At 44.8% G+C, this 127901-nt stretch overlaps 3 protein-coding genes across 22 annotated transcripts; 2 read left to right on the top strand and 1 right to left on the bottom strand.

The window, feature by feature from the left end:
- Nucleotides 1-4275: 4275 nt before the first annotated feature.
- On the top strand, nucleotides 4276-13113 carry LOC125720881 (eukaryotic translation initiation factor 5-like). 3 transcript variants are annotated; one of them, XM_048996781.1, is made up of 12 exons: nucleotides 4276-4428; nucleotides 4608-4838; nucleotides 5535-5811; nucleotides 6831-6912; nucleotides 7200-7372; nucleotides 8817-8928; nucleotides 9149-9264; nucleotides 9350-9514; nucleotides 11484-11645; nucleotides 12146-12310; nucleotides 12408-12542; nucleotides 12689-13113. In XM_048996781.1, exons 3-12 carry the CDS (start codon nucleotides 5740-5742, stop codon nucleotides 12785-12787), a joined length of 1281 nt encoding a protein of 426 aa, XP_048852738.1. In that variant the 5' UTR covers nucleotides 4276-4428; nucleotides 4608-4838; nucleotides 5535-5739; the 3' UTR covers nucleotides 12788-13113. The 3 variants fall into 3 exon arrangements, with proteins under 3 accessions (XP_048852738.1, XP_048852737.1, XP_048852739.1); XM_048996780.1 differs by having other exon boundaries at nucleotides 4296-4432; XM_048996782.1 differs by having other exon boundaries at nucleotides 4296-4432; nucleotides 9353-9514.
- A 4969-nt stretch (nucleotides 13114-18082) lies between these two features.
- LOC125720870 (MAP/microtubule affinity-regulating kinase 3-like) lies at nucleotides 18083-75542 on the top strand. Of its 18 annotated transcripts, none has more exons than XR_007385584.1 (20): nucleotides 18083-18760; nucleotides 19868-19924; nucleotides 22017-22205; nucleotides 22547-22600; nucleotides 35808-35856; nucleotides 42585-42650; nucleotides 43818-43888; nucleotides 45280-45336; nucleotides 45714-45950; nucleotides 48284-48403; nucleotides 49373-49472; nucleotides 50207-50319; nucleotides 50525-50681; nucleotides 50824-51038; nucleotides 51766-51869; nucleotides 64487-64753; nucleotides 70730-70812; nucleotides 70952-71021; nucleotides 72656-72700; nucleotides 73914-74008. XR_007385584.1 is itself a non-coding variant. In XM_048996758.1 (20 exons), the coding sequence occupies exons 1-18, from the start codon at nucleotides 18710-18712 to the stop codon at nucleotides 71018-71020; spliced, it is 2043 nt and encodes a 680-aa protein (XP_048852715.1). In that variant the 5' UTR covers nucleotides 18083-18709; the 3' UTR covers nucleotide 71021; nucleotides 72656-72700; nucleotides 73914-74008. The 18 variants fall into 18 exon arrangements, 17 of the variants coding, with proteins under 17 accessions (XP_048852715.1, XP_048852713.1, XP_048852719.1 ...); XM_048996758.1 differs by having other exon boundaries at nucleotides 70968-71021; XM_048996756.1 differs by lacking the exon at nucleotides 70952-71021 and having other exon boundaries at nucleotides 73914-74135.
- A 3996-nt stretch (nucleotides 75543-79538) lies between these two features.
- LOC125720884 (creatine kinase B-type-like) lies at nucleotides 79539-83431 on the bottom strand. Its single transcript, XM_048996789.1, has 8 exons — nucleotides 83344-83431; nucleotides 82421-82625; nucleotides 81522-81676; nucleotides 81314-81446; nucleotides 81035-81206; nucleotides 80368-80491; nucleotides 80105-80294; nucleotides 79539-79930 (listed from the first exon to the last, which is right to left on the bottom strand). The coding sequence occupies exons 2-8, from the start codon at nucleotides 82611-82613 to the stop codon at nucleotides 79752-79754; spliced, it is 1146 nt and encodes a 381-aa protein (XP_048852746.1). The 5' UTR covers nucleotides 82614-82625; nucleotides 83344-83431; the 3' UTR covers nucleotides 79539-79751.
- Between the last annotated feature and the right edge of the window lie 44470 nt (nucleotides 83432-127901).

A 127901-nucleotide genomic window follows, 5' to 3' on the forward strand; every position in this document is an offset into this window, starting at 1 on the left:
CCTTGGGGAGTACCCGACGAATTTAAATTGGCAGACCTGGTGGCTGTGGGATTTGAAAACATCACCATTATGGCAGCTCTATTTTCTATAACTCCCAACAAAAATGTAGACAGGATCAATTACGTACATTACAACATACTCTGCCTGTCCAATCTTACCAGGGGCGCCGTAGAGGGATTAGCAGAGCAATTGGGGCCAATGTCCCTCATGGCGGTTCAGAACCGTATGGCCCTGGACATGCTGCTGGCTGAGAGAGGAGGCGTGTGTGTCAGGTTCGGGGAGGTGTGTTGCACCTTCATTCCTAACAATACGGCCCCAGACGGATCGGTCACAAAGGCCCTGGATGGACTAAAAATGCAGTCCAAAACCATGCATGAGCACTCGGGCATAGACAGCATCTGGGATAACTGGATGGTCTCGATGTTCGGTCAGTGCAAAGGGTTAATGAGTTCTCTCTTGCTATCGTTGGCTACATTTACTGCCATATTGGTCACGTGTGGGTGCTGCTGCATCCCCTGCTTGTGAGCCCTGTCCGTACGACGGATCACGTCCAACATAGAGAAATGTGATCCAAGTCTACCACACATGATGCCCCTCCTCGCCCTTCTGGACGGGGAGGAGGAGCTCAGGGAAGAAGACTTCCACCATAAGTAGTGATCTCCTAGTGGAGATCAAAAGGGGGACTCTCAATTTCCCCAATCGAACAGGTGATCTCTTTTCAGAGATCAAAAGGGGGAATTGTGGAGAGTGATATCTGCAGGGGACCAAGACATATATAGAGAAAAGTTCTCCTGTTCAAGACTCTCTATTCTGTCCCTCAATTCACTGATTGTACTCCTATGCTGAGTACACAAAGACTGCCAACTTGCCAGTCTGCACTTAATTTCTCGTTGTCCTTCCAGCAAGGCCTGTAACACGTTAGCATGCTTCCGCTTGTTCTTGGAACATTTCGTGTTCCTTTCCCTGCATGCCTCCTCTAGCCACTCTAGAAGGTCTAACTTATCTGTGAGAGATCCGTATGATCCCTCCTTGCAATGCTTTGCAACATATTCGATGGCCCACTCCATCATTGTTGGTTCAGAGTATAAATTTAAACTCTCGCAGTATAAACCAACACAATATACCTACAGTGGTGGTTTACCTCAAGGACTCAAGGTTAAAATGTGGGGAACCCTGCTGGTGCTTTCTTACCAAAGCCCAGTTGCTCTACAAACACACCTCCTGTTTACCCTCTAGTACTAATAAACAGGTCAAACCAGGGGAATTCTCATGCCTAAGTCTTGAATTACTCCCTATTTCCTATATTATTTTACTGTTTGTCTCAGCAGACATCTGAAATCACAAACCAGTTATACTCACAAGTGTGATTCTTTCTGGGCCCTTCGGTTCACAGAAGAAGGTGGTAGGCCAGGAATTAAGTTCTTAGGTGAAGAAATATTCTCTCTTCTTGAGGAAAATATCAGCCAAAAAGGTTCCCAGGTCACTCTTGTAGTTGTTAGCCCCTTCTCCTGGCTGGCTCGCCAATAAGATGTAAGGAATCCACTTGCAGAGTCTCTGTAGTTTCAGTAAAAGGGTGGTTTATTGAACAATAAAAAAATAATATAATGTGATACAGTATAAACATATATTGGGTATTGAAAGGCAGCTCAAATACAAATTAAGGATTGTTTTTCAGCCTCCTTTATACCCTAAAAGACCCTCCCCAACAAGGTGCTGTCTGTAGGTGTTGTGAGGACTGTGAGGAACCTGAGGCAGAGATGGGGCAGGACAGGGTGGAGACTTTAAGATCATTGTAATTCAATTGTCTTCTTTATCACCCTAGTGGTGCCGACTGGAACCCCCATTCTCTCCCTGACTTCTCCCATGATCATAAATTGCTAACATTGTCTGTATCCAAATGATCAACCAAGAACATTGGGGCATCTTTACTACTTTTCCTTACAAAGCTGTAAGCACAACGTAGGGTGGGGATGCTGTAAAACATTTTGAGACAATGTAATGTTGTGATAACGCGCTATACAAAAATATATTTGTTGTTGTTGTTGTAGGCAGCAGGGGTTATAAATGGTGGTTATATCTGGTAGTTGGGCCCCAATGATTTTTCAAGCCATCCTTATCACCCTCTGCAGAGTTTGCCGGTCTGCTTTTGTGCAGCTTGTGATCAATACCGACAAGCAGGGAGGTTTGCTTTCTTCAGTTTCCTCAGATAGAGGATGCATTTTTGAGCTTTTACATTTACTGTGGTGGTATTGGTGCTCCAGCACGGCTCATTAGTGACTATCAGGCAAAAGAACTTGAAACTGCAGATCCCCTCCTCTGCCTCACCATTTATGTAGAGTGGGGTGTGGTTGTGTCATGCTGACTTACGAAAGTCCACTATTGAGTGACTATTACACTGTGCAACCAGCTCCTGTACTTCATTCCTACAGTACCAATCAAAAGTTTGTACACGCCAAGCCACCTACAAAACAGAGTGATAGAGTGTCTCATCACATGACCTGGCCACCTGACCAAAACCTAGTAGAGATGGTTTTGGAGGGGTTTGACTAGAGAGTGAAGGAAAATTAGTCAATGAGTGCTCAGAATATCCTTCAGGACACCTGGAAAAACATTTCAGGAAGCCACCTTATGAAACTGGAATAGAGGAGTCAGTAGGGTCAGCCAGTCCCTGGAGGAATTGGGGTTAAGGGCCTTGTTCAAGGGCCCAAGGGTGAGATCACTCTACCGACCGAGAGATTTTAACCATGTATTTGCTGATTCATCATTGTTCGTTATACAAAGAACTGTATTATCGTCTGCAAACTTGACAAAAAGATTACAGTCGCAGACAGGAGACCAGTCATGTATGCAAAAGGGTATAGAGAAATGAGCTAATCACACATCCTTGAGGAACGCTGGTGTAGCAGGATCAGTCCCTGTTTTGCCTGTTGCTTCCCTGTTTGGCCAGCAGGTGTTGTTAGCCATCCCATTCTTTTCCCTGCATTTCTCAAGGTGTAGCACCTCTTACAGGTGCTAAGCAGTAAGATGTTGTAAGCAGGTAAAACTGTATATTTTGATCTCAGAAACTCCAATTCTATATAAAAGCTAGACAAATTCAATACAAAATTGCTCATTTAAGGTTCATGTCCCGTTGTTGTCGCCATTTTGAAATATGTGTCTGCGTGAGTGTGCATGCGCAAGATTGGTGCTGTCTCAGGCAATCATTTCAGTCGCATTGTTCAAACAGGCCGGTCGTACGTACCAGAGCTGCGCTGTTTGTCGAACCGTTACAGATGGTGATACATGGTTATTTAGGTTCTTGCTCAATTCTCATTGTCTAAATGATTTATAACCCACTTATACTAATTTAAAATAGCGCTATAACAAAAAGAGCTAAATGTGTCCTAAATTCTTGGACGTTTCTACACGATAAGAAAAAACCCCTCTGCCTATCTAGCATGACAGTACATAGTCCGGGCACTTGCGGGTTTAATCTACCAAAGTTTTAAAAATGTTTTTTGATGTATGTTGCTAAATATCGTTCACTATTCCTACGGCTATTAAATTAATAATAAACTAACAAAATACAACTGAATTGTTTTTATTCCTTAAATGTTATTGTTTAAAATTTATACTAATGTGTCTTACATCTTTTCAAGTTATAGTGCCTTATTCCTTTTGATTAACCAGACATAGATAAATTTTGCTAAATGTAGCTAAACAATCCGGGGGTGTCGTGTTAGAGATCGACTTTTATTTAAGGGATATACTGTATGATGAAATAAGTTTCTATGCATTAAATGTTTTATTCAAATAAAACAAGAATTAAATAAATAAAACAAATTCAACAAAAACTTTGAATCGCAAATGTAAACTGAGCCCAAAAACTAATCAGATGTGCAAATATCTGCCGTTATTAAAAAAGACAATAGCCAAATATATACAACAAATGTTTAAATATCAAATTATTATAAAGAAACAATAACCGCTTAAAAACAGGAGAGAACCCTGAACGAAATACATTTAAACTAGCTGAACATCACAATTTAATACAATGGCTCAGAACAAACACACATATATAACACAAAATAAATGACATCAGTTACATTCTCCATCCTGCCAAAAATCTTGGTATTCGCTGTCTATTTTTAGCCGCCCGCTCCCGCTAGCGGCAACTTTAAAACCACCCGATCTCGCGAGATTTCCGTGGTGTCCCGTGGGACCCGCGGGATCCCAGTCCCAATGCAGGGCTCTAAATGCACACCCTCTACTCGTGAGACGGGAAATCCGAGCAATTGTAGCTGATGATTGACATCAGAATGGACGAATTAGAAGACCGTTTTCGCGGAAGGGGACGGGTCCAGTCGTTCAGGGCCGTGATAGATCGGCAATCAACGTGAGCTTCGGAGTAAGACGTCGGTTTTTGCGTTTAGCTTGAACATCTCAGAAGTAAGTAAGTAAGAATTATATCTCATACACTGTGTAGAATTATTAGATATGCGACTTTCTGATGGTGTGTTACTATCTGTAATAATGAACAAACGCTGGAGTTCCATAACCCGACATGTCGGCTCGACTGGGTCAGTGTCAGACTTGTCCCAGTACTTTTCACTTTGCCTTTGTTTCAGATTGTTCTCCAAGGAGGGCGGTTTTGGACTCCGAAATAGACCCCCAATCTGTCCCGGAAGGTGTGCGTGAGCTCCGGGCACTGTGACCCTGCTCCCGGGTGCTTCTTTCCAGTCTCCGTAGCTCGCAGCGCAATCGCTTCGTTTACGTTTCAGTGCGACCAGTGCTGTGTTTATGTCTTTGTTTGACGAAGTCAGTGAATACCTGGACGACAGGAGCGCCGGATGGGAAAGGTAAGCCTCGATTAATAGTGAGTGGGATGCATATGTGTATCAAGATGGCGTCTTCCAGCCCTTCACATCGCCGCCTTGATAAACCATGACGCACTATGCACCATTTCGATAAATTTGTATTTCGGCTTGCCTGGCATTATTTAAGGCCCCAAACGCTTCATGTCCAATAACGCGTTGCTCGGATCGAGTTTTATTAGTCTCCGGTAGTTGATTGTCTTATCTTAAGCAGTCCCGTTGTCTGCCATAGGAATCTGTATAGTTAGCCTGCTCTTCGCTTTTACCGGGTACATACGTAGAGCTCGCCACCTGCCAGATGACGAATTCAGACTGGCCGCTGCTCCTCTTATAATATGGACCCCTCGTTCCCTAATCGGGTTAACACTTACTTTGTTTACCTTAATCCAGTCCGGCGAAGCCACACTTGCCGTAATGTACTTTAGATCAGGCTTTGAATGGTGAATTAGCAATTTCTTATTCCTCCCTTTTCCGAAGTTCCCGTATCCACCACATGTGTAGTCAGTCAACTGGGTGTCCGTAAGGTCGACTTTGGCGATGTGTCAGTAGGTTGCGGCCCTTTGGGACTGTAATTAAAAAAAAAGTCATTGCTGGCTGCCCCTTAAGTGTCAACCTGTCCTAATTTTGGTTGCATCTGGCTTTTACATTGATGGTTCTTTCCTGTCCTATTCCTTTTCCCAGAGCTGTTGCAGAGCTGTGGGAAGCTGTTTTGGGGAAACTTAGCCTACGAGTGCGGGACCTACAGCCTCGGTGGCGAGACTCTTTTCATGTCAGAGACCGAGTGCTGGTGCAGTTGTTTATGTCCTCCGCCCTGCTGCTCACAGGAGACACCAAAAAGCTCCAGCTCGAGTTCTTGTCTTGCTGATAGATCTCGCAAAAGGTCAAAATGTCTGTCAACGTGAACCGCAGTGTGTCAGACCAATTCTACCGGTATAAAATGCCCCGTCTGATTGCTAAGGTGAGTAGATGTGGTGTGTGTGTATGTGTGGCTGGCTGTTAATGATAGGTGTTTGGTGACCTTGCTGTTGGCAAGTTAAATCACACATAAGAAAAAAGTCATAATGACTGAGAGGTAAAATGTAAATATGCAGCTATATTTTTGTTGTGATCATGCCCTATGGTTATAGGGGACTATGTGATTGGCTAGCTGTGGGTGTACAATACCTCTAATGACTGCTAAGCACACCATTTTTGGAAGGGGGAGGTGATGGGCATGTGACATCAGAGATTCATGCTGGATTCCATTTACCTTGGAGATCAGATGTCCGGGCTGGGAATGACGTCACATCTATGTTAACCATTTTCCAGTTCAAGTCGTCAGGAAGCCATTTTGCAATACCAGTTATAACCAGGTCCGTTGTTGGATATTGTTATCAGTACCACTTCATAACACATCACGTGGTATTTTGCACATACAAACACCACAGCAACCTGTCAACAGAGTTTGACAGTAGTGTGTCTGTCTGGTTAAATCAGACACAAATAAGACAAATGCTAATGAAAGATATATAACTCCAGCTTTCACTTCTGTCCATGAAGGCTGTTGCCATCTTTAATTATGAAGTTGGTTTCACAAAGGTTCCTCTGACTTTCTGAGTGAGATCTCTGACTTCACTGGTAATACCCAGCCCTATTGGACGCTTTCACACTGAAGTTCCAGAACCTGGTTCGAGTCCACTTTTGTATGTTGCTTTCACACAGTACAACAGGAACTGGGATCTTTATTACTAAATAAGAATGGGAGACACAAAAAGGTCATAGGTTAAACTTTCCTAGTTTCAACTAGGGACTCAGAAATTCTGACTTCTCAGTTCAATTTGGATTGACCGTCAGGTCTGTTCCTTTATAGAGTGCTGTGTGCTGGAGGGTTCGTACTGAGTGTCCTGAAGTCACATGACCATGCACTGGGTGCTTGTGGGGAGAAAGACTTGGATTTCACAGGCAGGGTTAACATCTCGCCCCCCCATTTGCTCCCAGGTGGAGGGTAAAGGGAATGGCATTAAGACGGTCATAGTCAACATGGTCGACATCGCAAAGGCATTGAACAGGCCTCCAACATGTGAGGACTTCCTTTGTTTGTTCATCTTTCATAAGAAGATGTTATAACCGTCTGTGTAACTCCTGCCTGCTCCCCATGAATACTACAGTCACAGCTGAATATAAGCTAATGTGCATCTCATACCATGTCTTGGGACTTTAAATAAAGTATCGACTGTTATCTAATTTTGATCCAAAATGATCTAATGTTACTCCCTCTGAGCAGTGCTGCCCCATTTAGGACTGGCATTGTCCATCCTGGTGCCAAACTTTTTCAGGCAAAGTCTCCAACTATGCCGTTGCCTCTAGATCCCACCAAGTTCTTTGGCTGCGAGCTGGGTGCCCAGACTCAGTTTGACACAAAGAATGACCGTTACATCGTTAATGGGTCTCACGAGGCGAACAAGCTGCAGGACATGCTGGATGGATTTATCCGCAGATTTGTGCTGTGCTCAGAGTGCGACAATCCTGAAACTGATCTGGTAAGCGAGTATTTAAGCTCTTTTGGTATCCCCACCGCCCCCCCCCCCCCAATCCGGAACTTTCAGTTAACCTCAGGGTAATGCTGCATATAGATGGTCAGAAGACTGAGGGATATTTAAAAGGCCCTATTATGTGTTTTTCTGGTGTTGCCCTTTCCATTGGTGGGTAAATGTTTATGTGTGAGACTCTCACCACAGAAACCAGTCTTCTCTAATCTTCCTGAAACAGTGTAAAATAGCACACAGTAGCTCAGGTAACTTGTATTTATCAATAAGTACAACGAGCAACTGTCTCTATGCTGTCATGGTTGAAAAAGTGTTCATAAAGCTACTGAAACAAAGTAAAATAGCAAAGCACAAGCTTAATATAAAGTTATAATATAATGTTTTCCATCCTTTTAGTACTTTTATTTCAGTACTGAACAGCCTGTCCTCTCTGAAAATGCTGTGCTGCTGGTGTCCATGTGGTGATTTAGAGCGTTGTGGTGCAGTCTGTTGTTTACAGCACATACCTTGGGCTATGGTTGTGTAACAGTATGCAAAATTCAGTACACCTTGGTTTTGGCTTCATGGTTTGGTGTAATTTCATTACTGTAGGGAAAGTGATTTGTTCTGAGATTATTTATTAAAACCGCAAACACAATTGGGGAAAGTTGCAAACCAGAGGCAATGCATCCGTCAGCGTGTCTGAATTGGGGAAAAACTGAGATGCTTATTTGCACATTATTTTACATGTTTATTGTAATTTGTAAAATAAATCCTGTACTCTCTACTACTGAGTGTGCTTGCACACCCCAAACTTTGTATTTATTTATCCATCCATCCATGTATTGGTAAAAGTGCCTCTACATGCCACCGGGAGACAAACTTGGAAGACAGTTTCTGCTTCAGTCCAGTCGTATACACACTTGGATGATGTCTCAAATGTGTTAGCCCGTTGGGTATATTTCCAACAGCATATCAGAGCTTGGTACTTCAGAATAGACACATTGTCTTGGTTTCACCAGCTACATTCTCCAGTGCTGGTGTAAATTGGGAGACCAAAATGTTTCCAAACCATCAATTTATAACTCACTGTAACCAGCATTAGCTGTAACCAACTCACAGCCACAGTTGGCATAATTTTCTTTCTATGTAATATCTACTTGTGAAGTTAGGTTCTGCCTGTGTCAAATGTATTCTAGTTTTATTGTGTGAACTGAACTTTGACAGCCCTGCTGGGTTATGGGGGGGCAGGCACATGTATCAGGGTTGCCTACGGCGTCCTCATATATTGTGGTATCTTCCAAGAGGTCATCATTAATCCTAGGGATTGGTTTTGGCAGGTACCTCAACATTGGGAAGTGGGATGATCGTAAAGGAGTCCGATAGCACAAATTCGTCCTTATGACGTGTGAAGTCTTTTGGCTTTGGGTTCTAAAATGGGGGAGGCGTTCTGTTCCAGCATATCAACCCAAAGAAGCAGACCATAGCCATCTCCTGCAAGGCCTGTGGCTACCGTGGTATGCTGGACACAAGGCATAAGCTCTGCACATTCGTCCTGAAGAATCCACCTGGTGAGGAGATAAATGTTTCCAAGGGCTGGTTTTCTGCTGTAGGGGTTCCTGGGAAAAGTATGGGCTAAAATGTGGCCATAAATCCCCAACATGTCTACTGTAGCATAGGATATGGAAACTGAATGCATGAAGTGGTCAGATCAGCCTGTCCCTTTGGGAGCTCTATGCTGGCACTTAATTTGGGTCAGTGATTCATGCTCTGAACCTGTGTCACTTCCAGAGAGCGACACCGGATCTGTCAAAAAAGAGAAGGAGAAAAAGAACCGCAAGAAGGACCGGGAGAGCTCCAATGGTGGCGAAACAGGAAATAATGAGATTAATGCCCCAGATGTGGTGGTGAGTGTCTCTGTTACCTCATCATCTGAGTGGGGTGGGATGTTGATGTGGATTCATCAGGTCGTTCTGTGGGTGGGGTCACCAGCAGGATGGAGATGATGATGATGATGACTGGGCTGAAGAGACCACAGAGGAGGCACAGCGACGTAGGATGGAAGAGATCAGCAATCATGCCAAGAATCTGACCTTAAGTGATGATCTGGACAAGACTTTGGAGGAACGAGTCAATTTGTTCTACAGTTTTGTCAAGGTGGGAATGACGTGCAGCTTCTGCAAGATTAGATCCTCAGTGGTTGCCTATCATCAATGAGCGCTTCTACACAAAAAGAACTTTTCAGGAAGTAGAATCTTTTTCAGATCTCATTGCGCGAGGCTGGCCAGACAGGACTAGCGATCATAGACCGTCAAAGGCATATGATTTTAATTTTTTTGCAATCTTGGCATAATATGAATTAGGGCTGAAACAATTCCTCGAATAACTCGATTACAAACAATCCTCCATGCAAATTCTTTGCTTCGATGCTTCGTGTAATCCGCACGACTATGTACTGCTTAGTGATCACCGTGTTTCACTCGGAGGATTATTACTGTCGCACAGTGTGCTTCCGCTGCATTACGTGTAGCAGGTTTGATTTGATGGCACAATGGAGGAAGACAGGGAAAATAGCGAGGAAAGTCAGAGAAAGACGTAAAATGTCTAAAGTTTGGGACCATTTCAAACAAAAGAAAAGCGGAAATACTATACAGCGTGTCCATTGTAAATCCGAATTAGCTTACCACAATAGCACAACGTTAATGATTCAACATCTCAACAGAAAGCACCCAGTCTATGCATCCAGTCCACAGAGCGGAACCAGTACCTGGTAAGCGCGAGTGTTTCACTCATATCTGTGGCTAAAATAAACCTGCGATAGAAACGTATTTATGGGCATATGTGTGAATATAGAAAGTATGAGATGCAGCCCATATTTTTCCTCAATAAAGACGCTGATAACACAACAGCGGTGAAAATGATGCTGTCGTAGTTAACATGGAGCTGGAGCCTGTCTATACACAAAGACACAAAGAGAGAATGGAACATTCAGGTGGAGGGAAGGAAAACAACAGTGCTTGTAATCACTACTAAACCCTCACTGGTAAAAAGCTGGCGAGAGTCCTTAATCAAACCAGCTGCTCAACAAGCTGAAAGGTGAAGAAAAGCGATGTTTTCAGCTGCTCCCATCCACCGCCCTTGTCGTCCGCAGCAGCAAGGCTACAATAAAGCTGAACAAGTTAAAATATAAGCTGGTTGGATGCAGATAAACTGTTAGCTTAGTTTGACACAATATTTAAATTTGGCAAGTTGCAGCAGGCTGACGGCAGCCGTCACACTTTGTCGCAGTGATACCTGCAGCATGTAGGGGTGAGTCTAAAGGGGAGCATGGGGTGTACTCAACTAGATCTATTTCAAGGCTTTAGTAATATTATTGTGCAGATTTTGATTAATATGAATAATATTACATAATTATAAATAATATAAATATAACACAAAAATTACCTACCCCCCTCCCCCAACAGTCTTGGGCTAGTGAAACTCTGAGACGCTGAATTATCCAACCGCCACATGCTCCTTTAAAGGCTTACACACACACCCATTCTCTAACACACTTGAACACACACACTCTCACTTACACACACATGAACATGCACACAGCATTCCTACCTCATCCAGCAGATACAATCCTGTCTGAACGTTTTTTTTATGCCTCCTATAAATGTACAAGAACACAGAGTAAAGGCCATTTTAATTTATGCCTTAGTTTGATTACATGTATACCTTTTTTCAGTACATTTATTTGACATTTTATTTTTGCATTTAAGAAAGTTTCCTTTTAAAAAGCAAAACAAATATGTACATAAATGCACTAAAAGGGTTTAGTTCTTTTGTCAGTTGTTGTATAGAGTTCAATCAAAAATGTTCCTAAAACAGAAACCCATGAGATTGCTCTTTAATAAAACAAAAGTATTTCTTATCCGATTTACTAAAATAATCAATAGCTGCAGCCCTAATAATTTGCAATATGCAATTAAGATCAATTTGAATCAGAAAATATTTTTTTTTCTTTAAATTTCAAGTTTTTGTTCATTCAGTATTGATTATCTTAAGCTCCCTTGGCACTATAGCTTTATTTCTCCCTCTTTTGGGAGCTGTTGCTCACTTCATCTCTCTGCCCTGACAGCAAAAGAAGGACAGTGGTACTATTGGTTCCGCTGATAAGGAAATCCTGGCAGAGGCTGAGCGCCTGGACGTGAAGGCAATGGGCCCACTGATCCTGAGCGAGCTGCTCTTTGATGAGAACATCCGTGACCAGATCAAGATGTACAAGCGCCACTTCTTGCGGGTGAATGTCACTTCCTGCTTAATTGATGGTCAATGTGCAGGTGGCCTTTTGGCCAGTTTGAAGTTTTAAATTAAATGTAGCACTCGTATCTAAATTGATGTACATGTGATGCAAATAGCACGTTTCAAACATACTGTCAAGGAGTTGTCTAGGACAAAGTGCAGCTAGGCTGAGCTTCCAGTGAACGCCCAAGTAAGCAGTATTGGGGCAAGAGCTACACAGCACCTTCCAGACAAAGTAAAAACCTAATCAGAAAATGCGACATTTAACAGCATTCAATGAACTTGGAATGACATGTTAATTTAGGTTCTCATTTTATCTGTGCCATATATGGGAATTTCTGCCTGAAGTTATGAACTTCTATGATATTTCTGGTGTAGCTTAGCATTCAGAAAGGGGTTAGTTGTTTGAAAGATGGGAATTTTTCAACTTCAGCTGGATTCTACTACTAGCCCCTTGCTGTAGTGAGATGAATTTACCTGCTACCCTCTTGTTGTCAGTTCTGTCATGACAACAAGAAGGCTCAGAAGTACCTGCTGGGTGGCTTCGAGTGTGTGGTAAAGCTGCACCAGGCCCAGCTGCTGCCACGCATTCCCATCCTGCTGAAAGACATGTATGATGCCGACCTGCTGGCTGAAGATGTCATCTTGGCCTGGGCCGAAAAGGTATTTGGCTCGGTGATATTCCTGCTCTTTGGTTCCAAATGACTGCCCTCCCCCAAAAAAAATGTTTTATACTGAACATGAAAATGTTTTGCTGCAGGTGTCCAAAAAGTACATCTCTAAGGAGCTTGCTAAAGAGATCCATGCCAAAGCAGCTCCCTTTATCAAGTGGCTGAAGGAGGCTGAGGAGGAGTCCGAGGGCAGTGAGCAGGAGGAAGATGTGGAGAATGTGGAGGTGTGTTTGAGCTTGCATCAGCATTGTGTGTGTGTGTGTGTGTGTGTGTGTGTGTGTGTGTGTTTTTATTGTTGGTAAGCTGATGTCTGCAGATAGCCAGCAGATAGGACGGTAACCTCTCATAACCTGTCACCCTTCCTTCTAAGGTTGTTTACTCCTCCTCGGCCCGTGAGCTGAAGATGGAGACGGTGAAACCAGAGGAGCTGGACAAGGAGGATTATGACATTGACATTGATGCCATTTAGGCAACTTGATCAGAGCTGTGCAGAGCCCCCGCTTGTTTCAGTAGCACCCCTATTTTTAATTGTCCTTTAGTGCCTAGGAATGCTGGAATGTAGTTGAGGGAGGAGGGTAGAGCGATTGTGCTTGCTGTTCTGTCTGCAGTGACTAAATGGGCTTGCTTCTCTGGATTCTGGCCTGTGATTTTTCTCCTCCGCAAAATAGTTTGTGGCACTTGAGACATACTCTAAGTTGTGTAAACAGAGTATATTTATATCATTGATCAGACATATGCTTGCTTGCACATTGTAATTTGCCAATAAGTTTATTCAATAAAACAAAACAAAGTGTTTGTATGCCTTGGTGTCATTAAAATGAAGATCTTAATTTAAGGTACTGAAGCTTCCTGAATTTATCATACTGAAGCTATAATGTTTTTCTGGATTTCCTTTGTTACTCATGCAGTACATCCACCTAGACATACAGCTCAGTGTTGCTTTGGGGGGGGGGATCACAACAAAAATGTTCAACTAAATGAGGCAAATTATAGCTGGATGTTCTTGATATGAAGCAAGAGTACTGGCAGCATCTGATCTTGGAAGGCCATGAGGACTGTAGGGTAATTGCATGCATCTGGATAACCATCTGCAGTGAGTTCATGCTTGTACAGTCCAGCCGCAGGGGTTGTTTACTGGGTTGCTCTCCGCTGAGATTCCTACGCCAATAAACTTAAACAAATTTTAGCATTGTAATGCTTATCTTTAGGCACCAGGTGGTGCTAATCATGAGGTTAAGCAAAAAAAATCGAAGGAGCAGTTTAAAACCCAAATCCGTAAATAGTCTTCCTCTGGTAGTGTGGGTTTCCTTCAGGTTTCTACTGCAGTCCATAAATGTATTAACGTGATGTCTCTAAATTGCACCAAGTGCGATTGGCTGTATAAGTGTGTAATCAATGACGGCTTGGTATGCAGGTGGTTTTACTTATTCATGAATGTTTAATTGTGCATGTGTACATGCATTATTCCTTTATGTTGTTTTCTGTTGTGTTTCTACTATGGAATTGAGAACCAGTGAGAAGAGGAGTTGTATGCCATATATCTGTAATTGAACATTACTTACAAAAGTCAAGATGGGATATATGGAGCTCCTGAACGGGCCTTGACAGAAAGATGAGCTTCCTGGCTGCAGCATGAATCACCTGGGCCTTTGGCTGTGCAGTGTGCTTTCTTGACTGTAGAACTTACTGGAAGCTTCACAAAGATTCCTCTGTTGACAGGTGGTGAGTGTTAGGTGTGGGCTACAGCTTCCCTGTCATAAGCCCTGCCTCTGAGGACAATTTATGTTGTATGTTTAAAGGAACTTAAAAGATCTCTCTCCCAGGAGTCCCGCACTCAGGCCTGGGAAAAGACCAATGATGATCTGCACTGATTTGAGTGGAACCATTTCTCTAAGCAAGAAAAGAATCAATTTAATTCATTAGTTTTTAAAAACAAAACTTCCCAATCTTCCTTGGTTCAGTGTTTTGGTGGTGCATCCATTGATATCCTTGAGTTTTTGCTTTTTCTAAATGAATTTTAGTCTTAATTTTGCTGAAAACCATAGTCACGAAACTTCCCTTATGCAGAATCCACTGCATGATCATTAGCTATAGAATCACCCTTCTGTTATTTATAGAGCTGTCAAAATGTGTCAGTTGGACTCGACTACTCGATTAAAAATCCATCTTCAGATCAGATTCACTTTTATTGTTATGCAGAGTACATGTACACTGCCAATGAAATGAAGTCAGTAGTGTCTGATCAGAAATGCAAGAATAGCATGATTTACAGAGAGTACCGTAATAATACTATATATTACCATACAGTGCAGGTGTGTAGAGCATGTACCAGGAGGATTACATAGGGTCTGCCATATATGGGAATATATAGCATAGGTATGTACAGATATACAAATATACAAGTATATACAGAACTAACAGGAGCTATATATACAGGTCCTTTTCAAAAAATTAGCATATTGTGAAAAAGTTCATTATTTTCTGTAATGTACTGATAAACATTAGACTTTCATATATTTTAGATTCATTACACACAACTGAAGTAGTTCAAGCCTTTTATTGTTTTAATATTGATGATTTTGGCATACAGCTCATGAAAAACCCAAAATTCCTGTCTCAAAAAATTAGCATATTTCATCCGACCAATAAAAAAGTGTTTTTAATACCAAAAAAGTCAACCTTCAAATAATTATGTTCAGTTATGCACTCAATACTTGGTCGGGAATCCTTTTGCAGAAATTACTGCTTCAATGCGGCGTGGCATGGAGGCAATCAGCCTGTGGCACTGCTGAGGTGTTATGGAGGTCCAGGATGCTTCGATAGCGGCCTTAAGCTCATCCAGAGTGTTGGGTCTTGCGTCTCTCAACTTTCTCTTCAGAATATCCCACAGATTCTCTATGGGGTTCAGGTCAGGAGAGTTGGCAGGCCAATTGAGCACAGTAATACCATGGTCAGTAAACCATTTACCAGTGGTTTTGGCACTGTGAGCAGGTGCCAGGTCGTGCTGAAAAATGAAATCTTCATCTCCATAAAGCTTTTCAGCAGGTGCTGCACCTTGTCCCTATAGGTGGCCTCATTGCTGCTTCTTATTAGCCCTGTTCCGTTATTTGAAATACATATTGTGTAATGTTTTAGTCAGTTTAATATTTTCTTGTAACTTGCTGAGTCCCTTTAAGTGTTCGCCTACGTGCTTGCGTATTCATCACATACAGTAACCACACTTAGGCATTAGAGCTAGTAGTGGAATGAGCTGCACACAAACACTAAATGTGCTCTTACTACAGCGTTTGCAAACATCTTGTGCCTTCAGTAGCATCTCGGGTATGTATTGTGTTATTTTATCTGCGAGCACCGATCCTTGTTTTGATATTTGTATATTGCACTGTTTATGTATGTACATGAAACACAACTCGCCTGTAAGTAATGGTAGCATTTTTGTACTTTCAGTTTTACACTTTCCCTGCTCAGTAAACCTGTGGACAAAGGAACACGCTGTCTTCAGAGTCTTGATGTGGGAAAGAGTTAGCTGGCTGTCTAGTTATATACAGGACGTGTAACGAGGGCAGCACAAGCCCTTGCCATTCATTTGTTATTTGCGAACTTTATGATGGTGTTGGAAACCTACTGTATGTGGGGATGAGTGAAAAGGGAGCAGAAGAGAGGACTCAGAACATAGGCTTGTGGCATACCTATATTTAAAGTGAGAGTGGAGGAAGTGAGGGTGTCTACACTAACACCAAAACTGCAATGCAACTAAACTCACTCACAGCGCACATATGTTTGGCCAGTGTCTACCCGCTGTACACAAATTACTTCTAAACAATGTAATACTGAAGTCGTTTGGCAAGATGTCTATGTGAGGTCAGTGTTGGATCTGCAGAATTTAGTTGCTTAATGCATGTGACTTCGCATATTACATTGTTTAGACATAACTTGTGATCAGATGTTTGTGTGCCCACAGGGAAAATATAACATGGAAGTGTGACGGACTCGCCAAATAATGCGAGGCTAACCATAAATCACTATAAGCTAGTTTTTTGGACCTCCTGCGTGCCACAGGCTGCCGTCATGGGTGTACTTGTTCCTGTAGTGCTGGGATATCAGCTGACCTCTCCCTGGCCCTTTCACAGAGCACTGCCCAGCCTTCTCTGGTGGCCTCCCTATAAACAGGTGTGTCAGAAAGAGGGGACACGTGAACCCTCCAAATTTCGGCAGACAAAATTTGGCACCAGGATGGACGGATGGACAGATGGATAAACAAACAAACAAACCGATATTGTGTTCCTTATTTTTCATTACAAATCCACTATTACTGAGACCAATTTGTTGCACATGCAGAGCAGAAGGACGAAACATACACCTAACTAAGATTGCAGTCCTGTGTCAGACAAGCTTTGCCCTAAACAGTGCTAGTCTTATTTTAAATGATGGAATCTATATAATTTTAAAATTATTTTTAAATCTTTCATCATTGCATTCTTTCTCAACGCTTCTATGAATAATGCACGTGTACCCATTGCAATGTCACAATATACAAATTTGGTTCCTCCATTTCAAACTCCTTCCAACGCCACTGTCCATAAGTATGGGTCTTCTGGATAGGACGGAGAGAAGCAGACTAGGATTTAATGAAGCTTCATAAACGCCACTTAGATTCATGCACATGGACCAATGAACAAGTTTTTTCTCACTGTCTAAACTGGTACAGTGATACACTTAGAAAGGGCTAAGATATCACACTAAAACTCCAAATGTAAACAAACGGTTGTCTGCATCTCCAAGAAGGAAAATGTATAATAATTTAATGCTTAGGGCAGTGATTCTCAAACTCGGTCCTCGGGACCCCCTGCCCTGCTTGTTTTCCAGCTATCCCTGCCCTACATACTGCTGATTACCTGGATCAGGTGTGTTCAGTCAGTCAGAAGCTGAAAGACAGCTGGGACTTGTGTGTGGGGCAGGGATAGCAGGAAAACAAGCAGGGCAGTGGGTCCTGAGGACCGAGTTTGAGAACCACTGGCTTAGGGTGACCAGATAATCCATGTTCTAGGGCTTCTAGCTAGAACAGTATTTGTAAACTACCATTTCAATCAAAAGGACCCGGATTTCACTTAAGCACAGAGTTCTTGCTCTGTGGTGATTGGTCCGTCTTCTGTAATCATGCATAGGTCACAATGTTACTGTGTAACAGCTTGATGAGTCTTTCAATCAAGGAAACAAACCAGTCAAAGCACAAGAACTGAACTATTTAGTCAAGCACATGAGCACTACAGTTTTAAAGTTGTTTGTAAAACCTGAAGAAGCTGAAAGTGTCTTCGCTGATAAAGATTATCTGGTCACCCTATTGACACCGCAATGTATGTACGTACAATCCACCTTCTACCATACTATATTTATCCCTCACTATGTATACGTATGTAATATGTACACACAGAATGTGTAAAAAATTAAGGAGGGATACGAATTACACAATTCACATTGGACTACATGCAGGCATCGTTACGACATACGAATTAAATTTACGTTAAACGCATGTTTGAAAGTTTAAATCTTCACTAGTAACATAAATGGCCAGGATGCGGAGGAGAGCTAGTCGCAGGAGAATGTCAATTGTTATGAAGCTGACAGAACCTGGCTGAACATAAGGGCATGAGGGACGATGATAAGCATGCACTAAGCGAGCACTGTCTTGCAGGCTCTGCAATCGCCCTAGCAACAGCAAACAGCACCGCTCCTGCAGCAGCGCCAATGAGCTCTGGCAGCCGCCGTTTCGCTCACTTCCTCTAGGTGCTCTATAGCCAAGCGATCGGCCATCTTGGATCCAGCCATCAGATTTTTGTTTTACTCTGGAGCAACTGAGCCTGCAGCAGAGTGGACATGATAGGGAGACGGTGCGCGTCTAATTCTGCGGACCCCACAGCGGCAAAGAGGCGGATATATTCGGCTTTACACGAAGCATCCTCCCCATGCACGTTCCATATCCTTGTCTGAATGCCGTGCTGTTATTGCGGGCCTTTTAGTGTTTTAGTCCTGTCATTAGGCCATGGGAGGAGGGGGGAATCCTGACAACTAACGGAGAGAAAAGGTTTGAGGTTTAAAGGTATAAACTGATTTAAGCGATTTTGCGGAATGAGTGGCCTTTGCGGAAACGCTGTGCACGCTAGCTAGGGCAGCTACGCTCAAGGATAATGTGAGGCTAGTGCGGCTCTTGGCTTGTGCACAGTCGATGTGCGACCGGGACTCCGCACATTAGGTTACCCTACTGAATTCTGGCTTTGGATCTCGGTTCAGACTCATAATCGAGCCCATGTTCTGCATCTGCAAGCCCAGAACTGCCTATCACCTTTCCAGCTAAGGTGCTGCACGATCAAATCTCTCCGGGGAACTGATAAAAATGTCAACGAGAACACCTTTGCCTACAGTCAATGAGCGAGAGACGGAAAATGTAAGTATATTCAAATGCTCTTTCCAGTAAAGTCTCACATTTTCTTTATGCGCAATATTGACAGCATGCTGTGTCACAGAATAACTGGCTCCATATGATCCACGCATACTGAGAGCTCATTTCTCCCCCAACGATGTCTGTTATCACTGTCAGCGGACGGACGGACAAAAACGTGTGTGAGGCTCCTTATCACCTTGCACCGATGTCAATTCCTTCTGTGTACGTAGATTTATGAGGCTGCTGTGCATCGGTTGCACGCCGCTCCCATCGGCCCAGGACTTATACTCCTGCCTTCAAAACTGTAGCACAGAAATGATGCCAAGTTGATCTGAGCGACAGAGAGCATCAGGGCTCTTTTTCGCGTGTAATACTGACGTACGAGACCTGCGGGATCTCTGGGCACGATTTAGTCGATGCTGATTCCTCTCTCTGCGTCAAACTGACTGTCACCGGAGGCCGTCCCGCGGATCCCATATTTAAAACAGCCCAAGTTGCATAGCGTTTCTTCCACATCAGTCAGAGACTGGATATGCATTACGATGACATAGCTTAAAGTGTATTTATAAATGTGCGTTTTAAATAGCGAAATTATGGATGAGGTGGGTCAGATGCACTGGCCAAATTTCGTCAAGCGGACACCAGTTCATCGTTGCATACTCTAATTAGGATATTATCGACCGCGTATTACCGTAATAAGTCTACAATACATTAGTTTTAATGCATTTAACATGCAGGTGTAATAGACAACTTTAAATCTCTTACTTTTTAAGTTTGGTAAACGTCTGCACGCTAAATATACGGTAATATTATAGCGTGTGATTGGTTCCTAATTTCAGCATTAGTGCCGGGATTTTGCGGCGATCACGTATCAGGGAAGCTTGCTGGAGAATATGCCATATATCCTAAGCATGTCGCTTGGCTTTGGGAAGCATCGGCACTGAGAAGTGCCAGTCGCTCGCTGTAATAAGGGAGACCGGCGATCCCACCCCTCCGAAACTGACAGGTAGCGGCGTGCTTTGACGCCTTTCTGAGCTTTCGGCGAAGACGTACGGATCAATGAACCAGTCGCACAAAAGCCAGAAGCCAATCTGCTTCGATGCCATTCAGATCGCCAATGCGAAGATGAAGGGCACGCACTCAGTCAAGAGGCACCGCATCACTATAGTAAGTTCCTTATAATAATCATAATAATAATAATACTAACAACATTTTAAATATGTCTGCCTGAGGGTTATACCTCTGTGCTTTTCCAAGGGCAATTTTTTTAACTTGATTTGGAAATATTTTGCTTTGTACAAATATTTTGAGCGTGGAAATAGTTTTACCATGTGTGTTCTATCACGTTTTTATGTATATAGGAAAAATATATTGTATAAACCGATTCTATGCTTTTTACGGGCGCTAATTGGAACTAATTTCGAAATGTGCCAAATAAAGTCACGATCCGTAAACTTGCCTATAAACTATAGAAAACTAGTTGGTAATTTCGGGGCATAGAGTAAGGCACTTCCATTTTTATATAAACCACATTTAATGATCCAGGAAGGAAGTGTGGGTAGATCTCAGTAAGTGTATCCATAATTCAGTTATCGTATTTATCTGCTTAATGGTTGAACGACACAGTGATATGAGGGGAAACGATGTGCATCAGAAGAGATTATATCTAGAAATCATACTTCTGATTGGATTTAGTAAAACAGAATAGGAGCTTTTTGCATTGATTAAAACACACACACACACACACACAGCACAAACATTTTAACCAGTTCAGTCGTTCCATGGTGAAAAAAACCCCCACCTTATTTATTTATTAATTGTCAGTGGGCTATACCGCATGGCTGTCCACGTAATACCCTGCGAGACTGGAGTGGGAGGCCGTTATTTGTGAAGATGTCCTCCGTTTGCACTTACACTTGGAAAAAGAAGCACATGGGCATATTTTTGCAACAAATTGCAAAAAAAAGATTTAATAATCACTGCTGCTTAATGGGAAAAGTGATTTAAAACCCAAATTTCAAGTGACATAATGATCTTTCAGCCTGTCTTTGTCTTTAATATGATGAAACCTTTAAGGTAAATTTAAATACATTTTATTTTGGAAGTCAAATTACAGTCTTTAAGCAAGGGGGACTGTCAACCATAATTTGACAGTACGTTTGAAAATGCTGAGACACGCAGTGAATTAATTTGTGATTTAATAAGCGGACTGTGTAATATATAGGAAAATGGTGCTTCCTACTTGGTTGTGGATATTACAGGAACATTATTGGTAAAGAGATTGAGTTTATCATTAAACAGATATGTGCGTTGATTGTTAATTTGGGTGGAGGCTGAAGTGGGGGGGGGGGGGCTATGTAGGAGTGTTAAAGGCAGCAGTCTGTAGCTGTGGGGTCCGGCAGTCTGGGACGTCTCTGCCCCACATGCAGAATGTGCATGCTGAAATGAGGCACAAATAATCCATATAGACGTAATCCTTATAGGGCTGTGCTTGTCTTTATAGCAGTGATCTCCAACCTTTTAGACAGTAAGAGCTACTTTTAAAAGGAAATGATCAGGGGAGCTACTTAACCATGATGGTGACTTTTGCAGATGGGGGGGGGGGGGGGTAAAGGTGATGGTTTTGTCATGATCGACTAGGAATGTCTTGAAAATCAGCATGTCGATCACAATTGACCGGTTGGTGTCAACTTCTTTACAGCAATGCTGTTTGTAAAACATCAAATCATTGTGATTCAAGGAAAATTTTATATCCATCTGCAGTTAATGACATTGCACATCTAAACAAATGTGGTCAGTTCTAATGAATGTTATACACAGGATATGACATGAATTTAACTAGCAATAATGGATGTTTGTGACCTTGGTGTCCTGGAAATAAAAGTAATTGATTTACTTTGTGTATTTTTGATTCTGTTTGAATCAAAATCTGGTTTGAATATGGCAGTGTCTTCCTGCTTGTGCTGTTATCTGGCAAGAACATACATGGATTCATTTTACTTGCATGTGGAATTCTTTTATCTAATGTTTATAACCTAACTTTGTTTTGAATGGTAACCATTTATTCACCGATATCTATTTCCAAAGTCCTTAAAATGCCAGTTTGTGTGCTCCTCATGGAGAATTTGGGCATTTCCCCAGCATTACGGTAGAGTGTCTTCTCAGACAATGAAGGCAGCTTCTCCCAGACTGCGAGTGTGCTCAGAGCTCCCCGGCTAGGCTTTTGTTGCCCTCACGCTTCTCGCATTCCCTTCCTTAGCACACCTCACATGGCGATGGACGAACTGAGGTCGTAGCGTTCTCGGGCCGCTCCGGTGCTCGCAGCCGCAACTCCACCTCCTCGGCCGATGAGCAGCCACACGTCGGCAACTATCGACTGCTCAAGACCATCGGCAAAGGCAATTTTGCCAAGGTCAAGTTGGCGCGGCACATACTCACTGGCAGAGAGGTGAGGGGGCACAGCCTGGGTCTGGGGAGGTGAGGCTTTGGGCCCGCAGGTGTCCTAAGCATTTCATTTGCTAAGAGTCTTTGCTGCCCAAGTGGCACCCCCTACTGTGTCTAGATTTTGCTGGTTTCAATTTGCAGGAGTATAATTAATTTAATGGCTTTAAATTGCTTTGTGGCATCCAGGATTTGATAGATGCTTATACTTGAATGAAGCTCAAAACACTTTCCTCTAATTGATGTATTGGTCTTTGCCCATTCTTGAGATTAAAAAAGTCTGTGTAGCCATCTCTGTGCTGCAAGATGCTTGTCACACAGTAATACAGCTTTTCTCACTGCATGCAGGTTGCAATCAAAATCATCGATAAGACGCAGCTGAATCCCACCAGCCTTCAGAAGGTGAGCCACCCTGCTCTGCATGGCTGGGGATGTTCATGCGAGATTTTCTGAGTTGCACATTCTTGGAGTATCCTTGAAATGGATACTGGAACCTTCCACCCAGCAGCAGTTATGCGTGATATTAATGGTTTCGCTTTCTTAGTCCTTAGTCTTTTTGGGGTGGGGGATGGAAGGTGTCATAATCTGGGCAGTCCTTTTGAGTATGTCACGCAAGTTCCTTCTCTTAAGGTCACATGATCAGGAGAAAGTCAAAATGGGGTATAAACTTCTTTGCTGCAGTCATGTTTAATGAGTATGTTCTTTATATCTCTATGGCTATTCTATCATCTAGCACCGTTAGCTTTTTGCTGTCGTTCAAGGACAGCAGTGCCACTGAGTCTGAGTTCACATTCTGCTCTCATATATCCCATAAACTCCAAATGACAGCATTTGTCTAATTTAGAGTTTGGTTTTAGTGGTAGAGTTTATGGAATTTCTTCAAGGAGAGGTACACATGAAGGCTGTGGCTTATAGTGTTTTGGAGTTTTTCCACTGGCATACAGGAACCAGGCCGAGCAGTACTGCGAAGATACACTAGTTATAGAGCAGTTAAAGCAAGCTTCAATTTTATACCACAGAAGGGTCTGCTCTGTAAAGGTGTTGCTGGGTTTGCAGAGCGAATGTGATGTGAAACCACAGACACATATTTACTGTTTACTCAGCGTACATCATGTTTTTCTATGTGCTAATTTCTGGTAGCATATCTGTCAGATTTACTGTGTTCTGTTGATTGAAAAAATGGAAATAGATGACTAGAGTTTTGAAATCAAACAAAGAATCAATTTTTAAAAAGACAAGCAAAGAAAAGAGTTTTTTTAAGTCAGCACAATCACTAGTTCTCGCTAAATAATAAAGCGACCAGTCTAGGTTGCTGTTGCTGTAGACAATCTGATTTACCATAAAATGGCAGGATGAACAGATTGGACAGGGCCAGAAAATATAATGAGGTGCACACATCCTCGAAAATGCATGCACAGATGTGCGAGGTACAAATTGAGCAGGTGGCATGGATCAGTCTTTGACACACCAGAAGAGATTTTGCTGAAAGCACCGGTTGCCAAGTCTGCATTAGTCTCATTTTTTTTCTTTTTTCTCATTCTGCCTCTATCTATATTTCTATATTTATTAATATGAATGCAGTGCATAAACAGTCAATGCAAGCTCATATGAATGAACCATGTGTTTGACCTTAATTTTGGTTTTATTTGACATTCTTAACTTGTACAGGGTGCAGGGTAGTATGGAGTGAAATTTGTGCCACCTTGAAATGCAAAAACAACTTTGTTAATGCGTGGAAGAACACAAAATGCAGTCACTGTCCAGTGACGGCTCTCTAGCCAGTGGGGGGCGTGGTCACAGAAACTGGGCTGGGACAATCGCTAGATTTAATCGATGAGGTGACAGCCACTATACGACAGGCTACGGCCACAACCACTACAACCCAGCTGTGCCCAGCTGCCTCACTTCAGAACGTCTATTACAGGAATATTTAGGCACAAAATATCCTTCCTGCTCCAGCAGGTAGAAAGTGATCTTGATGCTGTCGCGTCTATTGGTTTATTATTCCGTGCATGCCAAAGTCGTGTTTGCATTTCAGTGTAGGCCATAGGGTTGGTTGGCCTGTCCTTCTCTGTCCTCCTTGGCCAAAGGGTTGGCTAGTTGTCTGTGGACTTTAACACTGTATGACAGGAGTGAGGCTTTGCCCATTGTCCTAGTTGATCGTACCACTAAGGTTGATGAGGCATGAACTCCAAAACCTCCTCGTCACCTCTTAACCCCCAGGAGACAGCTGCCAACGCTAGAGGAAAGGGGTAACCTTGTCCTCTAGACAGCCTCCGATTCACTCCACTCTTCATTCTTCAGCCGTTCACCTTCATATGTTCTTCTTCATCTGACTGTACCCTCACCTGGACCAATGGGTAATAAGTTAGCTGAGGTCACCGTGTGGCAGGGGGGCCTCCGTCTGTGAAGACTCCCTCCTCACTGGAGTCTTGCTTACAGGCACACTAGCTGTTGATGTCTGCGTCACTCACAGCGCTAGAAATCGAAGGTGACAGAACTGCTGTTGCTGAGGTTGTCAGTGAAGCTTTGTTGGCTCGTGCACTCAGGTCAGAGTCCCATGGCCGATTCATCTGTCACTGCACCACACAGTGTAAGGTGACGCGACAGAAAAGGCCTAAACTGCCAAAAACACCCTCCAGCTACAGAAGGTGCTTCTGTGGCTCCTTGGTCTAGTTTCAGTCAAGTTCACATAGTACCATTTCTGTTTCTCTTTGGTATTATTTGGTCCTTTACTTACATTTTGTTTAATTTGTGGTTATTTTTTCGGGCCCAGCTGAGCTGTGCTTTAGCTTTCTGTATGTGTCTGTGTTCCTGTCTCTCTTTAAGCTCAGCCCAGATGAATGATGCATCTTGAGGGGGAGGGGGGGAATCGCTGGTTATATAAGCAACTGCTGCCAGCACAGGCCATTATGTAAGCAGCAGGCCGTAGGCGTTAGGTGGCTAACGGCTCTGTCGGCCATCACTAGATGCCGGACGGCCAGGTAGCGAGCTCATGTGCCAGATGGGTTCCCGGATGGATAGAACACCAGCGGGCAGACGGCTTGCTTTGTAGTCCCTCCCAGGTGGCCATTGGTTCCCCCTCCTCACTATGTGCTACTGCCAGGAACACTGACGCCGGATGTAAGTGTAGATCAGGATGTGACCCGACACTCACCATTTGAGGATTCTGAGCAACGTGCTTGCTCTCTCTCTCTCTGTCTGGCGGTACACGCGCATCTCACAGCCACCCACACGCACCCGGCCTTCAGGGAGCTTGGTGGGCTGCAGCAGTTGTGCAGGAGGGGCTGTTGTGCCCCCCCTCCCTTCCTTCCTGAGCTGTTTGCTGCCTTTCACGGCATGACTATTTTTACCCATGTTGCCGTGACCTGAGTCTTATGTAAGTGGTCAGTGTGGCCCGGAGCCCCACCATGTCCATTTCCACTCTCAGAGATGCTCCTTAATAGATGTGGCTTCCAACTGGCTTCACAGGGAGCGGGTGGAGCTCCAGAGGCAGTGGGGAGCAAATTTCTGTGTGGAGAGACTCTAGCTGCATGTATGTGCTCAGGCATACCAGGCATGTGTGTGTGCATGGGGGTGTCTCATTAGGCTTTGTATGTGTGTGTGCTTCAGAGTGAAGCTGGTGGTTTCCGAAGCAGAGTCATGGCTTTCCCCAGAGAGACTGTTGTTGTCAGGATGCTCACCCTTTGCTCACCCCCCCCATCCCTCGTCATGCCCGTGCTCTCCACTCTCTTGATTCACCCCGGGAGTCACCGGCTCAGATGTTGTGCTTTCAGGTGTCACTAATGCCACCATTGTCACATCTTTTTTAGTTCATGTGCCCCACCACCCCTTGCATGCATGATTTGTTGCCATGGTGACCCGCTCCCCCCCAATCTCACACCCTGACCCCAGCCTCCTCAGCTGAAGCTGACATGCAAGTCTGTCAATGAGTCACGAGTCACACTCTCTCTTTCCGGGCTGTGTGGGCTGCAGCCATTTCCGTTGCTCCTCCATCCTCCCATCCATCTATATATCTGTCCTGCGTCCATCTGATGAAAATCGACTGTCTCGCTGGGGGCTGGGCAGCTTGTGCTGCCTGTCCTCACATGGTCAGGCCTATCGTGTGCTGCTTCTGGTGCCCCCCTCTGGTGTTCGCTTGTGATTGGCTGGCACTGTTGCTCCCAACCTCTGCCACCATCCCATTGGCAGGCAGGTTTCCCAGATTCCCTGGACTTTTTCTTTTTTCAGTCTTTGAAAGAGTCTGTGATTGTGTCTCTGACATCGATGGCTCGTTGTCCCCCTTCCAGAGTTTTTGCCGCCACACCCTCTGACCCCACAAGCATAATAGTTCAAATTCAGCTACAATTAGCTAGAAGAGGGCTGTCTGAATGACAGCACAGCATTCCTTGGATAGCCTCATCACCTGTTCCGTCCGCCTAATCCTCCCTCGTCTCATACTCACCACCTTGTTCAATTTTATAGAAGTATTGGTGGGATCACTGGGAAATGTATTTATTAATAATTGTGTTTTTGCCGGAATATTCAGAGTCCTTGATGTGATATGTAGGTCTGAAACTACACTTATTAATTTATTGCATATTCCACTTGTATAACAATTTGCTGAATCTTTCCCCACTAAATAGATGGTTGCCTGTATTTCTATGTGTATGTTTAATGTCCGTGTTGGAAGGTGTCATTGATTTTAATAATATTTTTTATGTCTTAATATTTATTTTCTTTTTCTGATTTGCACACCAACCAGCATTTTCCGTGTCAGTAAGATGTGTATCAGATGACTATACTGGCATGTTCCTTTTGCACAATAAAAAAGAAAACAAAGAACGAATGTTCATATTTACAGTGTGTATACACAGGAATAGCAGCAATTAAGAAGCATATTTACAAATCAATTTTAAACTCTTTGTTCCTTCACATAGAATATACCAATTCTGGGCTTGGCATTGGGCTCGGTGACATGATTAAATTCCCCCACAATAAATTTAGCTGGGCCAGTTGGGATCAGGGTGAGGTCGCCCAAGATACATTTTGCTAAAGATAGTTTTATTTAATTTTTTTGTGTTCTGCATTTGGATTTTTGAGTCGATGCCTTAAAATTGTTTTGTGTAGGTGGTAAGATAAACTGGACTAGCTGAAATTAGCAGAGCTGAATTTCCTGCAGCAGTTTGTGTAGGTCTTGTAGGCAAAGGTAACTTTTGAGCAGTTAAATTTGTTAGTGATTACATGGTGGGCTGAGGGGTCTAAACTGGATTTTCCCACTAAGGTTCCAATTGCATGCTGGTTGCCTCAGGTTTGGTGTGACGGCAGCTTCCGTTTCCCCTTCTGAGGTACCTGCTACTCTTCTGGCTGACGGGGTGTGGGACATCAAAGGCACTTCAGGTGATTCAGTTCCTGCAGACAGTAGTAGTGGCTAGCAGACCTCTGTAGTGAAAAACTGCACAGAACACAGGAGTGTTTCTTGGAGCTGTTAGCTCCCAGATACTGTGCATGTGTAGTGGGTTTACATGCACTTGTGCAGTTACAGCAGAGGTTCCTGCTGGTGCCTGTGCTCTGTAATCGAGGTCAGATTGATCAAAGTGCCACTCTAGGAGCAGCCATCGATCTTTGTCTGGTCATTTTGCCGTGATTGGGACTTTTTTTTCTTTGTCATGCCCGTGTCAATCACAAGGTCTGCTTATGCCCTTCTGGTTTTATCTTCGTTACAGCAGTAAGGTCGCATTTTTCCACCTAGCCTTTGTAATAGCTAGTCTGTCTGCCAGCTACCATCACAGGACCTATGGGCATCTGTTTTACGGACCGTAAGGCCACCCCTTAACTCAGCTGCTAATATGAGATTCCTGCCTCATGACTTTCTACTAGACCAGAAATGTAACTGGGACTCTGTGACCCAGTGCTTCTTGGCTCTTTCTTAGATGTATCTGTGGCAAGCTCGCAGCTTTGGATTCTGTGTGTCCCATCGACAGCAGGCTTGGCAAGCGCACCAGGGAGCAAGCTGTCCGCCTTGCAGGAGGAGCAACAAGGACTCTGTTAAGGAGCATTCCTTAAAGGACAGGCAGCCCGCTTTGTTCCCAGTGTCTTTGAGCTGTCTTTTGAGTGACAGTGTGTCATAAATCCTCACTTGATTTGTATTGCTTCTTTATCATAGTGCAGCCAGTCTTATGTTCCTGTTTTGTCATAGTCAGAGATATATGATGTGGTGTGGTGCAAGGGCTATGAGGAGAGTCACAGGATGATATTTTCACTGTGGTCTGGGCTTATCAATGAATCCAACCTTAAATGTTATAAAGGGTTTTGTACTGCAGTGACTCTTGTTTAGTATCTGTATTGTTCTATATGACATTCAGCCCTGGAGTGACAGTAAGGATCATGCCTTAGAAATTTTATAGAGTTTATTCTTAAAAACCTCTTTGATGTTAGTGTCAATGTAATGTCCATACAGAAGATAGATGTTAGTTAAGTTTCCACATTTTTAGTTTTCCCTAATGGCCCTTTTTGCTTAACATAGAATATGGTATTTGCCACTAGGGGCAGACTTCTATACATTCATTGAGCTTGCCAAAATGGCTGAAACTAGCCATGGAAAGGAGATGGGTTTAGCTGGAGACGCCTGTAGAGTGGAGTTCCACCGGAAATGCGTCACCTCCACAGGAAACATGAGATCTCTATGTCACTGTGAATAAATCCTAACCCTAAACAGAGCTCCACTTTACGTCCTTAAAGATCATGTGTTTCCGGTGGAACTCTACTCTACCACTCTACAGGCGTCTGCAGCTAGACTCTCTTGATGGAAAATGGTTAAATAATTAGTGAACCAGTCGAATAAGCCACGAAATAAGACTCTGCGACTAAGCTACTTCTTTGCAGTGTCAGATTCTAACAAGCCACGTATGACTTTGCCATTAGTTTGTGCGACATGTGCATGTGCAAGGAACACAAAGATGATGAAATCAGCAAACACACCAAGGAAGCGCACTAGTGATCCATAGCTCTGCTCACTGTATTTTTCAATTAACACATATTTGCATGTTGTCAACCTGGAAAAAGTAGGGAATGAAAAGTCACATTGGAAAATTAAAAATTTAATTTTTTAATTTTTCACATCTGACTCATACATGGGTATAAAATTAAAATGCAGATGGTGCTCTTTCATTTTAACTTTCAGTTTGGCAAGATTTTTGCACGTAGACTTTGACTAAATGGCAAAGTGGAGATTGTATTTTTATTTTTTTATTTTATTTTTTTGCAGAAAATACCTCCCATACATACTGTAGACAGAGTGTCAACCAGCAAAAGTCAGTCTTTTGATAGTCTAATTTCACGCCACAATTTAGACCACTTTCTGTTTTTGCTGCTGGTATTTCCATCCCCTGCATAACTAATAAAATGTGTTGTTATATGTAATTGTCTCCCTTGTCATTTTCCTTATTAAGGCTGTAGTAGGTTAACGTTGCAAGTTTCACCATCACAGTTGGTTGCGCTTAGCTCTCTTAGGCTACTGCGCAATGATGAGCTATAACTGTAATTAATATTCGAGTTTCTTAAAAAGATAAATTTGTCATATTATAAAAGATGAAATGCCTTTTTAAAAGGAGTTTCCCACCCCTAGATTCAAGGGTGCTTGCTCAGGCTAGGTCTACTGCAATGCAGCTCCATGTGCTTGAACATTGTCTGTCTCTGTGATTTTCGCATATTATTAATAACGGTGTCTCTGTTGATAACATTGTGGAAGCAGGGATCCTCTTATTGGATCCCTTGATTGCTGTGCTGTTCAGTGTGGAGTGATGCGTATTTTTTTTGTTAGACCTTTATATCTACTGCTGGTGCACTAGGTGAAGCCCTTTTGAAGCATGAGGGGTACTGTTACCAGCTCCCGTTCTTGTTGCCATGATAGATTCCTTGTATAACTGCCTTGTGTTGTGCCATTTCTCCTGCTTTGGATGAGAGTTTCCACCAAAGCCAGCAGGCACAGCTCAAGGGGGCTTTAATCAGCTTCCGGAAAGCAGTGATCGCTCAGATGCTGGTGCTGGTAGAAGGCCTCCGGTTTCCTGTGGCTGCAGGGTTACTTTGCAGCTCCTCCTGGCTAGGGATTGGAGCCCTCCTGGATGAGGATATGAATGTGGGAGGACACCCGGAAAAGAGCTGTGAATTGGAGTGCCATTCAATCCTAACGGATGCACCCATATGCAAAGTGTTGGTCGTTTGCTTTGCTGTGACCTCTCCACACATTTCTTTGTCTGCTGTGTAGCTGAGACAAAGTCTCAAAATGAAAACAAATGAACATTTCAGTATCTTTTGGGAAATGTGAGGATTAGAGTTTGCACTTGTCCCGTATATTGTGTGGTTGCCCTATATTGAAAATTAAAGTACTATGTTTGGTTTTGAACTGATATAGAACACAATTTGCTCCCAACAATGCAAATTTTATCCTTGTGGCCCTAGGAAGGTGGGGAGTGGCCACCCTTATTTTTTAATATTGAAAGTGGAAACCTTGCTGGGGATTGATAGTTTGATTAACAAAGGGAGGTGTCTCTGGTTAGCCAGACACAACGACACAGTGAGGGAAAAACCACGGTATTCTGAAAAGTCTGATTAATGCAATTTAATCCTTGAGTTGCCAGGAGCTGGCATTTAGGGAACACATTAACAATGACAACTCTGACAGCAAAGGGAGGTATAAATGTGCTTTCCCACCATGATGATATCTTCTTGTGTGTTTGTGTTGCATTGTAATGTACAGCAGAACAGTAATGTAAAGCATAACCTGTTCATGTAATGTATTCATTAAAATAACAGATAAACTCATAAAAAGCTACCTGATGTGTAAATATTTAAGTGGTAACTAAATGACAGCAAAGCATAGTTTTTATTTAAAAAGTACAGGAGAATAAATCTGGAATGGGAGACGTATTATAATAAAGAGAGAGGTGCAGAGTAGGAGTGTAACGGTATATGTATTTGTACTGAAAGATTTCGATACGGGTCTTTTGTTTGGTACACACATGTACCGAATGAATGCAGCAAATGCACATGTGTGTGTGTTTTCCCCGAGCGACTTTCAGAAATGGGTAAATGAAGCAGCTCCATGACGTATGCGCATGTATGTCTTCATACTGTATTAAGCTAGAAGTTGTTGATGTAAAATCAAATACGGGTATTTTTTTAAATGCTGCACTATATTCGATATTTATTTAGTTATGATTTGTAATTTTTGAGACAATATTTGTGCTGCACAGTTGTAATATGAAGCTGGAAGCTGCTAATGTGAATACAGTACAGATCAGGTGTAGTTAATTTTCTAAATGTGCACCTTTTTTTATTTGCAAGAAAGAATATTTGTTTTGATTCACTTTTACATTGATATGTTTTTACCCGGGTTCACTGCGTCACCAACAGCAAAAAACGTCATATCTGTGGGACGACTCATGGCATTAAAAATGGAGGCGTTAGTAGCTCACGCACTTTGCTCTGGAGGACAACAAACAGTGAATCAGCTGTACATGAGCAGGTCGAAAAGGAGAAAAAAAGTCAGGAGGCTGGCTTTGCAGTTATTGCTGGAACTGCTGCACCAAGAGATGTGTGGGTACGAGCCTGCCGGTGCAGGCTGATGATGTCGGCGCCTGCGTATAAGCAAAAAGCCACATGAATTCTGATCTGAGCGTTCACATTCAGGTCGTATGGCCGCGAATCGGATATGTATCCGATTTAGTACCACATATGAAAGTGACACAAATCCGATTTGAAAAGATCAGATTTGCGTGTCCACACAGCCCTGAAAAGATCAGGTCTGCGTCACATTAAGGCAAAAAATCCAATTTGAGTCACTTCAGCATGGCAGTGTGAACGTAGCCTTAGACACATACAGAAATACAGGTAGCCCCCTAATTGTTTGGGAAAGATTTAGCAAATTATCATACAAGTGGAATGTGCAATAAATGACTAAGTATACCTTCAGACCTACATATCACAAGCATTCAGGTAATAACATATTTATTAACTTTCAAATTGCCAGGTAATCCATCCAGTACTTCTATACATTGTACAGACGTGGCCAAAAGTTTTGAGAATAACACAAGTGTTCAATTAAATTAAATTTATATAGCGCTTTTAACAGCAGTCATTGTCACAAAGCACTTTACATATAACCGGCCCAAACCCCACCAAGTAAGCCTGAGGTGACAGTGGCAAGGACGAAACCTTGAGAGGAACCTAGACTCAGAAGGGGACCCCATCCTCCTCTGGGCAACTGGGGAGGATGAAACTGTATTTACATTGACATTAATTTCAGTCCATATAATTTCAGTCCCAGTTGGTTTCATGTAATTATCTCCAAGGAGTCCAGGTGAGGGTTCAAGCATTGTAGTGTCGGCTCGGGATCAGCTTGGAAAAGAGAAGATGGAGTTATTGCCCTACACATAACCTCCGGCAGTACTAAAGTAACTATGGCAGCCTGGCTAAAAGAGAGACCTGGAAGGAAGCACAGACATGAAGGTTTGCAGGGGTTTTGGCGTCAAGCCAAAATACCGCCAACAGCTTAAGTGATCGGCGAGAGTGGCAGGACTACAGCACCAATCCCCCCTTTCACTGCAATGGGGCAACACACTAAAGGGTTAATATGCACTATAGCATGTAATATGCATACAACATATTAATTAACAACTCTTACAGAGAAAGTTATTCTGAAAATCTAAGGGGGGTGCATCGCCCCTCAGAGTCCCATGATCAAGGCCTCCATAGTGGAGGATGAAGGATTTCAGTTAGTTTGCCGCATAGACTCTCGTTGCGGACTCCCAAGTTGGCACTGCTTTGTTGACGTCTTATTGGCTGTGTTATATGATGTTACTAATAAAAATATTCGCAGGATCTTTAGAAGTTACCTAATCAACATCTGTTTCACTACAAATCTCTGGTTATTGGTGATATTAGACAGAAAACATATCAGTTATTGTTATTGGTCAAAATGCGCACTTTGATGCACCCCTAGTATTAAAAAAAGGTTGGGATACATGAGGGAGCCTTGGGTGAGATGTAATCTTGTCAACTCTTATCAAATATAGAAATGAAAATCTTGTCATTCTAATACTCGGGCTCAGGCTGCTGGGAAGGCTTCTGAAGACTACGTTCTCCGCGACACCAGCTCTGGCTAAGCCAACTGATAAAGATGAACTGGTGATTCCAAGGGAAGTTGCCATTGAAAATAAATCCATTATATGAACGTGCCCGACTAGCCATTTTAGAGTTTGTCATCTTGTATTCTGCATCCGTACCCCCCTTCCTGTTCATATTCCTGTCCTCTGCACGGCACATATCTGCGCTCACGGAGGGGGACCTCCTTATGACACCTTTGTATTTGTAAGCTGGGAGTAGGGCTGTTTATACCACTCCTCAAAAATGCGGTCTCTCATCTACATGATGTACATATCTGTGGCTTTATCTGGCATTTCGGTTGGGTATGCAGGGTTATGCATTTGGAACAGGGACATCATCAGGAAAATCACCAGGACACTGCAGCCCTCAGGCCTTTTGTTCTGTGAATGCAGAATTTGAGATGCAGTTGCCATCTTATGTTCTCAGGAAACTGCCTCAGTGCTTTTTCACACATTTTAACTGGAGCAGCTTTCTGGTGGACTGCTGAAGCTGGTGGAGGAGGGGCATCACACACACACACACACACACACACACACCAAAGCTGTTACATAGCTTTATCATGCTCTCTGTCGTAACAATAGGCTGATTACTTCTGTTGTCTGAAAGGCAAAATACCTCTCACTGTATGGCTGCTCCGTTGAAGTTACCCTGTGTTTTCTAAGATCGCCCCAGTTTCATCCTGTGGGTTGCATTCAGGCAAAATTCAGGGATCATGGCTTATCTTCACTGAGTCTTTAACTAGGCTTGGGTGGTATTGCAGTAATATGGGGTCTCACCTTATTTAGGGTATACTATGATATTTTTGGAATATAGTATTATTTTGTAATCTTGACAATAAAATTAGCCCCTAACACTTGGTGAATTTTAATATGGGGGTCCTTGCTTGGTAAATTTTATAGCGGAGACACCATAACAGTGTTGAAAATGCAGAAAAAAGTCCAATAACCGAGGTATAATGTCTTGAAAGTAAGAAAAACGGGATACTGCCTAAGTTAGCTGAACCTGTTTTTGAGGCATGTATGTATGTATATATGTCCACTCTTTTCTGCTTTTAGTAATGTTAATATGCCTGGGTTGAGCAGCTGGTTAACCTTGGACCCCCAGAGTTTTTTCTCCTCTTTACTTGGGAGATTTCGGTTCCTCTCCTCCATTGTCTTCTGACTTTCTTCATTTAATTTCTTTCCTTCCTTTTTCCCATTATGTCTCTCTCTCTCTAATGATGTGTTATGTATCGCAACACATCCATGTAAAGAGCTTTGGGACAACTCTGTTGTGAAATTGAATTTAATTTAAATGAATTGAATTTAATTGTATGTTTTTTTTTAATTTTTTTTTTTACCCTTTTTGACCGATATCTTAATCCTACATTAAGCCATCATTTTATTTTCATTTACTCTGCGTACATACATAACTGTAGCTATGTACTACTATGTAACACTGTTACGATACCTGGCAGATGCCAATATTTTTTTTTTTTATATAGGCATTCATTCTTAAACAAGCCGATCTTTGCTAGGGGAGTGACTATGGATCATCAGCTTACCCATGTCTTCGCTACCCACCCATCAAAAACTTTCACTGTTGCCAAGGGCAGGGCAGTGTATCGAATTTTCACCGTATATTGATATATTTTCAAAATGAGATATAGGATAATACAATTCTGCTTATATTGATATACCATTTATTGTGTGTTAAAACCAATAGTACTTCTTCCTGGCTGTAAACAACACATGAACTTCGGTCCAGGAATTTATAGTGGAGTTGATGGAGACAGAATAATTGATGTTTGTTTCTTTTGATTTTAAAACATTATTGAACGGCTCACAGGATAAAAATATTGTAACTTGCAATATTTGTTTTATTTTGTTGAAAGGACCGGCTTTGTATTTACAGTTGTAAAACACTGCATTTCATTTTCCCAAATGTTTTTAATAGACCTTCAACAGCAAAAGGATGCTTAAAATAAGACCATAAACTACTTCATTTGAAAGAACTGTCTCCTGCTTTCTCCTGTACAGTTGTATGCATATACAGATGATTGCACACTTCCCTTTGAACCAGTGATAGTATCGTTTTTGTTCAGTCATGCTGGTGATTACTGTATGTATTGTAATCTGGGCTCATTTTACATTAAAAACAAACTTTATGCTTTAATTGCTGCTTTTAAAATGTGCCCCAAAATTTTGTAGTTGCTCCCATTTTTAGACAGTGCGGGCAAAGGTTGCCCCCCAAATATTTTTTAAATTTCCTGTACTGCCCCACTGTTTCTTATGCTCACAAGGCTCTTGCAGGTTTAACTGCTTTACATGCAACTAGATCTTTCAGTTGTGACTGTGATGTAGAAGTGATTGAAATAACAACCATGTGTCTAAAACTGTTTCTGAGGTTGCTAGGGCTTTTTTTTTTAATCCACACAAGGATGCTTGTGATCAGGCTCTAATCTGCATTACCTTCTCTTCCACAGCTTTTCAGGGAAGTGCGCATAATGAAGATTTTAAATCATCCAAATATCGGTAAGCATCTTTTTTTGACTTCCATTTCAGTAATGGTTCTCTGCTTGCGCCTGTTCTGTGATTAATGCTGCTGTGACACTCTGTTCCGAGAAGCAGACTGCGTGCTTATAAGTGTACCTTTTTTAGTCTATGCATAGGGGTTATGGAGTTCAGTTTTTCCAATTGTGAATCCTTCTCCTTTCTTAAACTTATTCTCTGGAGAATTTCCCACCTTCTATTTTTAGTCGCTGAGCTGAGCTTACTTGCCGATGCCACATAGACACCTCGCCCGCGAGGGGGTTTCTGTGTGACATGCAGTCCTCTGTGCCAAGCTCGTCACTTCCGGCCAGCCACACGACGGCAGGGGATGCCCTGGCTCTTCAGCCCCTGATGATGTACAGGTCTGCTGAAAGCTGCGTGTTCGTCTCTGCTCTCCTGTTACCCTGGAAGGTCTGCGTTTAATTCCATTACCAAGTGGCCTATATTTTTCTTTTTTTATCCTTCCTTTGTTCATCCTGGCTGAATATATGGAAGTAAGGTCACAGTTAGAGAACCAAAAGACATTTGTTCTCAATTATGCAAATAACTTGAGAGCTGTCGGTGCAGATAGAAATGCTAAACGGCAGATCACAGAGTAATGGGCTCCCAGTTTCTAATGGTGTTTCATGTCCTGAACACTGAATATACTTCACATATCTCTTGTTCTTCTACAGTTGTGGTCAGAAGTACACCTGCACGATATCAGGAAAATGTGCGATAACGTTATTCAGTATTGCGATGACGATATGACTTGCGATAAATACTTAAGTGCGTATACAGTTCCTATGTTTCTGCTTTAATAGGTTCTACTAACACAAACCACAAACATTAAAGAACCTAAGTCCATTGAACAAAGTCATAAAATAAATTCTGAGCATGTTTTTATTGAACATAGATTACCTAACCAATTAAACAGAACATTAATACAAGACATAAAATTTGTAATATAGTTTTCTCTGGTTCCTTTTAAAATCTTCTCTCCTAAGCAAAAATATCTATGGGAAAACAAACAAATAAATTATAATTAAATATAAATAAAACATGACAATTTATATCCTATTACAGTAATCAAACCACTTCACTGTGCTCAACAAGGTGCACTGATTTATGAAGAGGAAAACAAACAGATTAAGGCCACTAAATCAAGAAAAATTAAGACGAAATCATTATAAAAAAATATTCCCCAATGGATAATTTACTACTATAGTTATTCCCTTAGGGCAAGTTCTCGGCCAAGAAAACCAGCATATTAACTTTGCTAGGTTTCAAACAGGCTCTCTGACATGTTACAACATTCTCTGATGTGCTAAAGAGCCTCTCAAAGGGTGAGCTAATGGCAGGTATACAAAGATATTTCTGCGCTAGTTTGCTTAGCTTTGGGTAGGTGACCTGGTGGAGTTTCCACCAAGACAATGGTCGGGGACAGCAAGTAGCTGTTCAGTTCAGCTTCAACAGCTTGTTCCAGCTGCATGGAAGATGGAGTGGGAGTGCAGCCTGGATTTGTTTTTAGCAAACTGCCCAATGATCGCTTTGCCTTCTTGTCACTGGGTGGATCCATGCTTTGGGCCTCGGTGTTGTCAGGAAGTGTTCCCTCCTAAAACAGAAAGGCAGTTTACAATACAATGAAAAATAGGTATGTTCCATCCACATTCAGATAATGCAACATCTGATTACAGTATGCAGGCATGTCATAAAATGTGTAACCTAATTACTTTCTGTGCTGTTTCTTTCATTTATGACATCACCCTGGTCTTCATGTCTTTGACTTTTTCTTTGCTAATGTAGTTGCCCTTGAACCTGGGGTCAATGAAAGATGCAATGTCCAGTAGTTCTTGTGTTGCTGGGTCATCATACTTTGTAATCATATAATCCAAGATTTTTGCTTTTATAGTCTTGGTTAAATCAGAGTCATCTTCCCTTGCTGCAAGAACTGATGTCTTCAAAATATGAAGTACAGGTTTAACATATGAAACACTTACATAGCTTTCCCCGGAAAGAGCATCAGTGAATTCTTGCAGAGAGCGTAACGCCAAGGTTATAGACTCAAGTACATCTAGGTCCTGCCATGAGGGAACCAGATGCCGTGTTTTACGCTCTGCCAAGAGGACATCAGATAGGGCCTGCCGTTGCTCCAAGACCCTCTCCGTATTGTTATTAGTTGTTATTATTATGTTAATTACAAAAATGAGATCACTCAGTCATGTCCAGTTTATCGACAGTAGGTTAGTTTCATAGCTGACTGTGCAATGGGGAAAACAAATAATTGCCATGTTTACAAGTGCATATTGCATGTGCTATTTTTTATTCAGATTAATAATATTCAGACAGTTGCCTAAATGTCATCAGATGCTCGTAAAAAGACCTGTTCAAGAAAGAGCCTTTTTCAGATGTTCAAACTGAATGACGCACTTGCATGGCCCAGACAAAATAAACCAGTTACTCTAACACAGAGATGACTCGTTATTTCTGAGTAATGCAAAAGTCTAATTAAAAACGAACTAATTGCTCGCGAATGCTACATCACTACTAAAACAAAGAGCTTGAGACAGCGATTGGGTCAAAATTATACATACAGGCTCAAACATATACATACATTCACCTAAATCTTTTAATAAGTGTTGCTGAAGGTTATAGAATGTCTTAACTTGACAAGGCCAAGGCCAATTGACTTCTTGTTAGTGATCATGACTGACTGCAGCTGGTAGTTTCTCTTTCTCAGCATAAATTGGATTTGTTTGACAGCAGTCATTGGATTCACCAGAACTCAGATGAGAAAGTCCTAGGAACTCAGTGAAGGTCTAAGAAGGAGAATTGTATATTTACAGAAGTTCGGAAAGTCTTTTGGACCTATTTCTAAATAACTGCAGATTCCAAGGTCATCAGTCCAAACAATTGTACATAAGTAGAAGTTATTTTGATGTGTCACCACTTTGCCATGGTCTGGAAGAAAACCCAAACTGTCTCCCTCAGATGAAAGGAAATTGGTTAGGATGTTCAGGAACAATCTAGGAACCGCCAGGGCTCAAGGTTGCCATGAACTGGAAACTGCTGGAACACCAGTGTCAGTGTCCACAGTGAATTTTACATCGCCATGGACTGAGAGAGGGCCGCCCAAGAGAGAAGCCCTTGCTCCAGAGTTGACACCTTCAAGCTCAACTGAACTTTGCAGCTGCCAACATGGACAAGCCAGATGCCTTCTGGAGAAAGGTTTTATGATCAGATGAGACAAAGATTGAGCTATTTAGCTCTGGCTGGGCCATTCCAAAACTTTTTTGAAAAACTAATTTTCTTCTGGTGAAGCCATTCTCTTATTGATTTGGATGTATGCTTGGAGTCATAGTAGTGCTGAAAGGTGAAATTCTTCTTTCAATTCACAATTTGCTCCACCTTGACTAAAACCCCAGTTCTATATGCAGACAAACAACCCCAAAGCTTGATGCTACCACCACCATGCTTCACTGTGGGTATGGTGTTCTTTTGGAGATGCACATGGTTTTGGCACCAAACATCCATCCATCCATTTTCCAAACTGCTTATCCTACTGGGTCGCGGGGGGTCTGGAGCCTATCCCGGAAACAATGGGCACGAGGCAAGGAACAACCCAGGATGGGGGGCCAGCCCATCGCAGGGCACACAGACACACCATTCACTCACACATGCATTCCTACAGGCAATTTAGTAACTCCAATTAGCTTCAGCATGTTTTTGGACTGTGGGAGGAAACCAGAGTACCCGGAGGAAACCCCACGACGAGATGAGGAGAACATGCAAACTCCACACACATGTGACCCAGGCGGAGACTCGAACCCGGGTCCCAGAGGTGTAAGGCAACAGTGCTAACCACTGCACCATAATCTCACCCCGGCACCAAACATACCTTTTGGAATTGTGGGCTAAATGTTTATTCGTTTTCATCAGTCCATAACACATTTTTCCACATGCTTTTGGGAAACGATGTACTTTTTTCAAAATGTAGTCAGACCTGGATGCTTTTCTTTTTAAGAAAAGGCTTCAATCTTGTGATCTGACCCCATAGTCCAGACATAGGGAGAATACAGGAGATTGTAGTTAGATGTAGTACACACCCAGTACTTGCCAGAAATCCATGCATTCATATTGCTTCAGTATTGCAGTAGGCCTCTTGGCAGCCTCCCTAACCACTTTTTGTCTTGTCGTTTCGTCAATTTTGGAGGGACGTCCAGTTCTTGGTAACGTCACTGTTGTCCTATATTTTCTCCACTTCTTCACGTCTTCATTGAGTTCCATGATAGATCTTATGCCGTGTAAATTTTTTGTGCCCTTCCCCTGACTGATATCTTTCAATAATGAGATCCCTTTAATGCTTTGTAAGCTCTCTGCGAACCATGGCTCTTACTTTAGGATGCAACTGAATCGGGAAAATCCTACTAGGACAGCTGAACTTTATTTGGGGTTAATCAGAGTCACTTTGATGGCAGATGTGTACCCCAAAAGACTTCTGTAATAAAATCAAAAGGTGCTTCAACAAAGTATTTAAGGGAGTGCAACCACTGCAACTTATGCAACCAGTTTATTGCATGTTTTTTTTTTTATTAATTTTTTTTAATTTTTCATATTTTTTCCCTCGACAGATTTTTTTTTTGTTTTTCAGTTGAATTTCACAGGTTATAAGTTACGTTAAAGGAGGGAAAAGTTTTGAAATTATCTATCATGGTCTCATTCTTTTACATCACAAAAGCCTGGCATTTTACCAGGGGTGTGTACACTTTTTATATCCACTTTATTTGAGACATGTTTCTCATGCGTTTTTGATAATATTGGAGAATCGCAATGTACTTGGAAACTTGAGGTCCATACTCTCTGGGCATTGGGGATCGCTGGAGGGCCTCTGTAAATCAAACGTGAACCCAACACAATCAGTGAATCTGGAACACTGAACGGCTCCCACACTGATGACAGCTGGCTCCTTGGCTGTGCTTCTCTTTCAAATGCGTTAGCCCTATTGATGTGTGTCAAGAGCGAACCCAGTAACAATTGGGATCAGTCATTGCTTGAATCCTCTCTGGGGTTCCAGGGCCTCTCGCCCGTAGATAATCTGCTGAATATTGTCTTGTGGCTGTCTCTCTGAGTTCCTTGGGGCACTTTCTGAGTGGTAAACAAGCCTGTGAATGACGTTACTTTAATGCACCAGCATTACCCATGAATCCTTGTATGGGCTTGTTGACACATCAGCCTCAAGGCTGTCCCGGTTGTGATGCTACGGACAGATGTGCATGGCAGGTGTCAGGACAGTAGATCCTGCTGTTCTGCAGGTTTAAAGCCCTGCTGTTGATGGCCCTTTCTGACATTCTGTTTGGGTGTGGTGATAGGCTTTACCCCCCATAACCTTATTAGTGTGTAATAGGGATGTATAGATGCATCGATTATTAACGTGGCATGACCTGTAAAGTCAGTTTTTAGGAGTAAAATAAACACACTTCTGCTTCCAAGTTGCATACTCTTGCATTCAATTGTTGCAGATAGACACACAAAGTAGCCGTACCGGCATGCAAATTTCTGAAACACAGGATGGCACGGAAAGGCTCATTAATATTCATAAACAACGCGCTACCAGATGATCTTTGCAATATGATGCTTTTTGGAAATGTACCCCTGTTTTGTAGCACAGAATACTCTCTCTGTTGGTTAAGATAATCTGAGGGCTAGGATGCTTTTAGGAAATGCCATTGTGTGGTAGCACAAGAAAGTAATTGTTTTTTCAAAATACAGTAGCAATGGTGAAAAACCTTAGATAGCATACTAGCTAGATAATTAAAAAATAATGTTAGGCTTTGACATGTACGACATAATGGTTTACATAATGGCGTCTACTAATATTTTTCAAAGAATAAGATATCGGTACCAGTCCAGTGTGTTAATCTTGGCCTGTAATCAAACTTCAAAGTTCAAAGTATTCGAAGTCAGCAGTACCAAACTATCCCCCCACCCCCAAATCAGGTACTTCTTTAATGTGCCTGATTTTTATTTTTATTTTTTTCTGTGCAGTTGTAGTTTGGCATTCTCTCCCTGTTGTAATAATAGCAGTAAAAAAGAATGTTCTGAGATTGTACTTTTTTTGTAACAGTGTAATTATTAATGTGTAATTAAGTTCCCATGGTAGTGTTTGTGATTTAAATAATAGATTTCCAATGCATTGGATTGTTCCCCCAATGCTTGTTGAATCAAATAGACTTGGGGGCAACTATTTACACCCCTAGTGTGTAAGAATTGTGCTTCGTCTCAAAATCACAGTCCTGTTTCATGTGACTCGATGATCTTAAGGCTGATTAAATGTATGATGGAATAGTGATGCTTTATTTTTGTCAGAGAGGAGGAAATTAGCAGTGTGTGGTGCGCCTGGAGTCGGGGGTTTTAGGCCCTTACGCAATCATATAGTCGTAATGAGTGTTACTGTGAAACGCATCCAGTTTGTAAATTGAAAAGTGGAGGGCTGTCGCAGCCTAAAATGCTCATTGTGTCATCACGTGCACCTTCAAGGTTTGCTGAGCAGTGGCTGAGTAGCTTCCTTTTTCATAAGCATATTGCTTTGGGGAGTGTCTGGGATTGTCTCAGACTGTGTGTGTGTGAAAAGCCTATTTTCTCAATCTCTTGCGGAGTTTGAGACCGACTGCTGCTGCCTGTAGAGTTAACTGTCCGTGCCCCCCTCCCTCTGCGCCTCTTCTCTCCCACAGTTAAGCTGTTCGAGGTCATAGAGACAGAAAAGACGCTGTACCTGGTGATGGAATACGCCAGTGGAGGTGAGGTGACACTGCCATCTCCACGTGGTGCGAGATCGGAGATGTGATAGGGTAGCGGGCGTGGGGGAGGGACACTTCTCAGTCTGGTTATGATTTGAGCCGGAGGACAGATGAGTCATGCTGCACATTGCTAACATGCAGTCAATGACCCCGATATGGGATACATGAGTGGGGGGGAGGGGGGTTACGTGGGGGGGGGGGGGTTACATGGGACAGAGGTGTTTATATAGAAATGTGACATATTTGTGAAACCCCATTGAACTTTTATGACCCAATATATCCAGTATTATAGCGCTGGAATTCATGTTTATGTACCACCAGTTGATGTAATTGATTGGACTGCAAACTGTATACGACTATACATATAGTCTATCCTATAGAAGTCATTTTGACACTCCTAGTGCAGAAGGCATTCTCTTTGCTTTTACTTTTGCTTATTTGTAGGTATGAGAAAGGTGTAACTATTGAAGAGACCATGAACTGCAGCTCCAATGAGGAGCTTCTGGCAACCCAAACACAATAAGCAACCTCAAACAGGAGCTTCTGTACGCCCACAAGCACATACCGCAGCCCCAATCAGGAGCTTCTGGCAGCTCACAAACATAGCTGCAGGTCCAATCAGGAGCTTCTGGTAGCACAAGAAGACCCTGACTGCAGGTCTAGCAGTGGGTCTATAGTGACATAAAAATTTTTCCCAGAATCTGACCCACTTACTTCCATAACTAGTCTTCCTCTTGCTCTTCTCCATTTACTCCATACTGCACTCTGTACCAGCAGCAGTTTTGCTTGTTCTGCTGCAGATAGTCCACCTCTAGTTAATATCTTCCCCTTCGGCAGTCATGTGTTAAAGATAAGGCATCATCGGACAGCAGGATAATGGCTGCTGGTCATTTGGGGAGCTTTTTAAGCAGAAACAAGTCATGACCACATGGAGACGTTATCTTGAAATTCAAGGGAATCTGGCATAAAGGCTTCGCTTGCAGAGATGTAGAGGAGCCGGGTCACCCGTGGTATTCCCTTCCAGGCTCATTATTCTCAAGCAGAGAGGGCATCACGTGTCTCCCGACAGTGGCTTGAAGGTGACACTGGTACACTCAGGGGAAGCAGCACATGGTGTGACTCTCTCCTTGCTGTGGCTTTCAGCTCCGCTACTCTCTGTCTTTGCAGGCGAGGTCTTCGACTACCTTGTCGCACACGGGAGGCTGAAGGAAAAGGAGGCCAGAGCTAAATTTAGACAGGTACTGCAGTGTGCTCATTTCAGGCCATCCCTAGCCTTGTGTCAGAGTTCTGTTTCCATGTATCCCTGGTCCATACCTCACTTCCTTCACCCTAAGGGCACAGAGACCTTCATGTGTCAAGGCTGGGGTGAAGCCTCTCCTGCCTGGTGAGGGGGGTATGTATATAGTCAGTCTGCTCACCAGTGGAAGAATGGAATCCGTGATGTTATTCTCCAGCATGGAACCTCCGCCCTCTGCTCTCCCACTGTTGAGAATCATGCCCCTCCCATGTTCATTAACTTTATATAGTAATTCCTGGGCAGTGCTTGGGTTCTCGCGGGCTGCTTTTACCCAACTGGTGTTAGAATAGTTGCAGCTCAAGTCATGGCCCAGACGCTGCACTGTACTGTCAGGCAAGTCCCTATAGTACTATACCTTCATGGCTGAAGATGGGACACCCACAGACTGCAGCTGTCAGCTTGTGTTTGCTGAATCATTCCGCTCTATACTTCTTGGGTGTTAACTGAGATTAACTAGAATTAACTGAGTGTTAACTAGAATATCTGCCTGTTCTGCCAGGATATGCTACATTTGGCTGCTTTGGTGTGATGCAGCTCTATACAGTATCTAGAAAGCTTGTGTACTCCATCTGAAAAGGTCATATAAGCCAAATCTAAAAGGATTGGCTCATCAGGAGGTGTCTGTGGTCCTGGTCCTGCAGTGGTGTGGTAGAACAGTCGTTTTCTGAGGTCTGCAGGCCCTGTATATTAATCGTTAAAAATGTCTTTGGAAAAAAAAATCCACGGCCCAGGGACATGCTGAGCATGGGCAGAAAGGCTTGCACTTGCAGCTGTAAGGAGATGAAATTGCCCCCCCCTCACTCTATTCCTCCAGGATTCAGGGTACAGCACGTAAGCACATAAGGAGTGACCATGTGTCCTTTGTGCTTGTGGCAGGAACAGGCCAGGGACGGGGCCCCACAGCTCCCTCTGCGGTTTTCGGGAAGTGCGGTGGGTCGGTCAATGTGGCCGTAATGTCCCCCCGACACCCCCCTGCCCCAGCCCATGCAGGCTTTATCAGAAAATCAACTCAGAGATCTTGGTCAGCTTCACCCCAGAAGTCATTCTCGGCACCTCTGTTGACCCAGTTGTGGATTCGCTGAGTTTGCTGTGTCTTTGTACCCTTGAACCCAAAATTACAACAGAAATAGACAGCTGGTTTAAAATGTATGTGTAAATGTTATAAGTTGGATTGTGAACAAATTTGCATGCAATAATTACAACTTCTAATATTTGTTTCCTCTCACAACAGTTAATAGTAGTTAATGGTTAATAGTTTGTTGTACTGATTAATGAGGATTGTGGTATAGCTTGAGCCCCCTGTTGCTAACCTTCACCATGGCATCTCCTCAGATAGTGTCTGCAGTGCAGTATTGCCACCAGAAGCACATCGTGCATAGGGACTTGAAGGTAAGAAGAGCTGCGCGCATGTGTGTGTGCGCATACGTGTGTGGAGGTCTTCCTGGGGGTGATTTGTGAATAGATAAAAACACACGCTGCATGTGGCAGAAATGGTGGATTTTAGTATATTATCTCTTTTTCATTCATGATTTAGTTAAGCTTTTAAAGGATATTTGGATAGCTGACATTCAACAATGTACACATTTATTTTAGGATATGCATTATGGTATTGTTTCTCAACTTGGTCCTCAGGTACTCTCAGACAGGCTATATTTTTGCTTCCCCCCCCCAAAAACATGGAATGTGTGGGGGCCCTGTGGATCAGCTTGAGATACTCTGCGTTATGGTGTATTCATCAAAAATTGCTGACGATCCCCTCCTTGCAGGCTGAGAACCTGCTGCTGGATGGGGACATGAACATCAAAATCGCCGACTTCGGCTTCAGCAATGAGTTCACGCTGGGCAGCAAGCTGGACACCTTCTGCGGCAGCCCCCCCTATGCCGCCCCTGAGCTTTTCCAGGGCAAGAAGTATGACGGGCCCGAGGTGGATGTCTGGAGCCTGGGGGTCATCCTCTACACGCTGGTCAGCGGCTCACTGCCCTTTGATGGCCAGAACCTCAAGGTCTGTAGAACTATCAGGAACTACCAACATCCTACCTGGTTAGTGCAGGGAAATGAGGCTTGGCCCATCTTGTCCCATCTGTTTAGCACAGGGAAATGGGGCCCGGCCCATCGCGTCCTGTTTGGTTAGTTTGGGGAAATGGGGCCCGGCCCATCGCGTCCTGTTTGGTTAGTATGGGGAAATGGGGCCCGGCCCATCGCGTCCTGTTTGGTTAGTATGGGGAAATGGGGCCCGGCCCTTTCGCGTCCCGTTTGGTTAGTATGGGGAAATGGGGCCCGGCCCATCGCGTCCTGTTTGGTTAGTATGGGGAAATGGGGCCCGGCCCATCGCGTCCTGTTTGGTTAGTATGGGGAAATGGGGCCCGGCCCATCGCGTCCTGTTTGGTTAGTATGGGGAAATGGGGCCCGGCCCATCGCGTCCTGTTTGGTTAGTATGGGGAAATGGGGCCCGGCCCTTTCGCGTCCCGTTTGGTTAGTTTGGGGAAATGGGGCCCGGCCCATCGCGTCCTGTTTGGTTAGTATGGGGAAATGGGGCCCGGCCCTTTCGCGTCCCATTTGGTTAGTATGGGGAAATGGGGCCCGGCCCATCGCGTCCTGTTTGGTTAGTATGGGGAAATGGGGCCCGGCCCATCGCGTCCTGTTTGGTTAGTATGGGGAAATGGGGCCCGGCCCATCGCGTCCTGTTTGGTTAGTATGGGGAAATGGGGCCCGGCCCTTTCGCGTCCCGTTTGGTTAGTATGGGGAAATGGGGCCCGGCCCATCGCGTCCTGTTTGGTTAGTATGGGGAAATGGGACCCGGCCCATCGCATCCCGTTTGGTTAGTATGGGGAAATGGGGCCCGGCCCTTTCGCGTCCCATTTGGTTAGTATTGGGAAATGGGGCCCGGCCCATCGCGTCCCGTTTGGTTAGTTTGGGGAAATGGGGCCCGGCCCATCGCGTCCTGTTTGGTTAGTATGGGGAAATGGGACCCGGCCCATCGCGTCCTGTTTGGTTAGTATGGGGAAATGAGACCCGGCCCATCGTGTCCCGCTTGGTTAGTATGGGGAAATGAGACCTGGCCCATCGCTTCCCGCTTGGTTAGTATGGGGAAATGAGACCCGGCCCTTTCGCGTCCCGTTTGGTTAGTATGGGGAAATGGGACCCGGCCCATCGCGTCCCGTTTGGTTAGTATGGGGAAATGAGACCTGGCCCATCGCTTCCCGCTTGGTTAGTATGGGGAAATGAGACCCGGCCCATCGTGTCCCGTTTGGTTAGTATGGGGAAATGGGGCCCGGCCCATCGCGTCCCGTTTGGTTAGTATGGGGAACTGGGGCCCGGCCCATCGCGTCCCGCTTGGTTAGTATGGGGAAATGGGGCCCGGCCCATCGTGTCCCGTTTGGTTAGTATGGGGAAATGGGGCCCGGCCCATCGTGTCCCGTTTGGTTAGTATGGGGAAATGGGGCCCGGCCCATCGCGTCCCGCTTGGTTAGTATGGGGAAATGGGGCCCGGCCCATCGTGTCCCGTTTGGTTAGTATGGGGAAATGGGGCCCGGCCCATCGCGTCCCGCTTGGTTAGTATGGGGAAATGGGGCCCGGCCCATCGCGTCCCGTTTGGTTAGTATGGGGAAATGGGGCCTGGCCCATCGCGTCCCGTTTGGTTAGTTTGGGGAAATGGGGCCCGGCCCATAGCGTCCCGTTTGGTTAGTATGGGGAAATGGGACCCGGCCCATCGCGTCCCGCTTGGTTAGTATGGGGAAATGGGGCCCGGCCCATCGCGTCCTGTTTGGTTAGTATGGGGAAATGGGACCCGGCCCATCGCGTCCCGCTTGGTTAGTATGGGGAAATGAGACCTGGCCCATCGCATCCCGTTTGGTTAGTATGGGGAAATGAGACCCGGCCCATCGTGTCCCGTTTGGTTAGTATGGGGAAATGAGACCCGGCCCATCGCTTCCCGCTTGGTTAGTATGGGGAAATGGGGCCCGGCCCATCGCGTCCCGTTTGGTTAGTATGGGGAAATGGGGCCCGGCCTATCGCGTCCCGTTTGGTTAGTATGGGGAAATGGGGCCCGGCCCATTGCGTCCCGTTTGGTTATTATGGGGAAATGAGATCTGACCCATCGCGTCCCGTTTGGTTAGTATTGGGAAATGAGGTCTGACCCATCGCGTCCCGTTTGGTTAGTATTGGGAAATGAGGTCTGACCCATCGCGTCCCGTTTGGTTAGTACGAGGAAATGTGTTTCTTCCCATTTCGTCCCAGTGGGTTTTCTCCGTTTGCTCCTTAATACCCGTTCTGGAATTCGAAATACTCATTTATCTCTGTCTGTTTGTTTGCCCTGCTCCCTTCTGCCCCCTACAGGAGCTGCGTGAGCGTGTGCTGAGGGGAAAGTACAGGATTCCTTTCTACATGTCCACGGACTGTGAGAACCTGCTAAAACGCTTTCTGGTGCTAAACCCTGTCAAGAGAGGCACGCTCGAGGTGAGAGCAAATGCCGACGAGAATGTTCTGTTCAGTTTTCACTGTCCCTTTCTGGCATTGCTCACTAAGACACTAGAGCCCTCGTAACGCCAGTTCTGTTTGCACAAGTTTCCATATCCTGTTGCTGCTGTAATATGTTTAAAACAAAAAACATCACTGCTATGCCTCTGATCAGAAGGTCACTGGTTCAAATATCATGGTCATGATTCCACCTTTCGGGCTTTGAGCAAGGCCTTAGCTCCTAATTGCTCCAAGCACTAGTTGACCCTACTTTCTCAATTGTACCTCACTTTAAATGAAAGCACCTGCTAAATAGATAAATGCAAATGTAAGAAACCAAGATGGAGTGGTTATTATGAGAACTGGGACAACAAAAAATACAATTCAGCAAATGCCTCTGGACCCAACCTAAGCCCCAGCTATGTAGAAACAGAGGTGTAGCCACACTAACAACAGAGAAATATGCATGAAAATGTACCAGAGGTGTTCAAGGTGCTCTCTGGTCAGGGGCTTAAAAGGGGTCTCCGGTCAGGGGGTTAAAAGGGGTGGTTTCCAAGTGGAGGCCGATGGCTAACTATGTATTCATAAGCTTTGTGAATTTCAGTTTAGGTTCAAGTATCAATACTTCACATAATTACCATCTGAACCAGTCAGCGAGAGTGAAGGAGTGGCCACACGGTACAGTGTAGGGTAGCATCACACATTCCCTATGAGTCAGGTTCCTTTTTTCTGGGAATGTTGATGATACTGCAAATTTATGAACTGTACAGGTGATATTTTAGTTTAGTATCTGCATTTGTTGATGGATGTGACTAGGGTAAGCAGGTATGCGATGGATGGATGGATGGATGGATGAATGTTTACAACTGATTTAATCATGGGTGCTGACCAGATGATCTTCTTGCCAGAAGAGCCCCTCTGACTGCTTCAGGTGAAGTGAAGTGATGTTGTGTTGCTGTTTTCTTTCAGCAAATCATGAAGGACCGGTGGATCAATGCCGGCTTTGAGGAGGATGAACTGAAGCCATTCATGGAGCCAGAGCTGGACATCTCTGACCAGAAGAGGATAGGTACTGAACTAGCTTTTATTGTCCATATGTTACCCAGGCCTGTGTTTTGCAGTGGTTGGCTGGGGAATTTTTCCTCACTGAAGACTGCCAGTATAAAGAGTGTGCCAGCTGTGCGTTTTGACCCTGTCTCTGTGACATACCTGCATGAACCGAGGATGTTTAGCCAGCAGCACCACGTCCTGGTGTGACGTTACACCAGCCAGCACTTTAAGAATCTTTCTGGGCATGAAAGGGGGCTATTTACTGGGACTTTTTTTAAAGAAGCGACCCTCTTGTGAATATTGACAGGAGCCTACACATCCAGCTGACTGGGGCTGGGGAATTCTGTAGCAGGACATCCAACAAACCGCAGCTGGTCTATTGACTGATGGAAAGATTTAAAGCCAATGAAAATCTGTATAATCACATAACTCACTGCTAAATGGATGTGAGATGCCCCTGTATTAAAACATAGTGGAGACTTTGTAGAAGTGAAACCCCATGGTGGAAATCTGCAATTTTCTGAGTGCCTCCGCTCATCCAGGGAGATTTGCAGGATGGCTTGGATGCAGTCTCTCCCGAACACATTTGGTCCATGACATTACTGTGTGAGAGAATGGCAGGGCCACTCACACAAATCACTGTTAGCTTCCTGTGGATCCTGAGTAATGAAAGCCGAATGAGAATACTGTGCTGCAATGCCCCCTTTCCTTGTCTTTGACTTGGTGCCTCCCTCCTGCTCTTTGGGTACACAGACATCATGGTGGGGCTGGGCTACACCCGCGAGGAGATCCATGACTCGCTGGCACGTATGGTCTATGATGAGATCACTGCCACCTACCTGCTGCTGGGGAGAAAGTCTTCAGAGGTGAGGGAAATGCTCTGCAGATGAGACAGCTATCCGGGGGATGCCGGTGTTCATAATGTCGATGTTAGTCATGCCAATTAGAGGCACAGTAATTACTGCTATTATTTTTACTGGTATTATTCATTTTTTTGGTTATGTTCAAACCTCATCCCTTTAAGCCACTGATGTTACAGATGTGCACTCACATGCTGTCACCCCCATTTAGCCGGATGCCGCAGACTCTGGCACCAACAGCCACCTCTCAGTCCCCAAACCCAGACCCAACAGTGAGATCAACGGCGGCCAGTCCCCCTCTCACCTGAAGGTGCAGAGAAGTACCTCCAGCCAGAAGCAGAGACGCTACAGTGACCAGGGTGAGATGGGTGAGGCAAAAGAGAAACTATGGGGGGCCGGTCAGGGATGAAATATACCAACTGGGGTGAGACACTGGGGACTGCTGGTGAATCAGTGAATGATGTTCAAATGCTGACTGTGACCCACCCTCGCCCACTCTCCCCCCTCCAGCTGGCCCCCCTGTCACCTCGGCAGTAGGCTACACCAAGCGGAGCCCCACGAGCCCAGCTGAGAGTGACCTCAAAGAGGATGGTGTGCCGCAGCCACGGAAGTCCAGCACGGCCGGAGGGCGTGGCCTGGCCCCCCCGAGCCCCATGCTGGGCAATGCTACCAACCCCAACAAGGCCGACATTCCAGACCGCAAGAAGGGCTCCACTGCTCCCAGTGTGAGTGCCCCCCCAACTGCATCACCGTGGCATCATCACGGCTGTTCAAGCAGCATCACTTATGGCTCAAAGGGAAATTCATCATGGCAGCACGGAGTTAAAGTAAATAATCAGTGCTTAGACTCATCTGATAAGTCAGTTGCTACTGATAAGAGTGGAAAATATCAAGAGGGAAAATATAAAGATGGATTATAACAGTGAGGTTTCATTAGTGAGTAATTCTCAGAGGTCTCTGAGATTTCGCACATTCCAGACATTATCCAGTGAAATTATAAAGTAAAGAATTACTGTGAAGCAGGGGCACCGAAGGTGAGAGTTTTTGAACATGAATAACTGGTTAAATAACTGAAACATGTTATGTACTGTTTTATGACATAGTGGCCACCTTGAAGGGTGTTTGTCGCAAAGCATGTGTGTCATATTCATATCTGTAAGATATGTGTTTTGCTCCGTCGATGTGTTTTTGAGTTGTGTGGGCTGCTGTCTGGCTCAGTCAGGTCTTTTTCTGTCAGTTTCACCAGGAACCTGGCCAGTACTTGTTCCCATGACGGTGTTCAGCATTTGGAAGGAGATGCTAAGAGATACACTTGGTCACATGGCGCTGCCACATGTTTAATTCCCCTGCCTGTCAGAAATGGCCGCCATGAGGTTGTGACATCACCAGTAGTTGCCTTTATGTGCTCTTGGGGTTGCCGCTCTGATCGGCAGATGCCGTTTCTCACTTCAGGGTAATGCCGTATCTGCCGGGATGACGAGGCGGAACACGTATGTGTGCAGTGAGAGGACACCTGCTGACAGGCACACCGTCATTCAGAACGGCAAAGAGAACAGGTGAGCATCACCAGCGCCTTCGCTGCTGTCTTGGTTGTCAGAAGTCCCAGTGAGGAGAGAGTATTTTACGTCCCGTCGGTTTTAGTCGCATTTCACCATTATACATTCTAGGCCCTTCTGGCACTAACAGGACTCCAGGACTCTGCCAAAGCCTGGCTGTATTATCGTTGCTGTTGCTCGGCACCTGTTCTTGCCCCCTGACAGAAACCCTTGCTGAGGGTTACTGTCGTCAGACCTTTAGCTTGGCGTTACCATTTCATGCCCCACTATCCCCTGCTTGCCATGATTTTAGCTCTGACTTCAGGTCTCCTTCTCTTTGGCATTTTCTTCACACTTCTGATGCTTTTGACCATCTCTAGTGGGCTCCTCCTGGACTCCGACTCTTCTCAGTGTTACATTGTGATTTTGTGGCGTGAGTCTTTTATGTCTGTAGAAGGTCGCCTCGTTCTTGAGGTCCACCCATTCTGGCCGCACTGCATTGCTGCCCGCCCATAGCGGAGTGGACCATTTCCAGCCAAAGTAAGACGCTGGGGGGCATACATCAGTAAATAACCCCCCCCCCCCCCCACCCGCTTTAAATTTTGTGCTGCTGTCCAACTGACTGTCCACAAGAAACACCTCCACATTTCCAAGAATTCTTCCTCCTAGTGTTGACGATTATGACAAAATCTCTACAACCATAAAACCAAATGTTAATATGCCTCCAGCTAGGATGTTGATCCTCTGGGTCTATGGTTCTCAATGCTGATCCTCTGATCAGCTGTGAACCACCCAAGCTCACTGAGATGCATAGGGATAGCCGCAGGGATCTGTAGTACCCGGGGTGAACTTCTCCAGGCTGGTGAGAAGGCTGTCCTCCTGGCATTGCAGGCATTGCTTCCATTTAGGAGTAAGGTATCATCCCAACTGACTGGAAAATGGGACTTGTAGTCCCTATCTGGAAAGGGAAGGGTGGCCGCCTGGATTGGATAGGGGGATAACACTGCTTTCGGTGCCAGGTAAGCTCCTTCCTAGAGTTACCCTTAACGGGATCCGTGATCACTTTGCTTGCCTGTCAGTGATTGGAGCAGTCTGAATTTATGCCTAAGAAGTCTACCATCGACCGTATCCTTGCATTGATGGTTCTCATCAAGCACAAGCACGAATATCAACAGAGGTTCTTTGCAACCTTCGATTTTTGTAAAGGGTTTGATCGAGTTGCCCTGTGGGGCATCCTGAGATTTCGCGGGTTCCCTCCGAAGTTGCTGGATGTCATGGCCGGCCTGTACTTTACACTGGTACTGTGAGTGCTGTGCAGAGTGGATGGAGAACCTCTGCGTTCTTCCCAGTTGATTGTGTGGTTCGCCCGTAGTGTGTTCTTGCTCCTACTCTGATCAATGCTTGTATGGACTGGGTGTTGGGCAGGGTTGCGGGGTCCAGCAGTTGTGGGGCATCTATTGGTGAAGAAAGATTTACTGATCTTGACTTTGCAGACGATACCGTGATCTTAGTGGAGTCAATGGAGGCTCTGATCGGAGCTCTTGAGAAACTGAGCGAAGAGTCTGAGTGTCTCGGATTGCAGCTGTCCTGGATAAAGACCAAGATCCAGGCATTTAATGACTTCTTGGGCACAGTAGTTTGTCTGTCTATGGGGAGAATGTTGACTTTGTCGAGAGATTTACCTTCCTCGGCAACATCATTCATGTTTCTGAACCATTTATAAATAAATATATTGCTGGGCCCTGATGGCATCTTACCTATAGTTTTGAAATGGATGAAGGCTTATTAGCCAACCTTTAGCTTCATTATTCCAGAAATCCTTATCTGCTGATATGGTACCTTCTGATTGGAAGCATGCTAATATAACGCCCATATTCAAAAAAGGGGATAAAAGTAATACAGCAAACTATAGGCCAATCAATTTAACATGCATAATTGGAAAAGTAATGGAAGCTGTAATCCAAGTGAAAATGGTAGATTATCTGGATTCAAATAACATTCTGAGGGATAGCTAACATGGATTTAGGAGCGGTAGATCCTGTTTAACTAATCTACTTGGTTGTACAGGTTACCTTAGCAGAATCTGTTTAGCCTCCAGCAAAGGAGACTAAAGGGGGGACATGATCCAGGTATATAAGATTCTAACAGGTCTGGATCCTGTTCAGCGAAATAGCTATTTCAATATTAGTTTTAAATACTATAGCTTGTGGCCATAAGTAGAAATTTGCGGGAGAACATAAATGAATAAAATGAATTTGAGAAATCACTTAGAAATTTACAAAAGAGAGGATGCCATTCAGCCCATCAAGCTCGTTTGGGTAGAACTTAACTAATAGCTCAGAGTTGTTATATTTTATCTAGCTCTGATTTAAAGGAACCCAGGGTTTTAGCTTGCACTACACTAACAGGAAGACTATTCCATACTCTAACTACACACTGTGTAAAGAAGTGTTTTCTCAAATTCAGTTTAAAATGTTTTCCCGCTAATTTCCACCTATGGCCACGAGTTCTAGTATTTAAACTAATATTGAAATAGCCATTTGGCTGAACAGCATCCATACGGTATGGTGACCAAACTTGCACACGATATTCTAGGTGGGGTGTCACCAAGGATTTGTATAATCGTAGCATTACCTCCCTTGACTTAAACTCCACACACCTGGAGATATACCCCAACATCCTATTGGCCTTTTTTATTGCTTCCCCACACTGGCGAGACTGGGACATGGAAGCATCAACATACACACCAAGGTCTTTCTCATAATCAGCTACCTTTATTTCAGGGGAACCCATAAAATATCTGAAATCTATATTTCTGCTTCCTGCATGGATTGCCTTACATTTATCTACTTTTAGTTTAATCTGCCAGGTATCAGCCCAGTCGCTAATTAAATCAAGATCCCATTGTAGCCTATGTGCTGCTAGATTAGTATCTGCTACACCACCCACCTTGGTGTCGTCTGCAAATTTAACCAGTTTACTGTATGTATTGGTGTCAGTGTCATTAATGTAAATGAGGAATAGTAGTGGTCCGAAAATCGAACCCTGTGGTACCCCACTATGAACGCAGGCCAACTGTGACAATGTGCCTGTAATAACTACCCATTACTTCCTGTCTGTTAACCAGTTTTCGATCCAAGCTGCTACAGTTCTTAAAACCCCACAGCTTTGAGCTTCTTTATGCAGCGTGAAGTTAGTATGGAATAATCTTCCTGTTAGTGTAGCACAAGCTACAACCCTGGATTCCTTTTAAGTCAGAGCTAGATAAGATTTAAACAACTTTGACCTATTAGTTAAATTCTCCCCAGACAAGCTTGATGGGCCGAATGGCCTCTTCTTGTTTGTAAATTTCTTATGTTCTTATGGTGACTCTTCCTATGAAGTTAGCAGACGGATTGGAAGAGCATGGGGGGTCATGAGGTCACTGGAAAGGGGTGCATGGCACTCCTAATATCTTTGCAAAAGGTCCAACTTTTTAGAATCCTAGTGCTCCTTGTCTTGCTGTATGGCTGTCAGACATGGATGCTATCCAGTGAGCTGAGCCGAAGACTGGACTCCTTTGGTACTGTGTTTCTTCAGAAAATCCTTTGGTACCTCTGGTTTGACTTTGTGTCGAATGAGCAGTTGCTAGAGGAGTCCTGAATGAGACACGTTATCTGCATTGTGAGGGACCATCAAGTATGGTACTACAGCCATGTGGTACGTTTCCTTGAGGGTGATCCGGCTTGCAGGATCCTCATTTCTGAGGATAGAGCACCTAAAAATCACATTCCTCCCCTACTGTAGTATTCAGATTTGAAACAGAGTATTATTTACATTTTAGTAAAGTTCATGGATTCAATACAAAAGAACATCATACTAGTAAAAATAGCAAATGGAAACATTAAATGACATGACGGCCGCATAGGCACGAGCCTGTAAGGTTGCAGGTTCGCATTCAGTCCCCAGGTCTATGTGTGTAGTCTGTGTCTGTGTGTCTGTGTGCATGCGCATGTTGGCATGTTCCCTGCAGGTTTCCTCCAGTTACTCGTTGAAAACATGCAGTTAAGTGAACTGTCACCTATAAATTGTCCAGGGTGTGATTGTGTCACATGCCTCCTGTGATTCACTTCCAATCCACTATGTGATTTTGTGTGTCAGACTGAGTCCTGGAATGAAATTACAGTGCAAGGTGTCCCTTTGCCTTTCTGGGAAAAGCTCCAGGCTCTTTGCGACCTGGAACTTGTTAGGGAAGGTGATATTTAGAAAGAACAATGCTGGAGTCCTGCACAGATTGGGCATTGGGAAGTTGGGGAATTTTCCAGGTGGGCTGGTCTTGTGAGGGCCAGTGTTTCTTCCCCAATCCTGACATTTTATGGCTGTTATACCAAGGGTGCCTAATCTGTCAGTCGATCACAGAAGATGATTAGTCGATAATGCTTTATGTCACTGGTGGCCAACTGGTTGATTGCGAGCTGCAAAATATACCAAAGGGCCCTCCAGCCCCTTTTACCAGCCCAAGCTCTCCATTTACAGACATATTGTTTAACATAGACCTACCTCAGAGGCCCTCTGAGCGAGCACTTGGGTAACCTCGTGAAACAGCAAGCAGCAAAAGCCGACACACAGCACTCATGGTATAACTGATGTAACATGGTCTGTGTGTTAGGCCAGTGAGTTTCTCCACTGATCTATTTACCGTACCATTCACTAGTTTTAGAACACACTACATTTCAGTATTCTTGGTTGATCTTCAAGCAATTCACTCATTACCCTGTAAGTACTATTTGAAGGGGAAGGGAGATGGAGAGGTGAATGTGATGACAGAACCTGACCTTAACCATACTTAGGTCATTTGGGATGAAATGGATAGAAAGGTCAAAACCAGGCAACTAGCTAGTGCAGCTTATTTGTGGGCAATGCTAGTGTGAACTTTCAGAAAATTATTCTATGTCTTTAATAGAATACATAGTTTGTTCAGCTGTCATCACTATAAAAGGTGACTATTTTAGTTTAAGATTTAGTTTTTTGTTGTCTGATGTTCTGCGACACTGGCTTACACTGCAGTAAAATGTACGACACTCCAGATGATGTCAAACTTTGACTGGGGATGTGTGTGACACTTCACTGAACAGTCAGGTGGGGGTCTCCATTTGTTATATGAAGAATGACCTGTGCTTTGTCAATCTGCAGTTATGTCTCTAATGTTCATTCACTGTTATGCCTCATCATGGTTGGTCAAAGGAAGAGCCAGACATTAGCGAAGTATGAAAGTTAAATAATCTGTGAAATGTCAGTATAACAGACTGGAAGTATGTTCTGTGTTACAATGTCTTTGTCAGGACACTGCACTAAAGAAGGCATAATATGCTAATTAACGATAAATTACCCTGAAAATTTGTGATGTTGCCCAACTAGATATGAATAATAATTAAGCAACAACATATGAGAAGGAGTGCAGTTGTACTCCCAGTATATCTGTGATGTGAAGAAGGAGGTGCTGCCTATTAATGTTGCTTGCTTATGGCGTTATGAGCCCTGAGTGTGCATCGATCAGAATGCATCAGTCCGTTGTTCCACCAGCCTTTATTAACAACAGCAACTTGCTTTCGTGGGAATATACGTGTGATTCTGCAACAACCAAATTGAACTCCCGGTAAACATCACACACCGCCAAATAACAGCATTATCTCGTTCCGGAATGATAAATTAACAGCCTTTTATATTTAAACAATATTTAAACGAGTTAGCACAATAGCTCTGCAGCCGACTTAACATGGGCTAACTGCACTAAGAACGCAATGTTATGCCATCCTTCATAAATAAGGTATTTAAACATACTTTAAATGCAGAACTTGAATCATAAACATAATAAAGGATTACAGTAAAGGGAACAAACGTTAACCAAATACAAACGTACGGCTCCTGAACTGAACAAGCTGCACTAAGTATGACAACGAGCTACAGATACCGCAGGGGGATAAAACTCAAAACTACAGTTCCTACACGGTCCGCAAGGTGGCACTCACCACCCACCACTCCCTCCAACAGTCGTCTTTATTCTTCATGACATGTGATTCGGTCATAACCACAAGGCCGCGAGTAATATTTATAAGGTAACAGTAATAAGAGACAGCATATTTTGTTTGTTTATTTGAACATTTACAGGTCTTAAAAAAAATATATGTATATATAGTTCCTGTAACATCAGTGTAAGTAGGACGGGATATCACGTCCAAACCTTTTGCATACTCAGAAAATTCAGCCCATAACCAATATAGTTTTAATATCATCAGTGCTGGCAGTGAAACAACTTTATATTCTGCGGAAAACTAAAGATTTGCTAGCCAGATTTGCTAGTAAATTACAACCATGCTGCAAGTCTAATAAATAAAATATTGTGGTGCAAGAGTGGCAAAGAAATCAAGAGGCGGGCAGCAAAGTTCAATTATTAGCAGACTCTTTTATTCCACGATCCTTTAAAGGACACCGGTAAAGCAACGCACAAGAATAAAGAATAAACTCAGTTACACAGAGATGGGGAGCCTTCAAAGAGACAAAATTGGATACAGACAGTAGAGACTAACTCGTTGCGCTCTTATTCTGGAAATTTTTGTTTTCGATTCAGCAGCTTATAAAAACTTAAAATCTGAAACAGATCAAAAGAAAGCCAACAACAGCCAAAACAGATTACTTATGAACCTTTTAATTTACTCTCACTTCTGCTTACGTATCATTTTTGAAACCAGTAGGAACACGAGCCAGTTCTCAAAAGGCACTGAGCAAGAACCAGCCCAGCACTGGCTCCTTGTTGGTGGAAATGAGGCATATGAAATAGTTTCTAGATACACCTGTAAAGTGGAGTGATACGTCTGAGCGCAGTTATGCTCTGTTTACTGTATTGATAGAACGCCTATTGTCCAATCAAATTTTTTGGTTGGAACTTTTGTATAATAATCTAATAATAACCTAATAATAATGACCAGCTCATGTACCATTAAAGCTCTAAAAGACATGGGCTTTTGTCTTATAAAATCACATAAATCATATTCTACATTCATCTCCTGTTGCCTTAGCAGTATGTTTGGGATCATTCTGTTGCAGGATAAAGCACCATCTAGTGAGTTTTGAGGCATTTACTGGCACTTGTGCAAGTAAAATGTCTCTATACACCTCAGAATTCATTCTGTTACTGCCGTCAGCAGTTACATCGTCAATGAAGATAAGTGTGCCGGTACCTGTGGCAGCCATACATGCCGTAATATTGTTTTATTATTTATAACAATAATATTGTTTTATTATTCAGTTCTTATTCTATTGGAATAAAACATTGAATGTGTATAGACTTATTTCATCATACAGTATATCTGTTAATGGATCTGCGGGTGCGGGCGGGATTAAAAGAACAGTCCCACGAAGGGCTCTAGACCCAGGACACCCTGGAGCGACTATTTTTTTCGACTGGCCTGGGAACGCCTCGGGATCCCCCCAGAGGAGCTGGGTGAAGTGGCTGGGGAGAGGGAAGTCTGGGTTTTCCTGCTGAGACTGCTGCCCCTGCGACCCGACCTCGGATAAGCGGATGATGGATGGATGGATGGATGGATGGATGGATGTAGTCAGTGGAACTCAGGTCTAATTTTAGTCAGTTTTTTAGTCATAATTTTCTCAGACAGGTTCATGATACATGATTTTGTTGAAGGATATTCTCCTGGCTGTATAAATTCCCTTCAGAAGTAAGCCTACCTTATACATAACCATACCCTATGATGCTTAATCATCTAGGCTGGGTTTGTGTTACTGACTTACCGTACTTCTGATGGGTGTCTGTGACACATTGGCGACTCCATGAGGTTGTGTTGTGAACATGTGATGCATAGCGATCGGACGCTAATTTGCCAGTGTCGATTGCACACTTATTTATCTCCGATCTGGGGGTTTTGTCTGCATTTTCAGCAAGTGGAAAATTGGGTATAAAGTTGTGTGGTTTGAACATAGCATTAATTATATTGGAAGCTGGCATTTGTGCAGACATCCACCAACTTGGAACTTTTGTATAATAATCTAATAATAACCTAATAATAATGACCAGCTCATGTACCATTAAAGCTCTAAAAGACATGGGCTTTTGTCTTATAAAATCACATAAATCATATTCTACATTCATCTCCTGTTGCCTTAGCAGTATGTTTGGGATCATTCTGTTGCAGGATAAAGCACCATCTAGTGAGTTTTGAGGCATTTACTGGCACTTGTGCAAGTAAAATGTCTCTATACACCTCAGAATTCATTCTGTTACTGCCGTCAGCAGTTACATCGTCAATGAAGATAAGTGTGCCGGTACCTGTGGCAGCCATACATGCGCAAGCCATAACACTCCCACCGCCATGTTTAACAGATGAGGTCTTTTGCTTTGGATCCGGGGCAGTTCCTTTTCATCTCCACACTTTCCTCTAGCCATCCCTCTGATAATGATTTATCTTGGTTTTGTCTGTCTAAGACTTCTTTCCAGAATTCTGAAGGCTCTTTTAAAAACTTTTTTTTTGCTAATTATTATCTGGCTGTCCTGTTTTAATGGCTAACTATCGGTTTGAAGTGTACCCTCTGTATTTCTGTTGAAGTCTTCTGCAGAAATTATTCTCTGAGACACACCTGCCTCCTGAAGACTGTTTCTGGTCTGTTGGACAAGTGATTTTTCTGTACCTCATCCATCCGTGTCCCTTCTTCTTAATGATATTCCAGACTTTTGATTTTAGTAATACTACATTTTGACTGATGTCTATAATGGTATTCTTGCTTTTCAGCTTCATAGTAACGTTTTTGACTTTCATTGGCATTGCTCTTCTTCTTATGGTGAACAATGGCAAGTACAGACTTCAAATGGTAGAATCAAGCCTAGGGATCTTATCCCTGCACTAATGAAGCAATGAAACACACCCGAGTAATTACAAACACCTCTGAAGCCAACTGTACAAATAAGAGGAGGACTGTGTATATAAAGTGTTGCAATTTCTTCATGGTGAAACTAGAATGTATGCAAATAACTTTATGTTAAAATCTCGAATGTGCACTTTAATCATGTATGAATTGTTAAATTTGAAACTGGAGTTGTTTACGGGGAGAGGCGCTGGGCAGGGGTGGGCATACTTATTGCCCCCTGGATGGGCGCCTGTACATTGGGGTTTAACGCAGTGGACGAGACGGCACCCTCCCTTTGCCTTCAGGAGGGGGGACGGGTTCTGACTGCCGAGCGGCAGTTCAGAATACCCACCCTTTATGGAGTACTTGGAAGGGGTGTTGGAGATTACTCCACATGGGGACTCTCTTGTTCTACTGGGGGACTTCAATGCTCACGTGGGCAATGACAGTGAGACCTGGAGTGGCGTGATTGGGAGGAACGGTCTGAACCCAAGTGGTGCTTTGTTATTGGACTTCTGTGGTCGTCATGGATTGTCCATAGTGGACACCATGTTCAAGCATAAGGGTGTCCAAGGGTGTGCACTTGGCACCAGGACACCCTAGGCCGCAGGTCAATGATCAACTTTGTAGTCATGTCATCGGACATGCGGCCCTATGTCTTGGATACTCGGGTGAAGAGAGGGGCGGAGCTGACAATTGATCACTACCTGGTGGTGGGTTGGCTCTGTTGGTGGGGGAGGAAGATGGCCGGGCCTGGCAGGCCCAAGCGTATAGTGAGGGTCTGCTGGGAACGTCTGGTGGAATCTCCTGTCAGGAGGAGCTTCAACTCCCACCTCCAGCAGAGCTTCTCCCATATCCCAGGGGAGGCGGGGGACATTGAGTGCGAATGGGACTTCTGGACAGCTTCGAAGAGATTCTGGTAGCTCAGGGTGGGAAAGCGGTGTAACATCAACACTGCTTATGGTGAGGATAAGACACTGCTGACCTCAACTCGGGATGTTTTGGGTCTGTGGAGGCAGTACTTCGAAGACCTCCTCAATCCCACTCACATGCCTTCCAATGAGGAAGCAGAGTCTGGGGACTTGGGTGGTGACTCCCCTATCTCTGGGGTGGAGGTCGTTGAGGTAGTTAAAAAGCTCCTCAGTGGCCGGGCCCCGGGGTTGGATGAGATCCGTTAGGCTCTGGATGCTTTAGGGCTGTCTTGGTTGACACGCATCTGCAGCATCGCGTGGACATCGGGGGCTGTGCCTCTGTGCTCCAACTATAGGTGGATCACAATTCTGTTCATAGCTTTTATGGACAGAATTTCTAGACCGGGGCATTGAGGGTGTCCAGTTTGGTGGCCTCAGTATTAGTTCTCTGCTTTTTGCAGATGATGTGGTTCTGTTAGCCTCATCAGACCATGACCTTTGGCTCTCACTGAAGCAGTTTGCAGCCGAGTGTGAAGCGACTTGGTTGAGAATCAGCACCTCAAATCCGAGACCATGGTCCTCAGCTAGAAAAGGGTTGAATGCTCTCTTTGAGCCAAAAGGCAAAGCTCTCGATTTCCCAGTCGATCTACGTTCCTACCCTCACCTATGGTCATGAGCTATGAGTAGTGACGGAAAGAACGAGATCGCGAGTACAAGCGGCCGAAATGAGTTTCCTCCGCAGGGTGGCTGGGCTCTCCCTTAGAGATAGGGTGAGGAACTCAGTCATTCGGGAGGGACTCAGAGTAGAGCCGCTGCTCCTCCGCATTGAGAGGAGCCAGATGAGGTGGCTCGGGCATCTGATTAGGATACCTCCCGGACACCTCCCTGGTGAGGTGTTCCAGGTGTGTCCCACTGGGAGGCGGCCCCGGGGAAGACCCAGGTAGAGTCCTGCATTGGGACTGGGATCCCATAGGACCCAATGGAAATCTCGCGGGAGTGGGCGGTTTTAAGGTTGCCATGGGCAGGAGCAGGAGGCTAAAAATAGACAGCGGGTCCCAAGATTTTTGGCAGGATGGAGAATGTAACTGATGTCATTTATTTTGTGTTATATTATTATTTATTTTATGTTCGTGTTTGCTCTGTTGTATTAAGTTATTATAAGATGTTCAGCTAGTTTAAATGTATTTCTTTGAAATAAGGTTCAGGGTTCTCTCTTGTTTTTAAGCTGCTCTTGTTTGTTTATAATAATTTGATATTTAAACATTTGTTGTATAGATTTGGCTATTGTTTTTTAATAGCTGCAGATATTTGCACATCTGATTTGTTTTTGGGTTCAGTTTACATTTATTTGTGATTCAAAGTTGAGAGATTTTTGTTGAATTTTGTTTTATTATTCAGTTCTTATTCTATTGGAATAAAACATTGAATGTGTATAGACTTATTTCATCATACAGTATATCTGTTAATGGATCTGCGGGTGCGGGCGGGATTAAAAGAACAGTCCCACGAAGGGCTCTAAACCCAGGACACCCTGGAGCGACTATTTTTTTCGACTGGCCTGGGAACGCCTCGGGATCCCCCCAGAGGAGCTGGGTGAAGTGGCTGGGGAGAGGGAAGTCTGGGTTTTCCTGCTGAGACTGCTGCCCCTGCGACCCGACCTCGGATAAGCGGATGATGGATGGATGGATGGATGGATGGATGGATGTAGTCAGTGGAACTCAGGTCTAATTTTAGTCAGTTTTTTAGCCATAATTTTCTCAGACAGGTTCATGATACATGATTTTGTTGAAGGATATTCTCCTGGCTGTATAAATTCCCTTCAGAAGTAGGCCTACCTTATACATAACCATACCCTATGATGCTTAATCATCTAGGCTGGGTTTGTGTTAGTGACTTACCGTACTTCTGACGGGTGTCTGTGACACATTGGCGACTCCATGAGGTTGTGTTGTGAACATGTGATGCATAGCGATCAGACGCTAATTTGCCAGTGTCGATTGCACACTTATTTATCTCCGATCTGGGGGTTTTGTCTGCATTTTCAGCAAGTGGAAAATTGGGTATAAAGTTGTGTGGTTTGAACATAGCATTAATTATATTGGAAGCTGGCATTTGTGCAGACATCCACCAAGTGGGAAAAACAAATCATTCAATGAGAAAGATGCATGGAGACTCTGAGAGCTGGTACTCTCTCTCAGATTTCTGTATGTAAATGATTGGTTAAAAAGAATAAGAATCAATGCTATCTAAATGCAATCTAGATTGTCTGCCCAAACAATTTTGTCTTGTTTTTACTCCTTAGAGCATAACGAACAGAGATTTCCCTGTGATTTTCATTATGAAATGTTTTTCATTTAAGTTGTAGTTAAAAATTAGTCATGAAATAAAAGATCATCAACGAAAACCTATGGTCAAAATTCAAAAAATTGCATGTTTCGGATTCAGTCCCAGCTAAATGTTCCCCCATGACATGTGCTACCTGCTCCCTTAACTCATGTCATATTCTGTTTACTGATCACAAGGACAAAACACTATCTAGTAACATACAGTATAGTGCTGGTGAGCGGTCAGTTTTGGAGTTTGGCAGCAAATATAATATTTTTTAGATAGGAAAGTGAACTAGCATTGGAATGAAACCCAGCATGTGTGCGTTCAAATAGTGATGTAGATGACATGGAAACCCTGTTCTCCTATGACAACCAAGCTCTTTGCTTATAATGCAGCCAAGCTGTGACCTTTCAGATTGTGATTATAGTTTGGTGTGGCATTCCTGGCCTGTAGTGTGCTCCCCATCTCAGCCTCTCTTACCAGCCCTGTTTGATTCCCCCCCAGTGCCGTGGTACCAGCCAGCCAGCGGACAACAGTGGCCTCCACAAACAGCATCAGTGGCACCACGCCCCCGGACCGGCTACGCTTCCCACGGGGCACAGCCAGCAGGAGCACCTTCCACGGCGGGCAGCTGCGGGAACGCCGCACTGCCACCTACAACGGCCCCCCGGTATCGCCCACACTGTCGCACGATGCCGCACCGCTCTCGCAGTCACGCAGCCGTGGCTCCTCCAACCTCTTCACCAAGCTCACTTCCAAGCTTACCCGCAGGTAGGCCGGTCAGCTGTCCCCACCCACTCGCACCCACCATTTCTGCCTGTTTCCGTGGGTTTCGGGAGCTTGGTTTAGGCTTTGCTGGTTTTGATTCCGGATAACCTGTGCTAACCTGACTTTCCTGCTTCTGATAGTGTCCAACAAGATATCATCAAACAGAACCATTTATCGGGGAACTGCTCTCTGTGTTAAATGTACTCAACTCTGGCACACCCTGCTGCGCCCCCTGCTGGCACTGCTTTCCATCATGTCCCCAACTGACAGTGATTTCCTGATCGGCTGCGCTGGGTTGCCCCTTTTCCACACTCGGCTCTGAGTTCCAGTGCTGCTGTTCTACACACACAGTCCAATCTGTCTGCACATGCGAGGGTGTCTTCCAGGTGCTCACATTATAAACTGAGTGGGAATTACATTTGTAATCCAGCTACAATGGATATAAGAAAGTGTTTTTGTGATGTAAAAAAATAGGCCACGATAAATAAATAATTTCAGGGCTTTTCCCACCTTTAATGTGACCTATAATATGTCCAATTCTTTGAAAAAACAAATCTGTTAGGGGGAAAAATGTAAAAAATTAAAAACGTACAATAAGTTGGTTGCATAAGGGTGCACACCATTAAACTAATACTTTGTTGAAGTACCTTTTAATCTAATTGCAGCACTCAATCTTTTTGGGCAGGAGTCTTACAGCATGCCACATCTTGACTTGCTAATATTTTCCCACTGTTCCTTGCAAAAGTGCTTCCAAATCAGTCAGATTGCAAGGGCATCTCTTGTGCACAGTCCTCTTCAGGTCACCCCACAGATTTTCAATTGGATTTAGGTCTAGGCTCTGGCTGGGCCATTCCAAAGCTTTTATTTTCTTTTACCAAAGCCATTCTATTGTTGATGTGGATGTATGCTTGGGGTCATTGTTCTGCTGAAAGGTAAAATTCCTCTTTCAAGAAGATTTTGGGCCAAAATTGACTGTTTTTTTTAACTGTTCACAATTTGCTTCACCTTGACTAAAGTGTCAGTTCCATCTGAAGACAAACAACCTCAAAGCAGGATGCTGCCACCACCATGCTTCACTGTGGGTATGGTGTTCTTTTGGAGAGATGCACAGTTGCTTTGGCGCCAAACATACCTTTTGGAATTGTGGTCAAAAAGTTCAACCTTGGTTTCATCACACTATAATACAGTTTCCCACATGCTTTTGGGAAACCTTTCTTCAGAATTTGGCCGGACCTCGATGTTTTTCTTTGTACGATAAGGCTTCCGTCTTGCAACATTACTCCATAGTCCAGACATATGGAGAATTTATGAGATTGTAGTCAGATGTAGTACATGCCCTGCACTTACCAGAAATTCATGCAGCTCCTTCAGTATTGCAGTCGGCCTCTTGTCAGCCTCCATGACCAGTTTTCGTTTTGTCTTTTCATCAATTTTGGAGTAGCATTCAGTTCTCGGTAACTTCACTGTTGTCCCATATTTTTTCCACTTCTTGATGACTTCACTGTGTTCCATGTTATATCTAATGGAATTTTTTGTACCCTTCTCCTGACTGATATGTTTCAACCATGAGATCCCTTTGATGATTTGTAAGCTCTCTGTGAACCATGGCATAGATAGATGGATAGATAGATAGATGGATAGATGTATACATGCATGCATAGATGCATAGATACATGCATTCATAGATATATGCATACTTTATTAATCCTGGAGGAAATGTAGGCTTCCAGTAGCTCGAAAAAATAAATGGTACAGTGATTGTATGCACAGACAATGAGTACCACCATGCATTATATATATGATAAAATAAATAATACAAATATATAATTGAAAGTATGTGTATATATATATGTATGTATATATGTGTATATATATGTGTGTGTGTGTGTGTGTGTGTGTGTGTATATATATATATATATATATATATATATATATAATTCTTACACTTTAACATGAAACTATATACGTCTGTGTGCATATATATATATTGCACACAATAAATATCTGGAATATGTATGAAATATACATAAAGTATTGAATAATAAGATATAATTTTATGTGTATAAATATATACTCTAATACACATAAAGTATGTTAACTATACATTAGAAATGCAGAGGAAAGCAGCCTCATGCCTAAAAGTCCAATTTGCTCTTCTGTCTCTGACTGTACAGCTGTATGGCCTGGGGGACAAAAGACTTCCACAGTCTGTCTTTCTGAAGACTGTGCCGTGCAGGGGTGACTGACATTGTCCATGATGTTCAGAAGTTTGTTTAGGGTCCTTGTCTCTGCCACTGATGTGACAGAGTCCAGCTCTGTACCAACCACAGAGCCAGCTATCCTCACCAGCCTGTCCAGTTGCTTGGCATCTCTCTTTCTGATACTGTGTCCCCAACAGACCACAGCATAGAAGAGGATGCTGGTGATGACTGGTAGAACATTACAGTTTCCTGCAGATGTTGAAACACCCCAGCCTCCTTAGGAAATACAGCTGGCCTTGGCCTTTCTTGTAGAGTGTTTGCTGACCAGCCCAGTTTGTCCTCCAGCTGCAGCCCCAGGTACTTGTAGGTCCTGACTACTTCCACGTTGACCCCCCGACCATTAACAGAGGGGGCCTGGACCTTCTGAAGTCCACCACCATCTCTCTTGTTTTGGAGGTGTTCAGCTGCAGATGGTTTGACCTACACCATTTCACGAAGTCCTCCACCAGGTTCCTGAAACCCCCCTCCTGACCATCCCTAATACACCCCACAGCTGCCATGTCATCTGAGAACTTCTGCATGTGGCATGGCTCCAAGTTGTAAGTGAAGTCAGTTATGTATATGGTGAACAGGACAGGGGACACTCCTGGGGTGCACCTGTGCTGGTGACTACAGTCTCAGAGGAGCAATCCCTAAGCCTGACAAACTATGGTCTCCCTATAAAGGGGTGTTAGACTCCAGTCTTAGAGGGCCGGAGCCCTGCACACTTTTGGGTGTCCCCTCATTTAACACCTTGTATGCATCCATAAGATCAGCATACAATATGTCTATTGTCCTGTTTTTTTCTTGTGGGACAGTCCACAAACCAATAAAAAGCAGACAGAGTTTGGTGACATAGTTGAAGTCCCCGGGAATTGCAATGAATGCGTCTGGTTGTTGTGTTTGAAGCCTCACGATAGTGGAGTGGATGACATCACATGCTGTGTCAGCGAGCCCCAGTGGGGGGGATGTAAACACAGACAACAATGTCGTGTGTGCAATATGGATGGACACTCGCCACCAGCAGTTCTATATCACAGTAGCAGATAGTTTCTTTAACAGTCACATGTCCTAGGTTACAACACTTTGTGTTGTTAAAGAGTGCAAGACCCCTACCTTTGCGTTTTCCACCGAGTTGGGGCCGAGGCTCGGTAGATCCACATTAGCGTCTGGTATGTTGCTTGTTAGCCATGTTACCAAAAAACACAGTAAGCTACACTCTCTGTAAACCTTGGTGTTCCTGACCAGGATGAAACTGAATAAATGTCAGGAAAATCCTACTAGGATTGGGGTTAATCAGAGTCACTTTACTTGATGGCAGGTGCGTACCCAAAAAGATTGAATTCTGCAATATAATCAAAAGGTGCATCAACAACATATTAGTTTAAGGGTGTGCACAGTTATGCAACCAGCTTATTGTGCGTTATTTATTTTTGATATTTTCCCCCAACAGATCTGTTTGGTTTTCAGTTGGGTTACAAGGTCACTTTAGATCGATCTGTCTGTCTGTATATCTGTATATTTCTGTCTGTCTGTCTTTCTATATGTCTATGTAATATATTTTTAGAATATTTCTAACTTTTTTTCTTATGGACATCCATACTCAGTCCAGACTGTTTTGTCTCATACCCATCTCATCACCTAAGAGTCAGATTTTTTCCTATTGGCTGAAACAGCTGGGTTTCCCACAGCATGCCACAGTCTCCCCTGGACCCCCTGACTGTGATTGTAGGCCTTCATCTCAGGAAGGCTTCCTATATAAACTGACTCACTCATTTTTTTAAACTGTTTCAAACTCCATCCGCCTGTCATTTTTGATGCTGCGTGTTTCCATCTGCTCATTCATCACCGCAATCTGACTATTCATTCCTTTCATACATTTTCACATTTTCTTTTTATAGAAACACGACATTCAGGTTTACCAAAAGGTAGGATCCTGGGTTGAATTCTCAAAGCTATAGTAACATGATTCCCTAAGCTTCCTTTAAATGACAGCATTAAAAAGAGTGGTAGTTTAACCAGTATAACAGGAACTGGTATTTGTTCTTCGCACGTTGTCTGAGGTTACAATGAAGTGTAACTAGAAATGCCTACGCACTGTGAATGAGAGAGCCTGCTGTGATTACTTCCTGTCAGTTGACAGGTGAACAGCCAATAAACAGCCGCCATACTAATCACCCATGCATGCCTTTCCACAATGCTGGGTCTGAGCACTGTCAGTTACTGTTTGATTTTCTGTACAAAGTTCTGATCGGATAATTTCAGGTAAGTGTTGTGTTAGTTTTTTTTTCTGGCGTAGGCAAACCTCAGTAGTTTTAGTATAGCTGGTAACTCTGCCTCTTTATCAGCTTGATGTATGTGCTGACCCACAGGTTGTAAAATTTGTGGAGAGTGCAGTCACCCAGTGAGTCATGTGTGACTGATTCTCACGGCGTGGCTCTGCTGCTTCCAGACGGTAGTGTGACCAGGTCTGTTTGTAGCCGTTTGACATTGTGAAGGGGTGCCAGCTGCTGGCACAGCTGTTCGCACAGTCTGCTTGGCCCTGGGCTTTGATTACCTCGGCAATGTAGTAGAAGGTCACATTTTAATAGCCCTTGGCTTCCCTGAGAAAAAGGCTGCTGTAGCAGTTTCCTGTAGCCCCTGACATAATGGCTGGTCAGCAGTCAGTGGATGTTCTACAGCAGGAATGATGGGCGTACCCACACTGCCCCGCTGTCCTCAGACTCTACTTCTTCTTAGCTGAAAAGTATGTGTGTGTGTGTGCATGTGTGTGTCTGTGAAGGAAATCTCTGTCGGCTTGGGCCATGACGTCATAGCCTGTTGGTTGTGTGATCCAGGCCTCCATACTGAGCTCTGAATATGGTCAGGAAGAGATGTGTGGAATGAAAAGGGCTTTGTTACAGGACCACGCTCAGGTATCGACCCAGCATCCTAGACCACTTGCCCTCTCCTCCTCATTGCCCATTACAATCTATGAACCCAAATTTTGCCAACCCTGTTTTCCCTCTATTAGACTCCCTCTTATTATATGTGCCGGCTTGTGATCCTGGTGGAGCCCAAGGAACAGCCCTTGTTTAAAACGGCAGTACCCTCTGCAAACATTTAGGTGATCTCACTTCCTGTACTTTGTCTGTCCCTCACTGTCACCATCCATGTGTTTCCTGGTGCATTTGCAACTGTGCTGTCATTGGATGTCAGCTGATTTCTTCTTTGAATGGAGGAGTCACTAGCTATTTATTATTAAACTTAAATCACAGTGTTAGCTGGGAGTTGTGTGTCTTTAGGGATCTGATATGCCTCCACCGTTACTTCCAAAAAGATCATGTCTATATTCCAGCTGTGATTCTCTGAACCAGGGTTCCATGGTTGCAGTGGCTGTCTGAGCACCTTCCACACGGGGCCACGTGCATTTCTGGTTGGCCCCCCAGAGCCACACCCGCACACCTGGGTTCATGCCACCGTCACTTCCTCCGTAGTTCTTGTTCTTGCTTAGGCCTTCTAATGTCTGAGGATTCTCTCCACCCCCAGTAGTGGAACACGTTCTTCTTCTTTCTGAAACAGTCCCAGACACTTTATTCATAGTGCGTGGTGTTCGGCCTGGTTGTGCCGGTCATCGTGGACCATCCCCTGATCTTAGCCTTGGCTGACACCAGTTTGTGGATTCATGTGTTCTGGACCTCCCCTTCTGCCCGCTGTGTCTCGCCTGTGCACTTTAACTCTCCACTCTTCCTCTCCCCAGGGTCACTATTGACCCATCCAAACGGCAGACCTCCAACAAATCAGGGCCTACCTGCCCCCCCGGCCCGGGAACCAAGACCCTTAGTAAGTCCACTCCACCCACCTGTCCCTCCATTTTTAACATTGGTTTTTTTGTCCTCATGTCTTGCATCGAGATTTGCTTTCTGTTGTTGTTTTTTCTTCTTTCTTTTGGTCATACCAATAAACTCGTCACTTCTTTCAGAATTCATCTCTTGCAGATTCACGAGCAGAAGATATAGAAAGTTGTAGAAAATCGGAGATGGAAAACTAGAGTAAGGGAACCCATTCTTGCACCAGCGCCGACGACATCCGTTGAATTTTGGCTGGGGTTGTGTTTCCAGCCCCCCCAGATAGATGTCAGGCACACATCTATGGCCTCTATGACATCTGCATGAACCCCTACCGTCACAGACCAAGGCCCACTGTCAGAGCCCTGGCACCTCTCGGTCACATGGCCTTGTTAGCGGGCCTGAAGTCCGGTTCTGTCAAACATAGAACCACATACTAGGCAAGTGCACCAAGAACACAGTGCAGTGCACTATAGCTGAATGGGCCCCCCTCCCCCTGTGACTGGCAGACTCCGCCAAGTGGCTGAACGGAAGTCACACATCTGGTAATTTTTAGGTGGGATGGCTATGGATGATGTTGGGATTTGTTCTCCATGAAGAGGCCCTTTTTTTTCTGCATGCTTCCTCTATACAGACGACATGTCCCAAGTCAACACGTCACCTTCTTTGCCCTCTGTGACTGGCCGTGTGCTCCACCGGGTACTTTTTATTGTCACAAACGGTCACATGATCCGCTAAGGGATGGATTCATCTTCCGGGGTCATCATGCCACGGAGGTGCTGCTTTGAGTCTCTCCAGTGAATCCTTTCAGTGTCCCTGGCATGCCTGCTCACGCTCTGGCCAGGTGGCCCTGCTGATGGTGCTGGAGATCCCTCTGGCTCATACGGAGCCAGTGGATAACATGGGTTTTGTTAATGTGGCCAAGCTGCATACCCAGATCCCTTCCTGGCACCTGGCATGCATCGCAAAACCTTCTGGGAAATGTAGTCAATGCATGTATGTGATATAGTTTTGGTTCCCACCAATTCTGGTGTCCACTTTCTCCCAAACATGGTCAGGCTCTTCCTTACTGGTGCCTCGGCCATAGCTTTAATGTGGACATGTCTCCACCCCGACCCCCACCTCGACACTCCACAGACTGCATGAGATGCATACAGAGTTGCTACTGAAGGTTTTGCATGAATATCAAGTTATGTCACGTGTGTGGTGTGGGTGAGTTTGCGTACATATTTCTCTTTCTGTGCGTGCAAGTGCGTTCATTTACATGTATCACGTGTATGTATATGTGTGCTGGTGAGATGGCTGTTTTCTGTACACACATTGTTCTTATGCTGTTTCTCTTCAGTTAAAGAAGCAAGAAAGAGTGGTGGCCAGCTATGCTGACCAGTGCAATCATGGTGCCCAGTACAGCCTTTTTGAATCTGCCATGTGCCAGACAATGCCATGTGGAGGCATTACAGGTCAGATGAGGGAGGGGCCTTATTCCCCATCACTCAGAAACCTGTTACTTCCTGCATAATTTGAGGCACCAAATTTAGGCCCCCATGATGTGGACATGAGCAGCCTTGGGGGACAGACTGGCTGGTAGCTTTCTTGGTTTTCTAACTCTGTAAACTGCCTGTCTGCTTCTTCTCTCTACTGTTGAAATGTCTTCTGCCTTTACTGTAATTTAAGCTTTTGTGTTCTCTCTCTCTCTCTCTCTCTCTCTCTCTCTCTCTCTCTCTCTCTCTCCCTTCCTCCCTCTCTCCCTCCCTCCCTCCCTCCTCCTGGGCTCTGTCATCCCCCATCCCCCATCCCTGTGCCTGTCCCCTGCGTGCTTTCATCTTCTCTCAATGAAGAGTCCCAGCCGAGTTTGAGAGAAGCAGCAGATTTGAGGGCTCAAGGTGAGGATAGGTGCTCAAATCCTAGGTTTCTGCACCCTGTACAACCTTCCTGTCCCATCATCCTCTGCTGCTGGAGCAGATGTGTCAAGGCTCTTCTGGGGGGTTCAGGCCTCTCCGGAAGCCTTCCCCAGAGCTGGTGTAGTTATTGCCGTTCAACACTGTTTGATTCTTCTATAAATCATTGTGTGTGAACAGACAGATTTAAAGAACACCAGAAAATATTAAAAAGGCTTGCAGCTATGGTACCTGTATATTATGTACTGGTTGTTTAATAGATGTGGTCAGTCTCATACCTAATCAGTTTCTCAGTCTGTATCTAAATGCAGCTGCGTGTCTTTGAGGTAATATGGAACTTTCTGTGGTAACAATGAGACCCCATTTTAAACCATTAAGCTGCAAGGGTGTCACGAAACCATGTTTCTGTCTGCTGCAAGTACAAAATATAAGTATTGAAACTGTGCGTATATGTGTGTTTTAATGAAGCCAGCCGCATTTGTGGGCTCCTTTTTAGCTTAGCTAGCAGTGCTGGTCCACTACCACCTTTTCTGTATCACTGAGTATTGTATTTATGGTTTCACCACTGGGGGCAGCATTCTATAGCAGCGACTATGATAAGACTGAGATGACGTCTGTATTTTACTGACCCCTAGTGGTAAACACCGTTAATAAAATTTAATTGGTAGCAATTTCAAATTCTGCCAGCTCTCTTTCAAGAGAAGGGGCCACTTTCCTGCTATTAGCCTTATTCTTTACATGGATCAGTTCCCTGTAGCCTTATTCTGCCAGCTCTGGGTGTGTGACTCCAGTCTCCCCTCCCCTTTTAGGTTGGGTCTGACTGTACGAGTTACCTGCGATTTGTGTTTGCATGCAAAACCCAACTGTGGGGTTGCCTGCCTTCTGCATGTCTGAGTAGAATGAGATGCATGTTTTGATCACAACACACAGTAAAATTACTAACTTCAGCATGGATTTCTGAATCACTGTGCCTTTTCCAAGTTGCAACATGAATGAATGGGACCCAGTTTTTTCATGGTTTCATGTAACCATATGGTAAAATTACAGTGCATTTCACGTTTTTGATCCTAACACATTGCCTAGTTAATCACACACAGTATGCATCTGTACTGGTAGCTGCATACACACACACATAAAGACACACAGACACCTCTATTTTCTCTGATTTTTCTCTGTGGTTCTTCCCAATCCATTTCAGTCGCAATGTATCTGGGGATCAAAAAGACGAAAACAAAGACGGCAAGCCTCGCTCCCTGCGATTCACCTGGAGTATGAAGACCACCAGTGCCATGGAGCCCGGCGACATCATGCGCGAGATCCGCAAGGTGCTGGACGCCAACAACTGCGATTACGAGCAGCGCGAGCGATTCCTGTTGCTCTGCGTCCATGGCGATGGCCACGCCCACGGCGACACTCTGGTCCAGTGGGAGATGGAGGTGTGCAAACTGCCCCGCCTCTCGCTTAACGGTGTGCGCTTCAAGCGGATATCAGGGAACTCCATCGCTTTCAAGAACATCGCTTCCAAAATTGCCAATGAATTGAAACTATGAAAATGAAACAAAAAAGAGACAAATGATTATGGAAAAAAATTAGCTATACATCCTCCAAGTAGCAGTTTTCTCCAGGACATTCACAAATTATGTATTGAAAATATTGTATACAATAATGTGTTAGGCAATAATTTCTTTCAGCGTCAAAATGGTATTATTACTATTGCTATTGTGGTTGTTATGATTGTAGTTGTTGCCTTTGAGTTGTTGAACTGCTGAGTAAGATGAAGTGTGAAGGAATGAGCCGCTTTTTGTAAGTGCACTATGGTGAGAGACCGCCATGGCCTCATGGGCTCGCCCCCGTCCTAGTGTGTGGTGACTGTGCAGGGTTGGTTAAAGAAGCCCGTCAACTGATGTCAAATGAGGTCATAGAGGCAAAGCAAGGCCACTCAGACTGACCTGTAAGGAAGGACCTCCCGGACATTACTGGATGCAGGGAGGAGCAGGCAGATGCTGCACATAATTAAAATTATTTCATACATCATTGGACAGGGATTTGTGTCCCCCTCCTGTATTATAGAATGTGGATTACCAATAACTTTGGGGCTGCACTGTCATACTCACAGTTGTGCACCATAGGCCTGAGCTGTGTGGCCTCCTTGTCCTCTGGAGGTGAGTGGGATTTAGTGTCTTGGTTGATATGAGTATTATGAGTATCACTGGTGGGGATGTTTTGTTTATTTTTGGGACCCTCTCAGTAAAATAATGGTAACGCCACTGCACCCTGCTAGGCCTGCCAGGATGGTCGGGCTGAACCAGGCACACTCTGCCCTCCTGCGTCACACTGTGTTTGTATGTCCCCCCTCTCAGGCCTCCCCAAAAGCTGCCAGCGTCATTTCCACTGTAAATAATGTTTCTGCCCTATGCCACGGCTGCTCCTGTTATTTTCTCTCTCCTTTTATAAGAACTGCAGAATAAATGTAACCTGTCACCAGAGAAGGGTAAGCCCTGTTGCAGCCTTAAAAGCAGCAGCTTTCAGTGTCTGTGAGATCAGCAGGAGGAGAAGGTCAACAGCGGCACGGTATTCTGCTCTCCCATAACAACAGCTCCGCGGGCAGCATGGTGCGCTGGTTTAATCCGCCTTGATGGAGCTGCTAGCCAAATTAATGGTAACATTTAAATCCAGTAATAGTGAAGGCGCTAATTAAAATTATTTTTGTTCATGTTAAGATTTATGGTTGAATATATTATATAATGGTATGAAGATTAATAAAAATGTATATGTATGTAGGTCTTATTTTTTTCATTAATAAAATTTTTCTTATTTTAAGAAAAAATGATTGAATAATGAATCATATTCAGCTCGAACACAGTTAATTACACTGGAAATATTTTATGTAGGGTTATTGCTGCATTTTATTAGTTAAAATGCAACTGGCATTTGTTTCTCCTGTTTCCACTCTTACAGGGATTCTTTATCTAAAACACAAATTTAGCTGAACAGCATGAAAGAAAAAAGGAAGCCCTGAGTTAATATGAGCTGATCAAGGCCAGTTTAGCCAAAGGCGGACTGGAAGCATGATACCCCAGCCTGGCCTGCCATTATCCCCCAGTGCATACTGGGCCACTCTCACCCCTCACAGTGGCACCTTTAAACTGCTCTGTTACAATGGTAGGCATCATTTACCAGAAGGCAGGGTTCAGTCAGCATGAAAGCAATGTGTCGCATGAGCCGTTAGTGCCTTAAGGTGCCTGCAGAAAGTCAACATTCAGGAACTCACATTGCATGAGGTCATAAGGTTAACAAAGAGCTCAGGCTTTAAGCACACACTTGTAACATATTTTCTGCCAGTCTGTCTGCCTAAATGCTTCATGAAAATTCTGTGTGTATACACCAGTGGTTCTCAAACTCGGTCCTCGGGACCCACTGCCCTGCTTCTTTTCCAGCTATTCCTGCCCCACACACAAGTCCCAGCTGTCTTTCAGCTTCTGATTACCTGGATCAGGTGTGTTCAGTCAGTCAGCAGGGTGTAGGGTTGGGTAATTGTACTCTAATCCATCTAGAAGTATATGTGGTTAAAATGCAGACGTGTATTGTTACTGCAAGAATACGACTTATAAAAGCACCTTTTTGGCTTTGAGGCTTGATTGGCTGATCCTCTTCTTCTGTCATTGAGTCTGGTGCTTATCCTGGGATGACTGTTGTGGTTTTATACTTCATAGCCTTGTTTGAAATCGGCCCACACTATGATCTTTAAAGACTGGGACTGGGGAATTTCGCTGGGCTCCCACAGGTTATGCAATTTCTAGAATATAATGGAATGTAAATAATCTATTACAGACTCATTGTTTTCTTTGTAGATGTTTTAGTTGCCATTCATCAAAAGTATAATAGTTTCCATGCAGTATTATGTTTTATCAGGTTATTTCACACATTTCCCGTACTGCGTGAGCGGTTGTTATTGGTTACTTAATTTTTCAGTGTCCAACACCTGGCAGTGACTCTAGTCAAGATGTGCCGTGTTCTGTGCCTGCTAACGAAGGCAAACGTGCCAAGAACATGTACATTTCAAGAGCTTTGACTACAAAATGATGATGTCAAATGCTGGGTGTTAAGAGTAGATAACAGAAAAGCTCATTGTGAAATTTGTGAAACTGCTATTTATCTATCAAATATTGGTGAGGGCACGTAAACGATAGTTTATGGGTTTCAAATGCCATGGCTGGTTTTTGTTTGTTGAGCACAAAAACCAGGTATTTCAGTTCATTGTAGGTCGTGGAAATTCAGCTTTTTAGTCAGTGAAAGTCAGGGAATATCACTATTGATTTCTGCTTTGGGATACTGTGTTTTTCATAGTTCATAGTTACATATGTATGGAAGTTTGCCATGTGTAACTGTTCTCAAAACCAGAGGCAGGCAGTAGTGTTACTTTGCTTTTTGTTGGGCACCGTCGTCTTCATCTTTTATCCCTTTTCTCTGTCTTTGGTTTTGTTTGCTTCCCACAAGATGCTGCCACTCTGCTACATTTTAAGTAAGACAAACAGCAAGTGCTCGCAAATGGTTCTTACTGAGATTTTCTTGTGCTGACATAGCTATCCGATAAACTGAACATAAAGTTTTCATAGTGACTTGTTTTGTAAGTAAAGACTGGGGAATATGACGCCATTTTTATTTAATGCTCATATTGTTACCAATTGTGTCATGAGCAATTAACCTGATTGTATGTCTCACCCTCGAAGCGTAACATCCATGGTGTGCAAAGACGCGAAGCCTCACAAATGCACCACCTTGGATGTGATGGGTTAAGGAGTGGCATGTGGCTCTGTGGGCGATGGGAAGCTTGTGGGCTTGAATCCCGTGGCTGACAGTGATGTCACCATTGAGCCCTTAGGCAAGGCCTTTAACCCCAGTTATTCCAGGGACACTGGCTCACCCTGCTGTTCGATCCTCACTCGTGTGTCATTTTGGACAAAAGCATCTACTAAATACAATGTAAATGTAATGGTAATGGTTACCTGCATTTCACTCAGTCTGCCTGTACTGCTGTCCCCAGTCACCACAGACTGACACAAGTGAGGGACACCCAGCCCACAGAACGCAGCTGCGATTAGAGGGGGCGCCAGGCAAGTCAATGGAGATTTCATTAGATTTAGTCGAAAGGATCAGCAGGCATGTTTGACTCATGCTGCAGTTGTACTTTATATTTCACTAAGTTGTAATATAATCAACAGAAGCAATGTGGAGCTCTGTTATTGGCCAATGTCTCCCGGTGCCTTACTTATATATGTGCAGGTAGTTATAAAACCACAGAACTGCTTTTCTGATATAATCTTGTATCATTTTATTTGATTCAAAATGTTTATTTTTTATTTTACAGGATATATTGACTGTATGTGCCTTTCCCTACTTATTGACCGTTTAGGAACATGTATCCTATGAATAAGGAAGATGAATCATAAAGTGAAAATAAACATGCATTATGGCTTAAGATATTCCAGAGGTGACTGTTTATAAAAAGACAGTCTACGTAGCCATGTGAGAATAAATACTTTTTTTACCCATTCAGGGAATAATTTCCCTGTCTTAAAGGTGTCCAAAACCATGACAGGACGTCTGGTATGGAGATATTCTCTGATCTATTGCCCAGCCGGCCCTTATTCCTGTAACACCAGTGTTTAGGCAGGTATGAGGATCTTCAGAGCTTTCAGGCCATAAGCCACCTTTAAATAAGCTGCCACCACTGAGCTGGTTTATACTTCAATTACAAGGCAACATAACACACTTAGCATCCCAAAGTTTACTGTATTGTACTCAGTGGTGCCTGCAGAAAATTTTGATTGGTGTAGGCCAGGGCTCTTCGAATCTGGACCTCGATTCCAAATACAGGTTTTGTTTTCAGTTTTCCCAGGTAGTTTAATAATTACTGGTTCTGATTGGTCAGAGGCTTCACACTTGGCTCACAGGTAAAGGAAGGCTGGAAAACCAGCAGTGCTTGGACCTCGAGGACTGATTTGAGTAATAGGGGCGTAGGCATTAGGGTGCCGTTACATTTATGGGGGTGCCTATGATAAACCTTAATGACCTGGAGGTAGGACAGGGGCAGACAAACTAAGCCACTGGGGGGGGGGGCACTACCAGCAGATCCATGGGCCAGATTTGACCCTTTGCACTTTTCAGAATGATTGCCCCCAGTTTAAAAAAATGCATTGGGTTGATGTGGGACTTCCATTAACAGAGGTGGCACCATATTTTCCACCCCTGGTTGCTGCGTTGTACTTATTAGATGTAGTGATGGCATTTGACTGTCCTCAAATTATGAAGCATAAATAGTACCTACTTCAGGGAGAGATGCTTCTGATGTTGAGAACATGGACAAGTTTTTGAAAAGTGCAGAAAACATACTTGATCCTGATCTAGCAGGCCAAGAGTAATGATGTGTTGTTGGTAAGGGACAATTAGTATGACAACTCTATATACCTTTTAGTTCTTTATACTGGTTCTAGGACATTTACTGGGTCAGGATGTTTAATTGCTTAATTACTAGGACTAACTGAACAGCTTCTCACCATGCATTTCTTATTTACTATTGTAAAGTTCTGAATCAATTTTTACAACAGCAGGGCTGGTGTCTTCATGCCAACTTTCAAAGCAAAGGAGGTAGTATTTGCCAAAAATTTCATAGGAACTTCCAAATTTTGTACAAGCTATTTTCCTTGTAAATTAAGATGAGTGAACATATTGGTTTAGATATGAACAACTTCATTACCACTACTTTAACTGGGTCTCAGCCATTACAAAATTATTAGCTTGCATTCAAGAACAGCAAGAGAAGTCCATGGACTGAAGAGCTTTATTTCAGGTGTTAAGAGCCATCCTCAACGCTGCAAGATGTTTGATACAAAAATCCTCAATCACACTGATGGAAGACTCAACCTACTTGAGTGCTGCTAACTTAGAGTGATTTCCTTGATGTAGTTAAGATCTTAGAGCAAAGTTGGGAGTGGAAGGTACAGGGCAGGTCAACAAGAGCTCAGGGAGCAAGTGTTCATTTCTGGTCAGGCATGAGGTCGTCGATAGACTCATCATTCTCCAGACGCTTCTCCATCTCCACAAGCAGCTTCACACCATCGACCACCATCTGCACAAGCTCCACCTCAGAGAAGCCTAGGCGGTCAGCATTAGATATATCAAAGATGCCACCAACTGCAGCAGTGTCAACACCACCTGGAAATGGGGAGAAAACCAGTCAGTCATTTTCCTCTCCAGGGTTTTCCTTCAGTTAGTTAAAAGCACAAGATACAGAGCCACTTGGGTAAATCCCCTCAATGGAAGCAATTTAGTTCTGAAAAATGCAGCCCTTGACTCAAAGCCCAAGTTGCAGGAACCCCAGCTACTCGCCTGTTCCACGCTTCTGGAGCCTTAGCCTCTTGAGAATATCCCCGAACTTGTCATTTTTGCTGAGTTTTGGCAGCTTGACATGGACACCTGCACGCAGGCCGGTGCCAAGGTTGGAGGGGCACGTCAGCACATAGCCCAGATGCTCATTCCACATGAACTCGTGGCCCTTCTCCTTGAAAAGACCCTCGATCTGAAGGCAGCAAGTGAACAACTCAGCCTGTTTTACTTAAGACCATCTAGTGGTACCATCCAGACGATTTTACCTTTGTGAGGCCAGTGCAGAAACGGTTGAAGACCTCCCTCATGTTGCCTCCCTTCTGCATGGAGATAATACGCAGATGGTCCTCCTCATTAACCCAGACCAGGAAGGTCTTGTTGTCATTGTGCCTGGGTGGGAATGATTTTCCCTTTAAGCACATTCAGTCTGGTCATGCCTTTCTACATTGCATTAGGTAGTCTGAGGTGCTGAAGCTTCGTGCTCAATCTGTCTTGGGACACTTGCCTAATTCAGTATATGGCAAGTTTGGCTCCCAAGTCCATTGACAATTTTTACTATACTTACCACTTTAGAAACCAGTGGTTTTATGGAAGACCATTTCAAGTAGTAATAAATTAACCCAAATTAGTTCGAAAGTAGTTCAGTGTTTGTCAATGAACCAGCTCATTGCATTTAGCAACTCTTAAAATAAACATTTGTGTTTAGTATCCCTTTAAGAGAAGTGCAGTTGCAATTAATAGCAAATCAGAAGTCAAACGAAAAACCTACACCTCAAAATGTTTACTTACATCTGCACAGATCTTGACTGCTTTCAATGGACTTAAGAATTCAATTAATTTGCAACATTTTACCGAATTAAGCAAGCGTACCAAGATTGAGCATTGCAAGCCCTTTCAGTCAGTTGATATCCTCAGTTCCGTCAGGCCACTTACCAGATTCCCCTAGCATCAGGCCAGTCTCGGGCCATCCCAGAAGCCAGCAGCAAGGGAGAGACTGGCTTGTCAAACAGGAAGTGGTCATCAATCAACTGCTGCTGTTCTTCATCAGTCATGTTCTTCAGAGCGTAATATTTGCCTTTTAGGTCACCTTCCAAGGAACTTAAGCCTAGAGAAATGCATCATCTTGATGATCAACCACTGTTTACAAATGAGTTGCAGTTTCCCCATAGCACCACTAGAGGACAGTATCCATGCATAAGGTGAAACACTTACTATTAATGGAAAGTTCTTCAATACCACGTCTCTCCCCACGACTGCAGTGGGGGGGCAGGCAAAACCCACGGATGCTCCTGCCAGTGCGGACTCTAGAGCTCAGGACGTAGTTAGGATCCAGATCGTCCCCACCCTGGGGAAAACCACTGTGTTAAGAGCTAGCTTTCTGCCCACACAATTCACTAAAAGTAACACTAGCGACAGACACCTGCAAGTTCTCTGGGTTCAGGTCAGTCTTGTGCACGTCTGTAGGCTTGTATCCCCCGTGCCGGTCCTCAATAACTGGGTCCAGGAGCTCCCTGAAGACATCATACGTCTCCTCATCTCCCGCAACACAGCCCACGGTCATGATGAAAGGGTGTCCTAAAAGGAACAGTCGTTTCATGCTACTCAATCTGCTTTACAGCAATATTTTATTGGAGTGCGTGTTGCTTGTAACATTGTATGAGTACCTTCCCTATCTGCATTTCACCAGCGGGATTTCGAAGAGTACAGAACCGCATCCATCAGTACCTAACTCGGCACTGAAACTGGCTATGCTTGTATACCTATAGTCATGATACAGTTCCAGGAAAACAAACAGCAACCTAGCTGATCAAGATCTACCTCTCACCTTGATGTAGGGAATGAGTCTTTCCTGTTAAGGTGGTCCTGTTCTATCAAATCTGGTTAGCGCCAATTTATGCATTTTCTCCACGTAATCAGTTTTGCATCCACTGCAGCAATGCAGTGCACCTGAACTGCTGTGAGTCAGCAAAATATGGAAAGAGGGTATTTGTAACAATCGATATTAATTTCTCCCCTGACCTTTGCAAAGGGAAAGGAGTGTCAAACTTGTAATCCATTAGCTATGAATATTAATGTCATTTACACAACTAAATCCACACTGCCTTTAAACCTTCGTAGATTACATATTTTGTAAACAAGGCAATAATCGTCCAGTTCGGATTGCTACACCAGATGCGGTATCAGCATTACCCTCTGACAAGGTCAGTACAAGAGCGCCAAGAAGCCCGCAGCGTTACAGACATTAAGCCGCAGCATGAGAGCATGCGGCGGCACAACAGATGGCTTGGAGGGGGCGGGGGAGGAGATGCAGCGCCTTACCTGGGTTATCAACCCCAGTTTGAATGACATCATCCAGCGTGAATCCGCTGGAAGTCTGTTTCTCCCGAAGTGTTTCGTACATCTCCAGAGTCAGCACCTTGGCCATGTGATTATTATGCTGGCTGAGGTCTGGGAACTCCTGCTCCGCGGAGAACTTCATCTTCATCAGGTTGTGGGTGTTGCTAAAAGGCATGATTGCTTTTACCTACGTTCAAAACGAAGGCGAAACATTCAGATCAGAGACCCGATCCAAGGTGTCACCATATCCCACAGCATGCGTTTTGACGGTGAACGGCATTGTTTCCCCAATATTCTCGTTTCACTGGTTTTAATTTAGTGTATCAGCAGACGTAATTGAAATTCGTTATTTAGCTGCAATTTCGTTGCAGATCTCAGTCGATCACTTGACGCACATGAAAATCGGATATAAGATGGAGGCACAATAGTCCATTGTGATAAGCCTTGCAATGGAAACTGCGTACTGCGCAGGAATCGATAGTGGCATAGGAGACCTTGCGGGAAGAATACATGGCAAGGTCGTTCAGGATACAGAATGCGATTTCTCATACGTGCATTTCTATTATCCAAAGCACTTAAGGCCAGCAAACCAACAGCTAATTTGGTCATTTCGTACAGTTTTGAAAATTTGTTATGGTTTAATCAAAGGAACACAGAAAATACATAAATTTACTGCTGCGTTGATAAAAGTTACATAAGCGAAGGTCTTCAGCAGTTAAGAGGCTTGCAGTCGTGCATAAAGATTGTCTTTGTTTAGCTAAAGATCGTCATGCATCGTTGAGAATAAATGTTCTGCGCTTTCAAAGACCATTAAAAAAAACCGCAGTTTGAGCTCGAATTAGTGCAACATAACCAACATTAATTACGCGCGCACATACACATACAACAAAAAAAAAACGCATTACCTTCTGAAGCGTTTATTCTTTGGGTAACGACAAAGAGTTTTTTTCCGACCAAGGATAAATCAGGTGTCCAAAATTAAGCCTTTTGCTTCTGTTTTATATACGCCAAGAACTTAACTGTGATTGGTTGCTATTTGCAGTCCATTCATTCTATTGGACGGATGCTGCGAGCCATCATATATACCGCACTTAGCAATTTTCTATTTGCTGCTGATCAGAATTGTACATTACATGTCCTAGTCGACAGATCTTCTTAAGACCATCATATGAACATGCAGCATGTTCAATAGTTAGTGGTTACATAATCTAAATATGATCTGTACTGATAAAGAATACATACATGTATGCACCCATAGCCATTTAATTATTGTAAGTTTTTTGTTTTCTTTACTGAACATCGCAATTCTTAACATTTGAAAAGTTTGTCTTAGTTTAATATTTAAAAATCTGCATTCTGTAGTTACTGTTTGTGGGAGTAATGTCAACAATACATTAAATACATTCATAATTGGATATTTATTAATGTTTATGATTAATAAATGATGTTATATTCATAGTCCAACCATAGTTAAATCCATAGTAAGGGTGTTATAGCTATTTTCACATTTGTGTAAAATATCAGATCAATAGGCTTCCCCTGTTTGCAATATATCTGTTTTATTTAGTTTGAAGTAAACCTGGGGCAGCACTCTGGAACAGCAGGTAGCCTCACACCAGGGTTCCAAATTTGAGTCCCACCTGTTTGGTGTGTGTGGCGGTTGCCAGTCCCCACTGTTTCCTGTGGACTTTCTCTGGGTATTCTGGTGTTCTTATATAGTCCAACAAGATGCACTTAGGCTTATTGGCATCTCTAAGTTAGCTTGTGATTATGAGTGTGTGCGGCCTGTGCTGCACTGTATCCTCCAGGGTTGGGTCAGGTCTTGTACTCCATGTTGCCTAGGGTGGGATTCCACCCCCTTGTGACCATGCTCAGGAAAAATCACATACAGAGGACTAGATGCCATCCAGGGGAAGCCCTATTGCCTTATAGTACGGTATGTGTTCATAAATCCTCCCTGTGTTTCAGAGACCATTTTTTAGTAAGGTTGTGTGTAGATAGCTTGCAGAGGTAAATTTCCCATTATCATTTGAATGGACAAGCAGGTATAGAAAATGGATGGATGGAACCAGTTATCTGTAATGTAAATGTTAATTTAATGTATCCACTTGAAATGCACCAGACCCATTGACCTTCATATACTTTGACACAAAGTTGTTAGGGAGAGGACTTATTAAAGACGATAGTACAAAAAACACAGATAAAATGTGCAATAAACAAAATGATTAGCTCACATCAGACTATTGTAGAACATTGCATTTATCAAGTAGCACTGGTTTTGATTGACTAAGAAGTTCTGAAGATTTTTGAATGACACTGGAATAATCATAAATGTGCCATAGATCCAGCATTAGTGCCAAAACAGCCTGTTTAGCTTTGCTGTAAAAAGACAGTGGGACTGGATGTTCACTTTGCAGCGTGGAATGTTACTGCATGTCTAAGTCACTGAAACCCAGAGTGTGCTAATTAAAATGGCTTCATTATGATCTAGTAATTAAACTCATACATTTTCCAGTCGTTACATAACTGATTATGCCTGTAATTGTTTGTGTAATGAGACAAGTTGGTTTGCTATGGGGTGTGGATTGCTAAGAGACCAGACACCAGTATGATAGCCCACCAGGTATCCAGTATCTTTGCATATGAATGTATGATTTTGACGATTAAGGGAGTTGAGAGGTCCAAATGCATCTTAAGCCCTAGCTATTGCTACCAAGATTCAATAGATGGAGGGCAGGTGATTAATATGGTTTGTGTGCAAGGAGGGTAGAGCGTATGTGGCTCCCCTTGCATGACATCTCTATCCGTGCTGCAGCTGACAGTCAGTCATCTCCATGCCCAGCCCCATTGGTATCACTGTTATTAAGTAGGGGCTCATATTGTCTGATTTTCTTGTGTGATGCAAGAGTGACTAGTTAGATCTGTCACCACAAAATCCACGAGCCCTCCCATCATGCTTGCTGATAAGCCGTTACTTCAGCTTAGAAGGAAATGAAATACCTTGTATCTAGCTGTCCTTGCATTTAAATGTGACCTCACTGTGTTGCAGAGGTGGCAGAATCTTCACCTGCACGTTGTTCTGTGAGTTGCCTCTTTTCTGTTTACTGAGTATTTTGCTCCAATGTGAGAAGGAACTCGAATGTAAATTTTGGTCTGAGGAGCATCATGGAATTATTCCCTTATATATAGCATGGTATCATTCAGTACCAGCAGGTATTCAGAGGTATCAGTACTCTGCAGATCGGTGAGTACAGGCCCACTTCAAGCACTGTATGCTGTGATGTATGTGATGCATGTAGATCTCACAATCATCACAATGACCTTGCCAGTGTTATGTACACATTAGTTAATTTGTGTACATAGCTATGGTTTGAGTGTCCCTGCCTTGAGGTGCATTTTTGTGTCTGTGAGTCGGGCTGATGATAATGATGATGTTTGTGTGTGTGTATGTGAGTGGGTATACCTATCCTTATGGGGACACAATGTCCCCATACCGTGATAAATATCCATTTTTTTCCCTTATGGGAACCGATTCCCTGGTCCCCATCAGGGAAAACTCTATTTTATAAAAATCAGTGACTGCTATGAAAAAACTAAAAATGCAAAAACTCCTGTATTTTGCTTGGTTACTTATGGTTACGGGTAGGACAGGGTGGGGCTGAAGGCTGTTATAGTTAGTGTTAACATTTTTCCCATAGAAGTAAAAGAGTGGGCCCCATAAGGATAGGCATACCCTACATGTGTGTGCGTGTGTGTGTGTATGTGTGTGTGTGTGTGTCTGTGTGTATGACAGAGGGGAAGAACTCCTGCAGGTGACTCAGCATTTCTAGTGAAGGACTCTGAATTATTCAAAAGGAAGCAGCCATGTCCATGTGGGGGGGTCTAATCTGTCAGAGAGAGATGCAGTATCGCTACGCATGTGTCCTGCAAGCTCCATCAGCCGTTTTATTAGATGAAGCTTGCAGCTGTCTCTGTGTGCTCCCTGGCCACTTTCTCCTTGCTCACCAGCAATTCCGTCATATAAAAACCATATAATTATATATATATATAAAAGGTATATTATCTACCAGGGACACAAATGCATAGGACCTTGTTTGTCCTGCTGGTGTATGCTGGAGCCACATGCTTTAATTCCTACCGAAAACAATTTACACTTGTGTAAAAGTGTCAAAAATGTTTAAAAAATAACAACATCAGTTAATATATAATCCTGGGTTGCTGAAAATGACCGGAAACAAATTACAGCAATCATTGACGTAGAGGGGAACCCTAGGAGAATGGCATGCACGTCTCAGCTGGTGTTGTGTGCTGTAAGGGTCAAACGTCACACTGAACTAAAATCAGAGGACAGTGTGTGCTGCCTCTGGAGGCTTGCTGCTGATGTTTCACTTCCCTGAAGCTAACATCCAGCTGCATGGACACAGTGTAAATCTTTACAGAGTGTGTGTTGCTCCTTCTATTATCAGGATAGGAAATGTGATGTCTGTAACTGTTATGTGACTAACACAACATGATGACGACTGCAGGGTGAGTCTGTGGCTGTGCTGGCTAATGAGGCACTATTGTTGGAAGTGGAGTGGGGAGCGGCATGTGAGAATACCATAGTGATCGGTTTGAGTCGTTCCTGTACTGAAGGGGGAACACCTTGGAGCCCCGTTGGGTCCCTGTTCCTAGGATTATCATTCAATTTTGTAGCTCAGGATGCCTCATCTATAAGCATTATCATCATCATCATCATTGTCATTGTCATCCTCACCATGGTAAGTGTCATTGCCATTATCGTCATGACTTTGATAACTCTTTCCATTGTCACCATGACAGCCCTGTGGATCAAGTATTACACAGGCCTGTGGTTTTCCTAGCACATGCAACAGTATCATTTGTGTGGCTGATATAATCTTCAAGTCCACTGCTTGACACGTGATTTACTTCAAGGGAGATTAATGAGGCACAGTGAAGAGAACCTCTTCAAGCTGTCCGCTCAGGCCATGCCTAAATACCTCAGGTGTGATTTGTTTTGTGTTATAAGTATAACTGGCTGTACCAACAATGGTGGTGTTTATTTTTTAATCCCATGTTGCTTTATGAGAATTGACTTGTGTTGAATAATGGCTTCCCTCTCAATGACAGTACTCTGTTCCCTACAGGTTTAGGGTTGGGGGAGTGAGGGACGCTGATATTATCTATAAAGGATTAAACTGTAACATTTTGATTTGTGAAGCAGTTGTGGCAATGGAGGAAAGAAAGTCATTCAGGCAGAGATACACACACATGATGGGGCTGCTTTCAGATGCGCGTGTGTGTGTGTGAAGAGAAGTCGGCACAGGACAAGCTACCTTAGGCCCCCTGGGAGGAAACTGCAGTGTTCTCACAAGGTCAGAAACATAATGTTTCTTGAAATGAAAGCAAGAATTCAGCCATGGCTTTGTGGTGTGTGTTCCTGTGCTTGGGGGAGGAATTTTATTGCCACACCCCCCCCGACATCTACCTCTTCATGGTACAGTCATGTCATGCACGTTGATAATCAGTCAACTAACTGATGCCTTTGAGCTCTTTCACTGACTCTGCTATTACTGGTTCTACTGGGCCCTTTGAACCTGAACACAGGAGCTTTGTAGCAGGTAGCTGTGGACTTCCTGTCCTGGTCTGTGCTTAGTTGCTTATGATTGAGAAAGTCTTGATCATCCCAGGGGGATGGGGGGGGGGAGGTATTTGCGCTGGTCTGCTGAGAAAGGCAGGCTTCTGCTGGGCTCATGCAGAGGGAAACATTGCTCCAGCTGACCTCCTGTCGAAAGCAACCACTAAAGCCTAATTAAATGGCACATTTTATCTGGAGGATACAGACTGTCCTGCTGCATGCTGGGAATCGGTCTTATGCATCAGACCGTATGAAATGCAGGAGGCCTTTAACAGCACTGATGAGTATCACACCTCCAGGGGTGACCATCTACTGGACAAGCTGTTGGAAGATGGATAGGTGGATCTAGTTACTAAGTTTAGCTTAATTATTGCATCCAGCAAGTTTCTCCCCTGTGCTCCTCATCAGCATTATGGATGGAATATAAACGTTTGTACTGGCCATACTGACATGATATTTCACATCAGGGTGCCCATTGCATGTTTTTTGAGGCTGTTTCTTGCAATGTCCTGCTGTACGTCCTGGAATCCACCAGCCCCTCCCACATCACTAACCCCCCCCCCCACCTCCCCAAGTCACCTTCAGCTGTCTGCTGTGTAGGTCCGCCTGTGACCATCTGAGGCCGAAGAGCTATTTTTACCCTACGTGACTTAATTGGTTTCTGTTCCTGGGCCTGAAATGGAGCCATCCCACAGCCTACATTCAGAGCTGCCTGCCCTGTCGCAGGACTGTGGGCCAAGTCCCGTTCCTTGAGCTGGGCAGACTGGCAGATATAGCCTACCCATCCTCAGATGCACCTGCACACTCTGTCGCAGGAAAGCAGGCTGAGTCCTGTTTTGGAAGCTGGGCAGGCTGGCAGATAAAGCCCCTCCCTCCCAGACTGAACTGCTATCCTTCCGGCGTGATTTGCATGTGAATTTGGGGTCCCTGCATTGAACACACATTGCCTTAAAAAAAAACTGAGATGACGCAATGGAAGGAAAGAGTCAGAACCCCCCACCTGCCATCCTCACACACCCCCACCTCCATGCACCCCAACTCTGCCTGCCCTTGCCACAATCCACAAAGAGCTTCAGGTGACTTTGCTGTTCAGCTGATCATCCATAGGTTCTTTCTGGGTCCCTCAGGATGCCCTACCAGCCTGATCTTCTCTAGGAATCTGGGATTTCTTTGCAGACACCAGCAGGCTGAGGGTTACAAACTTAAAGACAATCTGAGATTAGACTCTAAACTAACTTCACTTGATTGTAAACCTTTAGCAGTTTGTGTACCAGTCTGGCACATTTGCAGTTACATATATTTATTAAGTATATGCTTTTCTCCAAAGCAAGGCAGACCTAATATTAAGCTGTAACTTTCCAGGCTTGTGAAAGCTGTTATTCTCCAGAGGGTATATCGTAGACACATTCTACTCAACATATTTAATTCAATTTCAATTGGTAGTAAGACTAGTAATTCATCTTTAGGCCATGATCAGGGGCGTAGCTAGACCTTGTACAATGAGGTGCCCAGACTAGACCCAGGGGAAATGATCCAGACTGCATCACACCTAAGGAAAATGCGAATGCAGGAGCAAATTTTTCTAGAATACAAAATAAAAAAAAAGAAATAGAACTTTTTACAGGAATGCATAACATTCTGCTAAAATTAAAAGAAACTTGGAAGCCCCCTGGATAAGCTCCTCACATATAAAGCAGAAGGAACTTAAAGATTTTCCAAACAGAGGTACTATGAGATGACGAACAGAGCCAGCCACTTGATAGCTTTTCAAGTTTGCAATGCTTGGGCTAACTTTCTGGTTTCTAAGATTCTACATCCCATAGATGAAAAGAAAATAGCTAATAACTTTGTATCATTTTTGGGTAAGTTGGAATAATAATACAGAAATAATAAAAGTAATTACATACGGAGCTGTACTGTACTGTACCTCAAGTCGATGCACTGCTGAAAAAAGTGCATGCATTCGTTATTATGAATCATTAAATTTAACCTGAATTTGTAATTTAATAGGCTTTATGGCAAACCCAAAACATAAACTGACTAATCTGAAGACTTCCTTGCTGGTTTACAGCTACCCTTGTCATTAGAAGATGAAGTTAGAAGATATAAATGATATCAGAAATGACAAAAACTGTAATTCAGGAAGCTCTAAAAAACTTACAAAACAACAAGTCATCAGGGTTGGAGACTTGAAAAATTCTGTAAATGCTTCATGGATGATTTACCAATATTAACTAAGGTCTTTAATTATACTTTCTCTACAGGTGACCCACCAAATACATGGTGAGAGGTCATCATATCTGTTGTCCAGAAAGAAGTTAAAAACCCTGCATTCTTTGGGAGATATGAACCCATTACTCTGTTACACAATGACCAAAAGTTTATGACCTTGATGAAAAAGTGTATTGCAAAATTGATTAATCCAGATCAGAGAGGTTTTATTTGTAGAAGACAGTGAGGTCGACCCCCTGAAGCCAGGCCTGGGGGTGGGGTTCTATGGCGAGCGCCTGGTGGCCAGACCTGCACCCATGGGACCTGGTCCGGCACAGCCCGAAGAAGGCGCGTGGGTCCCCCCTCCAGTGGGCTCACCACCTGTAGGAGGGGCCAAAGGGATTGGGTGCAGTACAAGTTGGGCAGTGGCCGAAAACGGGGACCTTGGTGGTCCGATGCTCAACTGCAGATGTTAGCTCTAAGGACAGGGAATGTCACCTCTCTGGTGGGGAAGAAACCTCAGCTGGTGCGCGTGGTTGTGAGGTTCTGACTAGATATAGTCAGGCTCACCTTGACGCACAGCTTGGGCTCTGGAACCAGTCTCCTTGAGGGGGGTTGGACGCTCTTCCACTCTGGAGCTGCTCACGGGGAGAGGTGCCGTGCAGGGGTGGGTATACTTATTGCCCTCTGGCTGGGCACCTATACATTGGGGTTTACTGTACTGGACGAGAGGGTAGCCTCCCTTCGCCTTCGGGTGGGGGGATGGGTTCTGACTGTTGTTTGCGCTTATGCGCCAAACAGCCGTTCAGAATACCCACCCTTTTTGGAGTCCATGGAAGGGGTGTTAAAAAGTGCTCCTACTGGGGACTTGTTCTGCCAGGGGGCTTCAATGCTCACATGGGCAATGACAGTGAGACCTGGAGTGGCGTGATTGTGAGGAACGGCCCCCCCGATCTGAACCCGAGAGATGTTTTGTTATTGGACTTCTGTGCACATCACGGGTTGTCCATATTGAACATCATGTTCAAGCATAGGGTTGTCCATATGTGCACTTGGCACCAGGACACCCTAGGTTGCAGTTTGATGATTGACTTTGAGGTGGCATCGTCGGACTTGTGCCCGCATGTATTGGACACTGGGTAGGGTCATCATGTTAGGATTAGAGTTTTGGGTTAAGAGAGGGGCGGAGCTGTCAACTGACCACTACCTGGTGGTGGGTTGGCTCCATTGGTGGAGGAGGAAGCCGGTCAGGCTTGGCGGGCCCAAGCATATAGTGAGGGTCCACTGGGAACGTCTGGCAGAAGCCCCTGTCAGAAGGAACTTCAACCTCCGGCAGAACTTCTCCCATGTGCCAGGGGAGGCAGGGGACATTGAATGGACCATGTTACGCTCCTCCATTGTGGAGGTGGCTACCTGGAGATGTGGCTGTAAGGTGGTCAGTGCCTGTTGTGGCAGAAATCCCCGAACCCACTGGTGTACACCTGTGGTGAGGGATACCATCAAGCTGAAGAAGGAGTCCTATCGGGCCCATTTAGCCTGTGTGACTCCAGAGGCAGCTGACAGGTACTGGCGAGCCAAGTGGAATGCAACTTCGGCGGTCGCTGAGGCAAAAGTTTCCGGATGGCTTTGAGGAGATTCTGGTCCACCATCCGGCAGGTCAGGGCGGGAAAGCGGTGCAACATCAACACAGTTTATGGTGGGGATGGGGCGCTGCTGACCTCAACTCGGGACGTTTTGGGTCGGTGGAGGGAATACTTTGAAGACCTCCTCAATCCCACTGACATGCCTTCCAATGAGGAAGCAGAGTCTGGGGACTTGGGGGTGGACTCCCCTATCTCTGGGGCAGAGGATGCTGAGGTAGTTAAAAAGCTCCTCAGTGGCTGGGCCCCGAGGGTGGATGAGATCCGCCCAGAGTTCCCTCCCTGGTAAGGTCTATTCGGGGGCTCTGGAGAGGAGAGTCCGCCGGATTGTCGAACCTCGGATTCAGGAGGAGCAGTGTGGTTTTCACCCTGGCCGTGGAACAGTGGACCACCTCTGTACTCTCAGCAGGGTCTTGGAGGGTTGGAGTGCCCAACCAGTATACATGTGTTTTGTGGACTTGGAGAAGGCATTCGACCGTGTCCCTCGGGGAGTCCTGTGGGGGGTGCTCCGGGAGTATGGGGTGCCAGGCTTCCTTATAATGGTGGTTTGGTCCCTGTATGACTGGTGTCAGAGTTTGGTCTGCATGGTCGGTAGTAAGTCGGACTCCTTTCCGGTGAGGATTAGACTCTGCCAGGGCTGCCCTTTGTCACCAGTTCTGTTCAAAGCTTTTATGGAGAGAATTTTTAGGTGCAGCCAGGGCATTGAGGGTGTCCGGTTTGATTACCTCAGGATTAGGTCTCTGCTTTTTGCATATGATGTGGTTCTGTTGGCTTCATCGGACCGTAATCCTCAGCTCTTACTGGAGCAGTTCACAGCCTAGTGTAAAGTGGCTGGGATGAGAATCAGCACCTCCAAATCCGAGACCATGGTCTTCAGCCGGAAAAGGGTGGTATGCTGTCTTCGGGTCGGGGGTCCTCCCCCAAGTGGAGGAGTTTAAGTATCTCAGGGCCTTGTTCACGAGTGAGGGAAGGATGGAGTGGGAAATCGACAGGCAGATTGGTGCGACATCAGCAGTGATGCATCGGTCTGTCATGGTGAAGAAAGAGCTGAGCCAAAAGGCAAAGTTCTCAATTTACCAGTCGATCTACAGTACTGTGCAAAAGTCTTAGGCAGGTAAAGAAAATGATGTTTAGATTATCCTCGTGTTGGTGTAAAACTATGATATTATGCCTCTCAAAGTGTGTCAGTTTAGTCATTTCAGAACCATTGCTAAAATAATCCTAGTATTTGCAGTGATTATCCAGTGCAGCCATGTATTTTTTGACTTGGCCACTAGCACACCTCATACAGCTAGTCAATCTGTCACTGACTTTTTAAACCAATATATTGAATTATTTAATTGAGCTGTTGGTAAAATTTAACAAAACCATGGAACGGCTGAGGTGCCCCTGAGGAGAAGTTTGGGAACTGAAGCAGTGTTCATCTAGCCATCCAACTAGATATCAGTAACTTTTTAGAAAACAGAAGATATTATTACTAGTTTTTGTTGTGTTACTCTTAATTTGCACATGTTATAATGTTAAATTGTGTTTTTTTAATTCTAAGCCAAAGTACACTTGCTACCCAAATAAACAGCTTTTAACATTTCTTTGGACTGCCTAAGACTTTTGCACAGTACTGTACGTTCCTACCGTCCTATGGTCATGAGCTATGGGTAGAACGAGAACAAGATCGCAAATACAAGCAGCCAAAATGAGTTTCCTCCGCAGGGTGGCTGGGCTCTCCCAGGGTGAGATAGGGTGAGGAACTCAGTCATTCGGGAGGGACTCAGACTTGAGCCGCTGCTCCTCTGCATCGAGAGGAGCCAGATGAGGTAGCTCGGGCATCTGCTTAGGATGCCTCCTGGATGCCTCCCTGGTGAGGTGTTCCGGGCATGTCTCACTGGGTGGAGGCCCCGGGGAAGACCCAGGACACGCTGGAGAGACTAGGTCTCTCGGCTGGCTTGGGAACACCTTGGGATTCCCCTGGAGAAGTGGCTGAAGTGTCTGGGAGTGGGAAGTCTGGGTTTCCCTTCTTAGACTGCTGCCCCCGTGACCCCACCTTGGATAAGTGGTGGATGATGGATGGATGGATGAATGCTAAGTATTATAACAAGACAAATGTGCAAAACTCTCTGAAAGCATTCAACACTGTCAATTGGCTTTTTTGAATAAAACTGGTTGCTATGATATTCTCCCCAAAGCTGTTTGTTTTGAATTTTTTGACTTTGAGAGAGGGACCTGAAAGGGAGATTGAGAATAAAATTTAAATACAAGATGACCCTGGTTATATGATGACACCCCTCCCCCCATTTTTTGCAACTATTTTTAGAAAGAAAAGTTTTTGGAATACCAAATCTAACCTTTACAAAGAAAAACAATTTTACTTGACAAGACCATAGATTAACCAGCAACCACGGCTTAAGAAAGCAACCACAGGCAATTGGATTAAATAGCAAACATCCCTAAAAATGAATTTATTACTGGGGGGTATACAATGAATATTACAAACACCATAACCCTTGAGTGTGCAGATTGCTTTTCGATGCAGTAGATGCACATGAAAAGAGAAAAGTCTTTTTATTTTAATATTGCAGAGAAGTTGAGCAATTAATAAATGATATGACAGCTGTTTCAAAGTTAATCATATCTTTATTAACACCCACTATCGGTTTAATACTAGCAGCAGCGCAGCCAGGAAAGCCAACAATCTACACGACACTCAGGGATACACGCTATACACACGTATTGCCAGTGGTGCCAACTCTTACGCATCTGGGATGACACTCACGGTTTTTCACTCTCACGCTCAAGCAAGATATCTTACCACAAATCTATATTACGTTATGTCAAAACACTCATTTCAAAATATTGTTGGCCCCATCTATTACCTTTTTTTGTCTAGACCCCGGATATAAGACAATACCACTTTTTTCAGACGTATTTTGAGGGGTCAACATGGTAATGTTATTGAACACACACACACACCGGTGTGAAATTATATCTTTGTCGGGACTCTCAATTCATTTCTATGGGGAAAACTCTAATCCTAACATGATGACCTTAACCCCTACTCAGCCCTAACCTTAACCATAAATAACCAAAAAATAGGAGACTTTTAGCATTTTCACTCTTTTGATTGCATTGTCTCCAAATGGTGCCCAGAATGTAATATAAAACTAACACACTCGCACACCCACACACACACATACCACTAGCACAATTTGAGAACTTTAATCACCTTAGTGGTTTTTTGGATTGTGGGGGGGAAAGCTGAAGTAAAGCCCATAACCACATAGTGAGAACATGTAAACTCCACCCACATGGAGACTCAAACCCTGTTTTCAGTGATGTGCGATGGTTTTATATGGTGCCTTTCCCATTGTGACTGGCCCAAAGTGATTAACACAGAGTACAATCACAATGGCACAGCCAAGTTTAGGGTAAATATATTCAAAATGCTTATTATAACATAAGCAGATAGCATCAGAGAAGAGAGAGCAAATCTCCATAGTTTGATAGGAGAATAAACCTCCAGGGCCCAAGGTCACCCGGTTGGCCAACCTTTCCCAGGCTTAGAGACACCACAGACAATGCAGAAAGCACTGTGTTTTTATAAAGTACTCTTATGTCAGGCTGTGTGTAGGTTATCTCTCTATTCAACCATCTGCCAACTGGCTGTATGGAGAGAACAACACACTGGATCAGTACAAATGCTTATAGGTGACCAGGAAACAGTGGTGAGAAGCGTAAGCCAAGAGCATGGACAGCAGCGCCTGCAGCTCTATTTATGGTAGGTCTGCCATCCTGAGGTCAAAGGGGCATCCTCTCATACTGTATGTGGGCAGATTGCCTCATAGACCTGAGTTTGAGTCTGAGTCTGAGTCTGACTGAATATATCAAACTAGAAATGAAAGGTAATGTTACGTTTTGTTAAAATCCTTCTCAGCGGCAGCATGTGGAGAGAGAGCAGTAAAGGTCCTGACACTGATCTTGGCAGGACCCCATATTTCACAGGAGACACCCACAACACAGTGCTCTTACTAATTATCTGAACAGATTGATGGCAACCATTTAGATCATTAATAATCATTTGGATTATTAATTAGGCTGCCTATAATTCTCCAAAGGAATCATGGATTATTATTAATGAGTTAGTAGCAGTGGGCTAAAACATTATATATATATAGTTTTTTGTATTGTGCAAGACTGTCAGACCAGGCTGAGTGAAAGACATACAGTTTGGTTGGACTCTGTATACATTCAAGTTTGCAGATCTCCAGTTTAAGAATGCGCATGTGATCATTGAACTAGGGGGAGTGTTTAGTAGATTTAACTGTTTTAAAAGAAGCCATTTGCTCAGGACTTTGACAGAAATCTTATGTTTGTGATTTACTTAAAATACAAAGTGGTGAAGTAACACTTTTAATGGCTTCTGAAAATGCTAAATAAGTAACACCACTTAGGTGATGTGTTTGAGGGCAGGTGAAGGTTAGTGTCACGATCACGGGCGGGAAGAGCGGCGATCGTGTGGGTAGGCAGGCAAGGAACAGGCTGACAAGCCAAAATCAGGGCAATACTCAGGGTTTATTAAGGGAACTGGGAATAGGGAACATGAAACGCCAAGAAACCATCACCTAACCACAATGACGGACAAGGGAGACAAGCAAGACAAGGACTTAAATAGGACTGGACTAATCAAAGTAATTGGACACAGATGGAGACGATCCGGGAAGTACACGTGGGTAATCAGGGGGTGTGGCACACACGAGGAGCGTACGAGCCGGGCATCACAGAACCCCCCCCCCAAAGGTGCGCTTCACCGGGCGCGCCTAGGAGGAGGTGACGGACGGGACGAGGGAAACGGGACCTGGAAAAGAAGAACAAAACCGGTTAACGAAGCATGGGGAACAGGACCGAGGTACAAAACACAGCGAGAGACAGGACGTAGGACAGGAGCTGACAGAGGATAGGGAAGGCGGAGAGACAGATAAGGAAGGGTGAAATGGAAGGAACGGGCAGAACAAAAGGACCGGGAGTGCGTGGAGGGAACACCGGGGGACAAGGAGCAGAAAAGGGCGGAACAAAGGGACGAGGAACAAACGGAGGGACAAAGACAGCAGAGTAGGGAGACAAGGAGGGGGAACGAAGGGGAGTCCGAGGGAGCCCCAGTGGACGATGGGAGGCAGCCGGAGGGGCTGCAGGCAGCTGGGAGGCCGGAGCCAGAGGGGACCTCAGAGGGGCTGAGGAGACAGGGAGAGGGATAAATGGAGGGGCCGAGGAGGGAGCTGGAGGGAGAGTCAGGGAAGGGGACGAGGGAGCTGGAGGGGACCCTGGCGAGGGCAAGGAGAGGGGGGGAGCCGCAGCAGGCGGTGACGTCCTCCGACACGCCAGAGCGGGGGGGACCACAGGCGACGGATCCGGGGAACCCACAGGCGACCGACTAGGAGTTGGCGGCGGGACCGAGGCAGGGTGACGAGGCCTCGTAGGAGGACCCGCAAGCGACAACCGACCCGGCGGGCCAGGACCCGCAGGCGCCCTCCGAGCCCTAGCGCAGGTGAGGGAGGACGAGCCAGGGGACTGGGCGGGTGGGACCCTGGCCCTGCGTCTGTGTCCTCTCCCCTTACGGGACACAGACAAAAGGACCCCTGGTGGGGGTCGAGCTCGCGGGGCGAGGGCAAAAAAGTCACTAAGATGGTCCCCGAGGGGTCCCATTCAAGCTCCTCCACCTCCGAGGAGGGAGGAGTGACAGTGGGGTCCTCCGGGACCTCCTCGGGGACTGGGGCAGAAGGGATTGGAGATGGGTCAGGAACAGGAGTGGGGCCAGGAACAAGAGCCCCAGGGGGCACAGTCACAAGAGGCAGAGGGAGCTCCTCGGGCGTGGGCGCGGGAGCTGCAGGCAGGGGGAGCGCCTCGGGCGTGGGCGCGGGAGCTGCAGGCAGAGGAGGCTACACGGATGCTGGAGCCGCAGGCAGAGGCAGCTGCACTTGCTGCGCAGGTACGGCAGGCTGCGGAAGCGGCTGCTCGGGCTCTGGAGCCGCAGGCTGGGGCGGCTGCTCGGGTGCCGGAGCCGCAGGCAGAGACGGAGGGAATGCCTCAGGCGTAGCTGCTGCAGGCGGCGGGACTTGCAAGTCCCGTGCAGGCGTGACAGGCGTGGCCCCTTTGAGCGTCCGGGCCAGCCGCTCGGGCCAGAAGCAATACTGCTAGAGGGGCGGTGGCAGCTCCGCGGCGGCTGGGCGCTCTCCCCGGACGGGGGAAGCTGCCTGCGTGGGCAGCTTAGCAGCGTTGGTGACCGCAGGAACAGCCAGAGATTCCTCCAGAACGTCGGCGAGGAGACAAGCGGGGACAAGCGCGCATGCCCCTAGGACAATCGAAGAGGCGCCCGCTTGCTTTCTCCTCTTCTTTTTCCTCCGGTTCGCGGTGGCGGATGGAGTCTGTGCCGTCTCTGTCAGGACGGACGGTGGGGAAGCAGCCTCTGTGCCGCGCGGTATGGCTAGCCCGAGCCTCCGCTCCGTGAGCCGCTGGACTAGCTACTGGAGGTCGGCACGCACCTCCTCCAGGAGGTGCTCATCCTCCGGGGAGGTCATCTCCGTCAGGAGATCTGCGCTGCGGTAGGCGAATTCCAACGCCACAGGGTCCTCTTGGACCTCAGGCTGGTTCAGCCAATAGTAAATCTCCTGCAGCAGGCCGAAATGTTAGTCCTTGGTCTGCTGCTGCGCCTCTTTGTTTAGGTCCGTCAGTCTGTCACGATCATGGGCGGGAAGAGCGGCGATCTTGCGGGTAGGCAGGCAAGGAACAGGCTGACAAGCCGAAATCAGGGCAATACTCAGGGTTTATTAAGGGAACTGGGAATAGGGAACATGAAACGCCAAGAAGCCATCACCTAACCACAATGACGGACAAGGGAGACAAGCAAGACAAGGACTTAAATAGGACTGGACTAATCAAAGTAAATGGACACAGATGGAGACGATCCGGGAAGTACATGTGGGTAATCAGGTGGTGTGGCACACACGAGGAGCGTACGAGCCGGGCATCACACTTAGAGGTAGGGTTAGGATTACACTTGAATTTGTTTCTCTGCCCAAAAGTAGAGAAAACTTCTTTTCAGCAAAGCAGATGTAGATGGTTCAGTTCCAGAAAATAAAAATCCAGACAAAGATTTTGTTTCAACCAAACTGTTTAATGTAAAGAGTATAAATTCTCACAGAGCACTCAACTGGTTGGTCGAACCAATATCTTGTCACGAATACACTTGGACCCCCTGAGGGATTAATCAGGCCACTATCAGTAAAACCAGCACTTGTGACAACTTTCATCAACATTGCTTTAATAGTTCCATGGAAGGGCAACATTGTGGATGCAAATTTCAAACTGTAACATTGTGAGTGCAGTGTTCAGTCTGCCACCCTTCACTGGCTGGCATGGAGAACTGACTCATTGATGGACTTTGGCTTTGCCCTTAATCATGGTTTAGACCTTGATTTTAGCAAGCAAGCCCACTCTTTCTTTTTCCTATAATGATAGTATGCCTGGGGGGGTTGGGCAGCCATCTGACCTTGGACCCCCAAAGGATTTCTTTCTCCCTGCTTAGGAATTTTTGGTTCCTCTCCTCCATTGTCATCTGGCTTTCTTTATTTCATCTTTGTCTTCCCTTTTCTGCGTTTTTGAAGTATTCTGTATAAATGAATGTATTTCCTGGCACCCAAGTAAAGTGCCTTGATGCGATTCTTTTGTGAAATGCGCTATATAAAAATAAATTTAATTGAATAGTATAAAAAATTAAATGCAGTATTACGGACATGGAATCAATCTCAGGGGTTGGCACTTCTGGTGACATCTGTGATTTGAATATGTTAGCGTAATCTCTTTGCTAAATGAAGCTGCCAGGCACATATAGAGTTTTCTGAAGAACACTTCACGGTTTCTCCTGCTGCAGATCCTGCTTGTGTTGCCTGCCTCTGCTTTCCCTCAGCCACTCTGCATGAGATTTTAACGGGACATATCTGTTTCAGTCACTCAAGCCCCTGCTGTCTGGAGTCCTAGCCAGCAATCCAAGAAGACTCCCTCATCCTCAGGCAGAGCCTCCTGGGAGCTCATATGAGCTGAGTCACTCTCTCCAAATGACGTTTTTCCCTGTGAATCAGTGTGGCTTCCTGCTCGAAGGGTGTGGATGTGTCAGGTGTAAGGCTAGGGCCATGGAGTCATCCGTGCCGCGCTGGGCACCGCTGCCAGCTAACCCCGCCCCGACTGCTCACGGCTGGTGAGTAATGTAGCCCCCCCGGTGCAGCCCTCCTCTGGCCCATGGCTCTGAGAAGAGAAGGAACAAAGATCTTCTAGATAGGCTATATGTGTTACACCTTTTTATAAATATTTTTAGCCATGTATATATAGGAATACCTTATATAAGGTGTTATGAATGTGTTCATTGATTCTTACAGACATGGCATTTATAGAAAGTGTTACCTGATTAATAATCTAAATACAAAGGTCAATTTATAGGGGGGATGAATGAAGCAAAATAAAATATCTCCCCAACCCCAATCCCCTGCAGTTCCTGCGCCCCAGCCTGGTGTTTTCTTTTCTTGTTAATAAAATGTCTTATACCCCCGCCCCCACTTTTATCCTTGAGAGAACAGTTACTGAAAGGAAACATTTGCATAAATAACCAGTTGAGAGGCCCTGAAGGCTTCACGACGTCAGCCTTATTATAGATGCTCAGCAAGCTTCAGCTCAGTGTGGTCCACAGACCCAGTGTTATTGGTCAGTCCTGGTGTCCGTCTGCCTGGCAGAAATATGGCACCTACATCACCTGATTGCCGTGAGAGCTGGGTCATTGCTGCAGACCTGCAAAAGGGCCATCACAGAGAGGTTTTGATGGTCCTTGTCTGCTGAAGGCTTTGTGCTGCCTTAGGCTGTATAAATCTCTGGTTTGACAGTTGGGGAATTTAACACACCCTGATTGCTATGCTAAAAACCGGGAAGTACATGGGTGACAACAAGTTTTTTCTGATGGCGCCGTAATCAGCAGTGTAATTGCTGTAAACAGAGTGCCGGCACATTCGCTCAGAGCTGTGCTAATTCACAAGGCATGCCCTTCGTGGATTTAGGGGGGGCACTCTGCTCTCCGCACCCCTCCCCCCTACCCTCCTCAGAGGCTTAGATGCTGCTGGGCGCCCTGTGGTCTCCATGGAAACATGACCCCACTGTGCAAAGCTGACAGGTCTGAACTGGATGAAGGTGACAGGGTGAGTTGGATCCACCCCTCCCCCTGTCTGTGGTCCACTTATGGGGCAGCTTATGGGCTGCTTTGCTGAAGTTCTGAACTGCCGTATAAGTCCGCCCTCCCTCCCCCCCGTAGAGCCAATCCTGTCCTTTTGGTGAGCTATGTCCTCAGAGTAATGGATGCCTGCTCTTGTCTGAGGAGGACGCTTTTGTGAATGGGGGCCCCTCCCGCACCCCATGAGCACCTCAGCCTGTTGTCCGCCTTGCCCTTCACCATGGGAACCTCTTTGGCCGGTACCTTCCTGCTCAATGCTGTTTTTGTTTGCCCCTCCAGCAGGGCAGCATGCTCCCGTCTCCCCTTTATGGGAGCTGGGGATTACGGGGGCTGTGATGGGAGGCTGAGGAGGCCAGTGATGGTGTGCAGAGCAGCAGTGTGCCATTGCATCTGGCACTACAAACACCTCTCAGGGCTAATGTTACAGGGTGCTGTAATGTCTGGGTAAGACATTCACATTCTTAATGCAAATGCACAGCATTTAAACCGGTGTTTGACAGTGAATCTAGCGCAGCAGCAAAATCCTTTGTTTTGTAGTGAATACAGTGCAGGAAAATCCAGTGTTTGATAGTGAACACAGCACAACAAAATCCAGTGTTGAGTAGTGAATACAGGTCAAATCAGGTCAGGTCAGACTGTGGAGCATGCACTAGTATAGCATGTTGCCTCACCCACCACATGACAAAACACCTCGGGATCCCAGTTAAAGACCCCCCAGGCTGAAACATGGTCCAGTCCCACCCTCCAGAAATGGCCATCTATCTGCCGCAGCCTAGTGTAACGTGGGTGTCCCCTTGGTCTGGTCCAGCTCCTTGGGACCTCAGCAATGAGGATCCTGCAAGCCAGATCACACTCAGGGAATCGTGCCACATGGCCGTAGTGCTAAAACTGACACTCACAATGCAGGTAATGTGCCTCGAGACACCCTGAGTTACTCATCCGTCACAAAGTCAAACCAGTGGTAACCAAAGAATTCTTTGAAGAGGTCACTGGATAGGCTTATAGCATCCATGTCTCGCAGCGAATCATTCTACACCAACTGATGTCTCAGTCAGTATGGTTACATGCACAGCTAAGTCGAACTATGGTTATACCTCGACTATGCCATTTAATTGGACTATTGTCCTTGTCTCAATATACATGCACAGGAGGGGAACCGATTTATTGACCGAAGTATGTCAGACTCCGCTGCAATAGGTGGCGATATGGCTCTTTTCAGCTTGTTAGTGTTGGGCTTTTTCCAGTTGACCTATTATGTGGCAGACGTAAAAAATAATATTTAAAATAATGGGTGTGTGGACAAATGAAGTGACACAAGCTTTAATTGCGATTTGGCGGGAAGAACAGATACAACAAGATCAGGATAGCATAACAAGAAATAAAGTATTTGGTATGATACACAATAACAGCATGACATTGGAAATTTTTCAAATATTGCAATGTGATTTTGTTGTAATACTGGGGTATTTCTGAAACAAAAAAAAGGAGTTTAAGATAAATTTTTCATGAACCTATCTAGGAGTGATTCAAACAGCAAGAATGAAAATAATTATGATTGTCTCAAAGAACACGTGAGGCGCCCATGGAACGTAGAGGTAAACTTTAAACTGATTTTTAAACATATATTTGATAATCTTGAAAATGAGTAATCATTAATATTCATACATGCTTTATGTTTACTTTTTTTCTTTCAAACGACATGCACACTATTCCTTGTGGCTATGGTGTTATCCGAAGGCTGGAGTGTGCCAACAACACGACTTCTGGTATATTCCATGCTTCTTCTGTGCATTGTGGAACATGTTCAGAGAACCTAGGCCAGTTTGAGTCCAATTTAACGTATACATGCAAGAGTAAATCAACTCCCAGTTGCATTTTCTGTGCGTCTTAGTCCGACTTATAAATATTCAATTTAGAATGATTTCAGTCCAGTTTTAGTCAGACTAACACAATAATTTGATTTTCTTAGTGTGCATGCAAACGTACTGAGTGTTTGAGAGTGAATACAGTGCAACAAAATGTAGTGTTTAGTTTAATACAGTAGAGGAAAATCCAGTGTTTCGCAGTGAATCCAATATTTGGTATTGAATCTATTGCAACAAAATCCATTGTTTGCCAATGAATACAATGCAGGAAAATGCAGTGCTTGGCAGTGAAGACAGCGGTGATGAATCCAGGAAAGCAACACCCAGTGTTAGGTAGTGAATACAGTGCTGCAAAATCCAGTGTTTGTTAATGAATCCAGAGCAACACAAACCATCCATCCATCCATCCATTTTCCAAACCGCTTATCCTATTGGGTCGCGGGGGGTCCGGAGCCTATCCCGGAAGCAATGGGCATGAGGCAGGGAACAACCCAGGATGGGGGGCCAGCCCATCACAGGGCACACTCACACACCATTCACTCACACATGCACACCTATGGGCAATCTAGTGACTCCAATTAGCCTCAGCATGTTTTTGGACTGTGGGGGGAAACCGGAGTACCCGGAGGAAACCCCACGACGACATGGGGAGAACATGCAAACTCCACACACATGTGACCCAGGCGGAGACTCGAACCCGGGTCCCAGAGGTGTGAGGCAAGAGTGCTAACCACTGCACCACCATGCCGCCCCCAACACAAACCAGTGTTTGGTAATGAATTTCTTAACCATTTTTTTGTTCTCTCAGTTGCTTTTTGTGTGATTTTCTCATTGTTTTATTTTTTAACCATGATTGGACCTGCACGCTTCCTGCTCTCACCTGCCATTGGTGATTCAGAGAGCACTGTAAATGGGATGCGTCGTAATGCACAGGGTCCATCATAATGCAGGCTCTTGCGTTACGCCCCAGGCCCCAGTCCTCCACTGTGCTCTGGCCATTTCTGCATGTGTGTGTGTGCATGCTTGTGTGTGTGGTCCCTTACCTTGTGGGAACCAAATGTCCTCACAACGTGATGAATTCCCCAAAATCCGTGACTGCAATAAGAAAACTAAAAATGCAAAAATTCTTGTATTTTGTTTAGTTACTTATGGTTATGGTTAGGGCTTGGTAGGGGGTAAGGTTGTCATAGTTAGCATTAGCATTTTTCAATTAGAAATGAATGAGAGGTCCCTAAAAAGATTAAAAAATGATTACACGACTGTGTGTGTGTGCATGTGTGTGTGTATAGGGGGCGGAGGGGGGCACTCTAAAGAAACTAGTGGAATGTTTCTTGAGGTCTCCAGTGCTGAGCAGTGCATAAAAGAGTCTTGATATAATAAAGCCTGTCTGGATGCCGACTTTGAGTGATGAAGGCAATGTTCTCAAACCTCAGCTGAACAGAGACAGTATGTTCTTTATCCACTGGTTCCAGTGGAGTGCTTTGCCTGTGTCCAGAATACCCTTAACTCCGCTTTTTTTCTACATGTGCCTTTTTAACTTCCATTTTTCTTAATTTGGAATAATCGGCAGAACAACCTAAAATTAGCCAAATTAATTTCCATTGATGAATTTAAGGGCATCATAAAGAAAGAGACATGTAGTTGTTTTTACTGAGAGGTAACACGTGGATTTCTTTTTTTGTTGTTGTGTATATTGTATTTTTAACACGTCACAAGTTTGTATGGCTACTACCTTGGCCAGGTCACTCTTGTGAAAGAGATTTTTAATCTCAATGGGACTTCCTGGTAAAATAAAGGTAAATAAATAAAATTTTCCTCTTCAGAACTCTCTCCTTCTTTCCCATTGAATACCCATTCCCTCTTATCCTCTCGATGTTGGTTAACTGTAATTTCTTATTTGCCAGATGGCAGTCTCTTTGCTCACTGGGCACGTGACTAGGGCACCTCACCAAGCATGTCAGCCCTATGTGCTGAGGTGGGGGGTTCAAACTCTGGGTCACATCCCCTGTATATTCCAAGCTGTTGAGCTGGGGATTAGAGCTCACCAGTATTACCCTTTTTGGCCAAAGTACAGAAAATATGAATAATGGGCAGTGAGGGGACATCCCTATCAAAATGCTATATCTGCTACCTGTGTTAATTGCAGGAGCACAAGTGCTGCTTTATTTATGTATGAACAATAGACAGCTTGACATTAACCCACTACCAGATAAATGTGTTTACAGTTGCTTTTGTTGTCAGTGCTGGTTTTGCTATCACTCTTTTCATTTCTGCTATGTCTCTTTGGCATTACTGTATGTATATCTGTTCTCTTTGGACCTGAACTGAGAAAATTAACAATCATGACAAAGGCAGTGCCTGACCGCTCTCACGGGGCAGCCAGCTGGTGCACTGCTGGGGCCAGGCTGCTGCAGGGGAACCCCTACTTGCTGCGGACTCAGTGGCCCTCACACCTGAAACAATATGTAACGCTGTTTGGTCAGCCAGCTGGTCCACTGGGAGGCATCCATCTCTATGCATGATGCAGTCATGTGAACATGAGACAGTGGGTCAGATTACAGCATGCTGCCCACCTGGGGCCTTGGAATGACTCTTTCCCCTCATCGTTCTGCTTCTGCAGGCAGGAAACCAGCTCTTTAGGAAGGTGCCAGGGATGCAGACTTTTATTGTGAAATATTTCCATTTATTATTTATTTTCTTAATAAACATTCATATAAATGTATCAGTTTACATTTTTACCACACTACTCTTTATACACCCTCCCTCCGGTGGAATGTAGGTCTCACGGTCACAGCCTCAGCTCCTTAACCACCATGCTACTTTATGATCACTGTTTAAGCCTTAGTGTAGATATGCATGCCTTTGGACAGGCAGTAGTCAATAGTGGGGGCATCATCAAAACCTTTCTGTAATGAGATTGCTATTTCTCTTTATATCTAAAAATTTAAGGCCAAGCAAGCAGAGAAAGGACAGGCAGTAGTGTTGTCATTATACAGGGAGGCTTGGGGACAGGATACCAGACTTTGACTCCTGAGGCTGAATCGAGATCAGGGTACACGGAAGCTGAAGGGTTGACAGCTGAAGCTCAATCTGGAAACAGAAACCACGCACAAGAGGGAGGCACACTGGAGAACTTCTGGGAGAGGACAGGCAGGAGGGGAGCAGATCGATCAGGGCAAGCAGAGCAGTAAGGAGTTAGACAGAAAACACAGTTTATCAAAAAGTGACAATACCTTGTGTCAATCCACTGATCATGCTGTGTTAAATAGACCAGTGTTAATGGTCACCAGCTGTGTATTTGTATTCTCACAAGGAAAAGGATGGAACAGGTGTGACACATACTTCTCTGCCGCAGACAGTGTTCGCACATCCTCATGCATAATCCAGACAAGAACTGTTCATATTTCTACAGTCATGTCTGCACACTTTGTACATGTGCAAAATGCATGGGAGGGGAAAGGGCAATATTGTTGAGGTATAGGAAAAGCTAGTTCTCATGTAACACTATTTAGCATGAGGCAGAGAACAGGCTATAGCAGCAACATATACACTGGGATATCTACTGGAGGCTGCATTCATATAGAGCCACATGCTTTGCATTGCAGTTTAATCACATCTTTCCAGACAAGTCAACTAACTACTAAGCCTGCGTAAATTTGTGTAAATTTCCTAGTACTACTAGGCCTGAGCAGGCCATCAGCTCCATTGTCCTCCTGCTTTTGTTGTGCAAACACACTAATCACCTGCGAAGCCCTTAACATTTGTATTTATTCACTCATACTACTAGCTCAAATCCAAGTGTAACCGGTGATCGCTACGGATGACGTCATCCGCGGATCCCGTATTCGGCGGTATGTATGAGACGCTGATTAGGTAAATGGGGGCGGTTCATGATGGCGTCTTAATTGGGATCAGCGTGGATAAAAGCGGTGGGAAGCCGCTAGTGGGGGAGGTTCGATTGCTGCCGCGATACTTCTGCGAGCGACGGAAATGGTGGTGAGCTGTTGGTTCCGTGTCCCGGCTGCGGCATAAGGTAATGAGTAATAGGGGTTGGACGGGGTGGCTGAGTGCATTTCCGTTCTCTTCCGGGTATGTAAGGGCTGTTGATCTTCTTCCTAGGCTGGGTTCGGGGTGACAAGTGTGTCCGGGTCCATGCTGATGCTCAGGAGCTGGTCACTGCTGTTTTGCCTGGTTTTGATGTCGTTTTGTAAGATTATGTGCGTTGTACCGGCATTGTTGTGAATAAGGGGGGCGTGGTTATCGGGGCTAACTGGGTGCTGGCTGGTATAATAGGAGGTCTGGAGGGTAGTTTAGTCTCTTCCCCATTTACAGCGGAGAGCCAGTGAATGTGGTGCTGGAGTTTGGGGGTTGGAGGTTGTATTCTTGCACTGCATGGAGTGAATGTGGGGTGAGTGAGAAGTATTAACTCCAGGATGTGGTTTGCTGTGATTTTGATATTAACTCCCACTTGGATGTGTGTGCCCTTGGGGGGTATGTGTGTGGTGTCTCCCCTTCCTTCTTTTTCTTCTTCCAGGTAAGCACCTTCCCTGGCTGGCTAAGGGGTTAAGGCGTGATTATAGTATTGGACCACCAGCACCTGAGTTTTGCTCTCAACCCCGTTTGTGTGTTTTAGTGGTGTCATATGCTGGTAATTGTTTACTGACTGGGAGGGTTCAGTTTTAAATTATTGTTAATAAATTGTTTTAATTCTGGGATATGCGTCTCTGTGTGTTCATGCAAAGGGAAGTCGTGGGGTTAATTTGAAGTCCTGAGGGGCAGGGCCTCTGGTGGCGTAGTCGGGGTTACGTAACCTTGCAGCCCAAGGTTACACAAGGCAGACCAAACCTACAGTATGTGTGTGACATGGAAACCTTCAGAAAAGCCTGCCATATCAAATGGCACGCATGTATTCAGTACGAGCAGCAACACTCAGGTGGTCAGTAGCTGTATTTTACAACATGCTGGACCTGGCTGCTGTGAATGCCTATGTTCTGTACAAGGCGTGCACAGGGTGGAACGGCAAAAGAAGATTGTTTCTGAGTCTTCTAGCCAAGGAACTTCATTGCCAATTCATGCAGTAAAAGGCAATAGAGACAGAGAGGAATATGCTGCAGCATTTGCTGCAACAGAAATCGCAACAGGTTTACCTGTGTAAAGTGTCACAAATCCACCTGCACCAAATGCAGGGATGATGATCACTGGGTCTGCAAATGCTGCAAACACAGACTTTGAAACAGACAGACAGACTGTGTGGAAGAGTAACCACTAAGACAAAAGGCAGAACGAGTATGTCATCAACTATGGACCCTGACTTCACTCAGCTTATGACATTTGTGTACAAACATACATTGGAGACTGATGTGTTAGGATGTTTTCATTCTATTCATTTAATTCTATTAGCAACTTTTTTTTTTATAAATAAAACAGACTTGTATTTCCTTATATTTTGTATATGTGTGTCTTTCATATTTGCAGGCCAGTCAGTGTATAAGATATTTTGTATAGATATGGCAGACTTTTGTAAAGGTTTCCATGTTATACACATAGGTTTGGGCCTTGGATTTAAGCTAGCAGTCTGAGTGAATAAATGCAAATTTGCCAGGGTTCACAGGTGATTAGTGTGATTGCATAACAAAAGCAGGAGGACAATGGAGCTGATGGCCTGCGCAAATCTGCGCAGGTCTAGTAGTTCTAGATATTTTTCACCAGAAAATAAAAAGCTCAGTAGTTCTAGTGTTAATATGTAAATAAGGGAGGGGTTGAACTCTTTTGTCAGTGTGGGAGTGAGGGAGGGGGTAAGTTTAGTCAAAGCCATTGTATCAATGCAGGAGGAGGGTGTACTCAGTCAAGCCCATTGTGGCTTGCTGCCGTACTCCTGAGCTGGGTACTCGTTTCTATAGCTACCCCTTTTTACACATGGACTAAAGTGAAGGACAGTAGTGTATTGACCACCGTTTTCTATACTTCATTATTGACCTTGAATGTCTCAGTTTAAATGCTTTGGCTCCTAATGTTTTACTGTTTATTGAACCCAGCTTGTGATCAGATGAGCTGGTTGGTGTGACTTAGGGTGGGGTGCAGTGTTCCATGTTCTGGTGCATGACAGCTTGTTCAATGTAAGTAAAATGCAGGAGAACATGGGTGTTTTGGGGGAGGGGCCAGTTACAAGGATACAAGCTCCTCTACAGTACTTATGTGTAATCATAAATAGTGTAGAGCAATACTTATTGTACTTAAAGTTAGAGAACAAAATGTGTATTTTTACCAATGTTAGGGAAGCTACTTTTAAATGGTAGCTTTTCAAGCTACAAGCTACTTATGATTAAAAGTAACTAAGCTACAGCCAGGGTACTGATTTATTGTAACAGTTAGCTACACTACAAGCTACAGAGAAAAAGTAGCAATCTACCTCAAAGATATTTCATCTGGTAATACTTAATATTTATGCTGTAGAATAGCAAATTAATAAAAAAAAAAACACCCAAGAGTACTTCAAAATTGCTGTGTGAAAATTAGAAGAGTTACAAGAACGAAGAAGATTTTGATAATGTGTCCAAGAACCCAAGTGCTCCTTTGCATTTTAATGAACGTGTCTAAAATTCCTTTAACATCCATCCCCAGAGTATTCAAGCAAAAATATCAATCAGAAGCATCTGCTAGTTGAAAATACCCATCTTGATTATTACACAAGCCGGTACAGACAGAGCCAGAGGGATATGCCAAAATCGTGATCGGGTCACAGCCGGTGGTCGGGAGCCAGGGAGATCAATCCTACACAGATGGACGAGACGGGGTTCCGATGGGACGGGAGGAACAGGAGCGGAGAGGACAGGGCAGGCAGGCAGGAGACAGCAGGCAGGACAAACTGGGAGGACACACGACAAAGAAATTGCTTGGTAAGGCGCATTAGGAAATGGCAACGATACTTTGCACTGCATGCTACGTCTGCCAGTGTTATATAGTGGGGTGATCAGCCGTTGAAGGATATACCAAAAACCTGCATGCACACTGGCTGCAAATAAGATGCAACGGGTAGATATTAGAGGCACAATGTCACAGTGGGCCTGCATTCATAGTGGGGTACCGCAGGGTTCAATTTTAGGACCACTATTGTTCCTAATTGACATTAATGATATTGACACCAATACATACAGTAAACTGGTTAAATATGCAGACGACATCAAGGTGAGTGGTGTAGTAGATACTGATCTAGCAGCGGGATCTAGAGGCTACAATGGGATCTGGATTTAATTAGCGACTGGGCTGATACCGGGAAGATGAAATTTAACATAGATAAATGTAAGGTAATCCGTGCAGGGAGATATTACAGTACAGATATTTTATGAGTCCCAATGAAATTAAAGTAGCTGATTACGAGAAAGATCTCAGTGTGTATGTTGCTTCCATGTCCCGCTCTCGCCAGTGTGGGAAAGCAATAAAAAAGGCTAATAGAATGTTGGGTTACATCTCTAGGTGTGTGGAGTTTAAGACAAGGGAAGTGATGCTGCGAATATATAATTCCTTGGTAAGACCCCACCTAGAATATTGTGTGCAGGTTTGTTCACCATACCTTGGAAAAGGTGCAACGTAGGGCTACAAGAATGATTCCTGATCTTAGAGGAATGTCTTATGAGGAGACGTTAGCTGAGCTGAATCTGTTTAGCCTCGAGCAAAGGAGACTAAGAGGGGACATGATCCAGGTATATAAGATTCTAACAAGTCTGGATGCTGTTCAACCAAATGGCTATTTAAATTTTAGTTTAAATACTAGAACTTGTGGCCATAAGTGGAAATTAGCGGGAGAACATTTTAAAACGAATTTCAGGAAGCGTTTCTTTATATAGCGTGTAGTTCGAGTATGGAATAGTCTTCCTGCTAGTGTACTGCAAGCTAAAATCCTGGGTTCCTTTAAATCAGAGCTAGATAAGATTTTAACAACCCTGAGCTATTAGTTAAGTTCTCCCCAAATGAGCTCGATGGGCCGAATGGCCTCCTCTCGTTTGTAAATTTCTTATGTTCTTATGTTCCTCTTCCAAGCCTGCAATTCCTTCCAAAACCTGCAACACCACTTCCAAGTCTGCAGCTCCACCCAAAACCTAAAGCTCCTCCCCCAAGGCTGCAGCTCTTTCCCCTATATGCTGTGTAGTGCATCATCCGTGTACATCTCACAAAATTCAGGGAATTTTTATATGCCAATTTTTATATGCCAGCATTTTTCATATGCTGCCCTGTGTCAGCAGCATATGAAAGCAGGCTTCTGGAGGATGGATGGCCACCCAGAGCTTACGCGTGTGCTGAGATTCTCATAGTGACCCCGCTCTCTTCATCAGGGCTCCAGAAGAATGAAGTGGCTTGATGGAATGCAGCCTTGGGACATGTACTGCAAGGAATCCCTCAAAGAGGTGCCTGCCTAAACTCAGTACTAATCAAGGATGACATCATGGGTTGACTGGGGTAAAGGGCTTAGACATGGGCAGGCCTGATTAGCCCAGTCAGCAATGGTCACGTGGAGAAGGAAGCCGACTCACAGCTCTGGGATGCACAAAGGGTGCTCCTGGCATGGTCTGAAATGGGATTTGAAGCTTTAATCTGTTAGACTCTGATGCTCCGGTTCCTTACCAACTTTTCTTCAGTGAGGAATGCTTATGTCCTCATCTATGAACCTTTCTGTGGGTTTGACTTGGTTTTCCATAATAGCTTATGTATGTTTCTTGAATGCATCATGAAAGGATGGCCTGATAAACCACAGATTTTTTCGATCCAATAGTGAAAAAGACAGTTACAACATCTTTAAAAATTACACATTTCCACAAAAGCCATAATAATAACAGGAGCTGCATGAAGCCACAGTTATATGCATATCCATTCATACATATTTTACATATTTGCATGAACCCCCCCCCCCCCCCAAAAAAAGGACAGTTGACCCTTATGCATCACGGCTTTCTTCATTACGGTTTCGATATATCACAACATTGGTACAAGAAATTACATGGGAAATATATGGGAAAAGCCACAAATGAGACACAAAGATGAGCAGATGACAAACAAATAGCTTATTAACTTATAAATACATAAAATACGTGTAAAATGCTGGTTTAGAGGACACCAAGCATGCTTACAGCAGCCTCTCATGTGATCTCGCAGTGATCTTGTGATGATCTTTGTTGATTTTTCCAGATTGTGGGGGCCTATGCTTGTGGAAGGATTGTGTGACGCCCGCTCCGTCCGCTCCTCGTGTGTGCCACGCCCCCTAATTACCCACGTGTGATTTCCTGATCGTGCCCAGTCGTGTCTTGTTTCCTGCTGCCTTGTTTCATGTATTTAAGTTCCTGATTTGTACTAACCCGTGTCTGTCATTGATGTTAGTTGGCGTTACATGTCTCCTGCTCCCCGGTCCTTTATTAAAACCCCGTTTTCCCCGTATCCCGCTTGCCTGCCTGCTCCTTCCACTCCTTGCCCGAACGATCGCCGCTCTGCTCGCGATCGCTGCCGCCGTTCCCGTGACAGAATGACAGACCAACTCAACAAGGCACAGCAGCAGACCGAGAGCCAACGTCTCGGTCTGCTGCAAGAGGTACACTATTGGCTGAACCAGCCCGACGTCCAGGAGGACCCCGTCGCGCTGCAATTGGCCACCGACAGCTGCGATCTCCTGCTGGCGATGTCCCCATCGGAGGGCGGGCATCGTCTAGGAGAGGTGCGCTCCCACCTCAACCAGCTGGTTCAGCGCCTAACAGCACGGAGGTTGGGGCTGGACGCACGGTGCGTCCCGGAGGTTGTTCCCCAGCCGTCCGTCCTGTCGGACGTGGAGCAGCCTCCCGCGGACACCGTGACGAAGAGGAGGAAGAAGAAGAAGAAGAAGAAGCACGCGATCGCCCCTGCAATCGTTTTGGGAGCGTGCGCGCTCATCCCCGCTTCTCTCCTAACCGGGGAATTGGAGGACTCCCCGGCTGACCTCGACGTCATCACCGCAGCTAAGCTGCCTGCGCTGGCAGCTTCCCCAGTCCGGGGAGAGCACCCAGCCGCCGCTGAGCTGCTACCCGCCCTTGGAGCGGTACTACTTCCGGCCGGAGCGGCTGGCCAACAAGGGGGCCCGCGCGGTGCGGGACGCTATCCCGCGTGTGCCCCGGGCACTTAAAGGGACCACGTCCGTCTTGCCCGCACGGGACCTACCGGTCCCGCCGCCTGCAGCCCCTGCTCAGCCCGAGCAGCCGCCTCCTGTGCCTACAGCCCCTGCTCAGCCCGAGCAGCCGCCTCCTGTGCCTACAGCCCCTGCTCAGCCCGAGCAGCCGCCTCCTGTGCCTACAGCCCCTGCTCAGCCCGAGCAGCCGCCTCCTGTGCCTGCAGCTCCAGGGCAGGCGCCCCCACTGCAGCCACCTGCAGCTCCAGGGCAGGCGCCCCCACTGCAGCCACCTGCAGCTCCAGGGCAGGCGCCCCCACTGCAGCCACCTGCAGCTCCAGGGCAGGCGCCCCCACTGCAGCCACCTGCTGCAGCTCCAGGGCAGGCGCCCCCACTGCAGCCACCTGCTGCAGCTCCAGGGCAGGCGCCCCCACTGCAGCCACCTGCTGCAGCTCCAGGGCAGGCGCCCCCACTGCAGCCACCTGCTGCAGCTCCCGGGCAGGCGCCCCCACTGCAGCCACCTCCTGTTCCTGACCGTGCTCCTGTTCCTGACCGTGCTCCTGTTCCTGACCGTGCTCCTGTTCCTGACCGTGCTCCTGTTCCTGCAGAGGCGCCCCCTCTGCAGTCGCCTGCTGCAGCTCCCGGGCAGGCGCCCCCACTGCAGCTACCTGCTGCAGCTCCCGGGCAGGCGCCCCCACTGCAGCCAGCTCCTGTTCCTGACCGTGCTCCTGTTCCTGACCGCGCTCCTGTTCCTGCAGAGGCGCCCCCTCTGCAGCCGCCTGCTGCAGCTCCCGGGCAGGCGCCCCCACTGCAGCTACCTGCTGCAGCTCCCGGGCAGGCGCCCCCACTGCAGCCAGCTCCTGTTCCTGACCGTGCTCCTGTTCCTGACCGCGCTCCTGTTCCTGCAGAGGCGCCCCCTCTGCAGCCGCCTGCTGCAGCTCCCGGGCAGGCGCCCCCACTGCAGCCACCTGCTGCAGCTCCCGGGCAGGCGCCCCCACTGCAGCCAGCTCCTGTTCCTGACCGCGCTCCTGGTCCTGCAGAGGCGCCCCCTCTGCAGCCGCCTGCTGCAGCTCCCGGGCAGGCGCCCCCACTGCAGCCGCCTGCTGCAGCTCCCGGGCAGGCGCCCCCTCTGCAGCCGCCTGCTGCAGCTCCCGGGCAGGCGCCCCCTCTGCAGCCAGCTCCTGTCCCTGGCCGCGCTCCTGTCCCTGACCGCCCTGCTGCAGCAGCTCCAGAGGCGCCCCCTCCGCCTGCAGCAGCTCCAGAGGCGCCCCCTCCGCCTGCAGCAGCTCCAGAGGCGCCCCCTCCGCCTGCAGCAGCTCCAGAGGCGCCCCCTCCGCCTGCAGCAGCTCCAGAGGCGCCCCCTCCGCCTGCTGCAGCTCCAGAGGCGCCCCCTCTCCCTGCTGCAGCTCCAAGTCCTGTCGCCCTGGTCCCTGAGGTGGTCCCGGAGGACTCCATCGTGGCTCCTCCCTCTTCAGAGGTGGAGGAGCTTGAATGGGACCCCTCGGGGACCACACTAGTGACTCCTTCACCCTCACCCCGGCGACATCGACCCCGACCGGGGGTCGGTATGTCTGTGTCCCGCAGAGGGAGGGGACACAGACGTCGGACTGGGGTCCCTCCCGCCCTGCCCCCTGGCTCGCCCTCCCTCGCCTGCGCTCTGGCTCGGTTGGCGCCTGCGGGTCCTGGCCCTCCGGGTCGGCTGTCGCCTGCGGGTTCCCCTCCAGTACCTCGTCGCCCCGCCTCGCTCCCCCCTCCGGTGCCTGGTCGGCCGCCTACGGGCTCCCCGACGGCGGCTCCTCGGTTGCCTGCGGGGCCCCTACCTCCGGCCCTTCCCCGGACGTCGCCGCCTGCTGCGGCTCCCCCCTCCTCCAGGCCTTCGCCCTGGCCCCTTCCTGCTCCCTCGTCCCCTTCCCCGGTGCTCCCTCCTGCTTCCTCCCTGGCCCCTCCGCAGGTCCCTCGCCCTGCCTCCTCGGCCCCTCCGAGGTCCCCTCCGGCTCCGGCCTCCCGGCCGCCTGCGGCCCCTCCGGCTGCCTCCCGTCGCCCGCTGGGGCTCCCTCGGGCTCCCCTTCCTTCCTCCTCCTTCTCTCCCTTCTTTCCTGTCTCTGTCCCGCCTGTCCTTGTTCCTCCTCCTGCCTTTGTTCTGCCCCGCTCTGTTCCTGGTTTCCCGTCGTTCCCTCCCGTCACTCCCGCTCCTTTTGTTCCACCTGTTCCCTCTGTTTCTCCCTTCCTGGTCTGTCTGTCGGCTTTTCCTGTCTTGTGTAGTGTCCTGTCCTGGCTCCTGCCTCTTTGTCAGTTTTGCCTGTCTGTCTTGTTCCCTGTTCCCCGTTGATTTTTTTTTGCCCTTGTCTTTCAGGTTCTGGTTTCCCGGTCTCGTCCCGTCCTTCGCCTCCTCCCGCGCGCGCCCGGTGTAGCGCGCCTTTGGGGGGGGGTTCTGTGACGCCCGCTCCGTCCGCTCCTCGTGTGTGCCACGCCCCCTAATTACCCACGTGTGATTTCCTGATCGTGCCCAGTCGTGTCTTGTTTCCTGCTGCCTTGTTTCATGTATTTAAGTTCCTGATTTGTACTAACCCGTGTCTGTCATTGATGTTAGTTGGCGTTACATGTCTCCTGCTCCCCGGTCCTTTATTAAAACCCCGTTTTCCCCGTATCCCGCTTGCCTGCCTGCTCCTTCCACTCCTTGCCCGAACGATCGCCGCTCTGCTCGCGATCGCTGCCGCCGTTCCCGTGACAGATTGACTGTACAAGAAAAATTATTTAATTTTATACATTTTTATTTCCAAAATTTATAATTGCCCTAATTTACCAGTTATTACCGATCCAGCATCGTCTATAGCTAATATATATATAACTGAAGCAGGTGTTTTGCAAAGCCCAGCTAAGCTCAAAATAAATAAATCACAGGGCCCTGATGGCATCTGACCTATAGTGTTGAAAGAGATGAGGGATATTATTTGTCGACCCCTAATTTTACTGTTTCAAAAATCCTTATCTGAAGGTGTGGTACCTTCTGATTGGAAGCACGCCTTCATAACGCCCATTTTCAAAAAAGGGGATAGAAGTAATTTGTCTAACTATAGGCCAATCAGTCTAACTTGTATAACTGGTAAAGTTATGGAGGCTATAATCAAAGAGAAAATGGTAGATTACCTGGACTCCAATAACATTTTGCGGGATAGCCAGCATGGATTTAGGAGAGGTAGATCCTGTTTAACAAATCTGTTGGAGTTTTTTGAGGAAGCTACTCAGGAAGTTGATGATAAGAAGGCCTATGATGTCATCTACTTAGATTTTCAAAAGGCTTTTGATGTTGTCCCCCACAAGAGGCTCCTAATTAAACTCAAAGCGACAGGTATTTTAGGTACCGTAGCGACCTGGATTGATAACTGGTTAACAGATAGGAAACAGCGTGTAGTTATAAGAGGCACAATGTCACAGTGGGCCTGCGTTCATAGTGGGGTACCGCAGGGTTCGATTTTAGGACCACTATTGTTCCTAATTTACATAAATGTTATGGATACCAATATATACAGTAAACTGGTGAAATTTGCAGATGACACTAAGGTGGGTGGTGTAGCAGATACTGAATTAGTGGCTCAGCAGCTACAGCGGGATCTTGATTTAATTAGTGACTGGGCCGATACCTGGCAGATGAAATTTAACGTTGATAAATGTAAGGTACTCCATCTAGGGAGCAGAAATATAAAGTACAGGTATTTCATGGGTCTCACTGAAATAAAGGTAGCCGATCATGAGAAAGACCTTGGTGTGTATGTTGATGCTTCCATGTCCCATTCTCGCCAGTGTGGGGAAGTAATAAAAAAGGCCAATAGGATGTTGGGGTATATCTCCAGGTGTGTGGAGTTTAAGTCAAGGGAGGTAATGCTAAGATTATACAATTCCTTGGTGAGACCTCACCTAGAATATTGTGTGCAGGTTTGGTCACCATATCTTAAAAAGGACATTGTGGCCTTAGAAAAGGTGCAGCGTAGGGCCACAAAAATGATTCCTGGTCTTAGAGGAATGTCATACGAGGAAAGGTTACTTGAGCTAAATCTGTTCAGTCTCAAGCAAAGGAGACTGAGGGGGGACATGATCCAGGTATATAAGATTCTAACAGGTTTGGATGCTGTTCAACCAAATAGTTACTTCAGCATTAGTTTAAATACACGAACTCGTGGGCATAGGTGGAAATTAGCTGGAGAACATTTCAAGCTGGATTTAAGGAAGCACTTCTTTACACAGCTTGTAGTCAGAGTATGGAATAGCCTTCCTGATAATGTAGTGCAAGCTGAATCCTTGGGTTCCTTTAAATCAGAGCTAGATAAGATTTTAACGACTCTGAGCTATTAGTTTAGTTCTCCCCAAGCGAGCTTGATGGGCCGAATGGCCTCCTCTCGTTTGTATAGTTCTTATGTTCTTATGTTCTAAAACTAAGGGAAGGTTATATTAAACATTGCATCTATAGTCCAATTCTATGAATAATGTCATTCAAAGTTAGAAAACTTGCATATTCACCCATCTCTGGTTCGAGTCTGTCTGTGTATGTGACTGACAATGTTTTTCCTGGCCGAGCAAAAAGAAGGAATAGAGTGATTTTTCCACCCCTGGTATGTCTTCACAGAGCTCCTGCAAGGTTTGTAGAAAGTTTACTCAAGGAATCTGATCATACACCTCCCATCAACATGTAGAAAAATTTCTGCTGGGTTCAAATAATAAAATGTAGGGTGTGAACTATGCTTTGTTAGCCTTGGGTTATGAGGAAATCGGCTGAAAACTGAAGCGAAACGGTGGGAAGCAGAATCGGTCCCAATTGACAGAAAAGAGGTATTGCTCTGGCCTTGGTTTCCCTTACTGTATCTCCAATTGGGCATCAAAGAGGATCTGATGATTCATATCCTAAGGGCCTAGCTTGACAATACAGTGGATGGCAGTATTGTCGCTGAGATACAGTAGGTGTCCTGTGAAATCCAACCCACACGTTCCAGTGAAATCGAGTATATAATGAAGTGGAGCAAAGCAGGAGGCAGGACAGGTGCACCCCAAAGTGTTAAACTTCCAGCTGCACTGTATGAAAATGTAAAGTTCTTGAAGACATAGGAAAATTAACTTCATGTGATTATGTATTCATGTATTCTTTAGAGGATCTGATCCAATGTTGATTCTCAGCTAGGCAAGCCAACAGTCAACTCTTCCAGTTTGAAGGCTAACTGTATTTTTCAGTGAAACCGATTAACTGTGGTGGTTTCCCTGCCCTGAAGTGAGCATTCACTTCAGTCTTTCAAGTTGGGAAAATATAAAGAGCTGCAGTAACAGATTATGGAATGTGGCCATTGTTTACATGGCTACAACTTAAAGTCACAGGGCTGCAACTTAAGAAAAATACTCAGAACATATTATATTGTGCTATCATGCAGTATTGGAAGTAATTGCTGTAAGTTTGAGGGAAGGTCTACAAATTCTTCGGACCTCCTGCCCTTATCCCGATTTGTCGGCTGCACCTTCGGCTCAGCCTCTCCATCCAGACCCTGCCCACGAATTGTCCGATGCACCGCTCGTCACTTCTGGGTCCTGAAAAAAAAAGACCACCTCGGGAGCTCCTGCTCATTGCTTTTTATTATTGGTTTGCTATATTGTGGTTGGATTATTCGTGTATGATGTTTTGTTTCTTGGTTTCTGATTTTCGCCTTGCCCTTTCTCTGTACTTTCGCCAGAAGATTGTTTCTTTGGTCCCTTGTTGACTATCCTTTTGCTTGCCCCCTCGGACACTGTCGTTTTGACTTTTATGTTTCCTGTGTGTTTGTACTGTGGTGCGTACGGAGTGACTTCCATTTTTGTTCTGCGTGACGGATGATTTATTGTTGGTTTGGTTAGGGAGATAGGACTTTTAGCATTGTTGTTTTTGTTCGTGTTTTTTTTCCATGTAGGATTAGCTTAGATTGGGGAATCGTTCGGTAGTGCTATTGTGTTTATTGTTTTGGCCATTGTCTGATACACTCATTGTTGCGCAAGTGTATATAAAATATAAAAAAAAGCTATAAAAAAGATCCCCTTTGTGTCTTGTGTTCCCTTTCCTCCGCCCCTGGTTGTCCTGTTTTTCCCTTTTCCTCTTCCCTTTCCTTCCTGTTGCGTTCCAACCCTAGACTGAACCGTAACAGAAATTGGGGGCTGGTCCGTTCCTTTCTCTTTTCCGGTGTTTGTCTGGCGGTTTCTTTTGTGTGGGGGGGTGTGTGGTTGTGTAGGGAAAATGGCTCAGTTCGACCTCGTTGCTTTCACCCTCTACCCCATACTCGAACAGTTCGATAAGTGCCGTAAGGACGATCTGCTAGGAATAACAGAGTTCTTTAATGTTTCAGTCCCCGCTGAAGCCTCTAAGCGGGTTATAAAGCAAGTGTTGCCGGACGACCTAATTCGACACGGTATCCTACCTGAGTTAGGTGGCTCACCGAGTGTTGCATCCACTCCCGTACGGTTGACGGCTGCAGCAGAAGCCGGCGGCGTTGATCTGGGGACAGGGATCCGCATGGATTTTGGCGATACACGCTCAACCAGGGAGGACCTGCTGCTGACAATTCGGTTTAGGGAGCTGGAACTGGAGATAAAAAGGCAGGAGTACCAGGCTCAGGTACTCTGTGTCCGGGCAGTGGAGGTTGAGGCTGACAAGGAGGTGGCATTGCGCAGAATGAGTATGGGTGAACAAAAACCTGTGCCCCTTTTATGTAAGGTGTACTCACCGAGTATGACCCCTCAAGTCAGCCTGCCCTCCCATAACCGAGCTGGTGCCTTAGACGCTTCTCGATCTAGCCTTCATTCTTCCTCAGGTTCACCTATCTCTCATGAGGTGGAGATTCAGGGTTTGATGTCAGTCGCCATATCGGTCTCGTTCCTGTGTTTCGCGAAAATGAGGTGGGTGCTTACTTCGCTATTTTCGAGAGGATTGCTACGACCTTGAACTGGCCTAGACATCTTTTATATGAATTTATATTGACCTATAAGACTTACCACAACCCCTCTGCCTCGCAAACTTGGTCCCCGTCCTGTAGCATCCTCTCCTTTGTCCGTTTCTTCTTCACAACCTGTGGAGAAAAGAGAATGCTTCTACAGCCACGGAGTGGGTCACATCATTTCAGTCTTTCCGGCCCTTACACGTAAAGATGCCCGTGTTGCTTCTGGAAAGGTGTAGATCACTGCTCGTGTTAACAGTGCTTTACCGTAACAACCCTGTCTGTCGAACCTACCTTCCAACCTTTCGTGTTTACTGGTTCTGTTTCACTTGGTGAAAGTGAGGTGCGACACCCTGTGACTATAATGCCCATTCATTCCTAGTGGAAGGAGTTGATTCAGTAGGTGATTCATCCTATTGTGGCACCGACATATTGGTACGGTACACACGGTATACCTGAGTACCCCTGACTTCTCTGGATATGTGCGTGTGGCAGTACAAAAACAATTACCCGTTCCGGGTATTACGTTTGTTCTGGGTAATGACATTGCGGGAGAGAGACTTGTCTCTCTACCCGAAGTTGTCCCCGATCCCGTGCTATGCGAAAATGATGGTGCAGTGGAACTCCCGACCGTGTTTCCTGCTTGTGTGCTTACCTGTACCCAGCGGCGCAGGTTCGTGGATATTGACTTAGCTGAGACATTTATGTCAGGACCTGCTCTGGCAGCTCCTTCGAAGAGTGATCCTGAATCACTGGTCCCTGTGTTTCCTCTGAGGTCCCCTCCACTACGGACGCTCTGATCATGGCACAGGCAGATGATTTCTCCTTGGAGGCTTGTTGTAGCTCTGCTGTGAAAAAGGCTGAGTTAAAGGACCACCCCACCGCGTATCTGTATCGTTGATGTTGATGAGGAAATGGCCCTCTCTAGAACTTGACACCATCGGTTACTCACAACTCGTTTCTGTTTTTCCCTTTCCCTCTTCCCTTTCCTTTCTGTTGCATTCCAACCCTAGACTGGACCGTAACATTGCCTTTTCCACTGAGCTTTGTGAGAAATGACCCTCTCATTGAGCATGTCACTGTAGACATTCATCAGTCTTATTTCAGAATATGCAGGAATAGAAGACCGCAGCAGTGTTTTATTATGGCCAAATTCTGATCTTTAAGACCTAAATGTCAAATCATGACTTATACTGTGAATAAAATTTTGCTTATATTTTAACATGAATGCGGACAGACTGTTATGGTGACCAATGAGCAATTACAATAATAAAATTATGACATGTATGAAACATTTAATGTACAGTGGTACCTCGACCCACGAACAGTCCTGTTCACGAACAAATCAGGTTATGAACCAGAAAATTTTTTTGTACCGGTTCATGAACCATGTTTCAGGCAAGCGCCCCAAAGAACCACCCAAAACACGAAGAAGTGTACATTATGCCAAGAACGTTTGTGGAATGTATAAAAAAACTTCTTTTAGATGTATGTCCTTACTATATCTCTTCAGAGATTGAATTTCTGAAAAAAAAAAAAAATTGAGAGAGAGAACGTTGTGTTATAGCGGTACCTTTCAGTGATTGATAAACATGTTTGTGATGGTTTTTAACAGTCACATATAATAACAATACTTCATTATTAACATAAATTAACTCCTATTTTAGTGTTATATTCTCCATTCACACATAGTGGCTACTGTATATTGTTTGTTTACAGTACAAACAAAGAAGTTCATCGACATCATGAAATATACATAAAAATGTATATATGAAAATAATGTACAGTACAATAATAAAAATCACATTTTTGAAATTACTGTATTGTTTTTGACTGCAACTCAGTGTTTTAATGTTAATTGTTTTGTTTTTTTGGGGGGATGTTTTGTGGTTCTTTTCTGTGTTTTGGCATTTTTTGAGCGACCAGCCCGCCAATAAGCGTATGCTCAGTTGTACTGTTTTATTTGCATATAATTAAGGTTATTTTAAGTCTATATTCTTGGTCCCAGAAAAACATAAAAAATGAAAAAATTCATTGTTTTAAATGCGAAAAATTGACTCAGGTCACAAACTTTTCAGTTCACGAACTGAGTCCTCGAATGAATAAAGTTCACGAGCCGAGGTACCACTGTATTTATAATCCTTTTCTGCTAAAGAGCTGTAATAAGCTCTCAATTTTTAAAATTAAGTGTGTGCATGAGAGTCATATCTAATAAAACTTAACGTGTGATTTTGAGAGTCATTATTATGAAATTGTGAAGGATCCAGGCAGGTTTTGAGTGGGGATGAGGCATCATGCAAGTGGGAAACAGGAATGGTGGATGACCCACTTGCTGCTCACAACAAACGGGGATTTATTACATAAAACACAAAACACTACAAAAACCAAAAGGACCACGAGGGGTCAAAAACAAAAGGTGATAAACAAAGCTAAGAAAACTGGAAACACAGAATTTAACACTGGGAGTAACAAAATCAATAAAACATAACTAAGGTTCAAAACAAGAAACCAAAACGGAATACAAAAATCACCAAACACGGGAACTAGAAACTCATACAAATGAAACACTAGGGAACAAAATACAAAAACAGAGGAGGCAGGATTTGAACACAGGGATTTGCAATTAGCTGCATGCTCAACATGTTGAGCCATGCAGCTGACAGGAAAGATGGGACACAGAGAGACGGAATGACCAGCAATGCCTGCTGGCCAACCGGGGAAGGGACACAGGGTGGAACAATCGGGGCTGACCCTGACAGAAATGAATCGTGTGTGTATGAGAGTCAGATCTTGTAAAATGAAGCATGTGTGTAAGAGTCAGATCTTGTAAAATGAAGTTTGCGCATGAGAGTCAAATCTTATAAAACAAAGTGTGTATGGGAGTCAGATCTTGTAGAATGAAGAGTGCGTGCCTGAGAGTCAGATCTTATAAATGAGAGTCATTATTGTGAAATGATTCATGTGTGTATGAGAATCCATCCATCCATCCATTTTCCAAACCGCTTATCCTATTGGGTCGCGGGGGGTCCGGAGCTTATCCCGGAAGCAATGGGCACGAGGCAGGAAACAACCCAGGATGGGGGGCCAGCCCATCGCAGGGCACACTCACACACCATTCACTCACACATGCACACCTATGGGCAATTTAGCGACTCCAATTAGCCTCAGCATGTTTTTGGACTGTGGGGGGAAACCGAAGTACCTGGAGGAAACCCCGCGACGACACGGGGAGAACATGCAAACTCCACACACATGTGACCCAGGCGGAGACTCGAACCCGGGTCCCAGAGGTGTGAGGCAACAGTGCTAACCACTGCACCACCATGCCGCCCCTGTGTATGAGAATCACATCTTGTAAAATGACGCATGTTTGCATGACAGTCAGATTTTGTGAAATGAAGCATGTTTGCATGAGAGTCAGACCTTGTAAAATGTAGTGTGTGTATATGAGAGTCAGACCTCATAAAATGGACTGAGATTCAGACCTCGTAAAAAAGATAATAAGCTCCATTACAATGAGGTTCCTTCCAGATCTCTGTGTACAGATTTCCTCACTGCATGACGAATGAAGATTCACACTGGGTCTTGCAGCATTGCTGTGATCATTCACTTATCTTTTATATGCATCTCTGCACATGCTAATGTATTGCCGCTTTTTCTGCATGCCTGTGTATCAGAGCCCGTGTGGTCATGCTCGCCACTCCATATCAGTAATGCAGTTGATGCTCAGTAGGCCTCATTTTGTGTCAAGATCACTGTTGGGGAAGGTGCACCCTGGCCCCCCAGCCTGGAATAGGAGCCCTGAGCTCCTGGAAATCCAGCTTTTAATCTGATTTCTTCCCTCACACTCCTGAAAAAGAGTGAGGGCACGGCAGGGCATGAAGCCTGGGGGGGGGGGGGGGTTGCACCCTGCCAGTCCCAGGAGCAGCTGCAGTTAAGGACTGTGCTCAAAGCCTCACTGCAAAAGATTTCAACTGGCAACCTTCTGATCAGAGGCACAGCATCCTAACCTACGTGCTAGCTTGGCTCAAAAGAGCGAGAATGAAGGGACAACATGTGTGTATTTCCCTAAAGAATGTTCCGGACCTTCTTGCGAGGACTTCAGAGCTCCAGCTGGCCAGTGATTTATAAATATGTGCATCTTGCTTCCTTTTCCGTGTCAAAAATACTCTGCTCCTCTTCTCTGCACATTTGTAACTTTTAATCCCATAGAAATGCTTCACAGATTAAGCGAATAATGTGATTTCCCTCGGGATAAATAAAGTTTTTTCTTATCTTATCTTATCTTATCTTATCTTATCTTATCTTATCTTATCTTATCTTATCTTATCTTATTATCAGATTACAGGGCAGTCCGACTGTGATGTGGCAGTGGTTGGCTGGTGCTGTGCCCCTGGGTGGCCAAGCTTCCCCCCCGGCAATCATGGCATGCTGGGCGCTGCCCTCCACCTCACACAGACCGAGCCCTTTCAACTTCTCACCAGCCTGCCCAGAGCCCCCACCCCTTTCCATCATGCCTTACCCCTTTGCCTCTCAGAGTCTCACTGTCTGCCTCATCCTGTGATTGGCCCTTTAAACAACAGACACTATACAGCTATCATGTGCTTCCCATTAGTACTTCTGAGTATGAAAAATAAACATCTCTGTGAAAATAAGGTGCAATTCCAAAAGCCCTCCAGTTACAGGGTCATTGTTGTGCTGTTGATTGCTTGTATAGATCCATGATACTTTATTCATTCCTGTTAGGAAATTCACTTCCTGCATACCCCACCTTGCTCTCCATAAGGCACACAGACATGTTTAAGTGAAAAAGTTTGGGGGTCGGAGCACAGAGTAGGCCAGGATCAAGTGCCCATGCATCGATTGGTATTAAGCGCTTTGCTCAAGGACCCAACTGTCATACCCACTCGTCTGATCCTCCTGTGTGCCACGCCCCCTCATTTATCCCATGTGAAATCCCTGTGTTTACATGCTGCTTCCAGTTGCTGTTAATTAGTTCTGAATATTTCAGTCCATGTTCGAGTATGTTTCCCTAGTCCCGTCATTGACGTTGTGTGTTTTCCTGTGCCCTGTATAGGACTGACTCCTAATAAACCCCGTGTGAATCCTGCTTGTTACCAGCTGTTTCCGGTTTGGTCTAGTCAGTCTTGTGCATTTAGTCCACGTTCAAGTCTGTTTCCCCAGCTCTGTCATTAATGTATGTATCGTGCTGTTGTCCGTCTGCCCCGAATAAACCCCTCTTGTTCTGGAATACCGTCTACCTGACCTTAATTCCCCGCTCCCTGCTTGCTCGCCCAACACGGATCATCACATTATAGTTAATACAATAAAGTGCCGAGTACAATACCACACTAAGAGATAAAAACCTTTAAAAAATCCTTTCAAATAACCATATTACTATTAATTTCCAGAGAATAACTTCCTACTATACCATGCACTGCAATGCAAAATGAAGTATAATTTATTTATCTATAACTTATAGATAAAATTCTAATATCATTAATAAACTGACTATACAAATATATAAAAAATGGCCTGTCAGATTTAAGATAAATTGTTTCTGCAAGATGGCCTAAAACTAGCAAAATTATGCAGTAATAAATGCAGTAAAAAATTGCACTTGGTAAGATTTCCTAAAATAAGACAATGTGCCTAAATGCAAGCAAATTAATCTTATTCATAAAATGTGTTATTAGTCAGTTTATTACTGAAATTAGAATTTTATCTAAATAAAAGAAAATTATATTTGCTTAGATTTTCATTTTATGCAGTGTGTATACCTAAAATTGAAGCGAAGTTGCTCTTGGGAGGTAGTAAAACTGTAAAACCCTGTCGGTCGCAACAGGCTACTGCTGCCTGCCTAAATGTCCTCCTGGCCCGACTAGCGTCCGAGCCAAGCTCAGGAGCTATTGGCGCTAGTTAAAGTTACTGATTATGGATAATACTTCCCATGGGTGTTTGTTGTGAAGTTACATGGACAGAAACGCTGCTCATGCAATATATGCAGCTGCAACTCACTCTTGGTAACACTTATGCCGTTAATTAATATCCCCAAGGCTGTGGTCTTCGCCATTCTTGAAATAAAATCGAGAGTCCTCTATATCTGAGACCAAAGCAAGACTCGCAGTAAAAATGCAATTGATTTCAAGACTGAGACCTTCAAAAACTGAGACTGAGCCCTTTTTTTTCTCAAAAAAAGACCATTGTCAAGTACTACAGCACTCATGCCAAAGCTAAGGTAGTAGGAAGAAACCTTGAAGGAACCAGACTCAAAGGAGAGAATCCAACCTCCGAGGGCCAACAAAGGAAGTCTAAAATAGCATACTATAATGGTTCTTAATTTGAAATAGTCTTTTTTTTTTGCCCAAGTTAAAAAAACTTACTAATTTGCATGGTTGTAGTTCTTGAGATCTCGTCTTGGTCAATCTGATCTCAGTTTCATCTTGGTCTTCAACTCATTTTGTCTTGATCTTGCTTTGGTCTTGGCCACAACTCTCAAAATATTACAAAACATATTATCTGAATTGATTTACAAATATACTTCTTTCCCCCCATTAAGCGGAAATAAATTTTCCTGCACTGTCCCCTTGTAGCAGTACTACTTAAACTCTCCCAGCTGCCCCAGGGGTACAACACTATTGGACAACTTCAGAGGGCACAGGGGCTGCTGGGAAGAGATTGAGCAAGCTGGCCCTTTAAAACTGAACATGAAAAATGCAGAGGAGATCACGATCGTCTGTGTGTTTGTTCGTAGGTCTCTCACACTCAGTTGGATTACAATTCAACCACTTTGGGTCAGTTTCCATCTGGATGTATGTGCTGTCCTGTTCCTGCTTGGTCGGTGTGAGTTCGTCTTGAGTGCATATACCTTTGTCTGGGGAGCACTCCCAATCAGGGTTTGCCAGATACGGGGTCACGGTAATTTTTTTAAGAGCTAAAAATAAGATTTGAAGCGAAACATTCACCTGAATAAAAACAAATCAGCAGTTGAAAATGTCTGTGGGCCAAGTGCATTCTTAATTCAATTCCAGTGTGTTATTAATAGTGTCTGCTGTGTGTGTGAGAGAGAGAGCTAGACCATTCAGTATCAGCATGATAGAGGATGCGCCACTCGGGAACCACACGTGTGAACTACACTGAAAGCAGTTTGAATTCACGTTATGTGTCTGTGATCATGCAGCATTGTAAGGCAACGTGCACAGGCAGCATATCATTCGGTAAGACAAAACAATGATCACTATCTGTAAAAAATGTCTCAAAACAGCGACCTGCTACTGTATAGCGTTTGGAGCATGGCCATTCTTAGGTACGATCTATTGGGGCTATAGCCTAGAGTATTTGAAGCCTAGCCCTGGGTATTTCAGCCCCGATGTCAATCTTCCTTTAAAAAAATGAAAAAAAGGTGAAGCCTCAGGTAAACCTGATTTAGCCCCTGATTTTTTTCAATAGCTAGAAATGCCCCTGGTCTGAAAAAAAATAATTGTATGGACATGTTAAATAAAAGCGAAGGCTAGGCTCTTCTGGTTATGTTAAAAGTTGGGTTTCTTTCATATCATTTATATTAATTTGGATATCAGAACAAGTATAGTTAATGCCGGCCTGCAATGATGTGTTTTTATCTTTATATATGGTTACATACAACATTAAATTACATGCTACCCATAATATTTTACTGCTCTGTAATGTTCTTATGATGTAAGGCACATTCATATCATAGCTCCACTTGCATAAATTGCTGTAAGCTAAACTATCAATGAATTGATATGAACTCTCATTTAACACTGCC

This window comes from Brienomyrus brachyistius, unplaced genomic scaffold, assembly GCF_023856365.1.
Source record: "Brienomyrus brachyistius isolate T26 unplaced genomic scaffold, BBRACH_0.4 scaffold27, whole genome shotgun sequence".
NCBI classification, from domain to species: domain Eukaryota; kingdom Metazoa; phylum Chordata; class Actinopteri; order Osteoglossiformes; family Mormyridae; genus Brienomyrus; species Brienomyrus brachyistius.

Bases quoted from the DNA above. Each gene is read 5' to 3' on its own strand.
- LOC125720881 (XM_048996781.1), top strand. From the start codon at position 5,740: ATGTCTGTCAACGTGAACCGCAGTGTGTCAGACCAATTCTACCGGTAT. The intron at 8,929-9,148 runs GTGAGGAGATAA...TGTCACTTCCAG, and splicing joins CGTCCTGAAGAATCCACCTG to AGAGCGACACCGGATCTGTC. The intron at 12,311-12,407 runs GTATTTGGCTCG...GTTTTGCTGCAG, and splicing joins TCTTGGCCTGGGCCGAAAAG to GTGTCCAAAAAGTACATCTC.
- LOC125720870 (XM_048996747.1), top strand. From the start codon at position 18,710: ATGTCAACGAGAACACCTTTGCCTACAGTCAATGAGCGAGAGACGGAA. The intron at 22,206-22,546 runs GTGAGGGGGCAC...CACTGCATGCAG, and splicing joins ACATACTCACTGGCAGAGAG to GTTGCAATCAAAATCATCGA. The intron at 50,320-50,524 runs GTGAGGGAAATG...ACCCCCATTTAG, and splicing joins TGGGGAGAAAGTCTTCAGAG to CCGGATGCCGCAGACTCTGG.
- LOC125720884 (XM_048996789.1), bottom strand. From the start codon at position 82,613: ATGCCTTTTAGCAACACCCACAACCTGATGAAGATGAAGTTCTCCGCG. The intron at 81,677-82,420 runs GTAAGGCGCTGC...TGTTCCTTTTAG, and splicing joins AACTGGGGTTGATAACCCAG to GACACCCTTTCATCATGACC. The intron at 80,295-80,367 runs GTAAAATCGTCT...TGCTGCCTTCAG, and splicing joins TCTGCACTGGCCTCACAAAG to ATCGAGGGTCTTTTCAAGGA.